Genomic DNA, 144,179 nt, shown 5'->3' on the forward strand with positions numbered 1-144,179 from the left:
CTTTAATGCTATGATTTATATTTATGATGCAATATTTAGATTAAAAACAACAAGGTAGTTTTTTTTTATAAAATTACCTCTATTAATTTCTTCACCACAATATGATTTCTTCATAATCTTATCCTCACATTTATTATTGTGTTACGATGTGATCAATTTTAGGTGATCTAGAAATATAAGAAGAGTTAGAAAATAATTGGGAGAACGAGGAGGAAAAACATAAGGAAATGAAATAGGAAAACAAGAGTTAGATTGGAAGCATTATAGAGGTATGTTCTCTTTTTTTTTCCTAATGCATAACGCACAATTAGGTAGTAGATTCGTTATAAGGGGTCATATTCTTCTAACAATTCGAAATTTTAGACCGCGAACTAACTCAAATCTCATATTTGACTTTCTATGAGATTACCTCTTCATCCTAAATAACTGAAAAATATAAAAGTACAATCTAAATTAAATATGTCCAAAAGTATATACATGTACTTACATTAAGCGGTATTAAATCTATGTTGTTCATTTGATTCAATTTTTACTTTTTTATGTAATTATTAGTAATCATTTACATGTTGAATGAGGTATATATTCATTAATTTTATTTTTGAACCGCTTATATTTTTAGCTTGAATTCATTGAATGAAATTTTATCTCATAATTCTTCATATATAGGAAGATCAATTAGAATTTAGTTCTGAAAAAACATAAATAAGAGAGTTTAAATATTAAAATTGTGATATATTGTTAAATTATAAAATATGGGACACATGTAGCAATTTAATTTCTTAAGAAAATGATGAAGCTTGTTTAGAAATTAAAGTAAATGGGACAATTAGATACATATACAAATATTTTAACTTCTAATATTATACTACACTATATCTATTTTTAAAATATAGTTTCTCAATGAGTGGTGTAATTTGACCCACAACCTAAAAATTTCTATGTAATTTCTTCATTTACAAATTGAAAATATATACATATACATGAGGTTAATTGAAAATATTATTCTCATAATCGAGCAATAGAGTTAAAATAATATAAGAGTATTCTCAATTTATAGTGAACTCTTTAGAAGAACACCTTTCACTCCTATAGTATTATATGTATGATATAAAGTCTATAAATAGGAAACAATTTGTTTATTCTCCAATCCAGGAAGATGTTTCAAGCTAATGCTAATCCTAAATCAACATATCATCTTTACATTAAGATCCAATGATACCTGAATCACTGCTTAAAAGCTTTAACCCCCAAATAAAATGAAAAATAAACATTGTTATCATCACCATTATACATTTAAGTTGTTCAGATAGGTAAGTCAAGCCACAAATTGAAGTTACCTTTCCTTATGTGAAAGCAGCTTAAGAATCTTATATTATGCAAGTCTTTTGGGAGTTCTTCCGATCACACTTTCTCTTGAGGTTAGCACTTATCATGCAAGAGAAGGCATTGATAAGCTCATAATACTCTTCAATTATCAGAATTTTGACTGCACTTGGGTCTGCAAGTAGAAGCTTAGCCACAAGGTATCCAGGAATTGACCCTGTCTGGAATAATCGTGCTTGCTTCCTGATGAACTTTCCTCTTTTCATGTCATAGTATTAAGGTCAATTGTCTCTTGATATGTGTCTTTCCCCAACTTCAATAGATTTAGCAGTGATTTCTGGTCTTTTCATCTTTATGGGTGCAATAGTAAGCTGTAAAAAGTCCATTTTTAAAATCTTAAGCCACACTGCCAAGATTCCTTCATTATTACTTTATTTTATAAAACATCAACAAGGTACCATATCCTATTGGATTCAAGTATGTGAACTTAAGAAACTTATACCTAAATATAAATTCTACAAAGGGTTCTTTGGAGCAATGAATAAAACATTAACAGCAGAGAGAATATTTAAGCATAACAAACTAACCTACCATAGCAGAGTTGGCCAAGAACCACCATTGTGGTAAGACCAAGGACTGCATGAAAAGGAAACATAGTGAGAAATGCTAAAGATAATGAAGAAATATATCATAAATAAATAATACGAGAGCAGATTCTTATGTGTTCTTAGGATCACTACTAGTGATTATTTGCTACTCCTGACCTTCAATAGCAGGATAACATATCTTAAATAGCATATCTGCTACCAAATCTAATTCGCTTCAATAAGATCTAGTATGGCATGTGACTAATCAACTGTTGTCAGACTGCTTACAACAGACCACATGTTTCTTAGAGAAAAAAATCAAAAATCCATTTGTGCTGGTTGTAAGTTTCCAATTAGATAACCTCCTTTATTGGGCATCCATTCCACCAACCAAGGAGAAATTTGATCTGGGTAATTGTTGAACTTATTAACTGCATCATATGAGTACTCCTCAATTTTGCAACTGTAATCTCTTTCAGTTTTTGCAAATAAATCAAATAATACTCCATGATGTGGAATGAAAGAGCAAGCAGGCAATTATTCAGTGCCGAAATAGATCAGCTGATCCATCTTCTTGAGCAAGCATTTCACGTGCACAGAGTAAGGTAGAATAAAATAGTGCCTTCAAGAAAAAAAGAAGGATTAACTGGAGATACCACAACCAAAAAAAGTAAACAAATAAGATCTCTCTGTTACCAACTTATAAATTTAAATAATGACCGATTCATGTAGGCTAATGAGTCAGATCATAATTTATTATTTGAATCCAATTTGCTAAAACATGGATCAAAACTAAAACAACTGGGAATAGTTCTAGATAAAAGTAGCAAAACTCCCTCAGAAATTCCCATAGACATAATGGTAATCAAATAATTATAACCCTCTCAATCCTCAAACTCTTCTTTTATCAAAGTGAACCCAAGAGATTCTTGACTCAATTGAAATAAGACATTCTTTTGCTTCAATTTCAAGAATGATTAACCTTAAATCAAAAAACAAGCAAAAAAACAAATCAAGGCATTAGATTCAATGTGAGTATTTTGGTGAAAACTTTCAACTAAATCAGACATACAACCCAAAAGTAAAAAATTCAACAATAAAAAGGAAAATAAACTGACACTCAAGGAAAACTAATGAAATGATGCTACGAATATACGTAATACGTCTCTTTTTCCCCTTTATTTTTAGGAACCATAAAGAATTATCTTCTATTACCTAGAAGTCATATAATAAGAGTACTCAAAAGGTGAGAAAAACTCATCGAAAGCCAAAAGCTAATGATTACAAGGCACCAATGCAATTTTTTTTGTAAAAAACAACAGAAAGCATCTAAATAACTAGTCAATTTGTGATAGAACTTAACAAAAGTCCTACTAATTGGACCATTCATAAATCAAGGATTCCAAAACAAGAAAAAAAAAGATCATAGCTTAAATCCAAACCCAGATGAAGTGATATTAAAAATGAACATACTCCAAAACTAAATCTAGAAAATAAAAGAGAAAGGTGAATACCTTGTTGAAATAAAAAGTGGGTTTGTATCGAAGCGATGTTTGGGAGCAGAAAAATCTAAAAAAAGAGAAGATGATGTTGTGTCGTTTCAATATCTCCACATAATCATTAATAATCCAATTGTATGTATCGTATTTACTTTTGTTTTTGATAGTTGTGGATTATTATGAATAAATAAGAAATTATATGAAGATTCCACTTGCTCTTCTTTTCTCATCTTGTCCCTTTATTTTATTTATTCATTTCATTTGATTATTTTTTAATTCTATATATAAATTTTCTCTCATTTTTCTACTTGCTTTTCCTTTTCTCTCTGTTTTTTCTTTTCTCTGAATCACATGGTTAATGATAAGTATAACATATGTGCAGACGGAGGAGATATCTTGCGATGAGGGTAAGCACACTATAAATTCATGCACCCTCCATTTTCATCAATTTACCATTAATTTATTCAACTTATATGATCAATGATTTGTGTTGACCAGATTTCTTGTTTGTTTGTGTACAATAGTTCCCTCAACAATGATATACTCATAATCTTCCCTCTCTTGCTTGGTTAAGATAAATCATGAAAGACAACATGTAAGCAAGCTAGAGAAGAACAAGTGCCTGGAATTCAAAAGCTTCTGGAATGAACTTTAGAATCATAAAAAATAATTGATATGTGAACCAACTAAGATGAAGTTGTTTTTTTTTTTGTTTTTAGATTTTCATGATTCATTAATGAAATTTGAGATATGATCACACTTTTATATGAGATAATAAGAATCTATAAGTAAGAATCATTACTTTGTTTCTAAAGTGGAGGTTTTATTATCTGAATGTTTTTACTTTCTTTATTAAAAGAATTGAAATTAAACTATTTTATCTTACATTATTTTTTATTAAAATACATGAGATATTGTTTTAGTATTGTAATAACAATATATATTCATATGAGTTTGTGAAAAAAAAAAATCAAAACTAAAGGTCTTTTATATGTGTGTAATAAGAAGACGAGAGATCTTCGACTTAATGAGAGAAAATGTAAGAAATCTCACCCTTTATATGTAGGCATTTTGTGAGTTTTACTTTAACAAATTTCTTCTTCTTTAATATTTATGTTAATAAATAATTTAAGAAAAATATTAATTTGAATTTTTTTGCTAATTATAATTGTTTTAATAAAAGAATCTAATCATTACAGAATATTATTTTCATTTAGATATGTCATGACTATATCTCTACTAAATCCAATTTCATTACTATATCTCTACCAACACAGTTATAAGTTAAATTTTTTTATTCTATTGAATCAAATATTATAAACAAATCATTATTAATACATATAATTATATCCAAAAAGTGATAAATTTTACATTTTAATATGATACAGACTTGTTATCTTCCAAAAAAATATAAGAATCTTAACCATTCAAACACCATGTTTATGATCATTTATGAAAATTCTTAAAAACTTCATTGTAGTGTGTGCTTAATTATGATAAATGAACATAGTCACAAGCTTTAATGGGGGCATTTTGGTGCATGAAATGCATGTTCCCATGTTAATGGATGTTAGTGGCTAGTTTTTCCTTTTCAATGGTATCATCCTATGTTTACCTTATAAATAGTTAGCTCCTCTACTCTATCCTATCTTATTCCTACATTTCTCTATTGCTCTCTCTTTTATTTCTTTTCTTTCACTTTCATTTTTTTCTAAAATTTTCTTGAAAGATTCTAACTTTTCCTTTTCTAGCTGTGCAAATTAATAAAATCTATGATCTATTAGTAGCTAAGCTTATTGTATCATACAATTAACATGTCAAAAATCTCCTTTCTATACTCACCTTATCTGATTGACCTAGTGCACACCTCAATCCGTATAATGGATCCTCAAACTTCAATTCCTATTTGTATAGAAAGTAAATGTCTAAAGTAAATTCTCCTATCTTTTTTCACCAAGAGATATTTACGTGAAACTATTAAATATCAACAATTCATCTCAACCAATAGCAACAAAATTTAATTTTTTTTGAAATAATACCTTTCAATTTGTAATTATCTTTGCAGAATAAGTTTGAGTTTCAAAGCAAAAAATTAAAAGTTAGGTCAAGATTTTGACCTACTATAGTTCCCTCAACTAAGAGAACTTAATAATCATGAAATATTTTTTTCACCTAAAAACATAACAGGCACGTTGAGATTAAACTCAACTTAATCACGACATCAGCAACATAAAAAAAAAGTTAAGAGTTTAAATTTGTTTTCCATGAAAAAGTAATACTTATTACAACCTGCAGAGAATTTATTGGTATTGATTTTTAGAAGCTTTCATCCCCTCATCTGCCCAACAAAAGAAAACATAATTACTTTATAATATTGTTATTGAAAGAGATGAAAATAGTTAAAATACAACTAGTGAAAAATTAAATATTGAACTTAAATTTTATAAATTAAAAGGATAATAATTACTTTAGTTAAGTTACAGTAATTGAAGAAAAATATAAATCTTATTTTATTCTTAATTAATTTAAAAGCAAATTGAATTAGTTAAAAAGAAATTGTATTTATTACAATAACAAAGTATTTGAGAGTAATATTCTCCATTTACTAGAACGATTCAAATTAAAATATTAAGGAATTAAAAAAATAAATAAGAATCGAATTAAATAAGTTGTTAGAAGCAAGAGTACCTTCATTTAAAAGAGTACGTTTGCGCTTGCAAGGGGTGGCGCTAGCTTCAAACTGCATCACCATACATACCCATTCAGTGAATAATAATAATAAATATTTTAAAATCAAAATCTACAATGTTTAATATTTTAGAAAAACAGTTTTACTTTTTATTAAAATATAAACTTTACATTTTCAGCAAAACTTAAACTTGTAAATCTTAAATAAAACACAAAAATTTTAACTATTACCATATTATTATAATTCATTATAATTTTTAATTGCTATAATTATGAGCTAGCAAAACAAATTTTCAATTAAGTAAAACTCATACTTTATAAGTCAGCAAATTTAAATTTAGTTAAAATTTTTATGAAATCCATAAGAGAAAAAGATATATATGAAAATAAAATTTTGCAAAATATATAAAATAAAATATTACCTCAAGAAGGATGTTTATTTTATCCTTCCTAAGTAAGAAGTCATTTTCGATTGCATCCAATGCTGCTATGCACCTTTGTTTTTTAAAAAAACAATTTTAAAAAATTATAAAAAAACTCAATAAAGAGATATATTAGTATTCTATAAAATAAAAAAAAATAAGTACGAAATTCATTTACTACATGCATATATAAAGACTGTTAATCAATTTATGATGTCAATTACGTATGAAAGCTTACCCTTCCTTACTCTTTTCATCAGATGCCTTAGTGAATTCCTCACATTTTAGTGCCATTTGACAAGTGTCAAGGCTTCAATTAATATCAGCTAATTATTTTTTTAAATAAAAATTGTGTAAATCTATTGATTAAGTGATATACATCAATCATAATGCAATATAAATAATCTCCAAGTAAGAATACACACAAAACAGTAGTTTGACTCGAGATTAATTAGGCAATATACACTAAATGCAATACAATACGAGTAACTTTTAAATGATGACACACACGAAAGTACAATCTGACTCAAACTTGTGATCTCTTGTAAAAGAGAAAATGCATCAATTATTAAACTAATTAAATAATTAACTAAGTATACACATATACCAAATAAATATATATATCATACTAATATATATTTGGTTAATTAAATTATTAATTATTTATCCATTGGGTGGATATCTACATACTTTTATCCTTATCTATAAGAGTATGAATTCAAATCAGATTATATGTCTCATAACATATCATCTAACGACTAAACTGCATGAATTTTTACTAACAAAAATTTGTACTTGAGAATTTTTATTATTAAATACATTTTATAAGATCAATAACAACACACATAAATACTCCAAATTAAAGAGTTTTGAGCTATGATTATTAGTATTAATTATAAACCTTAAGGAGGCTCCTTTAATCTTGAAGCAAAGTTCACAAATTTTAGGAAAATCAGCATTAGATACTTTGTCATTGCAAATTAAGAGAAGAAGACAAAATAATTAAACCCATTAACTAGTCAAACGTGGTTAATAACTACTCAGATCTATATCGAGATATATATTATGTCCACATACAAAGATTTAGTCATGTCTGATAAAATGATTTCAGATTCAACTACGAAGGTGGAGAGCAGATTAGAGAAATAATTAGGACCTCAACCATCATTTCATATGCTATTCCAAAAAAGTGATCGACCATACCCTTTTAAAAAAATTTAATGCAAATCAATCAACAATATCGATTTATATACATGATCACTAAACAGATAAGAAAAAAATAGATAAGATGTTAAAGCACTAAACCTCTTGTTCCATCAAGTGGTTCATGTCAAGGAGCTACATGCTTCAATCCATCATATTAGAAACAACTGGAGAAGAGAAAAATGGTTTTACTGAGAGAAGGGAGATTTTTTTTTTTGAATTTGCAATGCTCGCTGAAGCAGCGGAGAGTTATAATGAATTTAGAATTTATAACAAATTGCTAATAATCTAGGTCATTTCTAGTGATTGAATTTTAGGTTATCAATATTCTATGCATTAGTGAACTTGCATATTTTTGAATTTTGTTTTCCAATTTGGATTATTCTAGGTTATACTTTATCATGCTCAAGTAAGTGAAGCAAAAATTGAGGTTCATGAACAATTATCTATCTTTCAGTAGTTCATACTCATTTCTAGCTAAGTTATGTATTATTCTTATAATACTTTTGAATCCAACTGAGAAGAAAGGAAACAAAATGTAGAATGAAAGCCTAAACATGCTCAAGTAATAACCTAAACTCAGAGAAATATTCATCAAGTATAAAATTTATATTTGGTACAAAATTTGCCAGATAACTAAGTAACACAAAATCTATACTAAATTAAATTTTAGGACAAAAACTTTGGATCTTTGTGTAACATAACATTAAAAAAAAGAAAAGACTAAAACCTTAAGATTTAAATGTAACACCGTAGTTTTAGAGCTTTATTAAGACCTAATACATGATCGAAACCTCATAGTTGTCTTAAGATAGGTCTAGAACACGAGAATAATTTTAAAACCCTGCACAAACTTTTGGTAATACTATCTTGTAACCTCATAGTTATCTCAAAATAACTCTAGAAGCCAAAAGTTTCCTTATCTTCAACTACTCTTGATCCTTAGCATTGTTTATCTCAAATTAGGTAAGCAGTCCTGAAGCACTACACAAGGACCCATGAGTTTCCCAACTTTCTGTTAATTTAAAGGAGTGCGCTTGTGCTTGCGAGGGGTGGTGCTTGTTTCCAAATATATCAGCATACATACCCCATTTACTAATTAATAATAATAATAATAAAGATTTTAAAATCAAAATCTACAATGTTTATTATTAAAAAAATAGTTTTACTTTTTATTAAAATGTAAACTTTACATCTTCAGTGAAACTTAATCTCGTAAATCTTAAATAACGTCAATAAATAGATATGTTAATCGATTTATAACGTCAATTATGTATGAAAGCTTACTTTATGACGTCAGTTATGTATGAAAGATTACCCTTCCTTACTCTTTTCATCAGATGCTTTGATGAATTCCTCATATTTCAGTGCCAATCGACAAGCACCAAGGCTGCAAATAAAATTAGCTAACTATTTTTTAAAATAATTACAATTCAACGCATCTTTCAAATGACAACACACATAAAAGTATAATCTCACTCGAACTTATGATCTCTTGTAAAAGAATAAATGCATCAACTATTAAACAAATTAATTAATTATACACAAATACCAATCAAATATATATCCTACTAATACATATTTGGTTAATTAAATAATTAATTATTTATCTATTGGGTTGATATCTATGTACTTTTATCCTTATCTATAAGAGTATGAGTTCAAATCACACTATACATCTCATGACATATCATTTAATTATTAAAATGTATAAATTTTTACCAACAAAAATTATACTTGAGAATTTTTAGTATTAAATACATATTATTAGATCAATAATAACACAAATAAATACTTTAAATTAAAGAGTTTTGAGCTGTGATGATTAGCATTAATTATATACCTTGAGGAGGCTTCTTTTATCTTGAACTAGAGTTTGCAAATCTTAGGAAAATATGCACTAGATACTTTGTCCCTCCAAATTAAGAGAAGAAGACCAAATAATTAAAACTCATTAACTAATCAAACGTGGTTAATAACAACTAAGATCTATATCAAGATATATATTATGTACACATAAAAAGCTTTAGCCATGTCTGATAAGGTCATTTTAGATTCAGCTACAAAGATGGAGAGCATATCAGAGAAATAATTAGGACTGCAACCAGGTACTCCTTTAATTTCATATGCTATTCCAAAAAAGTGATCTACCATATACATTAACAAATATTGAATGCAAATTAATCAATGATATCGATATATATACATGATCGATAAATAGATAAGAGAAAAATTGATAGGATGTTAAGCATTAAACCTCTTGTTCCATCGAGTGGATCATGCTGTGGAGTCGTATTCTTTGATCCATCCTTTTCGAGACGATTAAAGAAGAGAAAAATGGTTTTACCAAGAGAAAGGAGATTGTTTTTTTCTTCGAATCTGCAGTGCTCACCAAAGCGGCAGAGAGATATAATGAGTTTAGTATTTATAACAGATTGCTAATAATCTAGGTCATTTCTAGTGATTGATATTTAGGTTATCAATATTGTATGCATTAATGAACTTGCATTTTTTTGAATTTTGTGTTCCAAGTTTGGATTAATCTTGCTAAACATTTTATGAGAAATTTTTTTTTTTAAAAAACAAGAGTTTTGTTTAATGCATTATAATATTGCGTAAACAACAAATATGGTTTTTCTCTAAATAAATCACTTCAACTGATGAAAGAAATTATATTGGCACCTTTGAGAACAATTAATTACTGCTAAAAATTAGACAATAGACGATAAAATTTTACCAGCAGATTTATATTGTCATTAAAAGTAAAAATGCAACAAATAGAGGAAGCAACTTATCCATTTGAAAAAAAAATTATTTAGCTTTTATATTAACAAAAAGAAATACAAAAGAAACTGAAAATAAAATAGTTTATCTTTATGTTAAAATCTAAAAAAAATTCAATATCCTTTGTTGCAAGACACCAAAACTTCTCTCTCTCTGTTAGTTGCATCTCATTACAATCCTCACCCATCACCTCTCGTTATTCATTGAAATATCAGTTTTCCTTATCGGTCATTAAATTTTGTATTTTAAATAGTAAATTTATGTTACTTAACTCACTCATTTGTATGAGATTAAATTATTTATTTAAGTTAAATCATTATTATTATTTGACAGATTACAAATTTAATCGTACTTCTTTCTAAAATTGTATAAGTCTGTAAACAATGTAAGTCAGTATAATGACATCCAATAAAACATTTACTTTTTCATTTAAAAAAAAATCATGGATAAAAACCATTCTACTTAAGCAAGTGAACAAAAAACTAAAACTCATGAACTATATCTTTTAGAAGTCTTTACTACATCTCTAGCTATGTTGTATACTATCTAATTACACTTTTACATCTAATTATGAAAAAGAAAAATAAAATGTGGAATGAAAGTTACTTTTAAATCCAACTAAAAATTAGAAAATAAACGACATAATTTTAGTGGGTGATAGACATTGTCACTAAAAGTCAAAATGTCGCTAACTAAATATACAACAAATAAAGGAAGCAACTTGTCCATTTCATGCACAACTTATCCATTTCTTTACTTAGAAAAAAAAATTATTTAACTTTTATATCAGCGAAAAAAAATACATAAGACTTTGGAAATAAAATAGTTCATCTTAATGTACTAAAACCTAAAGAAAATTTGATCCCCTCTATTATAAGACATCAAAGCTTCTATCTTAGTATTAGTTACATCTCATTGCAGTCATGATCAATCACCTCTCGTTATTTATTAAAACATCAGTTCTCATATTCAATCATCAAATACTATATTTTAAACACTAAATGTACATCATTTTACTTATTCATTTGTATGAGTTAAATAATTCATTGTAGTTAAATTCTACTTTGTTATTTGATTAACCTACAAAATTAGATATATTTCTTTCTAGCATGGTATTAGTTTATGCAATGTAAGTCAATATAATAACATCCATTACAACATTTACTTTTTTTTTTAAGAAAAATTCATCATCCGTGAACAATGAAGACCATTTTTCTCAAGTAAGTCAACAAAAAAATTAGGCTCATGAATAAATATATATTTTTCAATAGTCCTTACTACATTTCTAGCTAAGTTATGTACTATTTGATTAAAGTTTTAAATTTAACTAAGAAGAAAAGAAATAAAATACGAAATGAAAGCTTAAACATCCTTAAGTAAAAACCTAAACTTTAGAAAAATATTCGTCAAGTATAAAATTTGTACCTCGTACCTTTAAAAAAGGTCCTATTACAATTAAAAATTATACAATAGATGATATAATTTTAACAGTTGATTTAGACTATCACAAAAGTTGAAATGTTGCTAGGTAATATGCGAAAAATAGAAGAACTCATGTGTCCATTTTGTGCCCACCCTATCTATTTCTTTACTTGAAAGAAAAAGTTGTTTAACTTTTGTATCAACAAAAAGGAGTACAAAAAAATTAAAAATAAAATAGTTCATCTTTGTCTTAAAACATAAGGAAAATATGATCTACTTTGTTGCAAGATACCAAATCTTTTATCTGTGTTGGTTGCACTTCGTTGTAGTCACCATCAATCTCCTCTCATTATTCACTGAAGTGTCAATTCTCATAATTGATTGTCAAAGACTATATTTTACACAATAAACATACATCCTTTGATTCGCTTATTTATTATAATATTAAATAATTCATTCAAATTAGTTTTTATTTTATTATTTTATTGAACAATAAATTTAGTAGTAACTATTTTTAATACTGAATCAACTTATACAATGGAAGTCAATACAATAGCATCCAATATAACATTATTTTTAAAGATAAAATCAATATTCATTAACAATAAAAACCATCATGCTCAAGTAAGTGAAATAAAAACTGAGGAGGTTCATGAACAATTATCTATCTTTCAGAAGTTTCGACTCATCTTTAGCTAAGTTATGTATTATTCTTATTATACTTTTGAATCCAACTAAGAAAGGAGAAAAAATGCAAAATGAAGGCTTATACATCCTCAAGTAATAACCTAAACTCAGAGAAATATTCATCAAGTAAAAAATTTATACTTGGTACAAAATTTACCATATAACTAAGTAAAATAAAATCGATACTAAATTAAATTTTAGGGCAACAAATTTGTATCTTAGTGCAACATAACATTAAGAAAAAAAAGAAAAGACTAATACCATAGTTTTAGAGCTTTATTAAGACCTAATACATGCTTGAAACCTCATAGTTTTCTTAAGATAGGTCTAGAATGTGAGAGCAATTTTAAAACTCTACATAACCTTTTGGCAAAGCTATCTTGTAACCTCACATGTATCTCAAAATAGCTCTAGAAGCCAAAAGCTTCCTTATCCTCAACTACTATTGAACCTTAGCACTGTTTATCCCAAATTAGGTAAGCAGTCCTGAAGCACTACACAAGGACCCATGAGTTTCCAAGCTTGGTATTATTAGGATGTTGATGCAATACATTTCGGTTTTATCCAAGTAATACCTTATAAAGAGTGTTACTACCTCTTATATCACATGTTAGAGAAATTAATATTACTTTTAAACAGTTAAGTAAAGACATTAATTGAGAACAATTGAAAATGTTATATCGTTCGCTAGACAAAATGATCTAGTAAATCCTTAATTATATATTTTTATAAATATTGAACCTTTCAACATGAATTTCATTAAAATTTCTTGCTCCAATATATAAATTACTTAAATCTCACTTCTATTTAGGTATTAAAATTTGATATATATAACAAAACATATATCATGTAAATTAAAGAATAAATTTCTTATTTCCTAGTAATACTCTATTGAACTCTCTATAGTACTATCAAATGCAACAAACTCCTAACAAGATACAGGAGGAGGAACAAATGGTGATTTTATACATCTCAAAAATGCCCAATTAAGTCCATTAAAAAATTGGTGTCATTTTATTGCCATTGCACCCATTATGGACCCCATTCGCTGGTGGGGTCGTTGATTAATAATCATGTGATCAAATCCTTTACTGGCTCCGAGACCATGGTTTCTTTGGGAATTTAGGTTCTCGAGCCACAATATTCTCTAGGGGCAACTCTTGGTCAACTTCCTTACATAGCGTCGTCCCATATAACATTTATAATATGAATATCCCTAGTGCCCACCAATCAACTGCATTTCCATGCCCTTCACCATACCCAATTTTTGGTGCTAGGTACTAGTGGGTCCCAACATAATATATTAATTGAACATTGATTGGCTCTGTGATGATTTCTACAACTGTGCGATGTATTGACTTTTTTCTATTTGTGTTGACTAGGGCATATGCAGGAGGCTACAACAGGTGTGATACAATTGGCTATAATGTATGATGAATTAGAAAAGTTGGATTTATGATCAGGATAACAACTTGTTTTCTGATTGATGATGCATTTTGAGCAGAAATGATGTGAATTGTTGATGTGGGATTATCATCTTTTAGTCAGAGATCGAAGTCGGTCAACGAAATGTAGTCGTTGAATCTTACTAACACATTTTTGGGTTTCAAATCACGGTAAACTATCCCCATCACATGTAGGTATTCTAAGGCCACTATGACTTCAGATGCATAAAACCTGTGCAAAAAAGAGAAGGTTACAAATCTTTTTAAAAAATGAATAAATTTAAATAAGTTGGAAATATATAAAATTGAGTTTGATAGGTTATGCGAATAGCTTGCTCAAAATTTTAATACTTTATTCTATTTAATATATTTAAGAATATGTTTAATACACACATTGAAATATAATTATCTCTTATAACATTATCTGTATTAGTAAAAATGTATAATATATTTATTTTACTAATATATAAACAGGTTCATGAACTTTTAAACCAAATTCCTTCATATTTGAATTTTGCTCTTATAATTATAACATTTTAGGACCATATTAAAATATGAAAAGAAGATTTTATTAATTAATAAAGATGAAATGAAGATGGTATCTATATATACATATATATATGTAGAAATATGATAGAATCAAGAAGGTGCAAAAGGGAAAGCTTAGAAACTTCAAAGAAGATACTTATAATTGGGAATTATATAAAAATCCATGCACAACCCATGAGTTACCCAAATCATTATTTAACTTGGATTATCGCATACATAACCCATGAATTACCCATTTCCTCCCATGCTTCCTTATTATGGCTCTACATTATTTATGTGTGTGTGTGTCTCTCTCTATATATATAACCTTCTCAATTCATCAGTATATACATATATATGTGTGTGTGCATATAGAGAATGTATGTATGTATATCACGATACTAATTGCACTGAATATCATAATAATAAATTAACGATTCGTATAATCATATAATATATTTTTATAGATATAGATAATTAATGTTGTTGTACATACGTACCGGACAACAGCTTCGTTGAATTGTTTATCCGGCTGCCGTTGACGGAGGACGTGAAGATCGCCGTCGGGATAGAACTCAGTGAATGAACATGACCACCGATCATAAAAAAATTTCATACTTATTGGTGCCACGTATGATTGCTCATACACCATCATATATATGAATTATATGTTTATATATATGTACACATGTCAAAGCATATGATGAAAGGAATAAGGAAGGATAAACTTTCATACATAATTGACGACGTCATAAATCAAATCAATTAGTGAATATAGTAAATGAATTTCATAATTATTTTTTATTGTATATATTTCTTTACTACGTTTTTTTTAATTTTTTTTAAAAAGGTGCATAGGCATTGAATGCAATCAAACATGAATTCACATTGATGAAGGAAAAAATTAAAATCTTTCTTCAGGTAATATTTTATTTTATATGTTTTATAAAATTTATTTTTATATATATCTTTTTCTCTTATAGATTTCGTAAAAATTTTAATTGAATTTGAATTTACAGACTTATACAATATAAAGTGTTCTACATTTTTAGTGAGAGTTAAACTCGTATATTTTAAATAAAACATAAGAGTTTTAACTGCAATCATATTATTATCATTCATTATAATTATAAATAGCTAACATTATGTAGCCAGCAAAATAGATTTTTAATGAAATAAAACTCATGCTGTATAAGTATGCAAATTTAAATTCAGTTAACATTTTCACAAAATCTATAAGAAAAAAGATATACATGAAAATAAAATTTTACAGAATATATAAAGTAAAACATTATCTCAAAAAAGATTTTCATTTTTTCCTTTACCAATGAGAATCCATGTTTGATTGCATCAAATACTGCTATACACTTTATTTTCAAAAAAAAAAAAATTTAAATTCAGAAAACTCAATAAAAAGATATATTAGTAATATCTGTAATAAAAAATAAGTATAAAATTCATTTACCACATGAATATTTAAAGACTACTAATTGATTTATGACATTAATTGTATATAAAAGCTTACCCTTCCTTGCTTTTTTTATCAGATGCCTTGATGAATTCCTCACATTTCAATGCCATTTGACAAGTGCAAATGCTGCAATTAATATCAACTAATTATTTTTTTAAAAATAAAAATTGGTACATCTATTAATTCAGTGACATGCACCAATCATAACACAATACAAATAACCTCTAAGTAAGAATACACACAAAAATACAATTTGACCCGAGATTAGTCAAGTGACATACACAAATGACAATACAATACAATACAAATAACTTTCAAATGATGACTCACATAAAAATACAATCTGACTCAAACTTATAATCTCTTATAAAAGAAGAAACGCATTAACTATTAAACTAATTATTTAATTAATTAAATATACACATATATAGTTAATTAAATTAATAATTATTTATCCATTAGGTGGATATCTAAGTACTTTTATCCTTATCTACAAGAGTATGAGTTCAAATAAGACTATACATCTCATGACATATCATTTAACTATTAAAATGTATGAATTTTTACTAGTAAAAATTGTACTTGAGAATTTTTATTGTTAAATGTATATTATAAGATCAATGATAACACGTAAATTCTCCAAATTAAAGAGTTTTGAGCTGTGATGATTAGTATTACCTTGAGGAGGCTCATTTAATCTTGATGCAAAATGCATAAATCTTATGAAAATCCGCTTTAGATATTTTATCCCTGCAAATTAGGAAAAGAAGATCAAATAACTAAAACCCATTAATTAATCAAATATGGTTAATAACTACTCAAATCTACATCGAGATATATATTACGTACACATACAAAGCTTTAGCCATTCCCGATAAGATGATTTCAAATTCAGCCATGAAGGTGGAAAGCAGATCATATAAATAATTAGGATTGCAGCCAGTATCTCCTTTCATTTCGTATGCTACTACAAGAGAGTGCTCTACCGCATCCTTAAACAAAAATCGAATGCAAATCAATCAACAACTTCAATATATATATGATCGATAAACAAATAAGAGAAAAATAGATTAGATGTTAAGTACTAAACCTCTTATTCCATCGAGTGGATCATGTGGAGGAGCTATGTGCTTCAAGCCTCCTATTTGAAATGATTGGATAAGAGCTGTAACAACCCATACCTCCATAGTGAGTCACGGTACCATATGAACTTATATTGCCAGTGAAAAATACAATAAACTTCTATTTCTAAATAAAATTAAGTACATCCAAGCACAATGTTCACATCCCTCGCTAGTGAGGGTTAACCATTACATCTATCTAAAATCAAAAAAACATCTAATTAAAGTTTGTCTAACTCATACTTTCCTACACGTGCATCACAGAGAACACTGTCTCTACTCACCTAGATCGGCTCTTAGAGTTTGTTTGTTCCATTGTCAATGCCATTCCGACTTCTAAATAGCACCACTTTCAACCTTATAGAGAACACTATCTCTGCTCACCTAGATTTGCCACCTAGAATTTTATATTTATTTTGTTTTTAATCCCTTTCCAGTTCGTTTCCCTATCTCTGCACCAATACCACCATTTCCCAAATAGACATCAAGAGAATTAAATCTAAAAGATAAAGCATTCAATTCTCTAAATTTAGATATTCTTTAAGTGTAATCTTATAGGAAACAACTTATTTAATCTCCAATCCAAGAAGATGTTTCGAGCTAATGCTAATCCTAAATCAACCTATCATTTTTACATTAAAATCTTATGATACCTGAATCACTGCTTAAAAGCTTTAACCTCCAAATAAAATGAAAAATAAACCATTGTTATCATCACCATTATATATTTAAGTTGTTTAGATAGGTAAGTTGAGCCATAAATTGAAGTTACCTATCCTTGTGTGAAAGTAGCTTCAGAGTCTTATATTATATACCTCTGTTGGGAGTTCTTTTGACCACGCTTACTCTTGGGGTTAGCACTATTCAAAAGAAGGCATTGACAAGCTAAGAATCCTCTTTAGTTATTAGAATTTTTGCTGCACATGGGTCTACAAGTAGAAGCTTATCCACAAGGTATCTAAGAATTGATCATGTTTGGAATAACCGTACTTGTTTCTTGATGAACCTTTCTATTTTCATGTCATAGTATTCAGGCCACTTGTCTCTTGATATGTGTCTTTCAATAACTTCAACAGCTCTTGCAGTGATTTTTGGTCTTTTCATCTTTATGGCTGCAACAGTAAGCTATAAAAACTCCATTTTTAAAATCTTAAGTCACACTACCTATTGTAGACTGATTCAACATTGATAGTTGGATATTTGACTTAGTTTTAGATTTATCTCCTAAAATTTCTGATGTTTTGTTAGTAGTGATAGAATTTGAGTTAGTGGCAGATTGCTCTACCATTTCTTTTTATTTTTAGTTCAGTTGTAAAGCCTATTTAAAAGGCATTTCTGGTTGCTGAATATATCATCCCACTGCATCTAAAATTCCAGCAGCAATTCATACCCATAAAAAGTTTTGATTAATAATTTTTCTACTGCATTCATTTCTTGTTTGCTATATTTTTCCTTGCTGGCGGAGTAAATTTACGCAAGTTTGAGTTCAACAAAACTCTCTTCTCCAACAATAGTGGTATTAGAGCAAAGTTTGGTTGTAATTGGGCGTGCATCTCATGGCGACAAATGGCAATGTTGTGAGTATTTCTCAACCATCAATTCCTATCTTTTCATGGTGAAAGCTACGAATTTTGGAGCATTAAAATGAAGACATTATTCAAGTCTCAAGATTTATGGGACTTTGTTGAGAATGGGTATCCTAATCCGGATAAAGAACGCAGGTTAAGAGAAAATAAAAAAAGGGATTCCAAAGCACTATTTTTCATCCAGCAAGCAGTGCATGAATCTATTTTTTCTAAAATTTCAACTGTAAATACAACTAAAGAAGCATGGACGACTTTGCGAACAACATACAAAGGCTCATCGAAGATAATTATGGTAAAACTTCAATTTCTCCATCGTGATTTTGAGATGTTGTAAATGAAAATTAGAGAATCAGTACAAGAATTTCTTTTACGAGTTGCAACGGTTGTTAATTAAATGAAATCTTACAGGAAAGAGATTTTTGATCAAACCACTATTGCAAAAGTGTTAAGGTGTTTAACTCTAAGTTTTGATCACATTGTTGCAGCCATTGAGAAGTCTAAGGACTTAGCTAGTTACTCATTTGACGAGCTGATGGGTTCTTTATAATCCCATGGGCCAAGATTGAATCGGGTGAATGAAAAGACTGAAGAGAAGGCTTGTCAAGTGATGGGGGAGTCTCCCAAATAACAAGATGATTCAAAGAAGGCACAAGTAGAGGATGTGGTAGAAGAGCTTATCGAGGCAGTGGTAATCGAGGTAAAGGCAGAATTGCTGGACAAGATGAATAAAGGGAGATGATTGGAAAACAAATAAATTACAAATGTAATATTTAGTGTTATTATTGCAAGCGATACGGGGATGTAAAGGTAGAGTGCTAGAAAGAGAAAAACAAGCAAATTATGTTGAAGATGAGGAGGAAATTGAGCTATTTATGGCCTATCAAGATGGCACCAAAGCTTCAAGTGGCATATAATTTTTGGATAGTGGTTGTTTCAACCATATGACTGGGATCAAATCTTTATTCAAGGAGCTGGATGAGTCATGTACGTTGAAAGTAAGACTTGGTGATGATGGCAAAGGCACGGTGGCATTAAGCAATGGTCATGGTAACACAAAACTCCTTCACAATGTCTATTTTATTCCTACTTTATCACAAAATCTATTGAGCATTGGGCAGCTTAAGGCTAGTGGGTATTCTATAATGTTTGATGATGTGTCTTGTGTGATTAGAGATAAAACATTTGATCGAATTATTATTGGTGTTTAAATGGAACTTAATAAGCTTTTCCAACTTGAGGTTTTTAGTGTTAAAAACCATGCTCTTATTGCTAAAGAAAATAAAGAGTCAAAATTATGGCATTTACGATATGGACATTTGAATCTAAAAGATCTACAATTATTGAGTTAAAAGGAAATGTTATTCAGGCTACCTAAAATTGAGTCCTTAAATTTTTGCAAATGGTGCATTTATGGGAAACAATGTAAAAAACCATTTGCTATAGGAAAGTCACTTAAAAATCTTTGAGTGGTAGGAGACCTTAGGTAAGCCACTTAAAAATCTTTGGTTGTATTGCCTATTCCTTGATAGATTCACATAATCACAACAAACTTGATGAAAAATCTGTGAAATGAATCTTTGTTGGTTATTGCTCTCAATATAAAGCATATAGGCTCTATAACCCTTTGAGTGGAAAGATAATTGATATAATTGAATTTTATAGATATTTTTCTATTTTATTTGAGTTGATTTTGATCAATATTTGCCAGATATGCTGCTGTATTGTCTTTAGCACTTTTCAAGAATGATTTTAGAACTTGGAAGCAAATTAGAATGGGTTAGAACAAGATTTGGGTGAAAAAGGGTTGAAACATGAAGATGTGGGAGAGATGGCCATAACACATAACTATGTGTTATGGAGCCAACATTTTTATTTCTTAGGAGGAGTGAGACATGGCCATGTTCCTTAAAGACACGGCCGTGTGCCCTATACTAGGTTAACACATAGCCATGTGTTAAGAAGGTAGCGTTTCTATTTTGTTGACAAACGAGACACAGCTGTGCGCCTAGGAGACAAAGTCGTGTCATGTCTAAAAGCTAAAAATTGACATAATTTCGAGGAAGACATAGCCGTGTGTCAATTCGACATGGTTGTGGGACGTGCCAGATTAGAAAATTAGGTTTTGAATGATATAAAAAAGAGAGGATCTGAAAAAGAAAGGGGAGATTGGAGGAGGAGAGGAGGGAAGACAGCTGCAGACATCAAGAACTTCTCTTTGTCGGTCATTCTTGATTTCATTCTTGTAATTTTCATTAGGATGTGCAACTAAACTCTTCTGTTGGGATCTTTAATGAAACCCTAAAGGATACTTTGTGATTTTCTAATTCAATCTATGAAAAGCTTTTTCCCCAATCCTTATGTGTTATCTTGTGGCTTAATGTATAAATAGATTGATCACCTATTCATTGATTTATGATGAATGAGTGGATTGAGAGATTGATTGTTCATTAGAATAATAAGTTAGCACAATAGATTGAATGTGATTAGAGATATTAGGCATGATCTATATATTTGATGATTGAATGTTAATGCACTTATTCATACTAATCCATAGAGATATGTGTGTTACAATGAAGTAAGTAAGGTAATTGATCTTTAGAAAGAGATTACTAAATGATTGAATGAAATTGGGAAAAAGTTCTGGTTGTAGATTGAATTAAGAAAATTCATAGTTGAACTTAGGGTGGATTCTAAGATCTTGACTATTATTATATCTTGATTGTTAATTGAGAAGAGATTACTACATGATTGAACAAAATTGGAGGAAAGTTCTAGTTGTAGGTTGAATTTAGGAAATTCATAGTTGAACTTAGGGTGGATTCTAAGATCTTGACCGTTATTATATCTTAATTGTTAATTAATCTTAGTTCATTGTTTTTTGTTGTTCTTGTTAAGTTTTAGTTTATACTCATTCTCTTAGTCATTGGCCAAATAATATCAATTAGTTGTAATTCTAGTAATTGTTATATTAGTCCTCGTGGACGATATCCAAATTTATTGCTATAGTACATGTTCGAATTAGTGCACTTGCTAGGTGAGTTCGCATAACAACAAAGTTTTGGCTCTGTGGCACTAATACTAGCAATATTAAAGTTGACTAATTTTTATTAATTTGGTACTTTTACATTGTTTTTTTTGTTTTGCTAGCTATGTACAAGGGGTTCTGTAGTGCATGACAAGAAGAAACAAAGAACCGTTGATTTTTGATACATAAATCGAGAGAACTCACCACAGACTGAGAACACAAGCAAGAAGTAGACTTCTCCCATCTCGTGTCAGAAATTTGTTGAGAAGAGGAACAACAACAATGGTTGATGAACCAGAAGGGTGAAGAGAGCTCACAATGATGGATTATGCTATTCTATCTCTTACTGGAATTGAACCGAGAGTCACATGGTCAGCTGTAGCAGCTAACAACTTTGAGATTAAGCCAGCCATCATCCAGATGATTCAGCAAAGTGTACAATTTTTTGGGTTCCCAGCTGAAGATCCTAATGAGCACATTGCCAATTTTCTGGAAATCTGTGATACTTTCAAGCATAATGGAATGAGTAATGATGCAATCAGATTGAGAATTTTTCTTTTCTCATTGAAGGATAGATATAAGGCTTGGTTGAATTCGTTACCAGCTGGTTCAATCACTACTTAGGAGGATATCGCTCCACCTTTTTGAGCCAAGTACTTTCCACCTTTAAAGACAGGTAGGTTGAGGAATGAAATCACCACTTTCGCATAAATAGATGGAGAATTTTTGTATGAGTCTTGGGATCGCTATATGGATTTGCTAAGGAGAGTTCCTCACTATGGTCTACCTATGCTGCTTCAAGTACAAACATTCTACAATGGTCTCACAACCAACATCAAGGTAATGATTGATATAGCAGCTTGAGGAACACTGAACAACAAGACACCTAAGGCTGCCTACAAATTGATTGAGAAGTTGGCAAACAATAGTTACCAATGGGAGCGGCTTGCATAGTGTTGACAGCTATACAACTCTATCTGCACAAATTAAGGCCTTAACTAAGAAGATAGACAGCATGAATAGGGTGACAGCACAAGCAGTGCAAGTTCAGAATTATAAAGTTCAACAAGGGAATCTTTATTCTAATACTTATAATCTTGGATGGAGGAATCACCCTAATTTTCCATGTGGCAACAAAAATAATCAGACACAAGCTTCCCCACTAGCTCTACCCCCCATTGAACGAAGGCCAAACATAGAGGATATGCTCGCCAAATTCATGACAGCAACGGACACTAGGCTACAAAGTAATGAAGCCTCCATCAAGAGTCTAGAGAACCAAATTGGGCATTTGGCAAAGTTGATTTTTGAGTGTGCTCAAGGAACTTTGCCAACCAACACAGAGACCAACCCAAGAGAGCATGTGAATGCTATAACATTGAGGAGTGGAAAATAGTTAGTAGAGTTAGAACCAAGGAAGATAACACAAGTAGATGAGAGCAACCCAAACAAAGAAGAAGAAAAAAAATAAAAAGAAATCAAGAGAAGGAGCTGCCCAATCGAGGAAGAGAACACTCTAACATTGCATATTCAGGGAGATTGAAGCAACAACAAAAAAATAAGCAATTTGGTAAGTTTTTGGATATTTTTAAACAATTGCATATTAACATTCCTTTGGTTAAAGGTTTAAAACAGATGCCTAGCTATACAAAGTTCCTAAAGGAGATTCTCTCAAATAATAGAAAGTTGGAAGATGTGACCATGGTGATGCTTAATGAAGAATGTTTAGCTATTTTATAAAACAAGATGCCACAAAAGTTGAAGGATCCTAGTAAGTTTACTATTCCATGTAACTTAGGTGATCTTTCAATTGAGAAAGCATTATGTGATTTAGGAGCTAGTATCAATTTGATGCCATGTGATGCTTACAAGAAGCTAGGATTGAGAAAACCTTAGCCTACTAAGATTACTTTACAATTAGCAGATACATCTATTAAAATTCTAGTTGAAATAATAGAAAATGTGCTAGTTAAGGTTGATAAGTTTATATTTCCAGTAGACTTTGTGATCTTAGATATGGAAGAGGACGTTAAGATACTAATGATACTAGGAAGATCATTTCTAGCAACTACTAGAGCTTTAATTGATGTTTATGATGGTAAATTGACTCTTAGAGTATTCATAATGGATACACTTGATTCTGTCGTGCAAGGTGTTTTTTAGGAAAATTACCTTAAAAATGCATTAAAACAAGGTATCATGAATGGAGAAAAGAGTAACATGAAGAATGAAAGAGTCAAGAGCAAATAGATTTGATAGAAGTGAGACCTTAATTTAATGCACAAAAGAACTTCAGATTTGAGGAGATTCATAACTCTAGTGAAGATAAGGATAAGCCATCAGCTAAAAAACCACCAGACAAGTTAAAATCAAGGTGGTCGGGACCCATGAATAGGGGTGGGCCTAGCTCTCTCCAGGCTAATGTAGGAGCATGCCCTAATTCAAGTTCTATCTTGGAGGAAAGATTAAAGCAGCTAAATAGGGGGCAAGAAAGAATTGAAGAACGCCGAAGGTGAACTGAGCATTATATGAGGGCATTCTTTCAGCATACAGGATTCCAACTCCCACCCTACCCACCATCAGACAGTTAGTCTCACTTTTGTTTTTATTTTATTTTATTTTATTTTTTATTTTCATTTTTTTTATGTTTGTTTTTTAGTTTATCTTTACCTATTATATCTTTTAGTTCCCTTCTCTCCTTTACCACTAATTTTCTTGCTTAGTTCACCTTTAGTGTTGTCAGTATGTTTTTAGGTTCTTTTTTTTTTGCAAACTTCACTGAGGCTGCAGTGGATGCTACTCCATCAAAATTTTAGGGAAGTTTCGTTTCTTTTGTTGTCATTGCCTTTTATTTTTTTGCTTTACGAACTATGGGGACATAGTCGCAATTAAGTGTGGGGGAGTGGTATTCTAATTATATATTTGTTGTCATCATCTAAATCTTAATTAAATCTTAATGAAGTTAAATCGGTAAAATGATAAGAGAAAAATAGATAAGATGTTAAGCATTAAACCTCTTATTCTATCGAGTTGATCATGTTGAGGAGCTGTGTGCTTCGATCAATCTTATCCGAAACGATTGGAGAAGAGGAAAATTGTTTTACCGAGAGGAGGGAGATTGTTTCTCTTTTCGAATGAGCAGTGCTCACCAAAAGGGGTGGAGAGTTATAATGAGTTTAGTTTTTATAACAGATTGCCAATAATCAAGGTCATTTCTAGTGATTAAATATTTACATTATCAATATTGTATGCATTAATGAACTTGCATATTTTTGAATTTTGTGTTCTAAATTTTGATTAATTTTGCCAATAGTTTTATATTTTTTTTAAAATAGAACAAGAGTTTAATTTAATCCATTTTAATATTGTATAAACAATAAAGATGGTTTTGCTCCAAATAAATTACTTCAACTGATAAAAGGCATTATATTGGCACCTTTGAGAACAATTAATTGCTGCTAAAAATTAGACAATAGACAATAAAATTTTACCAGGGAATTTATATTGTCATAAAAAGTCAAAATTCTGCAACATAAATTTGTGGCAAATAGAGGAAGCCACGTATCTATTTCATGCACAACCTGTCCATTTCTTTATTTGAAAAAAAATTACTTAACTTTTATATGGACAAAAAGAAGTACAAAAGAAACCGAAATAAAATAGTTTATTTTTATGTTCTAAAATCTAAAGAAAATTCGATCTCCTCTGTTGCAAGACACCAAAACTTCTCTCTCTTTGTTAGTTGCATCTCATTGTAGTCATCACCCATCATCTCTCGTTATTCATTGAAGTATCATTTTTCCTAATCAGTCATTAAATATTGTATTTTAAACAATAAATATACGTTACTTGATTCACTCATTTGTATGAGATTAAATTATTTATTGAAGTTAAATCATACTTTATTATTTGACTGAACTATAAATTTCGTCGTATTTCTTTCTAGTACTAAATAAGTCAACAAATAATGAACGTCAGTACAATAACATCCAATGCAACATTTACTTTTTCCTTTTAAAAAAACACATGGATAAAAACTATTTTGCTTAAGCAAGTGAACAAAAAACTAAGACTCGTGAACAACTATATATCTTTTAGAAGTCCTTACTATATCTTTGGCTATGTTATATACTATCAAATTACACGTTTACATCCAATTAAGAATAAGAGAAACAAAATGTGGAATGATAGTTACTTTTAAATCCAACTAAAAATTAGACAATAGACGACACAATTTTAGTAGCTGATAGATTTCTCACTAAAAGTCAAAATGCCACTAACTCAATATACAGCAAATAAAGGAAGCAACTTGTTCATTTCATGCACAACCTATCCATTTATTTAATTGAAAAAAAAAATTATTTAACTTTTATATCAGTAAAAAGAAATACACAAGAAGCTGGAAATAAAATGGTTCATCTTTATGTACTCAAACCTAAAAAAAATTTAATCTTCTCTATTATAAGGCATTAAAGCTTCTATCTTTGCATTAGTTACATCTCATTGCAATCGCCATCAATCACCTCTCATTATTTGTTAAAGCATCAATTCCCCTTATCAATCATCAAATATTATGTTTTAAACAGTAAATATACGTCATTTTATTTATTCATTTGTATGAGATTAAATAATTCATTCAAGTTACGTTCTACTTTATTATTTGATTGACCTACAAAATTAGTCGTATTTCTTTCTAGTACCATATTAGTTTATACAATGTAAGTCAATACAATAACATCCATTACAACATTTACTTTTTTTAAAGAAAAAATCATCATCCATTAATAGTAAAAACCATTTTGCTCAAGTAAGTCAACAAAAAAGTTAGGCTCATGAATAAATATATATCTTTCAATAGTCCTTACTACATCTCTAGCTAAGTTATGTAGTATTCGATTAAACTTTTAAATCTAACTAAGAACAAAAGAAACAAAATACATAATGAAAGCTTAAACATCCTCAAGTAACAACCCAAACTTTAGAAAAATATTCATCAAATATAAAATATGTACCCGGTTCCTTTAAAAATGGCCCTATTATAGTTAAAAATTAGACAATAGACGATATAATTTTTAGCTATTGATTTAGACTATCACAAAAGTTGAAATGTTGCTAGGTAATAAATGACAAATAGAGGAATTTATGTGTCTATTTCGTATCCACCCTATCTATTTCTTTACTTGGAAAAAAAAGTTGTTAAACTTTTGTATCAACGAAAAGGAGTACCCAAAAAACAATTAAAAATAAAATAGTTCATCTTTGTCTTAAAACCTAAAGAAAATGTGATCTAGTTTGTTGCAAGATACCAAAGCTTTTATTTTTGTGTTGATTTCATTTCATTGTAGTCACCATCAATTGCCTCTCATTATTCTCTGAAGTGTCAATTCTCATAATTGGTCGTTAAATACTATATTTTAAATAATAAATATGCATCATTTAATTCACTTATTTATTATAATATTAAAGAATTCATTCAAATTAGGTTATTTTATTGTTTGATAGAATTATAAATTTAGTTGTATCTATTTTTAATAATGAATCAACTTATACAATGGAAGTTATACAATAGCACCTAATATAAAATTATTTATTTTAAGATAAAATCATTATTCTTAACAATAAAAACCATCATGCTCAAGTAAATGACCAAAACCATTATGCTCAAGTAGGTGAAGCAAAAACTGAGGAGGTTCATGAACAATTATCTATCTTTTAGAAGTCCTTACTCATATCCAGCTAAGCTATGTATTATTCTTATTATACTTTTGAATCCAACTAAGAAAGGAAACAAAATGCAAAATGAAAGCTTAAACATCGTCAAGAATAAACCTAAACTCAGAGAAATATTCATGAAGTATAAAATTTATACTTCGTACAAAATTTACCATATAACTAAGTAAAACAAAATCTATACTAAATTAAATTTTAGGAAAAAAAATTTGTATCTTAGTGCAACATAACATTAAGAGAAAAAAGGAAAAGACTAAAGCCTTAAGATTTAGATGTAACACCGTAGTTTTAGAGCTTTATTAAGACCTAATACATGCTCAAAATCTCATAGTTATCTTTAGATAGGTCTAGAACGAGAGAACAATTTTAAAACCCTACACAAACTTTTGGAAAATTTATCTTGTAACCTCATAGGTATCTTAAAATAGCTCTAAAAGCCAAAAGTTTCCTTATCCTCAACAACCCTTGAACTTTAACATTGTTTATCCGAAATTCTATAAGCAGTAACGATGCACTACATAAGGACCAATGAGTTGTCCTGCTTGATATTATCAGGACCTTGATGCAATACATTTCGGTTTTATCTAAGTAATACCTTAAAAGAGTATTACTACCTCTTATACAACATATTAGAGAAATTAATATTACTTTTAGACAGTTAAGTAAAGACATTAATTAAGAACAATTGAAAATGTTATATCATTTGTTAGACAAAATGGTCCAATAAATCCTTAATTATATATTTTTATAAATATTGAACCTTTCAAAATGAATTTCATTAAAATTTCTTGCTCCAATGTATAGATTACTTAAATCTCACTTCTCTTTAAATATTAAAATTTGATATATATAAAAAAAAATATATCATGTAAATTAAAGAATAAATGTCTTGCTTCCTACTAATAATCTATTGAACTCTCTATAGTACTATCAAATGCAACAAACTATTTACAAGATAAAGGAGAAGGAACAAATGGTGATTTTATACATCTCAAAAATTCCCAATTAAGCCCATCAAAAAATTGGTGTCGTTTGATTGTCGTTGCACCCATTGCGGACCCCATTTACTTAGTGGGGTCCTTTTATTAATAGTTGTGTGATCAAATCCTTTACTGGCTCTGAAACCATTGCTTCTTTGGGAAACTCAAGTGCTCGAACCACAATATTCACCTGGGGCAACTCCTAGTCAACTCCCTTACATGGTTTCGTTCGATATAACATTTCAATTTTGAATATCCCTAGTGTCCATCAATCAATCATGTTTCCGTACTATTCACCAGACACAATTTCTTGTGCTAAGTACTCGTGGATCGCAATAAAAGACATTGATTGGATATTGATTGGCTTTATGATGATTTCCACAGCAGTGTGGTAGGTTGACTATTGTTCTATTTGTGTTGACAAGGGTGTAAGCAGGAGGCCACAGCAGGTGTGATACAATTAGGTAGAATGCATGATGAATTAAAAAAGTTGGGTTGATCATCTGGATAACTTGTTTTTGTGATTGATGATGCATTTTGATAAAAAATTATGTGGATTGTTGATGTGGAATTATCGTCTTTTCATGAGAGATCGAAGTCAGTCAACGAAATGTGGTTGTGGAATCTTACTAACATGTTTTCAGGTTTCAAATCACGATAAACAATCCCCATCATGTGTAAGTATTCTAAGGCCATTGTGACTTCATATGCATAAAACCTGCGCAAAAAGAGAAGGCCACAAATCTTTTAAAAAAAAAAATAAATGAATAAATTTAACTAAGTTGGAAATATATAACATTGAGTTTGATAAGTTATATGAATAGCTTCTTGAAAATTTTAATACTTTATTCTATTTAATATATTTAAGAATATGTTTAATATACTATTGAAATATAATTATCTCTTGTAATATTACTCAGATTAGAAAAAATATATCATATATTTAATTTATTAATATATAAATAGGTTCATGAACTTGTAAACCAAATTCCTTCATATTTGAATTTGGCTCTTATACTTTAACATTTTGGGACCATATTAAAATATGAAAAGAAAATTTTCTAAATTAATAAAGATGAAAATGAAGATGGTATCTATATATATATATATGTATATATATATTTATGCAGAAATATTATAGGATCAAGAAGGTGGAAAGGGGAAATGTTAGAAGCTTCAAAGAAGATACTTATAATTGGGAATTATATAAATATATAATGTGTGCGTGTGTCTATATATATATATGTAATCTTCTCAATTTATCAATATATATGTGTGTGCGTGTCTATATAGACAATGTATGTACGTATATCACGATACTAATTGTGCTGAATATCATAATAATAAATTAACGATTTGTATAATCATATAATATATATTTATAGATACAAATAATTAATGTTGTTGTTTGTACCTACCGCGTAGTAGCTTCGTTGAAGCATTTATCTGGTTGCGTTTGATGGAGGATGTGAAGATCGCCACCAGGTGTTACAATACATCTTGTGACATATCATTTACCTATTAAAATGTACGAATTTTTACTAGAAAAAATTGTACTTGAGAATTTTTATTATTAAATATTTATTTTAAGATCAATAATGACGCACATAAATACTCCAAATTAAAAAATTTTGAGCTATGATGATTAGTATTGCTTATATTCCTTGAGGAGGCTCCTTTAATCTTGATGCAAAGTGTATAAATCTTAGGGAAATTTGCATCAAATAATTTTTCTCAATGAATTAAGAGAAGAAGACCAAATAACTAAAACCAATCAATTAATTAAATATGGTTAATAACTCTATATCGAGATATATTATATACAAATACAATACTTTATCCATGTCTGATAAGGTGATTTCATATTCAGCCATGAAGGTGCAAAGCAAATCATAGAAATAAGTATGACCGCAACTAGAATCTCCTTTAATTTCATACGTTGCTGCAAGAAAGTGATCTACCATATCCTTTTAAAAAATTGAATGCAAATCAATCAACGACATTGATCATATATACATGATTGGTAAATAAATAAGAGAAAAATAGATCAGTTGTTAAGCACTAAACCTCTTGTTCCATCGAGTGGATCATGTAGAGGATTTGTTAAGCACTATTTCCTTCTTTTTTTATTTCCTATCCCTCTCCCGTTCTCATCCTTTCAATTTTCCTCCTATGTTTCTAGCATATATCTTTTGTCCTCTCCTCATAGCTGTCCACACAATAATTCCATCATTTCATCTAATCTTCTATTTATCCTTAGATTTCACTCTCCATTTTCTTTTATTTTTACTCCTAGTTCTAATCTGATTTCAAGAAAATTTCCCTATTCCCATATCAACTCATTTCTTCCCAAAAATATCTCAAATAATTTAGAAGATAAATTCTACTTAAGTGATGAGAGTCAAATTTCACTTACCTTTCTTCTCAATGACGATGTTAATATGATTGACAGATTCCTCCCTCGTTCCACTCTCGATTCCACTGCTAGCTAATTAATCTGATTGAAGAAATCACACAAAAACTTCCTCTTAGTTTACCCTAGCTACGAATTTTCTTCCTCTCCCTCTTGTCCTGCAGCTCAACGTCCTCTTTTAAAGTGAAGGAAGAACCATCAGAACCATTGAAGATGCCAACGAAATTCCTAAATCAAATAGAGATTACAAAATAGTTATTGATAATTGAGGCATAATCAATACTTTTACTTCTAATAATTAAGGGAAAAACTAATAACATCTTCTTAAATATAATTATATATTTATATATTTACTTCTTGAAAAGAAGATTTTTATCTCTTTAATTGCTTAAGTAGTAATCAAAATTTTAAAATTTAAAGACTAATGAAGAAAAGAAATCTTTAAACTTTGACTTCTAATAAGCATTCAATTTTCTAAATTTAGATATTCTTTAAGTCTAATCTTATAATAGTTTTTTTTGTATATAACATAATGAAGATAATATTAAAACTCTAAAATATTTGATTACATAAGTTCAAAATAATGAAAATAAGATTTTTATCTCTTTAATTTTTAAATTTTAAAGATTAATGTAGAAAGAAATCTCTAAATTTTGACTCCTAGTAAGTATTGAATTCTCTATCTTTAGATAATTTTTAAGTATAATTTTGTAATAATTCTTTTAAAGATTACATAATTTAGAATGAAAAATAATGTTAAAACTCTAAAATATTTGATTACATAAGTTTAAAAATAGATTATGACACTTCAATTTTTTTTTCTTTCTTGGTGCTTTTGGCTTTTTTTTTCATTCTTTCTTTAATGCTATTATTTATATTTACGATGCAATATTTAGATAGAAAACAATAAGATAGTTATTCTTTTATAAAATTAGTTCTATTAATTTCTTCACCACAATATAATTTCTTCATAATCTTATCCTGACATTTGTTATTGTGTTACAATCTGATCAATTTTAGGTGATCTATAAATGTAAGAAGAGTTAGAAAATAATTAGGAGAAAGAGGAGGAAAAATATAAGGAAATGAAATAGGAAAACAATAGTTAGACTGGAGGCATTATAGAGGTATGAAATAGGAAAACAATAGTTAGACTGGAGGCATTATAGAGGTAAGTTCTCTTTTTGTTTTCCTAATGCATAACGCACAATTAGGTTGTAATTATAAAGTATATTCGTTATAGGAAGTCATATTCTTCAAATGATTCCTAAGTTTTAGACGAGAACTAACTCAAATCACATATTTGACTTTCTATGAAATTACCTCTTTACCCTAAATAATAAAAAAACATAAAAGTACAATCTAAATTAAATATGTCTAAAAGTATATAAGTGTATTTACATAAAGTAGTATTAAATCTATCTTGTTCACTTGATTCTCTTTTTACTTTTTATGTAATTACTAGTAATCGTTTACATGTTGAATTACATATATATTCATTAATTTTATTTTTGAACCACCTATATTTTTAGCTTGAATTCATTGAATGAAATTTTATTTCATAATCCTTCATGTATAGAAGGATCAATTAGAATTCAATTCTCAAAAAACATAAATAAGAGAGTTTAAATATTAAAATTGTGATATATTGTTAAACTATAAAATATTGGAGAAATGTAGCAATTAAATTTCTTAAAAAAATGATGAAGCTTGTTTAGAAATTGAAGCAAATGGGACAATTAGATACATATACAAATATTTGAACTTCTAATACTATACTATACTATATCTTTTTTTACAAAATATTTTGTCAATGAGTAGTGTAATTTGACCTACAACCTAAAATTTCTATGTGATTTCTTAGGTTACAAATTAAAAATATATACATATATATGAGGTTAATTTTTATTGTTGTTGGAAATATATTTATTTTTTTGTTTTTGATTTTTTTTTTGGTACAGTTTGGGAGAAGGATTGTGGCTAATGCTAGAACCAGATGAAACAAAAGTTGTTGAATGCTATATCCATGGGGGTTCATAGAGATTTCCCCGCTACACGTGAACCCTTTCATTTAACATTCTCAATTATTGGTCGTCCCCATACCCCGTTTGATATGAGCACCAATTTATCAAACCTCAATACCCCATTCGGTATTAGAGTGAAACGGACCATCCCCATACCCCGTCCGGTATGAGCACCAAATTATCAAGTCTCCATACCCTATCCCGTATGAGACAACATTCATGGTAGGGTTTTCTATGTCCCCAGTCCGTTCACCATCTCCCAATATATCCAACAAGACTATCGTTTCATCTATTCATTTCATCACACACTTTTTATCGTTTAACTTTCATTTTTCCTGATTCAGCAGTAAACATATAGAATATACCATACAAGGATTCAAAGCCATAAAATCAATTAATAGGGTACTAACATTCATTTGAACTATAAAATAATCAACAAAGTAATAGTAGAGAATTTTCGGTTCTGGCTCCATTAGCAATCCGTAATTAATTATGCACATTTTCTAAATTCACACAAATATTGCATTATTATTTATTTAGACTTCAATTCTATGATAGGGAATAGGGTGAGGGATCCTTACTCGATTTAATATCTAAAAAGCTAAGCTGTTCAACTACGCCTACGGGCGATTCTCGAGTTCCCTGAACTTTTTTTCAAAAATTAAAACGCACTAATGGTACCTATAAATGTCCCAAACAAATTTAAAATCAGTTCCAAGGCCCACTTAGCAAATTTTGGAATTCTGGCACGGCGGCTCTGCCGTGCTTTGGCGACGGTGTCGTCGCCCTCGATAACGATCTGCCTAGAGTCGACTATTTTTCACCATTTTTAGCCACATTCGGCCGATTTCACATCGATCCTTGTAAGAAAACACGTTAAAAGGCCTCAGTGGCTAAAAAAACACAAAAACCCAAAACTCATCGGCGGTGGGACTCTCCAGTGCGGCGGCCTCTGGCTCACGTTGTAGTTGGGTGTTTTGCTCTGGTCAACCTGTAGAGAAGACATAGTGATCACAATGGTGAAAAAATTACATAAAATGGGAATCGAGAAGGGCCTTATCAGAGGCGTTTTGTGAAATTCCCCGTGGCGGCGCTGCTGGGCTTCATCTGCGTTTTTCAATCAATTGGCCAGTCCTTTTGCTCTGATTTGGACATGGGTGTGTTTAGAATTGAATTCTAAGTAAAAGAAGAAATTTTTACCCTTTTTGGCGGTCAGAAAGGGCTTCGGTGTGATGGAGGATGGCGACGGTCTCCTTCTTGACGGCTGGGTCTTTGTCTCTAGCGAGGGGGTCTGGCGGATAGGGTTGGGGTTTGGTGTGGATGGGGGTTATTTATATCCATCTGCTTTTGATCTGGGCTGTCCATAGTATTTGATCTACACCATCCGATCGCAACTAAATAGAGAGTGAATCTAGACTGTTCATCACGATCAAATCTGGGTCGTCCATCAGGATCTAATTTGGGCCGTCCGATCGCGTTTGGGGGAGGGAACGCATCTAGGCCATCCGTGCACGCGGGAACGGATCTTGGTCGTTTGATCATGGGCACGCGGATCGCCCGCGTGGCCTCTCACGTGGCGCTGCGTCAGCGTCCACTGCCACGCGGCACGTCCTGATTGATCGGAGCTGCTGACTGGGCGTCCCACCTGGCAGACCTTTCCTAACTTGCAATTTGAACCCTGGTTTCTGATTTTTCTTTTAAAAATACCCACAAAACTCAAATTTTCACCTTTTTTCCTAAAATTGTTTTCAATTTCTTCCTCCAATTTTTACTCTAAATTAAATTTAAAAAATTAAAAAACTATATTTATTAATTTTAAATTACATGCAATTTTGTTTTGGGGTGTTACAATAATTACTATTGAAATAATTAGTAATAGATATTTTAGTATGAAATCCAAGTCTATTTCTTCTTCTTTAATATTTATGTTAATTAATAATTTAAGAAAAATTCTAATTTGGATTTTTTCACTTATTATAAATGTTCAAATTAAAAAAATCTAGTCGTTACAAAATATTATTTTTGTTTGGATATGTCATGACTCTTTAGGACAAAAATGCAATTTGATTACTATATCTCTACCAATGCAGTGATAAGTTAAATCTTTTATCATTTGATTCTATTGAATCAAATATTATAAACAAATCATCATTAATCCATATAATTACATCTAAAAAGTGATAAATTTTACATTTTAATAAGATTCAGACTTATTTTCTTCAAGAAAAAGGTAAGAATCTTAACTATTCAAACACCATGTTTATGATAATTTATGAAAATTTTTAAAAACTTCATTGTAGTGTGTGCTTAATTATGATAAATGAACAATTGTCACAAACTTTAATGGGGCATTTTTTGTGCTTGAAATGCATGTTCCCATGTTAATGGATGTTAGTGGCTATTTTCTCTTTTTCAATGATATCATCCTATGTTTACCTTATAAATAGTTAGCTCCTCTACTCTATCGTATCTTATTGCTACATTTCTCTATTGCTCTACCTTTTATGTCTTTTCTTTCACTTTCACTTTTCCTCAAATTTTCTTGAAAGATTTCGAACTTTTACTTTTCTAGTTATGCAAATTAATAAAATCTATGATCTATAGCTAAGCTTATTTTATCATGCAATTAACATGCCAAAAAGATCTTTTCTATACTCACCTTATTTGATTGACCTAGTGCACACCTCAATCCTTATAATGTATCCTCAAACATCAATTCCTATTTGTATAGAAAGTAAGTGTTTGAGGTAAATTCTTCTATCTTTTCTCACCAACCAACAGCAACAAAATTTACAATTTTTTGAAACGACACAATTTAGTTTGTAACTATCTTTGCAAAACAAATTTGAGTTTCAAATAAAAAAAATTAAAAATTAGGTTGAGATTTTGACCTATTGTAGTTCCCTCAACTAAGGGAACCTAATAATCATGAAATGTTTCTTTCGCCTAAAAACATAATAGGCACGTTTAGGTTTAACTCAATTTAATCACGACAACACCACCAACATAAAAAAAAAGTTAGAGTTTAAATTTGTTTTCTATGAAAAAGGAATACTTATTACAACCTACAGAGAATTTATTGGTATTAATTTTTAGAAGCTTTCATCCACCCCATTTGTCCAACAAAAGAGAACATAATTACTTTATAATATCATTATTGAAAGCGATGAAAATAGATAAAATACTAATAGTGAAAAATTAAATATTGATATAAGCTAATTATTTTTTAAATAAAAATGGTATATATCTATATTAAGTGTTATGTATAAATTATAATGCAATAAAAATAATCTCCAAGTACGTATACACACAAAAGTGCAGTTTGACTCAAGATTAATTAGGTGATATTGTAACACCCAGGCCCAGGTAAGCAACCCAACTCATCGACTTTAAAATAATAATAATAATAATGACTACAACAATGACAATAATAACTAGAAGCAAAAAACAACGACGTCATGTTAATAAACCTTAAAACGACACCATTCTGATGAAAAAAATGATTTAACGATAAGGATTTCTTTTCCTAATTCGATGACCCTGATTTAATCTAGATTGCTATAAATAGGAAAGACATCTAAAAAAAAAAAGAAGAAACTCAAAGAGAGAGTGAGGCTGCTGACACTAGGAGGGAGTGGTAGAGAGGAAGAGAAGGAGAGAGGTTAACAGAGCAGTAAGGCTAATAGAAGAATAAATAGGAGGGTGATTTCCGTGAAGGCCAAGCTAAAAGATGGTCGAATCATCCAACAGAAGGTAAGATCAATTCACTCTTGAAACCCGAATTAGAAATGAGTATTATAAATTTCCTATATCGTGGGTATAGATTTTTAGTGAGTTTTGTATGTGCATTTCCTATGATTTCGATGTAATGGTGAAGAATATTCCTGTGCGATAACTTAGTAAAGAAGTCCAAGGTAAATCGTGGATAAGAATGGGGATCATCAATTGGGTATGGGAGAAAATAAGTCTTGTGGTAAGGACGGTTTTGATAATAATTAATTCATGTACAGTGGGTATAACTTTCAATCTGAGTTAAGTTTGGGGGTTTAGGGATAGATCAAACTTGTACTATACAGATCGGTAAAAATCAACTAGTAGACCTTATAAGGGAACATGATGAGATCAGATACACATATATCAATAAGTAGTTGATGCGATTAAGGGCCTACAAAGGGGTGGAAATAAGGAAAATATGGAGAACAATAGGGTTGAAAGATAAATAACATACCGTGGTGCTAGGGAAACAGAAGGGAAGGGGAAGGGAGGACCCAATAGATGAAGTTTGAACCAAACTAGAAGTAGAATGTAGAAAGGGAAATGATAAAATGGCCTAACTGAAATCAATGTACTGTCAAAATAAATAAATTACAACATGTTCACTGGTGGTGTGTATGTGGCCATTTATGAGGTCGTGGAACTGATTCTGGTATGAGTTCAATAGTGATTTTGCATACTTATTGCTCATAGATGAACTAAAGAATTTTCAGGTGACCCATATCATTAAGTGACCAAATCAACAAATGAGGGTGATAATAGAATAGTAATAATGATGAATGGGTATGAAAGGAGTTGAATATGGAGTCGTGAATGGACTGGGTAGTAGTGTGGTATATTGAGAACAATAAATGATAAAAAACTAGAGAGTAAATATTAAATAAGATTAAACTAGGACTAATCCACATCTTTCTGTATGTTGTTTCCTTTTTTATGGTGTGAGTGTGGCCAGTATTGGTCGTGGTGATGTGTATCAGCTGACTAGTGATTAGTCAGTAGAGTAGACCAGATAATAGAGGGTCTGAAGGGGAGTAGATGTCCCAGATGTGTGTTGTATATGAGACAAGAAATGTGGCCGAGAAATGAAGGTCCAAAAGGGTTGTGTCGTGTATGCTAAGTGTAAGATGTGTGTGTGCTATAATCTGGTGAAAATGCAAGTATGTTAAATGTGGATCATTTTTTAAAATTTGCATAATCTATTATGTAGATTGAAATGATTGAAATTAGTTGGAAAAAAGAGAAAAAGACAAGGAATCTGCAAGAGAGAAAAAAAAAGTCAAAATCGAGAAGTTGCAAGTTGGAGTAGAAGCACGGAGTTGTTGTTATAAATCTTCATGATACAAGGGTACTAAGTTGGAGAAATGGACAGGTCCTGGGCTGAGTATGAGATAGACCTGAGAATGATTTGGGTGAAGGAAGTCATTGAGGAAAAATGAGGAATTTATCTATATCTATTTCAATTCTTTTGGTTTAAGTTTAAATTGATTTTACTGAGCTGTGTAGCTCATTCCTTTATTATATTATAGAAACGGTTAAGTAGGAAGAAACTCAAGAACCTCTGGAGCATAGCCATGAGCTACAATGTATGCAGAACTAACATTAAACTTTGGTGGATTAATAGTTAATATTATCATTTCTGTTAGTTTGTTGTATTTACTGCTTGTCAGGTAAGATTAGACACAGCTATGGGAGCCCCTTTTTTTTGTATGATAGTTGAGTTGTGTTAAGGAGTAAATCGTCAATATAAAATGAATAAATAAATACTTTAGTGACGTTGAGTCTTATAGAAAATGTGGGATGTTATCTATACACTAATTGCAGTACAATACAAGTAACTTTCAAATAATAACACACAAAAGTACAATCTGACTCGAACTTATGATTTCTTGCAAAAGAAGAAATGCATCAACTATTCAACAAATTAAATAATTAATTAAGTATACACATATACCAAACAAATATATATATATCCTGCTAATAGATATTTGGTTAATTAAATTATTAATTATTTATCTATTAGGTGGATATCTATGTACTTTTATCCTTAACTATAAGAGTATGAATTTAAATTAGATTATACATCTCATGACATATCATTTACTGATTAAACTGTATGAATTTTTACTAACAAAACTTGTACTTGAGAATTTTTATTATTAAATATACATTATAAGATCAATAATAACACACATAAATACTCAAAATTACAGAGTTTTGAGCTATGATGATTAGTATTAATTATATACCTTAAGGAGGCTCCTTTAATCTTAAAGCAAAGTTCACAAATTCTAGGAAAATCTGCATCAGATACTTTGTCTCTGTAAATTAAGAGAAGAAGACCAAATAATTAAAACCCATTAACTAGTCAAACGTGGTTAATAACAACTCATATCTATATCGGGATATTTATTATATACACATACAAAGCTTTAGTCATGTCTGATAAAGTGATTTGAGATTCAACTACGAAGGTGGAGAGCATATCAGAGAAATAATTGGGATCGCAACCAAGTACTCCTTCCATTTCATATGCTATTCCAAAAAAGTGATCTACTGTACCCTTTAAAAAAAATCGAACGCAAATCAATCAACAATATTGATATATATATATGAACGGTAAATAGATAAGTAAAAAATAGATAAGATATTAAGCATTAAACATCTTATTCTATCGAGTGGATCATGTGGAGGAGCTCCATCCTATTCGAAATTATTGGAGAAGAGAAAAATGGTTTTGCTAAGAGGTTTTTTTTTTCGAATTTGCAGTGCTCACCGAAGCGGTGGAGAGTTATAATGAGTTTTGTATTTATAATAGATTGCTAATAATCTAGGTCATTTCTAGTGATTAATACTTAGGTTATTAATATTATATACATTAATGAACCTGCATATTTTTGTGTTTTATGTTCCGAGATTTGATTAATCTTGCCAACAGTTTTATGAGAAAAACTATTTTTTTAAAAAAAGAAGAGTTTAATTTAATCCATTTTAATATTGTATAAACAACAAAGATGATTTTTCTCCGAATTAATTACTTCAACTGATAGAATGCATTATATTGGCACAATTGAGAACAGTTAATTACTTCTAAAAATTAGACAATAGACGTTAAAATTTTACCAACGAATTTATATTATCATAAAAAGTAAAAATGTCACAATGTAAATTTGCAGTAAATAGAGGAAGCCACTTATCCATTTTATGCACAACCTGTCCATTTCTTTATTTGAAAAAAAAAATTTATCTTTTATATTGACAAAAAGAAGTACAAAAGAAACCAGAAATAAAATAGTTTATCTTTATGTTCTAAAATCTAAAGAAAATTCAATCTCCTCTGTTGCAAGGCACCAAAACTTCTCTCTCTTTGTTTGTTGCATTTCATTGTAGTCATCACCCTTCACCTCTCATTATTCATTGAAGTATCAATTTTTCTTATCAGTAGTTAAACATTGTATTTTAAACAGTAAATTTACGTTACTTGATTCACTCATTTGTATGAAATTAATTTTTTTTTTTAATTTAAATCATACTTTGTTATTAATTTTTTTTTTTAATTTAAATCATACTTTGTTATTTGACAGAACTACAAATTTAGTCGTATTTCTTTTTGGCACTATTTCTCAGCAAACAATGTAAGTCAGTACAATAACATCCAATACAATATTTAATTTTTCCTTTTTAAAAAAAATCATGGATAAAAACCATTCTTCTCAAACAAGTGAACAAAAAACTATGACTCCTGAACAACTACATATCTTTCAGAAGTCCTTACTAGATCTCTGGCTATGTTATATACTATCTGATTACACATTTACATCCAATTTAAGAAGAAGAGAAAGAAAATGTTGAATGAAAGTTACTTTTAAATACAACTAAAAATTAGACAATAAATGACACAATTTTAGCGGCTGATAGAGGTAGTCACTAAAAGTCAAAATGTCGCGAACTAAATATGCATCAAATAAAAAAAGCAACTTGTCCATTTCATGGACAACCTGTCAATTTCTTTACTTGAAAGAAAAAATTATTTAACTTTTCTATTAGCAAAAAAAAAAAAATACATAAGAAACTGGAAATAAAATAGTTCATCTTTATGCATTCAAACGTAAAGAAAATTTGATCTCCTCTATTATAAGACATCAAAGCTTCTATCTTTGTATTAGTTGCATCTCACTGTAGTCGCCATCAATCACCTCTCATTATTTATTAAAGCATCAATTCTCTTGATCAATCATCAAATATTATATTTTAAACAGTAAATATACGTCATTATTTATTTCTTTGTATGAGATTAAATAATTCATTCAGATTAAGTTCTACTTTGTTATTTGAGGACCTAAAAAATTAGTTATATTTATTTCTAATACAGTATTAGTTTATAAAATGTAAGTCAATACAATAACATCCATTTCAACATTTACTTTTCTTTTTTTAAAAAATCATGGATAAAAACCATTCTTCTTAAACAAGTGAACGAAAAACTATGACTCATGAACAACTGTATATCTTTCAGAAGTCCTTACTAGATCTCTGGCTATGTTATATACTATCTGATTACACATTTACATTCAATTTAAGAAGAAGAGAAAGAAAATGTTGAATGAAAGTTACTTTTAAATCCAACTAAAAATTAGACAATAAATGACATAATTTTTGCAACTAATAGAGGTTGTCATGAAAACTCAAAATGTTGCTAACTAAATATACATCAAATAAAGGAAGGAACATATCCATTTCATGCACAACCTGTCCATTTCTTTACTTGAAAAAAAAAATACTTAAGTTTTATATTAGCAAAAAGAAATACATAAGAAGCTGGAAATAAAATAATTCATCTTTCTGTACTCAAACGTAAAGAAAATTTGATCTCCTCTACTATAAGACACCAAAGCTTTTATCTTTGTATTAGTTGCATCTCATTGTAGTCGCCATCAATCACCTCTCATTATTTATTAAAGCATCAATTCTCCTGATCAATCGTCAAATACTGTATTTTAAATAGTAAATGTACGTCATTTTATTTATTCATTTGTATGAGATTAAATAATTCATTCAGGTTAAGTTCTACTTTGTTATTTGAGGACCTGCAAAATTAGTTGTATTTCTTTCTAGTACAGTATTAGTTTATACAATGTAAGTCAATGCAATAACATGCATTTCAACATTTACTTTTTTTTAAAGAAAAAATCATCATCCATTAACAGTAAAAACCATTTTTCTCAACCAAGTCAACCCAAAACTTGGGCTCATGAGTAAATATATATCTTTCAATAGTCCTTACAACAATTCTAGCTATGTTATGTACTATTCAATTAAACTTTTAAATCTAACTAAGAAGAAAAGAAATAAAATATGAAATGAAAGCTTAAACATCCTCAAGTAACAACCCAAACTTTAGAAAAATATTCATAAAGTATAAAATTTTAACCTGGTACCTTTAAAAATGGTCTTATTATAGGTAGAAATTAGACAATAGACGATATAATTTTAGCGGTTGATTCAGACTATCACAAAAGTTAAAATGTTGCTAGGTAATATGCAACAAATATAGGAACTCATGTGTCTATTTCGTGCCCACCCTATCTATTTCTTTACTTTAAAAAAAAAGTTGTTTAACTTTTGTATCAACAAAAAGGTGTACTGAAAAAAAATTAAAAATAAAGTAGGTCATTTTTGTCTTAAAACCTAAAGAAAATGTGATCTACTTTGTTGTAAGATACCAAAACTTTTATTTTTGTGTTGGTTGCATTTCATTGTAGTCACCATCAATCGCCTCTCTTTATTCCCTAAATGTCAGTTCTCATAACTGGTCATTAAATACTATATTTTAACAATAAATATACATAATTCAATTCAATTATTTATTATAATATTAAATAATTCATTCAAATTAGGTTCTATTTTATTATTTGATTGAACTATAAATTTAGTAGTACATGTTTTTAATACTGAATCAACTTATATAATGGAATTTAATGCAATAGCATCCAATATAACATTATTTCTTTTAAGATAAAATCATTATTCATTAACAATAAAAACCATCATGCTCAACTAAGTGGAGCAAAAACTGAGGATGTTCATGAACAATTATCTATCTTTCAGAAGTCCGTACTCATCTCTAGATAAGTTATGTATTATTCTTATTATACTTTTGATCCAACTAAGAAAGGAAACAAAATGCAAAATGAAAGCTTAAACATCCTCAAGTATAAATGTAAACTTAGAGAAATATTCGTGAAGTATAAAATTTATACTTGGTACAAAATTTACCATATAACTAAGTAAAACAAAATCTATACTAAACTAAATTTTAGGAAAAGAAATTTCTACCTTAGTGCAACATAATATTAAGAAGAAAAAAAAGACTAAAACCTTAAGAGTTAGATGTAATACCGTAGTTTTAGAGCATTATTAAGACTTAATACATGCTCGAAACCTCATAGTTGTCTTATGATAGGTCTACAATTTGAAAATCCTACACAACCTTTTGGCAAAGCTATCTTGTAATCTCATAGGTATCTCAAAATAGCTCTAGAAGCCAAAAGTTTTCTTATCTTCAATCACCCTTGAACCTTAACATTGTTTATCCCAAATTAGGTAACCAGTAATGAAGCACTACACAAGGACCCATGACTTTCCCTGCTTGATATTATCAGGACCTTGATGCAATACATTTCGATTTTATCCAAGTAATACCTTAAAAAAAGTATTACTACCTCTTATACCACATATTAGAGAAATTAATATTACTTTTAGACGGTTAAGTAAAGACACTAATTGAGAACAATTGAAAATACTAAATCATTTGTTAGACAAAATGATCCAGAAAATCCTTAATTATATATTTTTATAAATATTAAACCTTTTTAACATGAATGTCATTAAAATTTCTTGCCCCAATATATAAATTACTTAAATCTCACTTCTGTTTAGTTATGAAAATTAGATATAAATTAAAAAAACATATATCATGTAAATTAAGGAATAAATTTTTTGCTTCCTAGCAATACTCTATTGAACTCTCTATAGTACTGTCAAATGCAGCAAACTCCTTACAAGATATAGGACAAGGAACAACTGGTGATTTTATACATCTCAAAAGTGCCCAATTAAGCCCATCAAAAAACTGGTGTCGTTTGATTGCCATTACACCCATTGTGGACCCCATTTGCCTAGTAGGGTCCTTGATTAATAACCATGCGATCAAATCCTTTGCTGACTCCAAAACCATGGCTTCTTTGGGAAACTCAAGGGCTCAGGCCACAATATTCACGAGGGGCAACTCCTAATCAACTCCCTTACACAGCGTCGTCCCATATAACATTTCAAATATGAGTATCCTTAGTGTCCACTAATCAATTATGTTTCCATGCCCTTCACCAGACACACTTTTTTGGTGCTAAGTACTCGTGGGTCCCAATAAAAGACATTAATTGGACATTGATTGGCTTTGTGATGATTTCGACAGCTGTGTGATGTGTTAACTTTTTTTTTCTATTTGTGTTTCCTAGGGTGTAAGTAGGAGGCTACTGCAGGTGTGGTACAATTGGGTAGAATGCATGAGAAATTAGAAAAGTTGGGTTGATCATCAGGATAACAACTTGTTTTTGTGATTGATTATGCATTTTGATCAGAAATTATATGGATTGTTGATGTGGAATTATCGTCTTTTCATGAAAGATCGAAGTCAGTCAACGAAATGTGGCTATAGAATCTTAATAACACTTTTTCGAGATTTAAATCACGCTAAACTATCTCCATCTTGTGTAAGTATTCTATGGCAATTGTGACTTTAGATGCATAAAACCTATGGAAAAAAGAGAATGTCACAAATCTCTTAAAAATAAATAAATTTAAATAAGTTCAAAATATATAAAATTGAGTTTGCTAAGTTATGCGAATAGCTTGTTGAAAATTTTAATACTTTATTCTATTTAATATATTTAAGAATATGTTTAATATACTATTGAAATATAATTATCTCTTGTAATATTACCCGAATTACTAAATATATATAATATATTTAATTTATTAATATATAGATAGGTTTGTGAACTTGTAAACCAAATTCCTTCATATTTGAATTTGACTCTTATACTTCAACATTTTGGGACCAAATTAAAATATGAAAAGAAGATTTTATTAAGTAATAAAGATGAAAATGAAGATGGTATCTATATACATATATATATTTATGCAGAAATATGGTAGAATCAAGAAGGTGCAAAGGGGAAATGTTAGAAACTTCAAAGAAGATACTTATAATTGGGAATTATATAAATATATAAGGTGTGTGTGTCTACATATATACATAACCTCCTCAATTTAACAATATATATATGTGTGCGTGTGCATATACATAATGTATGTACATATATTGCTATACTAATTGTGCTGAATATCATAATAATAAATTAACGATTCGTATAATCATATAATATATTTTTATAAATACAGATAATTAATGCTGTTGTACATACATACCAGGACGCAGCTTCATGGAAGCGTTTATCCGGCCTTTGACAGAGGATGTGAAGATTGATGCCAGGACAGAACTCAGTGAGTAAACACAACCATCAATCACAAATGAATTTCATGCCTATTGGTGCCACATATGATTGCTCATACACCATCATATGTATGAGTTATATGTTTATATATATATATATATATATATATATACACAGACACACACTTGTCAAGGCATCTGATGAAAAGAGTAAGGAAGGGTATACTTTCATACAGAATTGATGACGTCATAAATCAGATCAATTAGTGAATATAGTAAATGAATTTCATACTTATTTTTTATTGTATATATTATTTATATATTTTTTTACTGAGTTTTTTTAAAATTGTTTTTAAATTTTTTTTTGTAAAGGTGCATAGGCAGTGAATGCAACCAAACATGAATTCTTAGTAATGAAGGAAAAAATAAAAATCCTTCTTGGAGTAATATTCTATTTTATATATTTTATAAAATTTATTTTCATAAATATCGCTTTCTCTTATAGATTTCATAAAAATTTAATTGAATTTAAATTTACAGACTTATACAATATAAAATATTCTACATTTTTAGTAGAAGTTAAACTCATAAATTTTAAATAGAACATAAGAGTTTTAACTACTATCATTTTGTTATAATTCATTATAATTATCAATAGCATAATTATGCAGCAGGCAAAATAGATCAGATTTTCAATGAAGTAAAACTCATCCTTTATAAATATGCAAATTTAAATTAAGTTAAAATTTTCACAAAGTCCAAAAGAAAACAGATGTAAATGAAAATAAAATTTTACAGAATATATAAAATAAAATATTACCGTAAGAACATAAAAATACAATTTAACTCAAGATTAGTCAAGTGATATACAGTAATTACAAAACAATACAAATAACTTTCAAATGATGACGCACATAAAAAAACAATCTGACTTGAACTTATAATCTCTTGTAAAAGAATAAACATATCAACTATTAAACTAATTATTTAATTAATTAAGTATACACATATATAGTTAATTAAATTAATAATTATTTATCTTTTGGGTAGATATCTAAGTACTTTTATCCTTATCTATAAGAGTATGAGTTCAAATCAGACTATACATATCATAATATCATTTAACTAATAAAATGTACAAATTTTTATTAGCAAAAATTGTATTTGAGAATTTTTATTATTAAATATATATTATAAGATCAATAATAACACACATAAATATTTTCAATTAAAGAGTTTTGAGCTGTGATGATTAGTTTTACTTATATACCTTGAGGAAGCTCTTTTAATCTTGATGTAAAGTGCACAAATCATAGGAAAATCCGTATCAGATACTTTTTCCTTGTAAATTAAGATAAGAAGACCAAATAACTAAAACTCATCAATTAATCAAATATGGTTAATACCTACTAACATCTATATTGAGATATATATTATATACAAATATAAAGCTTTATCCATGTTTGATAAGGTGATTTCATATTCAGCCACGAAGGTGGAAAGCAGATCATAGAAATAATTAGGACCGCAACCAAAATCTCCTTTCATTTCATATGCTGCTGCAAGAAAGTGATCTACCATATTGCTTTAACAAAAATCGAATGCAAATCAATCAACAACATCGAGATATATACATGATTGGTAAACTAATAAGAGAAAAATATATCAAATATTAAGCATTAAACCTCTTGTTCCATCGAGTGAATCATGTAGCGGAGCTGAGTGCTTCGATCCTCCTATTCATGGTAAGAGCTATAACAACCCATACCTGCATAGGGAGTCGGGGTACCGTAAGAACTTATATTCCTAACACAAAAAATACAATAAACTTCTATCACCAAATAAAAATAAGTATGTCCAAGTGCAGTGTTCACATTCCTTGCTAGTGAGGGTTAACCGTTACACCTATCTAAAATCAAGAAAACATCCTTCTTTATCCATGTCAGATAAGGTGATTTCAGATAGCTGCGAATTTTATTCCTTTCCCTCTTCTCCTGCAGCCTGACGTCCTCCTTTAAAGTGAAGGAGGAACCATTAGAACTGTTGAAGATGGCAACAAAATCCTTAAATTAAATAGAGATTACAAAATAGTTATTGATAATTGAGGCATAATCAATATTTTTACTCTTAATAATTAAGGTAGAAACTAATAAGATCTTCTTAAATATAATTATATAATTATTATTTACTTTTTGAAAAGAAGATTTTTATCTCTTTAATTGCTTAAGTAGTAATAAAATTTTTAAAATTTAAATACTAATGAAGAAAACAAATCTCTAAACTTTGACTTCTAATAAGCATTCAATTCTCTAAATTTAGATATTCTTTAAGTCTAATCTTATAATAATATTTTTTATAGATAACATAATGAAAATAATATTAAAAATCTACAATATTTGATTACATAAGTTCAAATTAATGAAAATAAGATCTCTATCTCTTTAATTTTTAAATTTTAAAGATTAATGTAGAAAGAAATCTCTAAATTTTGACTCCTAGTATGCATTGAATTCTCTATATTTAGATATTTTTTAAGTATAATCTTCTAATAATTCTTTTGAAGATTACATACTTTAGAATGAAAAATAATGTTAAAACTCTAAAATATTTGATTACATAAGTTTAAAAATAGATTATGACACTTCTATTTTTTTTTTTCTTTCTTGATGCTTTTGGTTTTTCTTTCAATCTTTCTTTAATGCTATGATTTATATTTATGATGCAATATTTAGAAAGAAAACAATAAGATACTTTTTTTTTATAAAATCAGCTTTATTAATTTCTTCACCACAATATAATTTCTTTATAATCTTATCCTCACATTTGTTATTGTATTATAATGGGATCAATTTTAGGTAATCTAGAAATATAAGAAGAGTTAGAAAATAATTGGGAGAAAGAGGAGGAAAAACATAAGGAAATGAAATAGGAAAACAAGAGTTAGACTAGAGGCACTATAGACGTAAGTTCTCTTTTTTTTACCTAATGCATAACGCTCAATTAGGTAGTAATTATAAAATAGATTCGTTATAAGGAGTAATATTCTTCCAACGATTCCTAAGTTTCAAACTGCGAACTAACTCAAATCACATAATTGACTTTTAATGAAATTACTTCTTTACCCTAATTAACAGAAAAACATAAAAGTACAATCTAAATTAAATATGTCCAAAAATATATACATGTACTTACATTAAGTGGTATTAAATCTATCTTATTCATTTGATTCAATTTTTACCATTTGTGTAATTACTAGTAATCCTTTACATATTGAATTAGGTATATATTCATTAATTTTATTTTTGGACCACTTATAGTTTTTGCTTTAATTCATTGAATGAAATTTTATTTCATAATCCTTCATATATAAAAAAGTTCAATTAGAATTCGATTCTCAAAAAACATAAATAAGAGAGCTTAAATATTAAAATTGTGATATATTGTTAAATTATAAAATATGGGAGAAATGTAACAACTAAATTTCTTAAGAAAATGATGAAGCTTGTTTAGAAATTAAAGCAAATGGGACAATTAGATACATATATAAATATTTTAACTTCTAATACTATACTATACTATGTCTATTTCTACAATATAGTTTCTCCATGAGTAGTGTAATTTGACCCACAACCTAAAAATTTCTATGTAATTTCTTCATTACAAATTAAAAATATATACATATATATGAAGTTAATTTCTATTGTTGTTGGAAATATATTTATTTTTTGTGGTACAGTTTGAGAGAAGGATTGTGGCTAATGCTAGAACCAGATGAAGCAAAAGTTTTTAAATGCTATATGTTTAGTTTCCTTTATAAGCTCATGCTAAGAATTAAAAACTTATAAGTCTGTAATAATGCAAAAATACGTAATGAATAAAAATATGAGTTTGCAAGAAATATCTTATCATCACTCTCTAATCACTCTCTGAGACAATGCTTTACATACTAGTTGAATTTTTTCAACTGATCTGGAATCAACAAAGGAAATGTATTAAAAAGTTCTATTGTCAAGCATTAATTATGATGACATGGTAATGATTTATGAGACAGAAAAATACCATAACAAATCCAAAATGATTTACAAGATATAAAAATGTCATAATAAAAAAATGGAGTTAAAATAATGTAAGGGTATTCTTGATTTACAGTGAACTCTTTAAAAGAATGCTACTATGTATATGATCTAAAGTTTGTAAACAAGAAACAATTTGTTTAATCTCCAATGCAGGAAGATGTTCCAAGCTAATGCTAAATCAACATATCATCTTTACATTAAGATCCTATCATACTGGAATCACTACTCAAAAGCTTTAATCCCTAAATAAAATGAAGCATAAACCACTATTATCATCACCTTTATACATTTAAGTTGTTCAGATAAGTAAGTTGAGCCACAAATTGAAGTTAACTATCCTTATGTGAAAGCAGCTTTAAAATCTTATATTACATAAGTGTTTTAGGAGTTCTTTCGACCACACTTTCTCTTGGGGTTAGCACTTATCATGCAAGAGAAGGCATTGGCATGCTCAAAATCCTCTTCAGTTATCAGAATTTTGGCTGTACTTGGGTCTGCAAGTAGAAGCTTAGCCACCAAGTATCTAACAATTGACCATGTTTCCAATAATCGTGCTTGTTTCCCAATGAACCTTCCTCTTTTTGTGTCATAGTATTAAGGCCACTTATCTCTTGATATGCATCTTTCAGTATCTTCAACAGCTCTTGCAGCAATTTTTGGCCTTTTCGTCTTTATGGCTTTAATAGTAAGCTGCAAAAAGTCTAATTTTAAATTTTTAAGCCCCACTGCCAACATTCCTTCATTATTACTTTATTTTATAAAACAACAACAAGGTGCCATATCCTATTGGATCTAAGCATGATAACTCAGGAAACTTGTTCCTAAATATAACTTCTACCAAGGGTCTGGAGCAATGAACAAAACATTAATAGCAGAGAGAATATTTAAGCATAATAAACTAACTTGCCATAGCAGAGTTGGCCAAGAATCACCATTGTGGTAAGACTAAAGCCTACATTAGAAGGAAATAAAGTGAGAAATGTTGAAGATAATGATGAAATAGATCATAAATAAATAATAAGAGAGTAGATATCTTACGTGATTTTAGGATCACTACCAGTGATTATTTGCCAGTCCTGACCTTAAGGAGAATGATAACATATCTTCATGTCTGCTACCAAATCTACCCATTTTGCCAGACTACTTACAACAGAATACATGTTTCCTAGAGAAAAAATTAGAAATCCATATATGCTGCCTGTAAGTTTCCAAATAGATAACCTCCTTTATTAGACATCCATTACACCAACCAAGGAAAAATTTGATCTGGGTAAATGTTGAACTTATTAACTACATCGTATGAGTACTCCTCTGTCTTGTCATGATAAATCTCATTTAGTTTTTGTAAATCAATCCAACAATACTCCCTGATGTGGAATGAAAGAGCAAGTAGGCGATTATTCAGTGCCCAAACAAGATTAGCTAATCCATTTTCTAGAGCAAGCATTTCACGTGCACAAAGTAAGGCAGAATAAATAGTGGATGCAAGAAAAAAAATAAGGACTAACTGGAGATACCACAAGAAAAGAAGGTAAACAAATAAGATCTCTTAGTTACCAACTTATAAATTTAAATAATAGCTTATTCATGTAGGCTAGTATGTCATATAATAATCTACTGTTTCCACCGACATGTTACAAACATACTTAATGCACAAACTAGATCTCCATGGTGTCAAACATGTAAGCTATGAACTATCTCAAAAAATATAAGCTATAAACTATACAATCTCTATCATTCTAGGGAGTTGCACCATTCAGAAGCAACCATAAATATAATGAGTAACAATTCCAATTGTTAAACATTTTCTAAATTGACCAGACTGGAATCATATACTTATTACACCTACTAAAAAGTCACTTGAGAGGCACCAAGATATGATATCAATTTAATTCAATCTTGTCAAGTACTTAATCCTAGCTTTATTTTCAAACTTCCATTATTGTTTCCCAAATTGATTTAGTTTTATAATTTCACTTCTACCATAGTTGCTGCAAAAAGCCCCTATTACACCATGTGCATAACTATTTTGTATAACCACTCTTTTGCTACAAAAGTTGCAAGCACTAAAAAATAAAAAATTGAATACCAAATGTCAATTACCATTTTAAAACAACAATAAAGACAATTTTTTCCTTGATTGAAATAAACAATTGATGAGCAAATATGGCAATTCAAACAACTGTTAGAACAAAAAATGAATCTACCCTTATGATTCCTTCATTCCACATAATATAGTTAATTACCTCCCCTTTTTACTAAGAGGGTTTGGTTTTGAAACTTACAAATGTAAATCAAATGTAAATAGGAATTGACTTGGTCTAGTACCAAGTCAGTGTTGGATGACCCTATTCTCCATTTTCTTTGTTTGGTAAGAGTTATTGTTTCTAGTAGTGAGAACTTTTTGCACCACAGATAAGTTATTGTTGTTTCTCTCAATAGTCTATCAATTGGCACGTAAAGGGTGACCGATGGATATGGTGGATGGCATGGTGTCATTGTCGATCGTAGAGGAGGAGGATTGAAGCTGGGACTTAACTGAACTTCTCCCTGAACAACAAGAGTCGTATGATCCATGTTTTGTAGGAAGATTCTATACTGAAGCGGTTGTGAAGTTTGAAGTGATGAGGAATACACTAGCAGACCTGTGGAGGCTGATAAGGAGAGTAAATATTGTAGATCTCAGTTTCGACCATTACTTGTATAGATTTTTTTACGAAGTGGATATCCAAAGAGTGCTCAACAAAGGGCCATGATCGAGTGGATCATGTCGAGGAGCTGTGCTCTTCAATCCTTCCTATTCGAAATGATTGGAGTAAAGAAAAATGAGTTCCCCGAGAGATGGGAGATTGTTTTTTTTTTAATCTGCAGTGCTCCCCGAAGTGGCTGAGAGTTATAATGAGTTTAGTACTTATAATAAATTTCTAATAATCTAGGTCTTTTTTAGTGATTGATATTTAGGTTACCAATATTCTATGCATTAATGAACTTGCATATTCTTGTTTTTTGTTTTTCGAGTTTAGATTAATCTTGTCAACAATTTTATGAGAAAAATATTTTCTTTAAAAAAAATATGAGTTTAATTTAGTCAATTTATAATATTGTATAAACGACAAAGATGGTTTGTAACGGCCCCGGAAGTTCAAAAGGAAATACATATAATAATCTGAGTGCGGAAGCGAAATAAAAGATTAAGGTTAACATCCCTTACACAATAACTTAAAAGTACTAAACAATATCACGGAATAAGTTCTCTAAAAGAAATACAAGAAATGAGAAAAATAAAGAAAACTATAAAGCATCTAGTATCTATTCACCGTCTTCTTATGGATCGGGCTCAGGAACCAGGTCCTCTTGATCTGAAATGGTTAAATAAGGAATGAGCCACACTAGCCCAGTAAGAACATCACACTATATCAATGTCACAGAAGCAAAGGTTGGTAGAAAACTAAAAAAATAACCAATGGAGCACAAATTTTAAAGCAATACATTTATTTAAAATAAAATCATTTACCCTTTTTGTTACCCTTGGAGAACCTGTGAAAACAACTTATAAAGACAATGACATCATACAAATCACTATTTCATGTATAATCAGTAACATAAAACATATCATAATTTCGTATTCATTAACAATAACTGATTATCATTATTTCTCGTTTTCACTAGCCTACTAATATCCATGGGGATCCATAGGGGTGTCCCCGCCACATGTGAACCATTCTTTTTAACAATCTTAATTCCAGGGCCGTCCCCATACCCTGTCTGGTATGAGTGCCAAAATATTAAATCTCAATACCTCGTCTGGTATGAGGGTGAAGCAGGTCGTCCCCATACCTCGTCCGGTATGAGTGCCAAGACATTAAACCTCAATAGCCCGTCTGGTATGAGGGTGAAACAAGCTGTCCCCATACCCCTTCCAGTATGAGCGCCAAAGAACTATTATAAGATTACACTTAAAGAATATCTTCAATTAGAAAATTGAATGCTTGTTAGAAGTTAAAGTCTAGAGATTTATTTTCTTCATTAGCCATTAAAATTTAAAATTTTGATTACTACTTAAGCAGTTAAAGAGATAAAAATCTTCTTTCAAAAAGTAAATATATTATTATATAATTATATTTAAGAAGATGTTATTTGTTTCTATCTTAATTATTAGAAGTAAAAATATTTATTATGCCTCAATTATCAAAAAATATTTTTTAATCTTATTTAATTTAGGGATTTCGTTGCCATCCGAATGGTTCTTATGGTTCTTCCTTCACTTCAAAGAGGACGTCGAGCTGCAGGGAAAGAGGGAGAGGAAGAAAATTCATAGCTAGGGTACACTAAGAGGAAGTTTATGTGCGATTTCTCAATCAAATTAATTAGCTAGCGGTGGAATTGGGAGCAGAATAAGGGAGGAATTCGTCAATCAGATTAACGCCCTCACTGAGAACAAAGTTAAATTTGACTCTCACTACTTGAGTAGAATTTATGTTTTAAATTCTTTGAGATATTTTTGGGAAGAAATGAGTTGATCTTGGAATAGGGACATTTTCTTGAAATCAGATTAGAACCAGAAGTAAAAACAAAAAAAATGGAGAGTGAGATCTGAGGATAAAACGAAGATCGGACGAAATGATGGAATTATCGTGTGGACAGCTATGTGGAGAGGACATAAGAGATATGCTAAAAACATAGGAGGAAAATTGAAAGGATGAGAACGGGAGAGGGATAGGAAATTTAAAAAAAGGAAAATTGTGGTCTGAATCTGATATCTATTTGGGAATTATTATTCTTTTATTTTTTATATTTAATTCTCTTGATGTCTGTTTCGAAAATGGTAACATTGGTGAGTAGAGAAAAAGAAATGAACTGGATAGGGATTAAAAACAAAATAAATATAAAATTCTAGGAGGCAAATCCAGGTGAGACAGACCGTGTTCTCTATGAGTGTAAAAGTGATGCTGTTTGGAAGAAGGAATGGGATTAACAACGGAACAAACAAACTCTAGGAGCTGATTTGGGTGAGGAGAGACAATGTTCTCTGTGATGCATATGTAAGAAAGGATGAATTACAAAAACTTTAATTAGATGTTTTCTTGATTTTAGATAGATTTAATGGTTAACACTCACTGGTGAGGGATGTGAACACTGCCCTTAGATCTACTTATTTTTATTTGGAGATAAAAGTTTATTGTTATTAACCATATTTGATTAATTGATGGATTTTGTTATTTGGTCTTCTTCTCTTAATTTGCAAAGATAAAATATCTTATGCAAATTTTCCTATGATTTGTTACTTTGCATCAAGATTAAAGGAGGCACCTCAAGGTATATAAGTAATACTTTTCATCACAGCTCAAAACTTTTCAATTTGGAGTATTATTGTGTGTTATTATTGATCTTATAATGTATATTTAACAATAAAAATTCTCATATACAATTTTTGCTAGTAAAAATTCGTACATTTTAATAGTTAAATGATTTGTCATAAGATCTATAGTCTGATTTGAACTCATACTCTTATAGATAAGGATAAAATTACTTAGATATCTGTCTAAAAGATAAATAATTATTAAATTAATTAATTAAATATGTGGATACATAATTAATTAAATAATTAGTTCAATAGTTGATATGTTTCTTTTTTTATAAGAGATTATAAGTTCGAGTCGGATTGTATTTTTATGTGTGTCATCATTTGAAAGTTATTTGTATTGTATTGTAATTAGTATATATCACTTGACTAATCTCGGATGAAATTGTATTTTTATGTGTATTCTTACTTGGAGGTTTTTGTATTGTCTTATGACTGATGCATACCACTTAATTAATAGATGTACCCAATTTTTATTTTTTAATAAATAATTAATGAAGGAAAAAATGAAAATCCTTCTTAAGGTATTATTTTATTTTACATATTCTATAAAATTTTATTTTCATGTATGTCTTTTTTCTTTTGGACTTCGTGAAAATTTTAGTTAAATTTAAATTTGCATGCTTATACAACATGAATTTTACTTCATTAAAAATTTATTTTGTCAGCTCCATAATTATAGCTATTAATAATTATAATAAATTATAACAATATGATAGTAGTTAAAACACTTATTTTCTATTTAAAATTTATAAGTTTAACTTTTATTAAAATGTAGAATATTTTATACTGTATAAGTCAGTAAATTTAAATTCAATTAAAATTTTTATGAAATCTATAAAAGAAAAAGATATATATGAAAACAAAATTTATAAAATATATAAAATAAAATATTACCTCAAGAAAGATTTTTATTTGTTCCTTCATTACTAAGAATTCATGTTTGGTTTCATCCACTGCCTATGCACCTTTTTTTCGAAAAAAATTAAAACAATTTTTAAAAAAACTTAGTAATGAAATATATTAATAATATGTACAATAAAAAATAAGTATGAAATTGATTTACTATATTCACATCCTCCATCATAGGTAGCCGGATAAATGCTTCAATGAAGCTGTTGTTCGCTACGTACGTACAGCAATATTAATTTTATGTATCAATAAAAATATATTAAATGACTATACGAATCATTAATTTTTTACTATGTTATTCAACGCAGTTAGTATTGTGATATACGTACATACATTATCTATACACACACACACACACACATATATATTGATAAATTGAGAAGGTTATATATATATATATATAGACACACACACATTATATATTTATATAATTCCCAATTATAAGTATCTTCTTTTTGAAGTTTTTAACTTTTCCCCATTTCACCTTCTTGATTCTATCATATTTTTGCATAAATATATATATGTATATATAGATACCATCTTAATTTTCTTCTTTATTAATTAACAAAATCTTTTTTTCATATTTTAATATGGTCCCAAAATGTTAAAGTATAAGAGCCAAATTCAAATATGAAGGAATTTGGTTTTCAAGTTTATGAACCTGTTTATATATTAATAAATTAAATATATTATATATTTTTATTAATCTAGGTAATATTTCAAGAGATTATTATATTTCAATAGTATATTAAACATATTCTCAAATATATTAAATAGAATAAAGTGTTAAATTTTAAACAAGCTATTCACATAACTTATCAAACTCAATTTTATAAATTTTGAATTTATTTAAATTTATTCAATTTTTTAAAAAGTTTTGTGACCTTCTCTTTTTGGCACGGGTTTTATGCATCTGAAGTCACAGTGGCCATAGAATACTTACACATGATGGGGATAGTTTACTGTGATTTGAAGACATGTTAGTAAGATTCGACGATCACATTTTATTGATTGACTTCGATCTCTCACAAAAAGACGATAATTCCACATCAACGATTCATATAATTTCTAATCAAAATGCATCACTAATCGCAAAAACAAGTTGTTACCCTGATGATCAACCCAACTTTTCTAATTCATCATGCATTCTACCCAATTATATAGTTTATCCGGGGTTGTATAATTAATTATCATGAATAAGCCCCTTTGATTTTGAAAATAAGTTCTCCAATCTCGTGAAAGTCCGCCTCCGATTTTTCACTGAAGTTAAATAAAGAGCAAAATTATCTATACTTATATATGCACACCCAATTATATATATATATATACCCACATAATATATGAATGATTAAACAGATATAAATGAATCAAACGGTGGAATCGCCATGCAGAAATTTCGAAATTGGCCGAATAGGCCCTATGTCTAATTTTGAGTTATTTGGGGACACGTGTAGGTACCATAAGTGTGTTTCGGTTCCTGGAAAAAAATTCAGGGAATCTAGGGACAGCCCGTAGGCGCAGTGAAAAAAAATTGGTCTTATACTCCGAATCAAGTAAGGATCTCTCACCCTATTTTCTATCACGGCATTAAAGCTTAATAAATGATAAAACGGTATTTTATGAATTAATAGATATGTATAATTAATTCAGGTGGCTAATGGAGCCCGAATCTGATATATTTTCGGTCAGTTGATGTTTTAGTTATTTTACAGTTTTAAATGCATTATGGTATCTGATCTATTTATTTTATGGTTTTGAATGCATGAATCACTGTTTACTTCATTATGGCTTGATTTTGTGAATCTGATGATATGTCTGCCTTGTTGGATGCTCGTTACTGGTTTAAATATTTATGATTATGTGAGAAATAGAAAACTAAGAAAAAATAGAAAATGTATGTGAGTTGACAAATGGATAAGTCGATAGCCTCACTAGATATCCTGAGAGATGGTGGATGGACCGGGTCCATAGGGAACCTTACCGGGAACGTTGTCTCTCATATCGGACGGGGTATGGAGACTTTAAATATTTTGGCGCTCATACTGGACGGGGTATTGAGATTCATGATTTTCGCGCCCATACCGGACGGGGTATGGGGACGGCCCTGGAATTAAGTTATTAAGGTGAATGGTTCACGTGTAGCAGGGACCCCTATGGATCCCCATGGATACTGGTAGGCTGGTAAAAGAGAAAATTTGTTGCCTGATGATTGAAATATTAAAAGTATGACATGTTTTATGTTACAGAGTGCGTATGATTTTCTAATATTATAATGTTATTGTTTTCATAAGTTGTTTTCATAAATCTCACCGAGTTAAGTATACAATAAAAGATTTTATTATTGGTAAATGAATTTGTTATAAATTATGCTCAATTGGTCGTTTTTGTTTTCCACCAACCTTTAATTCTGTGATAGTGAGATAGTGTGAAATCTTTACTGGGCTAGTGTAGCTCATTCCTTACTTAACCATTTCAGATAAGGAGGACTTGGTTCCCGAGCCCGTTCCGTAAGAAGGCGGTGAGTAGATGCCTAAAGATTTTATAGCTTTCCTTATAGTATTCATTTCTAGTATTTACTTTAGTTAGCTTATTCTTTCTTACGTTTAATACGTTTTGGTTATTGTGTAAGGAATGTTAACCATAATCTATTTTATTTCGCTTCTGCACTTAGAAATTTTATATACATTTCCTTTAAATTTTCGGGGCCGTTTACACAAATCTAGGTGAGCAGAGACAGTGTTCTCTATAAGGTTAAAAGTGGTGTTATCTAGAAGTCGGAATGGGATTGACAATGGAACAAACAAACTCTGGGAGCCAATCTAGGTGAGTAGAGACAGTGTTCTCTGTGATGCACGTGTAGGAAAGTATGAGTTACACAAACTTTAATTAGATGTTTTCTTGATTTTAGATAGATGTAATGGTTAACCCTCACTAGCGAGGGATGTGAACACTGCGCTTGGATGTACTTAATTTTATTTAGAAATAGAAGTTTATTGTATTTTTCGCTGGCAATATAAGTTCTTACAGTACCCTGACTCACTATGGAGGTGTGGGTTGTTACAGTTCTTATCCAATCATTTCAAATAGGAGGATTGAAGCACATAGCTCCTCCACATGATCCACTCGATGGAATAAGAGGTTTAGTGCTTAACATCTGATCTATTTTTCTCTTATTTGTTTCTCGATCATATATATATTGAAGTTGTTGATTGATTTGCATTCGATTTTTGTTTAAGGATGCGATAGAGCACTTTCTTGTAGCAGTATACGAAATGAAAGGAGATACTGGTTGCATCCTAATTATTTATATGATGTGCTTTCCACCTTCATGGATTAATTTGAAATCATCTTATCGGTTGCATCCTAATTATTTATATGATGTGCTTTCCACCTTCATGGATTAATTTGAAATCATCTTATCGGGCATGGCTAAAGCTTTGTATGTGTACGTAATATATATCTCGATGTAGATTTGAGTAGTTATTAACCATATTTGATTAATTAATGGGTTTTAGTTATTTGATCTTCTTTTCCTAATTTATAGGGACAAAATATCTGATGCGGATTTTCATAAGATTTATGCATTTTGCATCAAGATTAAATGAGCCTCCTCAAGGTATATAATTAATACTAATCATCACAGCTCAAAACTCTTTAATTTGAAGAATTTATATGTGTTATTATTGATCTTATAATATACATTTAACAATAAAAATTCTCAAGTACAATTTTTGCTAGTAAAAATTCGTACATTTTAATAGTTAAATGATATGTCATGAGATGTATAGTCTTATTTGAACTCATACTCATATAGATAAGGATAAAAGTACTTACATATCCACCTAATGGATAAATAATTATTAATATAATTCACTATATATGTGTATATTTAATTAATTTAATAATTAGTTTAATAGTTAATGCGTTTCTTCTTTTATAAGAGATTATAAGTTTGAGTCAGATTGTATTTTTATGTGAGTCATCATTTGAAAGTTATTTGTATTGTATTGTATTGTAATTAGTGTATGTCACTTGACTAATCTCGGGTCAAATTGTATTTTTGTGTGTATTCTTACTTGGAGTTAGATTTGTAACCTTCTCATTTTTGCACTGGTTTTATGCATCAGAAGTCATAGTGGCCTTAGAATACCTACATATGATGGGGATAGTTTACCGTGATTTGAAACCCAAAAATCTGTTAGTAAGAGTCGACGACTATATTTTGTTGACCGACTTCGATCTCTCACTAAAAGATGATAATCCTGCATCAATAATCCACATAATTTCTGCTCAAAATGCATCATCAATCACAAAACAAGTTGTTATCCTGATCAAAAACAAAACTTTTCTAATTCATCATACATTCTAGCCAATTGTATCGCACCAGATGTAGCCTCCTGCTTACGTCCTAGTCAACACAAATAAAAAATAGTCAACACATCGCTCAGTTGTGGAAATAATCACAGACCCAATCAATGTTCAATTAATGTATTATGTTGGGACCCACTAGTACTTAGCACCAGAAATTGAGTATGGTGAAGGGCATGGAAATGCAGTTGATTGGTGGGCACTAGGGATATTCATATTCAAAATGTTATATGGGATGACGCTATGTAAGGAAGTTGACCAAGAGTTGCCCCTAGCGAATATTGTGGCTCGAACACCTAAATTCCCAAAGAAACCATGGTCTCGGAGCCAGCAAAGGATTTGATCACGTGATTATTAATCAACGACCCCAGCAGACGAATGGGGTCCGTAATGGGTGCAATGGCAATCAAATGACACCAATTTTTTGATGGGCTTAATTGGGCATTTTTGAGATGTAATAAAATCACCATTTGTTCCTTCTCCTGTATCTTGTTAAGAGTTTGTTGCATTTGCTAGTACTATAGAGAGTTCAATAGAGTATTACTAGGAAGTAAGAAATTTATTCTTTAATTTACATGATATATGTTTTGTTATATATATCAAATTTTAATAACTAAATAGAAGTGAGATTTAAGTAATTTATATATTGGGGCAAGAAATTTTAATGAAATTCATGTTGAAAGGTTCAATATTTATAAAAATATATAATTAAGGATTTACTAGATCATTTTGTCTAGCAAACGATATAACATTTTTAATTGTTCTCAATTAATGTCTTTACTTGACTGTCTAAAAGTAATATTAATTTCTCTAACATGTGGTATAAGAGGTAGTAACACTCTTTATAAGGTATTACTTGGATAAAATCGAAATGTATTGCATCAACATCCTAATAATACTAAGCTGGGAAACTCATGGGTCCTTGTGTAGTGCTTTAGGACTGCTTACCTAATTTGGGATAAATAATGCTAAAGTTCAATAGTAGTTGAGGATAAGGAAGCTTTTGGCTTCTAGAGCTATTTTGAGATACCTATGAGCTTACAAGATAGCTTTGCCAAAAGGTTGTGTAGAGTTTTAAAATTGCTCTCACATTTTAGACCTATCTTAAGACAACTATAAGGTTTCAAACATGTATTAGGTTTTAATAAAGCTCTAAAACTGCGGTATTAGTGTTTTCTTTTTTTTCTTAATGTTATGTTGCACTAAGATACAAATTTGTTGTCCTAAAATTTAATTTAGTATCGATTTTGTTTTATTTAATTATATGGTAAATTTTGTAACAAGTATAAATTTTTTACTTGATGAATATTTCTCTGAGTTTAGGTTATTACTTGAGGATGTATAAGCTTTCATTTTGCATTTTGTTTCCTTTCTTAGTTGGATTCAAAAGTAGAATAAGAATAATACATAATTTAGCTAAAGATGAGTAAGGACTTCTGAAAGATAGATAATTGTTCATTAACCTCCTCAGTTTTTGTTTCACTTACTTGAGCATGATGGTTTTAATTGTTAATGAATAACGATTTTATCTTAAAAAAATAATGTTATATTGGATGCTATTGTATTGACTTCCATTGTATAAGTTTAATTAGTATTAAAAGTAACTACTACTAAATTTATAGTTCAATCAAATAATAAAATAGAAATTAATTTGAATGAATTATTTAATATTATAATAAATAAGCAAATCAAAGGATGTATATTTATTGTTTAAAATACAGTATTCGAAAATCAATTATGAGAATTGACACTTCAGTGAATAATGAGAGGAGATTGATGGTGACTATAATGAAATACAACCAACACAGATAAAAGCTTTGGTATCTTGCAACATCACATTTTCCTTATGTTTTAAGACAAAGATGAACTATTTTATTTTTAATTTTTTTGAACTCCTTTTTGTTGATACAAAAGTTAAACAACTCTTTTTTTCAAGTAAAGAAATAGATAGGGTGGGGACGAAATGGACACATGAGTTCCTCTATTTGTCGCATGTTACCTAGCAACATTTTAACTTTTGTGATAGTCTAAATCAACTGTTAAATTATATCTTCTATTGTATAATTTCTAATTGTAATAGGACCTTTTTTAAAGGTATGAGGTACAAATTTTACACTTGATGAATATTTTTCTAAAGTTTAGGTTTTTACTTAAGGATGTTTAAGCTTTCATTTCGTATTTTGTTTCTTTTCTTCTTAGTTAGATTTAAAACTTTAATCGAATAGTACATAACTTAGCTAGAAATGTAGTAAGGACTATTGAAATATATATATTTATTCACGAGCCTAAGTTTTTTGTTGACTTACTTGAGAAAAATGGTCTTTATTATTCATGGATGATGAATTTTTCTTTAAAAAAAAGTAAATGTTGTAGTGGATGTTATTATATTGACTTACATTGCATAAACTAATACCATACTAGAAAGAAATATGTCTAATATTGTAGGTTAATCAAATAACAAAGTAGAACTTAACTTCAATGAATTATTTAACTCATACAAATGAATATATAAAATGACGTACATTTAGTGTTTAAAATATAGTATTTGATGATTGATTAGGAGAACTGATGTTTTAATAAATAATGAGAGGTGATTGATGATGACTGCAATAAGAAGCAACTAATACAAAGATAGAAGCTTTGATGTCTTATAGTAGAGGGGATCAAATTTTCTTTAGGTTTGAGTACATTAAGATGAACTATTTTATTTCCTAATTCTTATGTATTTTTTTGCTGATATAAAAGTTAAATAAATTTTTTTTCTAAGTAAAGAAATGGATAGGTTGTGCATGAAATGGACAAGTTGCTTCCTTTATTTGTTGTATATTTAGTTAGCGATATTTTGACTTTTAGTGACAATGTCTATCACCCACTAAAATTGTGTCGTTTATTTTCTAATTTTTAGTTGGATTTAAAAGTAACTTTCATTCCACATTTTGTTTTTCTTTTTCATAATTAGATGTAAAAGTGTAATTAGATAGTATACAACATAGCTAAAGATGTAGTAAGGACTTCTAAAAGATATAGTTCATGAGTTTTAGATTTTTGTTCACTTGCTTAAGCAGAATGGTTTTTATCCATGATTTTTTTTTAAAATGAAAAAGTAAATGTTTTATTGGATGTCATTATACTGACTTACATTGTTTACAGACTTATATAGTTTTAGAAAGAAGTACGATTAAATTTGTAATATGTCAAATAATAATGCTGATTTAACTTAAATTAATAATTTAATCTCATACAAATGAGTGAGTTAAGTAACATAAATTTACTATTTAAAATACAAAATTTAATGACCGATAAGGAAAACTGATATTTCAATGAATAATGAGAGGTGATGGGTGATGATTGTAATGAGATGCAACTAACAGAGAGAGAGAAGTTTTGGTGTCTTGCAACAAAGGAGATTGATTTTTTTTAAGATTTTAACATAAAGATAAACTATTTTATTTTCGGTTTCTTTTGTATTTCTCTTTGTTAATATAAAAGCTAAATAATTTTTTTTTCAAATGGATAAGTGGCTTTCTCTATTTGTCGTAAATTTACTTTGTTTCATTTTTACGTTTAATGACAATATAAATCTGCTAGTAAAATTTTATTATCTATTGTCTAATTTTTAGCAGTAATTAATTGTTCTCAAAGGTGCCAATATAATTCCTTTTATCAGTTGAAGTGATTTATTTAGAGAAAAACCATATTTGTTTTTTACACAATATTATAATGGATTAAACAAAACTCTTTTTTTAAAAAAAAAATTCTCATAAAATGTTTAGCAAGATTAATCCAAACTTGGAACACAAAATTCAAAAAAATGCAAATTCATTAATGCATACAATATTGATAACATAAATATCAATCACTAGAAATGACCTAGACTATTAGCAATCTGTTATAAATACTAAACTCATTATAACTCTCTGCTGCTTTGGTGAGCACTGTAGATTCGAAGAAAAAAACAATCTCCCTTCTCTTGGCAAAACCATTTTTCTCTTCTCTAATTGTCTCGAAAAGGATGGATCAAAGCATACGACTCCTCAGCATGATCCACTCGATGGAACAAGAGGTTTAATGCTTAACATCTTATCAATTTTTCTCTTATCTATTTATTGATCATGTATATATATCGATATCATTGATTAATTTGGATTCAATATTTGTTAAAGGATATGGTAGATCACTTTTTTGAAATAGCATATGAAATTAAAGGTGTACCTGGTTGCAGTCCTAATTATTTCTCGGATACGCTCTCTATCTTTGTAGCCGAATCTAAAATGACCTTATCAGACATGGCTAAAGCTTTATATGTGTACATAATATATATCTTGATATAGATCTTAGTTGTTATTAACCACGTTGATTAGTTAATGAGTTTTAATTATTTAGACTTCTTCTCTTAATTTGCAGGGACAAAGTATTTAGTGCATATTTTCTTAAGATTTGCGAACTTTACTTCAAGATAAAAGAAGCCGCCTCAAGGTATATAATTAATGCTAATCGTCACAGCTCAAAACTCTCTAATTTAAAGTATTTATATGTGTTATTATTGATCTAATAATATGTATTTAATACTAAAAATTCTTAAGTATAATTTTTGTTGGTAAAAATTCATACATTTTAATAACTAAATGATATGTCATGAGATGTATAGTGTGATTTGAACTCATACTCTTATAGATAAGGATAAAAGTACATAGATATTAACCCAATAGATAAATAATTAATAATTTAATTAACCAAATATCTATTAGTAGGATATATATTTGATTGGTATATGTGTATACTTAATTAATTAATTAATTAGTTTAATAGTTGATGCATTTATTCTTTTATAAGAGATCATAAGTTCGACTGAGATTATACTTTTATGTGTGTTATCATTTGAAAGTTGCGTTGAATTGTAATTATTTTAAAAAATAATTAGCTAATTTTAATTGTACCCTTGGTGCTTGTCGATTGGCACTAAAATATGAGGAATTCATCAAAGCATCTGATGAAAAGAGTAAAGAAGGGTAAGCTTTCATACATAATTGACGTCATAAATCGATTAACATATCTATTTATTGTGCTTTTTTAATTTTTTTTAATTTCCTTTTTTAAAAAAAAAGTGTGTAGCGGCATTAGATGCAATAAAAAATGAATTCACATTGATGAAGGAAAACATAAAAGTCCTTCTTGAGGCAATATTTTATTTTATATATTTTGCAGAATTTTATTTTCATATATATCTTTTTCTCTTATGAATTTTGTGAAAATTTTAACTAAATTTAAATTTGTAGAATTATACAGTATGAGTTTTACTTAATTAAAAATCTGTTTTGTTGGTTGCATAATTATAGCTATTAAGAATTATAATAAATTCTAACAACACAGTAGTAGTTTAAACTTGTGTTTTATTTAAGATTTACGAGTTTAAGTTTCACTGAAGATGTAAAGTTTATATTTTAATAAAAAGTAAAACTATTTTTTTAATATTAAACATTATAGATTTTGATTTTAAAATCTTTATTATTATTATTATTATTAATTAATAAATGGGGTATATATGCTGATATATTTGGAAACAAGCACTACGCCTCGCAAGCACAAGCGCACTCCTTTAAATTAACAGAAAGTTGGGAAACTCATGGGTCCTTGTGTAGTGCTTCAGGACTGCTTACCTAATTTGGGATAAACAATGCTAAGGTTCAAGGGTAGTTGAAGATAATGAAAATTTTGGCTGCTAGAGTTATTTTGAGATACCTATGAGGTTATAAGATAGTATTACCAAAAGGTTGTGCAGGGTTTTAAAATTATTCTCGTGTTTTAGACCTATCTTAAGACAACTATGAGGTTTCGATCATGTATTAGGTCTTAATAAAGCTCTAAAACTACAGTGTTACATTTAAATCTTAAGGTTTTAGTCTTTTCTTTTTTTAATGTTATGTCGCATTAAGATCCAAAGTTTTTGTCCTAAAATTTAATTTAGTATAGATTTTGTGTTACTTAGTTATCTGGCAAATTTTGTACCAAGTACAAATTTTATACTTGATCAATATTTCTCTGAGTTTAGGTTATTACTTGAGCATGTTTAGGCTTTCATTCTATCTTTTGTTTCCTTTCTTCTCAGTTGGATTCAAAAGTATTATAAGAATAATACATAACTTAGCTAGAAATGAGTATGACTGAAAGATAGATAATTGTCCATGAACCTCAATTTTTGCTTCACTTACTTGAGCATGAGAAAGTATAACCTAATTTCTACGAATTATTTAATTTTATAGTAAATAAGTGAATTGAATGATGAATATTTATTGTTTAAAATATTGTATTTGATGACCAATTATGAGAACTGATGCTTCAGTGAATAATTAGAGGCGATTAATAGTTACTACAATGAAATGCAACCAACACAAAGATAAAAGCTTTGGTATTTTGCAATGAAGTAGATCACATTTTCTTTAGGTTTTAAGATAAAGATGAAATATTTTTTTTTTATTTTTTTTTTGGTACCCCTTTTTGTTGATACAAAAGTTAAGCAACTTTTTTTTTCAAGTAGAGAAATAAATAGGGTGGGCACAAAATGGACACATGAGTTCCTCTATTTGTTGCATATTACCTGGAAACATTTCAACTTTTGTAATAGTCTAAATCAACTACTAAAATTATGTCATCTATTATTTAATTTCTACCTGTAATAGGATCCTTATTAAAGGTACCAGATACAAATTTTATACTTGATGAATATTTTTCTAAAGTTTGGGTTGTTTACTAACTTATGTAGTACTAGAAATTAATACAACTAAATTTATAGTTCGGTCAAATAATAAGGTATGGATTAACTTGAATAAATAATTTAATCTCATACAAATGAGTAAACTAAGTAACGTAAATTTACCGTTTGAAATACGGTGTTTAATGACTGATAAGGAAAACTGATACTTCAATGAATAAAGAGAGGTGATGGGTGATGACTACAATGAGATGCAACTAACATAGAGAGAGAAGTTTTAGTGTCTTGCAACAGAGGAGATTGAATTTTCTTTAGGTTTTAGAACATAAGGATAAATTATTTTATTTTTAATTTCTTTTGTACTTCTTTTTCTCATTATAAAAGTGAAATAATTTTTTAAAAAATAAAGAAATGGGCAGGTTGTGCATGAAATGGATATGTGGCTTCCTTTATTTGCTCCAAATTTATTTTATGGCATTTTGACTTTTAGTGACAATATAAATTTGTTGGTAAAATTTTATCATCTATTGTCTAATTTTTAGCAGCAATTAACCATTCTTAAAGGTGCCAATATAATGCCTTTCATCAGTTGAAGTAATTTATTTGTAGAAAAACCATCTTTGTAGTTTATACAATATTATAAATGGATTAAATTAAACTCTTGTTTTTTTTTTCAAAAGAAAATATTTTTTTTTCACCGTTGTGATCACCGTTTCCTCCTCTACAGGTTGACCGGAGCAAAACACCCAACTGCAATGTGAGCCGGAGGAGCCACCGCATCGGAGAGCCCCACCACCGGTGAGTTTTGGCTTTCTACGTTTTTCTGGCCCACCGAGGGCTCTAAGTGTGTTTTCTCACAGGAACAAATGCAAGTTTGGTCGAATTCGACCGAAAACAGCCAACCCGAGGTGGATCACCGCCGTGAGCGGCAGTGCCATCGCCGGAACATGGCAGAGCCACCGTGCCAGAATTCCAAAATTGGCCGAGTAGGCCCTGGGTCTGATTTTTGGGTTATTTGGGACATGTGTAGGTACTGTAAGCGCGTTTTAGTTCCCGAAAAAAAATTTAGGGAACCTAGGGACCGCCTGTAGGTGTAGTGACAATCTAGTTTTCAGCATCGAATCAAGTAAAGACCCCTCACTCTATTTCCTATCATGGAATTGGAGTTTAAATAAATGATAATACTTTATTTTATATAAATTAAATAGATATGTATAATTAATTACGGTTGTTAATGGAGTCCGAACCGGACATTATTCTCTGTCGATTCCTGTTTGATTTATTTTACAGTCTAAATGCATTAAGGTATCTAGTTTATCTATTCTATGGTTTGAAATGCATGTATCACTGCTTACTTCACTAATGTTTGATTTTGGGAATCTAAGATATGCTTGCTTTGTTGGATGGACGTTTCTTGTTTATATATTTATGTTTGAGTTGGTAACGGAGACCAAGGACAAATAGGAATGGGATGTGATTTGATAAATGGATAAGATGATAGCCTCACTAGATATCCTGCGAGATGGTAGACGAATCGGGTTCATAGGGAACCCTACCTTGAACGTCGTCTCATACCGGACGGGGTATGGAGACTTGGTCATTTGGCGCTCATACTAGACAGGGTATGGGGACGACCCGCTTCAGCCTCATACCGGACGAAGTATTGAGGTTTATTATTTTGGCGCTCATTCCGAACGGGGTATGGGGATGACCCTGGAATTAAGATTGTTAAGAAAAATGGTTCACGTGTAGCGGGGACCCCTATGGATCCCCATAGATACTAGTATGCTGGTGAAAACGAGAAATGGTGATAATCAGTTATTGTTAATGAATACAGATTTATGATGTGTTTTATGTTACTGATTATTCATGAAATTATGATCTGTATGATGTTATTGTCTTTATAGGTTGTTTTCACAGGTGCTCCAAGGGTAAAAAAAAGGGTAAGTGGTTTTATTTTAAATAATTGAATTGGTTTAAAATTTGTGCTCCATTGGTTGTTTTCGGTTTTCTACTAATTTTTACTTCTGTGACGATGATATAGTGTGATGTCCTTACTGGGCTAGTGTAGCTCATTCCTTATTTAACCATTTTAGATCAGGAGGACCTAGTTCCCGAGCCTAATCCACAAGAAGACGGCGAGTAGATGCTAGATGCTTTATAGTTTCCTTTATTTTTCTCATTTCTCGTATTTCTTTTAGAGAACTTATTCCGTGGTATTGTTTAGTACTTTTAAGTTGTTGTGTAAGGGATGTTAACCTTAATCTTTGATTTCGCTTCCGCACTCAGATTATTATATGTATTTTCTTTTGAATTTCCGGGGCCGTTAAACTCCACCTTCGTAGTTGAATCTGAAATCATCTTATCAGACATGACTAAATCTTTATATGTGGACATAATATATATCTCGATATAGATCTAGGTAGTTATTAACCACATTTGACTAGTTAATGGGTTTTAATTATTTGGTCCTCTTCTCTTAATTTGCAGTGACAAAGGATCTGATGCTGATTTTCCTGAAATTTATGAACTTTGCTTCAAGATTAAAGGAGCCTCCTTAAGGTTTATAATTAATACTAATAATCATAGCTCAAAACTCTTTAATTTGGAGTATTTATGTGTGTTGTTATTGATCTTATAATATGTATTTAATAATAAAAATTCATGCAGTTTAGTCGTTAAATGATATGTCATGAGACATATAATCTGATCTGAATTCATACTCTTATAGATAAGGATAAAAGTATATAGATATCCACCCAATAGATAAATAATTAATAATTTAATTAACCAAATATATGTTAGTATGATATATATATTTATTTGGTATATGTGTATACTTAGTTAATTACTTAATTAGTTTAATAGTTGATGCATTTCCTCTTTTACAAGAGATCACAAGTTTGAGTCAGATTGTACTTTCGTGTGTGTCATCATTTAAAAGTTACTTGTATTGTATTGCATTTAGTGTATATTGCCTAATTAATCTCGAGTCAAACTATTGTTTTGTGTGTATTCTTACTTGGAGATTATTTATATTGCGTTATGATTGATGTATATCACTTAATCAATAGATTTACACAATTTTTATTTTAAAAAATAATTAGCTGATATTAATTACAGCCTTGACACTTGTCAAATGGCACTAAAATGTGAGGAATTCATTAAGGCATCTGATGAAAAGAGTAAGGAAGGGTAAGCTTTCATACATAATTGACATCATAAATTGATTAACAGTATTTATATATGCATGTAGTAAATGAATTTCATACTTATTTTTTTTATTTTAGATAATACTAATATATCTCTTTATTGAGTTTTTTTATAATTTTTTAAAATTATTTTTTAAAAAAAACAAAGGTGCATAACAGCATTGGATGCAATCGAAAATGACTTCTTACTTAAGAAGGAAAAAATAAACATCCTTCTTGAGGTAATATTTTATTTTACATATTTTGCAAAATTTTATTTTCATATATATCTTTTTCTCTTATGGATTTCATGAAAATTTTAACTGAATTTAAATTTGCTAACTTATAAAGTATGAGTTATACTTAATTGAAAATTTGTTTTGCCAGGTCATAATTACAGCAATTAAAAATTCTAATGAATTATAATAATATGATAGTAGTTAAAATTTTTTATGTTTTATTTAAGATTTACAAGTTTAAGTTTTGCTGAAAATACAAAGTTTATATTTTAATAAAAAGTAAAACTGTTTTTTTAAAATATTAAACATTGTAGATTTTGATTTTAAAATATTTATTATTATTATTATTATTATTATTCACTGAATGGGGTATGTGTGGTGGTGCAGTTGGAAGCTAGAACCACCCCTCGCAAGCGCAAACGTACTCTTTGAAATGAAGGTACTCTTGCTTCTTACAACTTATTTAATTCGATTCTTATTTATTTTTTTAATTCTTTAATATTTTAATTTGAATCGTTCTAGTAAATGGAGAATATTACTCTCGAATACTTTGTTATTGTAATAAATACAGTTTCTTTTTAACTAATTCAATTTGCTTTTAAATTAATTAAGAATAAAATAAGATTTATATTTTTCTTCAATTACTGTAACTTAACTAAAGTAATTATTATCCTTTTAATTTATAAAATTTAAGTTCAATATTTAATTTTCCACTATTTGTATTTTAACTATTTTCATCTCTTTCAATAACAATATTATAAAGTAATTATGTTTTCTTTTGTTGGGCAAATGAGGGGATGAAAGCTTCTAAAAATCAATACCAATAAATTCTCTGCAGGTTGTAATAAGTATTACTTTTTCATGGAAAACAAATTTAAACTCTTAACTTTTTTTTATGTTGCTGATGTCGTGATTATGTTGAGTTTAATCTCAACGTGCCTGTTATGTTTTTAGGCGAAAAAAAAATTTCATGATTATTAAGTTCTCTTAGTTGAGGGAATGTTCTATAGTAGGTCAAAATCTTGACCTAACTTTTAATTTTTTGCTTTGAAACTCAAACTTATTCTGCAGAGATAATTACAAATTGAAAGGTATTATTTCAAAAAAATTTAAATTTTGTTGCTATTGGTCGAGATGAATTGCTAATATTTAATAATTTCACATAAAAATATCTTGGTGAAAAAAGATAGGAGAATTTATCTTAGACATTTACTTTCTATACAAATAGGAATTGAAGTTTGAGGATCCATTATACGGATTGAGGTGTGCACTAGGTAAATCAGATAAGGTGAGTATAGAAAGGAGATTTTTGACATGTTAATTGTATGATACAATAAGCTTAGCTACTAATAGATCATAGATTTTATTAATTTGCACAACTAGAAAAGGAAAAGTTAGAATCTTTCAAGAAAATTTTAGAAAAAAAATGAAAGTGAAAGAAAAGAGAGAAAAGAGAGAGCAATAGAGAAATGTAGGAATAAGATAGGATAGAGTAGAAGAGCTAACTATTTATAAGGTAAACATAGGATGATACCATTGAAAAGGAGAAACTAGTCACTAACATCCATTAACATGGGAACATGCATTTCATGCACCAAAATGCCCTCATTAAAAGCTTGTGACTATGTTCATTTATCACAATTAAGCACACACTACAATGAAGTTTTTAAGAATTTTCATAAATGATCATAAACATGGTGTTTGAATAGTTAAGATTCTTACATTTTTTTGGAAGATAACAAGTCTGTATCTTATTAAAATGTAAAATTTATCACTTTTTGGATATAATTATATGTATTAATAATGATTTGTTTATAATATTTGATTTAATAGAATCAAAAGATTTAACTTATAACTTTGTTGGTAGAGATATAGTAATGAAATTGGATTTTGTCCTAAAGAGTCATTACATATCTAAATGAAAATAATATTCTATAATGATTAGATTCTTTTATTAAAACAATTATAATAAGCGAAAAAATTCGAATTAATATTTTTCTTAAATTATTTATTAACATAAATATTAAAGAAGAAGAAATGTGTTAAAGTAAAACTCACAAAATGCCTACATATAAAGGGTGAGATTTCTTATATTTTCTCTCATTAAGGCGAAAATCTCTCATCTTCTTATTACACACATATAAAAGACCTTTGATTTTGTTTTCAAAAACTCACATGAATATATATTGTTATTACAATACTAAAAAAATCTCTCATGTATTTTAATAAAAAATAATATAAGAAAAAGTAGTTTAATTCCAATTCTTTTAATAAAGAAAAAAAAACATTCTGATTATAAAACCTCCACTTTAGAAACAAAGTAATGATTCTTACTTATAGATTCTTATTATCTCATATAAAAGTGTGATCATATCGCGAATTTCATTAGTGAATCATGAAAATCTAAAAACAAAAAAAAAAACCAACTTTATCTTGGTTGGTTCACATATCAATTATTTTTTATGATTCTCATTAAAGTTCATTCCAGAAGCTTTTGAATTCGAGGCACTTGTTCTTCTCTATCCTGCTTGCATGTTGTCTTTCATGATTTATCTTAACCAAGCAAGAGAGGGAAAATTATGAGTATATCATTGTTAAGAGAACTATTGTACACAAACAAACAAGAAATATGCTCAACACAAATCATTGATCATATAAGTTGAATAAATTAATGGCAAATTGATGAAAATAGAGGGTGCATGAATTTATAGTGTGCTTACCCTCATCGCAAGATATCTCCTCCGTCTGCACATCCGCTATACTTATCATTAACCATGTGATTCAAAGAAAAGAAAAAACAGAGATAAAAGGAAAAGCAAGTAGAAAAATGAGAGAAAATTTATATATAGAATTAAAAAATAATCAAATGAAATGAATAAATAAAATAAAAGGACAAGATGAGAAAAGAAGAGCAAGCGGAATTTTCATATAATTTCTTATTTATTCATAATAATCCACAACTATCAAAAACAAAACTAAATACGATACATACAATTGCATTATTATTGATTGTGTGGAGATATTGAAACAACACAACATTGTCTTCTCTTTTTCTAGATTTTTCTGCTCCCAAACATCGCTTCGATACAAACCCACTTTTTATTTCATACAAGGTATGCACCTTTCTCTTTTATTTTCTTGTTTAGTTTTGGAGTATGTTCATTTTTAATATCACTTCATCTGGGTTTGGATTTAAGCTATGATCTTTTTTTTTTCTTGATTTGGAATCCTTGATTTATTAATGGTCCAATTAGTAGGATATTTGTTAAGTTCTATCACAAATTGACTAGTTATTTAGATGCTTTCTGTTGTTTTTTACAAAAAAGTTGCATTGGTGCCTTGTAATCATTAGCTTTTGGCTTTTGATGAGTTTTTCTCACCATTTGAGTACTCTTAATATATGACTTCTAGTTATTAGAAGATAATTCTTTATGGTTCCTAAAAATAACAGGGGGAAAGAGACGTATTACTTATATGCGTAGCATCATTTCATTAGCTTTCCTTGAGTGTCAAAGTTTATTTTCCTATTTATTGTTGAATTTTTTACTTTTGTGTTGTATATCTAATTTAGTTGAAAGTTTTCACTAAAATACTCACATTGGATCTAATGCCTTGATTTGTTTCTTTTGCTTGTTTTTTTATTTAAGGTTAATCATTCTTGAAATTGAAGTAGAAGAAGGTATTATTTCAATTGAGTCAAGAATCTCTTGGGTTCACTTTGATAAAAGAAGGGTTTGAGGATTGAGAGGATTATAATTATTTGATTACCATTATGTATATGGGAATTTCTGAGGCCAGTTCTGCTACTTTTATCTAGAACTATGCCCAGTCGTTTTAGTTTTGATCCATGTTTTAGCAAATTGGATTCAAACAACAGATTATGATCTGACTCACTAGCCTACATGGATCAGCCATTATTTAAATTTATAAGTTGGTAATAGAGAGATCTTATTTGTTTACCTTTTTTTGTTGTGGTATCTCTAGTTAATCCTTCTTTTTTTCTTGAAGGCACTATTTTATTCTACCTTACTCTGTGCACGTGAAATGCTTGCTCAAGAAGATGGATCAGCTGATCTGTTTCGGCACTGAATAATTGCCGACTTGCTCTCTCATTCCACATCAGGGAGTATTATTTGATTGATTTGCGAAAACTGAAAGAGATTTATAGTTGCAAGACTGAGGAGTACTCATATGTTGCAGTTACTAAGTTCAACAATTACCCAGATCAAATTTCTCCTTGGTTGGTGGAATGGATGCCCAATAAAGGAGGTTATATAATTGGAAACTTACAACCAGCACATATAGATTTTTGATTTTTTTCTCTAAGAAACATGTGGTCTGTTGTAAGCAGTCTGACAACAGTTGATTAGTCACATGCCATACTAGATCTTATTGAAGCGAAGCAGATTTGGTAGCAAATATGCTATTCAAGATATGTTATCCTGCTCTTGAAGGTCAGGTGTGGCAAATAATCACTAGTAGTGATCCTAAGAACACATAAGAATCTACTCTCGTATTATTTATTTATGATCTATTTCTTCATTATTTTCAGCATTTCTCACTACATTTCCTTTTCATGCAATCCTTGGTCTTACCACAATGGTGGTTCTTGGCCAACTCTACTATGGTAGGTTAGTTTGTTATGCTTAAATATTCTCTCTGCTGCTAATGTTTTGTTCATTGCTCCAAATAACCCTTTGTAGAAGTTATATTTAGGTATAAGTTTCTTAAGTTCACATACTTGAATCCAATAGGATATGGCACCTTGTTGATGTTTTATAAAATAAAGTAATAATGAAGGAATGTTGGCAGTGTGACTTAAGATTTTAAAAATGGACTTTTTACAACTCACTGTTGCACCCATAAAGATGAAAAGACCAGAAATCACTGCAAAATCTGTTGAAGTTGCCGAACGACACATATCAAGAGACAATTGACCTTAATACTATGACATGAAAATAGGAAAGTTCATCGGGAAGCAAGCACGATTATTCCAGACATGGTCAATTACTGGATACCATGTGGCTAAGCTTCTACTTGCAAACCCAAGTGCAGTCAAAATTCTGATAATTAAAGAGGATTATGAGCTTGTCAATGCCTTCTGTTGCATGATAAGTGCTAACCCCAAGAGAAAGTGTGGTCAGAAGAACTCCCAAAAGACTTGCATAATATAAGATTCTTAAGCTGCTTTCACATAAGGATAGGTAACTTCAATTTGTGGCTTAACTTACCTATCTGAATAACTTAAATGTATAGTGGTGATGATAACAATGTTTATTTTTCATTTTATTTGGGGGTTAAAGCTTTTGAGCAGTGATTCGGGTATCATTGGATCTTAATGTAAAGATGATATATTGATTTACGATTAGCATTAGCTTGAAACATCTTCCTGGATTGGAGAATAAACAAATTGTTTCCTGTTTATAGACTTTATATCATATATATAGTACTATAGGAGTGAAAGGTGTTCTTTTAAAGAGTTCACTATAAATTGAGAATACTCTTATATTATTTTAACTCTATTGCTCGATTATGACAATAATAATTTCAATTAACCTCATGTATATATATATATTTTAAATTTGTAAATGAAGAAATTACATAGAAATTTTTAGGTTGTGGGTCAAATTACACCACTCATTGAGAAACTATATTTTAAAAATAGATATAATATAGTATAGTATTAGAAGTTGAAATATTTGTATATGTATCTAATTGTCCCATTTGCTTTAATTTCTAAACAAGCTTCATCATTTTCTTAAGAAATTTACATGCTACATTTGTCCCATATTTTATAATTTAACAATATATCACAATTTTAATATTTAAACTCTCTTATTTATGTTTTTTGAGAACTAAATTCTAATTGATCTTCCTATATATGAAGAATTATGAAATAAAATTTCATTCAATGAATTCAAGCTAAAAATATAAGGGGTTCAAAAATAAAATTAATGAATATATACCTCATTCAACATGTAAAGGATTACTAATAATTACATAAAAAAAGTAAAAATAGAATCAAATGAACAAGATAGATTTAATACTGCTTAATGTAAGTACATGTATATACTTTTGGACATATTTAATTTAGATTGTACTTTTATGTTTTTCAGTTATTTAAGATAAAGAGGTAATTTCATAGAAAGTCAAATATGAGATTTGAGTTAGTTCGCGGTCTAAAATTTAGAACTGTTAGAAGAATATATCCCTTATAACGAATCTACTTTATAATTACTACCTAATTGTGCGTTATGCATTAAGAAAAAAAAAAGAGAACTTACCTCTATAATGCTTCAAATCTAACTCTTGTTTTCCTATTTCATTTCCTTATGTTTCTAGATCACCTAAAATTGATCACATCGTAACACAATAATAAATGTGAGGATAAGATTATGAAGAAATCATATTGTGGTGAAGAAATTAATAGAGGTAATTTTATAAAAAAAGCTATCTTGTTATTTTTTATCTAAACATTGCATCATAAATATAAATCATAGCATTAAAGAAAGATTGAAAGAAAAGCTGAAAGCATCAGGAAAGAAAAAAAAATAGAAGTGTCATAATCTATTTTTAAACTTTTGTAATAAAATATTTTAGTGTTTTAACATTATTTTTCATTCTAAGGTATGTAATCTTTAAAAGAATTATTACAAGATTATACTTAAAAGATATCTAAATATAGAGAATTGAATGCTCAGTAGGAGTCAAAATTTAGAAATTTCTTTCTACATTAGTCTTTCAAATTTAAAAATTAAAGAGATAGAAATCTAATTTTCATTATTTTGAACTTATGTAATCAATTATTTTAGAGTTTTAACGTTATTTTCATTATGTAATCTATAAAAAAAATTATTATAAGATTACATTTAAAGAATATCTAATGTAAGTAAACGTATATATTTTTGGACGTATTTAATTTATATTGTACTTTTATGTTTTTCTGTTATTTAGAGTAAAAAAGTAATTTAATAAAAAGTCAAATATGTGATTTGAGTTAGTTCGCGGTCGTTAGCTAAAACTTAGGAACTGTTTGAAAAACATGAATCCTTATGTGATTTGAGTTAGTTCGTGGAAACACGGCTGATTGGTGGACACTAGAGATATTCGTATTCGAAATGTTATATGGGACGACATCTTGTAAGGGAGTTGACTAGGAGTTACCCTTAGCAAATATTGTGGCTCGAGCACTTGAGTTTCCCAAAGAAATGATGGTTTCAGAGCTAGCAAAGGATTTGATCACACCGCTATTAATTAAGGACCCCACAAGGCAAATGGGGTCCACAATGGGTGTAACGACAATCAAACGACACCATTTTTTTTATGGGCTTAATTAGGAACTTTTGAGATGTATAAAATCATCATTTGTTCCTTCTCCTGTATCTTGCAAGGCGTTTATTACATTTGATAGTACTATAGAGAGTTCAATATAGTATTAATAGTAAGCAAGAAATTTAGTCTTTAATTTACATGATATATTTTTTTTATGTATATTGAATTTTAATAACTATCCAAAAGTGAGATTTAAGTAATTTGTACATTAGGGCAAGAAATTTTAAAGAAATTCACGTTGAAGGTTAAATATTTATAAAAATATATAATTAAAGATTTACTGGATCATTTGTCTAACAAAAAATATAGCATTTTCAATTGTTCTCAATTAATATCTTTACTTAACCGTATAAAAGTATTATTAATTTCTCAAATATTTGGTATAAGAGGTAGTAATACTCTTTTTTCGGTATTACTTGGATCAAACTTAAATGTATTACTTCAAGGTCCTGATAATATACTTAAATGTATTACTTCAAGGTCCTGATAATATCAAGTAAGGAAACTCATGGGTCCTTGTGTAGTGCTTCATTACTACTTACCTAATTGGGGACAAACAATGTCAAGATTCAAGGATAGTTGAGGATAAGGAAACTTTTGGCTTCTAAAGCTATTTTGATATACATATAAGGTTACAAGATAGCTTTTCTAAAAGTTTGTGTAGGGTTTTAAAATTGTTCTCGCGTTCTAGACATTTCTTATGAAAACTTTAAGGTTTCGAGCATGTATTAGGACTTAATAAAGCTCTAAAACTCCAATGTTACATCTAAATCATTTGATTTAAGTATTTTCTTTTTTTTTCTTAATGTTATATTGCACTAAGATACAAATTTTTTGTCCTAAAATTTAATTTAGTATAGAGTTTGTTTTATTTAGTTATATGGCAAATTTTGTACCAAGTACAAATTTTGTACTTGATGAATATTTCTCTTAGTTTAGGTTATTACTTGAGAATGTTTAAGCTTCCGTTCTGCATTTTGTTTCCTTTCTTCTTAGTTGGATTGAAAAGTATTATAAGAATAATACATTGCTTAGCTAAAGATGAGTACGGACTTCTGAAAGATAGATAAATGTTCATGAATCTCCTCAGTTTTTGTTTCACTTACTTGAGTATGATGTTTTTTATTATTAATGAATAATGATTTTTCTTTAAAAAAATCAAAGGTGATTTAGTATTAAAAACATATACAACTAAATTTATAGTTCAATCAAATAATAAAACATAACCTAATTTGAATGAATTATTTAATATTATAATAAATAAGTGAATCGAATGATGTATATTTATTGTTTAAAATGTAGTATTTGATTACCAATTACGAGAACTGACACTTTAGTGAATAATGAAAGGCAATTGATGGTGACTACAATGAAATGCAACCAACACAAAAATAAAAGATTTGGTATCTTGCAATAAAGTAGATCACATTTTCTTTAGGTTTTAAGACAAAGATGAACTATTTTATTTTTAATTTTTTTGGGTACTCCTTTTTGTTGATACAAAAGTTAAACAACTTTTTTTCTAAAGTAAAGAAATAGATAGGGTAGGCACGAAATGGACACATGAGTTTCTCTATTTGTTGCATATTACCTAGCAACATTTCAACTTTTGTGACAATTTGAATCAATCACTAAACTTATATCATCTATTGTCTAATTTCTACCTGTAATAGGACCCTTATTAAAGGTACCATATACAAATTTTATACTTGATGAATATTTTTCTCAGGTTTGGGTTGTTACTTGAGGATGTTTAAGCTTTCATTCCGTATTTTGTTTCTTTTCTTCTTTTTAGATTTAAAAATTCATGAGCCTAAGTTTTTTGTTGACTTTCTTGAGCAAAATAGTTTTTACTGTTTATGTATGATGAAATTTTCTTGACAAAAAGTAAATGTTGTAATGGTTATTATTGTATTGACTTACATCGTATGAACTAATACCATACTAGAAAGAAATACGACTAATTTTGTAGGTAAATTAATAACAAAGTAGAACTTAACTTGAATGAATTATTTAATCTCATACAAATGATGAATCAAATGATGTACATTTACTATCTAAAATACAGTGTTTTGACAATTGATCACGAGAATTTATGCTTTAATAAATAATGAGGGGTGATTGATGGTGACTGCAATGAGATGCAACTAATACAAAGATAGAAGTTTTGATGTCTTATAATAGAAGAGATCAATTTTTCTTTAGTTTTGAGTACACAAAAATGAACTATTTTATTTGCAGCTTCTTATGTATTTTTTTTACCGATATAAAAGTTAAATAATTATTTTCAAAAGAAATGGATAGATTGTGCATGAAATAGACAAGTGGCTTCCTTTATTTGTTATATATTTATTTACTTAGCGACATTTTGACTTTTAGTGGCAGTGTCTATCACTCGCTAAAATTGTGTTGTTTAATGTCTAATTTTTAGTTGGATTTAAAAGTAACTTCATTCTACATTTTGTTTTTCTTCTTCATAGTTGGATGTAAAAGTGTAATAAGATAGTATATAACATAGCTAGAGATGTAGTAAAGACTTTTAAAAGATATATAGTTGTTCATAAGTCTTAGTTTTTTGTTCACTTGCTTAAGCAGAATGGTTTTTATCCATGATTTTTTAAAAGGAAAAAGTAAATGTTGTATTGGATGTTATTGTAATAACTTACATTGTTTATTGACTTATACAGTATTAGAAAGAAATACGGCTAAATTTGTAGTTCAGTCAAATAATAAGGTATGATTTAACTTGAATAAATATTTTAATCTCATACAAATGAGTAAATTAACTAACATAAATTTAATGTTTAAAATACAATATTTAATGACTGATAAAGAAAATTGATACTTCAATGAATATTGATTATGCCTCAATTATCAAAAAATATTTTGTAATCTTATTTAATTTAGGGATTTCGTTGCCATCCTGAATGGTTCTGATGGTTCCTCCTTCACTTTCAAAGAGGACGTCGGGCTACAGGAGAAGAGGGAGAGAAAGAAAATTCATAGCTAGGGTACACTAAGAGGAAGTTTATGTGCGATTTCTCAATCAGATTAATTAGCTAGCGGTGGAATTGCGAGCAGAATAAGGGAGGAATTCGTCAATCAGATTAACACCGTCACTGAGAACAAAGTTAAATTTGACTCTCACTACTTGAGTAGAATTTATGTTTTAAATTCTAAGATATTTTTTGGGAAGAAATGAGTTGATCTTGGAATAGGGACATTTCATTGAAATCAGATTAGAACCAGAAGTAAAAACAAAAAAAATGGAGAGTGAGATCTGAGGATAAAAAGAAGATCGGACAAAATGATGAAATTATCGTGTGGACAGCTATGTGGAGAGGACATAAGAGATATGCTAAAAACATAGGAGGAAAATTGAAAGGATGAGAACGGGAGAGGAATTAGAAATTTAAAAAAAAGCAAAATTCTGGTCTAAATCGGATATCTATTTAGGAATTATTATTCTGTTATCTTTTATATTTAATTCTCTTGATGTCTATTTCGAAAATGGTAGCATTGGTGAGTAGAGAAAAAGAAATGAACTGGATAGGGATTGAAAACAATATAAATATAAAATTCTAGGAGGCAAATCCAGGTGAGTGAGACCGTGTTCTCTGTGAGGGTAAAAGTGATGATGTTTGGAAGAAGGAATGGGATTAACAACGGAACAAACAAACTCTAGGAGCTGATTTGGGTGAGGAGAGACAATGTTCTCTGTGATCATGTGTAAGAAAGGATGAATTACACAAACTTTAATTAGATGTTACCTTGATTTTAGATAGATGTAATGGTTAACCCTCACTGGTGAGGGATGTGAACACTGCCCTTGAATGTACTTATTTTTATTTGGAGATAAAAGTTTATTGTTATTAACCATATTTGATTAATTAATGGATTTTTTTATTTGGTCTTCTTCTCTTAATTTGCAAGGATAAAGTATCTTATGCAAATTTTCTTACGATTTGTTACTTTGCATCAAGATTAAAGGAGGCTCCTCAAGGTATATAAGTAATACTAATCATCACAGCACAAAACTTTTCAATTTGGAGTATTATTGTGTGTTATTATTGATCTTATAATGTATATTTAACAATAAAAATTCTCATACACAATTTTTGCTAGTAAAAATTCGTACATTTTAATAGTTAAATGATTTGTCATGAGATCTATAGTCTGATTTGAACTCACACTTTTATAGATAAGGATAAAATTACTTAGATATCTGTCTAAAAGATAAATAATTATTAAATTAATTAATTATATATGTGGATACATAATTAATTAAATAATTAGTTTAATAGTTGATATGTTTCTTTTTTTATAAGAGATTATAAGTTCGAGTCGGATTGTATTTTTATGTGTGTCATCATTTGAAAGTTATTTGTATTGTATTGTAATTAGTATATATCACTTGACTAATCTCGAATGAAATTGTATTTTTATGTGTATTCTTACTTGGAGGTTTTTGTATTGTCTTATGATTGATGCATATCACTTAATTAATAGATGTACCCAATTTTTATTTTTTAATAAATAATTAATGAAGGAAAAAATGAAAATCCTTCTTAAGGTATTATTTTATTTTACATATTCTATAAAATTTTATTTTCATGTATGTCTTTTTTCTTTTGGACTTCGTGAAAATTTTAGCTAAATTTAAATTTGCATGCTTATACAGCATGAGTTTTACGTCATTAAAAATTTATTTTGTTAGCTCCATAATTATAGCTATTAATAATTATAATAAATTATAACAATATGATAGTAGTTAAAACACTTATTTTCTATTTAAAATTTATAAGTTTAACTTTTATTAAAATGTAGAATATTTTATACTGTATAAGTCTATAAATTTAAATTCAATTAAAATTTTTACGAAATCTATAAAAGAAAAAGATATATATGAAAATAAAATTTATAAAATATATAAAATAAAATATTATCTCAAGAAAGATTTTTATTTTTTCCTTCATTACTAAGAATTCATGTTTGGTTCCATCCACTGCCTATGAACAATTTTTTTGAAAAAATTTAAAACAATTTTTAAAAAAACTTAGTAATGAAATATATTAATAATATGTACAATAAAAAATAAGTATGAAATTGATTTACTATATTCACTAATTGATTTGATTTATGACGTCGTCAATTATGTATGAAAGTTTACCCTTCCTTACTCCTTTCATCATATGCCTTGACATGTGTATATATATATATAAACATATAATTCATATATATGATGGAGTATGAGCAATCATATGTGGTACCAATCATATGTGGCACCAATAGGTAAGAAGTTCATTTGTGATCGGTGGTCGTGTTTACTCATTAAGTTCTATCTCGATGGCTATCTTCACATCCTCTATCATAGGTAGCCGGATAAATGCTTCAATGAAGCTGCTGCTCGCTACATACATACAACAATATTAATTATATGTATCAATAAAAATATATTAAATGATTATTCGAATCATTAATTTATTACTATGATATTCAACGCAGTTAGTATTGTGATATACGTACATACATTATCTATACACACACACACACACATATATATTGATAAATTGAGAGGGTTATATATATATATAGACACACACACATTATATATTTATATAATTCCCAATTATAAGTATCTTCTTTTTGAAGTTTTTAACTTTTCCCCATTTCACCTTCTTGATTCTATCATATTTTTGCATAAATATATATGTATATATAGATACTATCTTCATTTTCATCTTTATTAATTAATAAAATCTTTTTTTCATATTTTAATATGGTCCCAAAATGTTAAAGTATAAGAGCCAAATTCAAATATGAAGGAATTTGGTTTACAAGTTTATGAACCTATTTATATATTAATAAATTAAATATATTATATATTTTTATTAATCTAGGTAATATTTCAAGAGATTATTATATTTCAATAGTATATTAAATATATTCTCAAATATATTAAATAGAATAAAGTGTTAAATTTTAAACAAGCTATTCACATAACTTATCAAACTCAATTTTATATATTTTGAATTTATTTAAATTTATTCAATTTTTTAAAAAGTTTTGTGACCTTCTCTTTTTGGCACGGGTTTTATGCATTTGAAGTCACAGTGGCCATAGAATACTTACACATGATGGGGATAGTTTACTGTGATTTGAAGACGTGTTAGTAAGATTCGACGGTCTTATTTTATTGATTGACTTTGATCTCTCACAAAAAGACGATAATTCCACATCAACGATTCATATAATTTCTAATCAAAATGCATCACTAATCACAAAAACAAGTTGTTACCCTGATGATCAACCCAGCTTTTCTAATTCATCATGCATTCTACCCAATTGTATCACACCTGCAATAGCCTCTTGCTTACACCCTAGTCAACACAAATAAAAAAAGTCAACACATCACACAACCGTTGAAATCATCACAGAGTCAATCAACGTCCAGTCAAGGCCTTTTGTTGGGACCCACGAGTACTTGGCATGAGAAATTGTGTCTAGTGAAGGGCATGGAAACACGGCTGATTGGTGGACACTAGGGATATTCGTATTCGAAATGTTATATGGGACGATGTCTTATAAGGGAGTTGACTAGGAGTTACCTTTAGTAAATATTGTGGCTCGAGCACTTGAGTTTCCCAAGGAAACCATGGTTTCGGAGCTAGCAAAGGATTTGATCATACCGCCATTAATCAAGGACCCCACAAGGCAAATGGGGTCCACAATGGGTGTAACAACAATCAAACGACACCAATTTTTTGATGGGCTTAATTAAGAACTTTTGAGATGTATAAAATCATCATTTGTTCCTTCTCCTGTATCTTGCAAGGAGTTTATTGCATTTGATAGTACTATAGAGAGTTCAATATAGTATTAATAGGAAGCAAGAAATTTAGTCTTTAATTTACATGATATATGTTTTTTTTATGTATATTGAATTTTAATAACTAAACAAAAGTGGGATTTAAGTAATTTGTACATTAGGGCAAGAAATTTTAAAGAAATTCACGTTAAAAGGTTTAATATTTATAAAAATATATAATTAAAGATTTATTGGATCATTTGTCTGCCAAAAAATATAGCATTTTCAATTGTTCTCAATTAATGTCTTTACTTAACCGTATAAAAGTATTATTAATTTCTCAAATATTTGGTATAAGCGGTAGTAATACTCTTTTTACGATATTACTTGGATAAAACTTAAATGCATTACTTCAAGGTCCTGATAATATCAAGTAAGGAAACTCATGGGTCCTTGTGTAGTGCTTCATTACTGCTTACCTAATTGGGGACAAACAATGTCAAGATTCAAAGATAGTTGAGGATAAGGAAACTTTTGGCTTCTAGAGCTATTTTGATATACATATAAGGTTACAAGATAGCTTTGCCAAAAGTTTGTGTAGGGTTTTATAATTGTTCTCGTGTTCTAGACCTTTCTTATGACAACTTTGAGGTTTCGAGCATGTATTAGAACCTAAAAAAGCTCTAAAACTCCAATGTTACATCTAAATCTTTAGGTTTAAGTATTTTCTTTTTTTTTCTTAATGTTATATTGCACTAAGGTACAAAGTTTTTGTCCTAAAATTTAATTTAGTACAGAGTTTGTTTTACTTAGTTATATGGCAAATTTTGTACCAAGTACAAATTTTGTACTTTATGAATATTTCTCTGAGTTTAGGTTATTACTTGAGGATGTTTAAGCTTTCATTCTGTATTTTGTTTCCTATTGAGGATGTTTAAGCTTTCATTCTGCATTTTGTTTCCTTTCTTCTTAGTTGGATTGAAAAGTATTATAAGAATAATACATTGCTTAGCTAGAGATGAGTACGGACTTCTGAAAGATAGATAAATGTTCATGAATCTCCTCAGTTTTTGCTTCACTTACTTGAGTATGATGTTTTTTATTATTAATGAATAATGATTTTTCTTTAAAAAAATAATAGGTGATTTAGTATTAAAAACATATACTACTAAATTTATAGTTCAATCAAATAATAAAACATAACCTAATTTGAATGAATTATTTAATATTATAATAAATAAGTGAATCGAATGATGTATATTTATTGTTTAAAATGTAGTATTTGATGACCAATTATGAGAACTAACACTTCAGTGAATAATGAAAGGCGATTGATGGTGAATACAATGAAATGCAACCATCACAAAAATAAAAGATTTGGTATCTTGCAATAAAGTAGATCACATTTTCTTTAGATTTTAAGACAAAGATGAACTATTTTATTTTTAATTTTTTTTATACTCCTTTTTGTTGATACAAAAGTTAAACAACTTTTTTTCCGAAGTAAAGAAATAGATAGGGTGGGCACGAAATGGACACATGAGTTTCTCTATTTGTTGTATATTACCTAGCAACATTTCAACTTTTGTGACAATTTGAATCAATCACTAAAATTATATCATCTATTGTCTTATTTCTACCTGTAGTAGTAGCCTTATTAAAGGTACCATATACAAATTTTATACTTGATGAATATTTTTCTAAAGTTTGGGTTGTTACTTGAGAATGTTTAAGCTTTCATTCCTTATTTTGTTTCTTTTCTTCTTAGTTAGATTTAAAAATTCATGAGCCTAAGTTTTTTGTTGACTTTCTTGAGCAAAATAGTTTTTACTGTTTATGGATGATGAAATTTTCTTGACAAAAAGTAAATGTTATAAAGGTTATTATTGTATTGACTTACATTGTATGAACTAATACCATGCTAGAAAGAAATACGACTAATTTTATAGGTAAATCAAATAACAAAGTAGAACTTAACTTGAATGAATTATTTAATCTCATACAAATGAATGAATCAAATGATGTACAATTACTGTTTAAAATATAGAGTTTTGAAAATTGGTCACGAGAACTTATGCTTTGATAAATAATGAGGGGTGATTGATGATGACTGCAATGAGATGCAACTAATACAAAGATAGAAGTTTCGATGTCTTATAATAGAAGAGATCAAATTTTCTTTAGTTTTGAGTACACAAAAATGAACTATTTTATTTGCAGCTTCTTATGTATTTTTTTTACCGATATAAAAGTTAAATAATTATTTTCCAAAGAAATGGATAGATTGTGCATGAAATAGACAAGTGGCTTCCTTTATTTGTTATATATTTATTTACTTAGCGATATTTTGACTTTTAGTGACAACGTCTCTCAGTTTTTTGTTCACTTGCTTAAGCAGAATGGTTTTTATCCATGATTTTTTAAAAGGAAAAAATAAATGTTGTATTGGATGTTATTGTACTAACTTACATTGTTTATTGACTTATATAGTATTAAAAAGAAATACGGCTAAATTTGTAGATGAGTCAAATAATAAGGTATGATTTAACTTAAATAAATATTTTAATATCATACAAATGAGTGAATTAACTAATGTAAATTTACTGTTTAAAATACAATATTTAATGACTGATAAGGAAAATTGATACTTCAATGAATGATGAGAGGTGATGGGTGATGACTACAATTAGATGCAACTAACAAAGACAGAGAAGTTTTAGTGTCTTGCAATAGAGGAAATTAAATTTTCTTTAGGTTTTAGAACATAAAGATAAATAATTTTATTTTTGATTTCTTTTGTACATCTTTTTGTCAATATAAAAGTTAAATAATTTTTTTTTTCAAATAAAGAAATGGATACGTGGCTTCCTCTATTTTGTCGCAAATTTACTTTGCATCATTTTGACTTTTAGTAAAAATATTAATCTATTGGTAAAATTTTATCATCTATTGTCTAATTTTTAGCAGTAACTAACTGTTCTCAAAGGTGCCAATATAGTGCCTTTTATCAGTTAAAGTAATTTATTTGGAGAAAAATCATCTTTGTCGTTTATGCAATATTATAAATGGATTAAATTAAACTCTTATTTTTCTTCAAAAGAAAATATTTTTTCTTATGAAACTGTTGACAAGATTAATCCAAAGTCAAAACACAAAATCCAAAAATATGCAAGTTCATTAATGCATAGAATATTGATAACCTAAATATCAATCACTAGAAATGACCTAAATTGTTAGCAATTTTTTATAAATACTAAACTCATTATAACTCTCCACCACTTCGGTGAGCATTACAAATTCGAAAAAAAAAAAAAATCTCCCTTCTCTCGGCAAAACCATTTTTTTCTTCTCTAATCGTTTCGAATAGGATGGATCAAAGCACGCAACTCCTCGACATGATCCACTCGATGGAACAAGAAGTTTAGTGCTTAACATCTTATTAATTTTTTTCTTATTTGTTTACCAATCACGTACATATTGATATCCTTGATTGATTTACATTTGATTTTTTTCAAAGGGTACGGTAGATCAGTTTTTTGGGATAGCATATGAAATAAAAGGAGTACTTGGTTGCAATCCGAATTATTTCTCTGATCTGGTCTCTAACTTCATAGTTAAATATGAAATCATCTTATCAGACATGACTAAAGCTTTATATGTGTGCAAAATACATATCTCGATATAGATCTGAGTAGTTTATTAACCATGTTTGACTAGCAAATGGGTTTTATTTATTTGGTCTTTTTCTTTTAATTTGTAGAGACAAAGTATCTGATGCAGATTTTGTAACACCCAAATGAAAATAAATATTTTATTTATTTATTTTTATTTTTATTATTTATTTATTTATTTATTTGGATTTTTATTTAATTCAATTTAATTTAATTCAATGAAAATAAAAATAAAAATAATGATAAAATTGGGTTAAAATATTAATTAGATTTAATTGAAATTGATTTTGGAAAAAAGGGGTGAAAATTTAGATTCTGGGGGTATTTTTGAAAATAAAATAGGAAACCGGGGGTCAAAACGTAATTTAGAAAAGTTGTACCACGTCAGCACCACGTTAGCAGCCACGTCAGCGGCCCGGTCAACAGCCCTGGCAAACCAGGACGCACCGCGTGGCAAGGACACACTGACCAGGGGACGGGCCACGGGGGCGATCCGCGTGCGCGCGATCGGACGGCCCAGATCCGTTCCCGCGCGCACAGACGGCCCAGATCAAACGTGCGCACGGACGGCCCAGATTCACGCGCACGGACGACCCAGATCAAACGTGCGCACGGACGGCCCAGATTCAAGTGCACGGACGGCCCAGATTCACGCGCACTGACGGCTCAGATTCAATCAGGCACGGACGGCCCAGATTGCATCGCGATGAACGGCCCAGATTTAATCCCAATTAAATTGCGATCGAACAATCCAGATTCAATCTTGATGGACGGTCAAGATTAAAAGGCAAAGGGTATAAATACCCCCACCCACACCTGACCAAAGAAACCCTAGCCGCCAGTGCTCGCCTGAGAAGAAGAACCAGACGCTAGAGGAGCCGGCCACCGCCACCTGCTGCCACACCCGGGAAGTTTTCGATCGTCGATCGAGGTAATTTTTCTCCCCCTTGCTCATTTTCCGACGCTGAGTCCGCTTATGGCCAAACCGGAGCCAAACCACCGGCCAAACGGCCAGAAAACTCAGTCGAAATCCCACGGCACCGCCGCGTCCCTCCTCGACTTTTGCCTCTGATGAGGCCCTTCCCGGCCTCCGTTTGATGCAAATTTTATACCACTGTGATCACCGTTCTTTTCTCTACAAGTTGATCGGAGCAAAACATCAAAACGCGACTCACGCCGGAGGAGCCACCGCACCCGAGTGCACCGCCGCCAGTAAGTGTCAGTTTTTCGTGATTTTTTGGCCCACCGAGGGCCCTAGGGTTGTTCTATCGCAGGAACCGATGCAAACGTGGCCGAATTTGGCCAAAACGGCCAACTTGAGGCAAATCGCCGCCGCTTGCGGCGGTGCCGTCGCTGGAGCACGGCGGAGCTGCCGTGCCGGAATTGCAATATTGGCCAAAAGGGTCCCTAGGTCTAATTTGGGATTTTTTGGGACACGTGCAGGTACCAGTAGTGCATTTCAGTTCCCTGAAAAAAATTCAATGAAAATTAGGGACAGCCTGTAGGCGCACTGTAGAGCCGTATTCAGACCCCAAAACAATAAGGATCCCTCACCCTATTTCATATCACGGTATTAAAGCTAAATAAATAATTAAACTGTGCTTTGTGACTCTATAGATGTTTAATTTATTAAGGTTACCAATGGAGCTCGAGTCTGATACTACGTTGGTTTGTTATTGTTTGATTTAATTTCCAGTATTAAATGCAGCATGATGTTTGATGTAATTATATTATGGTCCCGTATGCATGAATCATGGTTTCCTTATTATGGTCGGTATTATGCTTAACTCGATACTGTGTTGTCTTGTTTGGTGTCCATTACTGGTTTACATGTTGTGTGTGTTTGCTTGATTGAAACCAAGGAAAAGGTCAAAAAGGTTACGTAAATTGATAGTGGATATTGTGGACAGCCTGACTAGATATCCTGGGAGATGGTGGACGGACCGGGTCCGTAGGGAACCCTACTGGGAATGTGGTCTCTCATACCGGACGGGGTATGGAGACCTTATGTGTTTGGCGCCCATACTGGACGGGGTATGGGGACGGCCTGTTTTACCCTCATACCGGACGGGGTATTGAGGTTCATGGTTTTGGCACCCATACCAGACAGGGTGTGGGGACGACCCTGGAATTAGGTTATAAATGTTAAGGGTTCACGGGTAGCGGGACCCCTATGGATCCCCATGGATACTAGTAGGCTGGTAAATGAGGAAAATATGTTGTGTAATGATTGAAATGCAAAGGCGTGGTAAGTATTATGTTATACAGTTCATATGATTTCATGATGATGATAATGTTATTGCTTTCGTATGTTGTTCTATGGATCTAACCGAGGTAAGTGGACAGTAAAGGATTTTATTATTGATAAAAGAATTTGTTATAAATTATGCTCCATTGGTCTTTTTGTGTTTTCTACCCACCTTTATTTCCGTGGTGGTGAGATAGTGTGATGTCTTTACTGGGCTGGTGTAGCTCATCCCTTACTTAACTATTTCAGATCAGGAAGACGTTGTTCCCGAGCCCGTTCCGCAGGAAGACGGCGAAGGGGACGCCTAAAGACTCCGTAGTTATATTTATAGTTCTTATTTTCGAATATCTCTTTTAGTTAGTTTGTTCTTTTATATTTTGAGCACGTTTTTAGTTTTAGTGTAAGGGATGTTAATCAAAAATTTTATTACGCTTCCGCATTTGACATTTTTAATACACATATTTCATTCTAAATTTTCGAGGCCGTTACAGATTTTCCTAAAATTTGTGAACTTTGCTTCAAGATTAAAGGAGCTCCTAAAGATATATAATTAATACTAGTCATCACAGCTCAAAACTCTTTAATTTGGAGTATTTATGTGTATTATTATTGATCTTACAATATGTATTTAATAATAAAAATTCTCAAGTATAATTTTGTTAGTAAAAATTCATACATTTTAATAGTTAAAATGATAAGTCCATGTATAGTATGATTTGAATTCATACTCTTATAATAAGGATAAAAGTACGTAGATATCAATCTAATACATAAATAATTAATAATTTAATTAACCAAATATCTATTAGCATGATATATATATTTGATTGGTGTATGTGTATACTTAATTAATTAATTAATTAATTAGTTTAATAGTTGATTCATTTCTTCTTTTACAAGAGATCATAAGTTCGAATCAGATTGTACTTTCGTGTGTGTCATCAATTAAAGTTACTTGTATTGTATTGTAATTAGTGTTTATCGCCTAATTAATCTCAAGTCAAACTGCACTTTTATGTGTATTCTAATTGGGAGATTATTTTTATTGTATTATGATTGATGTATACTACATAATCAATAGATTTACACAATTTTTGTTAAAAAAATAATTAGTTGATTTTAATCACAGCCTTGGTGCTTGTCGAGTGGCACTGAAATGTGAAGAATTCATCAAAGGCATCTGATGAAAAGAATGAGGAAGGGTAAGCTTTCATACATAATGGACATCATAAATTAATTAGCAGTCTTTATATATTCATATAGTAAATGAATTTCGTTCTTTTTTTTTATTTTAGATAATACTAATATATATCTTTATTGAGTTTTCTTTAAAATTTTTTAAATTTGTTTTTTTTTAAACAAAGGTGCGTAGCAGCATTGGATGCAATCACAAATGACTTCTTACTTATGAAGGAAAAAATAAACATCCTTCTTGAGGGAATATTTTATTTTCATATATATCTTTTTCTCTTATGGATTTTATGAAAATTTTAACTGAATTTAAATTTGCTTATTTATAAAGTACGAGTTTTACTTAATTAAAAATATGTTTTATTGGCTCATAATTATAGCTATTAACAATTATAATGAATTATAACAATATGGTAGTAGTTAAAATTTTTGTGTTTTATTTAAGATTTATGAGTTTATATTTTAACGAAAAGTAAAACTATTTTTTAAAAATATTAAACATAGTAGTTGTTGCTTCAATCTCCCTGGATATCCAATGTTCGAGTGTTCTCTTCCTCGATTGGGTAGCTCCTTCTCTTAATTTTCTTTTAATTTTTTTTTTCTTCTTTGTTTGGGTTGCTCTCATATGCTTGTGTTATCTTCCTTGGTTCTAACTCTACTAACTATTTTCCACTCCTCAATGCTATAGCATTCACATGCTCTCTTGGGTTGGTCTCTATGTTGGTTGGCAAAGTTCCTTAAGCACACTCAAAAATCAACTTTGCCAAATGCCCAATTTGGTTCTCTAGACTCTTGATGGAGGCTTCATTACTTTGTAGCCTGGTGTCCGGTGCTATCATGAATTTGGCGAGCATATCCCCTATGTTTGGCCTTCATTCAATGGGGGACAGAGCTAGCGGGGAAGCTTGTGTCTGATTATTTTGGTTGCCCCATGGAAAATTAGGGTGATTCCTCCATCCAGCATTACAAGTATTAGAATCAGGATTCCCTTATTGAACTTCATAATTCTGAACTTGCACTGCTTGTGCTGTCACCCTATTCATGTTGTCTATCTTCTTAGTTAAGGCCTCCATTTGTGCAGATAGAGCTGTATAGTTGTCAACACTATGCAAGCTGTAATTATTTCTTGATGAAGATCTCTCGTTCTCCCATTGGTAACTATTATTTGCCATATTCTCAATCAACTTCTAGGCAGCCTCAAGTTTCTTGTTGTTCAGTTTTCCTCAAGCTGCTATGTTAATCATTATCTTGATGTTTGTTGTGAGACCATTATAGAATGTCTGTACTTGAAACAGCATAGGTAGACCATGGTGAGGAACTCTCTTTAGCAGATCCCTAGAGCGATCACAAGACTCATACAAAAATTCTCCATCTATTTATGCGAAAGTGGTGATTTCATTCCTCAACCTACCTGTCTTTGAAGGTGGAAAGTACTTGGCTCAAAAAGGTGGAGTGATATCCTCCTAAGTAGTGATGGAACCAGCTGGTAACGAATTCAACCAAGCCTTAGATCTATCCTTCAATGATAAAGGGAAAAGTCTCAATCTGATTGCATCATTACTCATTCCATTATGCTTGAAAGTATCACAGATTTCTAGAAAATTGGCAATGTGCTCATTAGGATCTTCAGCTGGGAACCCAAAAAATTGTACACTTTGTGGAATCATCTGGATGATGGCTGACTTAATCTTAAAGTTGTTAGCTTTTACAGCTGACCATGTGACACTCGGTTCAATTCCAGTAAGAGTAGAATAGAATAATCCATCATTGTGTGCTCTCTTCGCCCTTCTGGTTCGTCAACCATTGTTGTTGTTCCTCTTCTCAACAAATTTCTGACACGAGATGGGAGAAGTCTACTTCTTGCTTGTGCTCTCAGTCTGTGGCGAGTCCTCTCGATTTATGTATCAAAAATCAATGTTTCTTTGTTTCTTTTTGTCATGCACTATAGAACCCCTTGTAAATAGCTAGCAAAACAAAAAAAAAACAAGGTAAAAATACCAAATTAATAAAAAATAGTCAACTTTAATATTGCTAGTATTAGTCCCCAGCAACAGCGCCAAAAATTTGTTGTTATATGAACTCACCTAGCAAGTGCACTAGTTCGAACACGTACTATAGCAATAAATTTGGATATCGTCCCACGAGGACTAATATAACAATTATTAGAATCACTACTTATTGATATTATTTGGCCAATGACTAAGATAATGAGTATAAACTAAAACTTAACAACAACAAAAAAAACAATGAATTAAGATTAATTAACAATCAAGATATAATAACGGTCAAGATCTTAGAATCCACCCTAAGTTCAACTATGAATTTCCTAAATTCAATCAACAACTAGAACTTTCCCCCAATTTCGTTCAATCATATAGTAATCTCTTCTCAATTAACAATCAAGATATAATAATAGTCAAGATCTTAGAATCCACCCTAAGTTCAACTATGAATTTCCTTAATTCAATCTACAACTAGAACTTTGTCCCAATTTCATTCAATCATGTAGTAATCTCTTCTCAATTAACAATCAAGATATAATAATAGTCAAGATCTTAGAATCCACCCTAAGTTCAACTATGAATTTCCTTAATTCAATCTACAACTAGAATTTTTTCCCAATTTCATTCAATCATGTAGTAATCTCTTTCTAAAGATCAATTACCTTACCTACTTCATTGTAACACACATATCTCTATGGATTAGTATGAATCAGTGCATTAACTTTCAATCATCAAATATATAGATTATGCTTAATATCTCTTCTCACATTCAATCTATTGTGCTAACTTGCTATTCTAATGAACAATCAATCTCTCAATCCAATCATTCATCATAAATCAATAAATAGGTGATCAATCTATTTATGCATTAAGCCACAAGATAACATTAAATATTACTTTTGTAATTTATTTTTTTTCCAATCATCTCCCTTTGTTCATCTTGTCCAACAATTCTGCCTTTACCTCGATTACCGCTGCCTCGATAACCTCCTCTACCACATCCTCTACTTGTGCCTTCTTTGAATCATCTTGTTATTTGGGAGACTCCCCCATCACTTGAAAAAAGCCTTCTCTTCAGTCTTTTCATTCACCTGATTCAATCTTGGCTCATGGGATTATAAAGAACCCATCAACTCATCAAATGAGTAAGTAGCTAAGTATTTAGACTTCTCAATGGTTGCAACAATGTGATCAAAACTTAGAGTTAAACACCTTAACACTTTTGCAATAGTGGTTTGATCAGAAATCTCTTCCCTGTAAGATCTCATTTAATTAACAACCGTTGCAACTCGTAAAAGAAATTCTTGTACCGATTCTCTAATTTTCATTTACAACATCTCAAAGTCACGACGGAGAAATTGAGGTTTTACCATAATTATCTTCGATGAGCCTTTGTATGTTGTTTGCAAAGTCGTCCATGCTTCTTTAGTTGTATTTACAGTTGAAATTTTAGAAAAAATAGATTCATGCACTGCTTGCTGGATGAAAAATAGTGCTTTGGAATCCCTTTTTTTATTTTCTCTTAACCTACCTTCTTCATCCAGATTATACCATTCTCAACCAAGTCCCATAAATCTTAAGACTTGAATAATGTCTTCATTTTAATGCTCCAAAATTCGTAGCTTCCACCATGAAAAGATAGGAATTGATGGTTGAGAAATACTCAGGACATTGCCATTTGTCGCCATGAGATGCACGCCCAATTACAACCAAACTTTGCTCTGATACCACTATTGCTGGAGAAGAGAGCTTTGTTAAACTCAAACTTGCGGCAAATTTACTGCGGCAGCAAGGAAAAATATAGTAGACAAGAAATGAATGCAGTAGAAAAATAAAAATATTAATCATAACATTTTATGGGTATGAATTGCTGCTGGAATTTTAAATGCAGTGGGATGATATATTCAGCAACCAGAAATGCCTTTTAAATAGGCTTTACAACTGAACAAAAAATAAAAAGAAATGGTAGAGCAATCTGCCACTAACTCAAATTCTATTACTACTAACAAAACATCAAAAATTTTAGGAGATAAATCCAAAACTAAGTCAAATATCCAACTGTCAATGTTGAATCAGTCTATAATAGGCAGTGCGACTTAAGATTTTAAAAATTGACTTTCTATAGCTTACTGTTGCAGCCATAAAGATGAAAAGACCAAAAATCACTGCAAGAGCTGTTGAAGTTACGGAAAGACACATATCAAAAGACAAGTGGCCTGAATACTATGACATGAAAATAGAAAGGTTCATCGGGAAACAAGTACGGTTATTCCAAACATGATCAATTCTTGGATACATTGTGGCTAAGCTTCTACTTACAGACCCAAGTGCAGAAAGAATTCTAATAACTAAAGAGGATTCTTAACTTGTCAGTGCCTTCTCTTGCATGATAAGTGCTAACCCCAAGAGAAAACATGGTCAAAAGAACTCCCAACAGACGTATATAATATAAGATTCTGAAGCTGCTTTCAAATAAGGATAGGTAACTTCAATTTATGGCTCAACTTACCTATCTAAAAAACTTAAATGTATAATGGTGATGATAACAATGGTTTATTTTTCATTTTATTTGGAGGTTAAAGCTTTTTAAGCAGTGATTCGGGTATCATAGGATTTTAATGTAAAAATGATATGTTGATTTAGGATTAGCATTAGCTCGTAACATCTTCTTGGATTGGAGATTAAATAAGTTGTTCCTATTTACAGACTTTATATCATATACATAGTATTATAGGAGTGAAAGACATTCTTTTTAAAGAATTCACTATAAATAAAAAATACCTTACATTATTTTAATTTTATTATTTGATTATGATATTTTCTGCATCTTGTAAATCATTTTGTATTTGTTATGGTATTTTTCTATCTCGTAAATCATCACCTTGCCATCTAAATTAATGCTTGATAAAAAAAACTTTTCAATACATTTCCTCAGTTGATTCCAAATTAGTTGAAAAAATTCAACTGGTATGTGAAGCATTGTCTGAGAGAGTGATTAGAAAGTGATGATAAGATATTTCTTGCAAACTCATATTTTATTCATTACATATTTTTGCATTACTATACACTTGTAAGTTTTTAGTTCTTAGCATCAACTCATGAAAGAAACTAAATCTCTATTACAAACTTCCAAGTTTATGGGATCAATTCATAGAAGAAACTAAAGCTCAGCTCATAAAGGAAACTAAACATATAGCATTTAACAACTTTTTCTTCATCTAGGTCTAGCATTAGCCGCAATCCTTCTCTCAAATTGTACTACAAAAAATATCAAAAATAAAAAAATAAACATATTTCCAACAACAATAGAAATTAATCTCATATATATGTATATATTTTCAATTTGTAAATGAAGAAATTACATAGAAATATTTAGGTTGTGGGTCAAATCACACTAGTAATTGAGAAATTGTGTTGTAAAAATAAATATACAATATAATAGCTTAAAAAGATTATTAATGAAAATGTGAAATGATTACCCATTATAAAAAATACCAACAATAATTATTAATTACCTCATGAAGAATGCTTAATTTTTCTTTCAAGATTGAGAATTCATGTTTGAGTGCTTCCAATTGAAAGATACACCTATAGAAAAGACATAAGTGTCTCAAGATGAATTTTTGAACCAAAGTTAATTTGATCATCAATATTTGAGTAAATGAAATTTCAATAGATATATATGTATTTGTGCGTATATTTGTATAAGAATATTATAGAGATGAAAAAAAACACAGAAAAATAAATGTTTGCTCACTGTTGCTTAGATTGTTCCTCAATAGCCTTAAGGAATTCACGACAGATCTGTGCCATGCGACAAGCACCAATGCTAGAGTACTATAGTAACGATGATTATATATATACACACATACACACAATAATATTTCTTATGATCTATACATTAATATCATTTATATAGTTTATCCGAGGTTATATAATTGATTATCATGAAGAAGCCCCTTTGATTTTGAAAATAAGTTCTCCAATCTCGTGAAAGTCCACCTCCGATTTTTCACTGAAGTTAAATAAAGAGCAAAATTATCTATACTTATATGTACACACCCAATTATATATATATATATACCTACATAATATATGAATGATTAAGCGGATATAAATTAATCAAACGGTGGAGCTGCCATGCCGAATCTGATATATTTTCGGTCAGTTGCTGTTTTAGTTATTTTATAGTTTTAAATGCATTGTGGTATCTGATCTATTTATTTTATGGTTTTGAATGCATGAATCACTGTTTACTTCATTATGGCTTGATTTTGTGAATCCGATGATATACCTGCCTTGTTGGATGCTCGTTACTGGTTTAAATATTTATGATTATGTGAGAAACAGAAAACTGAGGAAAAATAGAAAAGGTATGTGAGTTGATAAATGGATAAGTCGACAGCCTCACTAGATATTCTGGGAGATGGTGGATGGACCGGGTCAATAGGGAACCCTATCAAGAATGTTATCTCTCATACCGAACGGGGTATGGAGACTTTAAATGTTTTGGCGCTCATACCGGACGGAGTATTGAGATTCATGGTTTTGGCGCCCATACCGGACGGGGTATAGGGACGGCCCTAGAATTAAGTTATTAAGGTGAATGGTTCACATGTAGTGGGGACCCCTATGGATCCCCATGGATACTGGTAGGCTGGTAAAAGAGAAAATTTGTTGCCTGATGATTGAAATATTAAAAGTATGACATCCGTTATGTTACAGAGTGCTTATGATTTTCTGATATTATAATGTTATTGTTTTCATAAGTTGTTTTCATAAATCTCACCGAGGTAAGTGGACAATAAAGAGTTTTATTATTGATAAATGAATTTGTTACAAATTATGCTCCATTGGTCGTTTTTGTTTTCTACCAACCTTTAATTTTGTAACAGTGAGATAGTGTAAAATCTTTACTAGGCTAGTGTAGCTCATTCCTTACTTAACCATTTCAGATCAGGAGGACTTGGTTCCCGAGCCCGTTCCGTAAGAAGGCGGTGAGTAGATGCCTAAAGATTTTATAGCTTTCCTTATAGTATTCATTTCTAGTATTTACTTTAGTTAGCTTATTTTTTCATACGTTTAATACGTTTTAGTTATTGTGTAAGGAATGTTAACCATAATCTATTTTATTTTGCTTCTGCACTTAGAGATTTTATATACATTTCCTTTAAATTTTCGGAGATGTTTACACAAATCTAGGTGAGCAAAGACAGTTTTCTCTATAAGGTTGAAAGTGGTGTTTTTTAGAAGTCGGAATGGGATTGACAATGGAACAAACAAACTCTGGGAGCCGATCTAGGTGAGTAGAGACAGTGTTCTCTGTGATGCACATGTAGGAAAGTATGAGTTACACAAACTTTAATTAGATGGTTTCTTGATTTTAGATAGATGTAATGGTTAACCCTCACTAGCGAGGGATGTGAACACTGCGCTTGGATGTACTTAATTTTATTTAGAAATAGAAGTTTATTGTATTTTTCGCTGGCAATATAAGTTCTTACGGTACCCTGACTCACTATGGAGGTATGGGTTGTTACAGCTCTTATCCAATCATTTCAAATAGGAGGATTGAAGCACATAGCTCCTCCATATGATCCACTTGATGGAATAAGAGGTTTAGTGCTTAACATCTGATCTATTTTTCTCTTATTTGCTTATCGATCATATATATATATTGAAGTTGTTGATTGATTTGCATTCGATTTTTGTTTAAGGATGCAGTAGAGCACTCTCTTGTAGCAGCATACGAAATGAAAAGAGATACTGGTTGCAATCCTAATTATTTATATGATCTGCTTTCCACCTTCATGGATTAATTTGAAATCATCTTATCGGGCATGGCTAAAGCTTTGTATGTGTACGTAATATATATCTCGATGTAGATTTGAGTAGTTATTAACCATATTTGATTAATTAATGGGTTTTAGTTATTTGATCTTCTTTTCCTAATTTACAGGAACAAAATATCTTATGCAAATTTTCATAAGATTTATGCATTTTGCATCAAGATTAAATGAGCCTCCTCAAGGTATATAATTAATACTAATCATCACAGCTCAAAACTCTTTAATTTGAAGAATTTATATGTGTTATTATTGATCTTATAATATACAGTTAACAATAAAAATTCTCAAGTACAATTTTTGCTAGTAAAAATTCATACATTTTAATAGTTAAATGATATGTCATGAGATGTATAGTCTTATTTGAACTCATACTCTTATAGATAAGGATAAAAGTACTTAGATATCCACCTAATGGATAAATAATTATTAATATAATTAACTATATATGTGTATATTTAATTAATTAAATAATTAGTTTAATAGTTAATGCGTTTCTTCTTTTATAAGAGATTATAAGTTTGAGTCAGATTGTATTTTTATGTGAGTCATTATTTGAAAGTTATTTGTATTGTATTGTATTGTAATTAGTGTATGTCACTTGACTAATCTCGGGTCAAATTGTATTTTTGTGTGTATTCTTACTTGGAGTCAAATTTGTAACCTTCTCATTTTTGCACTGGTTTTATGCATCTGAAGTCATAGTGGCCTTAGAATACCTACATGTGATGGGGATAGTTTACTGTGATTTGAAACCCAAAAATGTGTTAGAAAGATTCGACGACTACATTTCGTTGACCGACTTCGATCTCTCACTAAAAGATGATAATCCCACATCAATATCCACATAATTTCTGCTCAAAATGCATCATCAATCACAAAACAAGTTATTATCCTGATCATAAACCCAACTTTTCTTATTCATCATACATTCTAGCCAATTGTATCACACCTGATGTAGCCTCCTGCTTACGCCCTAGTCAACACAAATAGAAAAAAGTCAACACATCGCGCAGCTATGGAAATCATCACAGAGCCAATCAATTTTCAATTAATGTACTATGTTGGGACCCACTAGTACTTAGCACCAGAAATTGGGTATGGTGAAGGGCATGGAAATGCAGTTGATTGGTGGGCACTAGGGATATTTATATTCAAAATGTTATATGGGATGACGCTATGTAAGGAAGTTGACCAAGAGTTGCCTCAAGCGAATATTGTGGCTCGAGCACCTAAATTCCCAAAGAAACCATGGTCTCGGAGCCAGCAAAGGATTTGATCACGTGATTATTAATCAACGACCCCACCAGGCGAATGGGGTCCATAATGGGTGCAATGGCAATCAAATGACACCAATTTTTTGATTCACTTATTTGGGCATTTTTGAGATGTAATAAAATCACCATTTGTTCCTCCTCCTGTATCTTGTTAGGAGTTTGTTGTATTTGCTAGTACTATAGAGAGTTCAATAGAGTATTAGTAGGAAGTAAGAAATTTATTCTTTAATTTACATGATATATGTTTTGTTATATATATCAAATTTTAATAACTAAATAGAAGTAAGATTTAAGTAATTTATATATTGGGGCAAGAAATTTAATGAAATTCATGTTGAAAGGTTCAATATTTATAAAAATATATAATTAAGAATTTACTAGATCATTTTGTCTAGCAAACGATATAACATTTTCAATTGTTCTCAAATAATGTCTTTACTTAACTGTCTAAAAGTAATATTAATTTCTCTAACAAGTGGTATAAGAGGTACTAACACTCTTTATAAGGTATTACATGGATAAAACCGAAATGTATTGCATCAACATCCTAATAATACCAAGCTGGGAAACTCATGGGTCCTTGTGTAGTGCTTTAGGACTGCTTACCTAATTTGGTATAAACAAGTCTAAGGTTTAATAGTAGTTGAGGATAAGGATGCTTTTGGCTTCTAGAGCTATTTTGAGATACCTATGAGCTTACAAGATAGCTTTGCAAAAAGGTTGTGTAGAGTTTTAAAATTGCTCTCACATTCTAGACCTATCTTAAGACAACTATGAGGTTTCAAGCATGTATTAGGTTTTAATAAAGCTCTAAAGTTGCGGTATTATTCTTTTCTTTTTTTTCTTAATGTTATGTTGCACTAAGATACAAATTTGTTGTCCTAAAATTTAATTTAGTATCGATTTTGTTTTATTTAATTATATGATAAATTTTATAACAAGTATAAATTTTTTACTTGATGAATATTTCTCTGAGTTTAGGTTATTACTTGAGGATGTATAAGCTTTCATTTTGCATTTTGTTTCCTTTCTTAGTTGGATTAAAAAATAGAATAAGAATAATACATAACTTAGCTAAAGATGAGTAAGGACTTCTGAAAGATAGATAATTGTTCATGAACCTCCTCAGTTTTTGTTTCACTTACTTGAGCATGATGGTTTTGGTCATTTACTTGAGCATGATGGTTTTTATTGTTAATGAATAATGATTTTATCTTAAGAAAATAATGTTATATTGGATGCTATTGTATTGACTTCCATTGTATAAGTTTAATTAGTATTAAAAGTAACTACTACTAAATTTATAGTTCAATCAAATAATAAAATAGAAACTAATTTGAATGAATTATTTAATATTATAATAAATAAGCAAATCAAAGGATGTAAATTTATTGTTTAAAATATAGTATTTGACAATCAATTATGAGAATTGACACTTCAGTGAATAATGAGAGGAGATTGATGGTGACTACAACGAAATGCAACCAACACAGATAAAAGCTTTGGTATCTTACAACAAAGTAGATCACATTTTCCTTCTGTTTTAAGACAAAGATGAACTATTTTATTTTTAATTTTTTTGTACTCTTTTTTGTTGATACAAAAGTTAAACAACTCTTTTTTTCAAGTAAAGAAATAGATAGGGTGGGCACGAAATGGACACATGAGTTCCTCTATTTTTCGCATATTACCTAGCAACAATTTAACTTTTGTGATAGTCTAAATCAACTGTTAAAATTATATCGTCTATTGTATAATTTCTAATTGTAATAGGACCTTTTTTAAAGGTACGAGGTACAAATTTTACACTTGATGAATATTTTTCTAAAGTTTAGGTTTTTACTTAAGGATGTTTAAGCTTTCATTTCGTATTTTGTTTCTTTTCTTCTTAGTTAGATTTAAAACTTTAATCGAATAGTACATAACTTAGCTAGAAATGTAGTAAGGACTATTGAAATATATATATTTATTCATGAGCCTAAGTTTTTTGTTGACTTACTTGAGAAAAATGGTCTTTATTATTCATGGATGATGAATGTTTCTTTTAAAAAAAGTAAATGTTGTAGTGGATGTTATTATATTGACTTACATTGCATAAACTAATACCATACTAGACAGAAATATGTCTAATATTGTAGGTTAATCAAATAACAAAGTAGAACTTAACTTCAATGAATTATTTAACTCATACAAATGAACAAATAAAATGACGTACATTTAGTGTTTAAAATATAGTATTTGATGATTGATTAGGAGAACTGATGTTTTAATAAATAACGAGAGGTGATTGATGATGATTGCAATAAGAAGCAACTAATACAAAGATAGAAGCTTTGATGTCTTATAGCAGAGGGGATCAAATTTTCTTTAGGTTTGAGTACATTAAGATGAACTATTTTATTTCCTAATTCTTATGTATTTTTTTGCTAATATAAAAGTTAAATAAATTTTTTTTCTAAGTAAAGAAATGAATAGGTTGTGCATGAAATGGACAAGTTGCTTCCTTTATTTGTTGTATATTTAGTTAGCGATATTTTGACTTTTAGTGACAATGTCTATCACCCACTAAAATTGTGTCGTTTATTTTCTAATTTTTAGTTGGATTTAAAAGTAACTTTCATTCCACATTTTGTTTTTCTTTTTCATAATTAGATGTAAAAGTGTAATTAGATAGTATACAACATAGCTAAAGATGTAGTAAGGACTTCTAAAAGATAAAGTTCATGAGTTTTAGATTTTTGTTCACTTGCTTAAGCAGAATGGTTTTTATCCATGATTTTTTTAAAAATGAAAAAGTAAATGTTTTATTGGATGTCATTATACTGACTTACATTGTTTACAGACTTATATAGTTTTAGAAAGAAGTACGATTAAATTTGTAATCTATCAAATAATAATGATGATTTAACTTAAATTAATAATTTAATCTCATACAAATGAGTGAGTTAAGTAACATAAATTTACTATTTAAAATACAAAATTTAATGACCGATAAGGAAAACTGATATTTCAATGAATAATGAGAGGTGATGGGTGATGATTGTAATGAGATGCAACTAACAGAGAGAGAGAAGTTTTGGTGTCTTGCAACAAAGGAGATTGAATTTTTTTAAGATTTTAACATAAAGATAAACTATTTTATTTTCGGTTTCTTTTGTATTTCTCTTTGTTAATATAAAAGCTAAATAATTTTTTTTTTCAAATGGATAAGTGGCTTCCTCTATTTGTCGTAAATTTACTTTGTTGCATTTTTACGTTTAATGACAATATAAATCTGCTAGTAAAATTTTATCGTCTATTGTCTAATTTTTAGCAGTAATTAATTGTTCTCAAAGGTGCCAATATAATTCCTTTTATCAGTTGAAGTGATTTATTTAGAGAAAAACTATATTTGTTTTTTACACAATATTATAATGGATTAAACAAAACTCTTTTTTTTAAAAAAAATTTCTCATAAAATGTTTAGCAAGATTAATCCAAACTTGGAACACAAAATTCAAAAAAATGCAAATTCATTAATGCAAACAATATTGATAACCTAAATATCAATCACTAGAAATGACCTAGACTATTAGCAATCTGTTATAAATACTAAACTCATTATAACTCTCTGCTGCTTTGGTGAGCACTGTAGATTCGAAGAAAAAAACAATCTCCCTTCTCTTGGCAAAACCATTTTTCTCTTCTCTAATCGTCTCGAAAAGGATGGATCAAAGCATACGACTCCTCAACATGATCCACTCGATGGAATAAGAGGTTTAATGCTTAACATCTTATAGATTTTTCTCTTATCTATTTATTGATCATGTATATATCGATATCATTGATTAATTTGGATTCAATATTTGTTAAAGGATATGGTAGATCACTTTTTTGAAATAGCATATGAAATTAAAGGTGTACCTGGTTGAAGTCCTAATTATTTCTTGGATATGCTCTCTATCTTCGTAGCCGAATCTAAAATGACCTTATCAGACATGGCTAAAGCTTTATATGTGTACATAATATATATCTTGATATAGATCTTAGTTGTTATTAACCACGTTGATTAGTTAATGAGTTTTAAATATTTGGTCTTCTTCTCTTAATTTGCAGGGACAAAGTATTTAGTGCATATTTTCCTAAGATTTGCAAACTCTACTTCAAGATAAAAGAAGCCGCATCAAGGTATATAATTAATGCTAATCATCACAGCTCAAAACTCTTTAATTTAAAGTATTTATGTGTGTTATTATTGATCTAATAATATGTATTTAATACTAAAAATTCTTAAGTATAATTTTTGTTGGTAAAAATTCATACATTTTAATAACTAAATGATATGTCATGAGATGTATAGTGTGATTTGAACTCACACTCTTATAGATAAGGATAAAAGTACATAGATATTAACCCAATAGATAAATAATTAATAATTTAATTAACCAAATATCTATTAGTAGGATATATATTTGATTGGTATATGTGTATACTTAATTAATTAATTAATTAGTTTAATAGTTGATGCATTTATTCTTTTACAAGAGATCATAAGTTCGACTGAGATTATACTTTTATGTGTGTTATCATTTGAAAGTTGCGTTGAATTGTAATTATTTTAAAAAATAATTAGCTAATTTTAATTGTACCCTTGGTGCTTGTCGATTGGCACTGAAATATGAGGAATTCATCAAAGCATCTGATGAAAAGAGTAAGGAAGGGTAAGCTTTCATACATAATTGACGTCATAAATCGATTAACATATCTATTTATTGTGCTCTTTTAATTTTTTTAATTTCTTTTTTAAAAAAAAAAGTGTGTAGCGGCATTAGATGCAATAAAAAATGAATTCACATTGATGAAGGAAAAAATAAAATTCCTTCTTGAGGTAATATTTTATTTTATATATTTTGCAGAATTTTATTTTCATATATATCTTTTTTTCTTATGAATTTTGTGAAAATTTTAACTGAATTTAAATTTGTAGAATTATACAGTATGAGTTTTACTTAATTAAAAATCTGTTTTGCTGGTTGCATAATTATAGCTATTAACAATTATAATAAATTCTAACAACACAATAGTACTTTAAACTTGTGTTTTATTTAAGATTTACGAGTTTAAGTTTCACTGAAGATATAAAGTTTATATTTTAATGAAAAGTAAAACTATTTTTTTAATATTAAACATTATAGATTTTGATTTAAAAATCTTTATTATTATTATTATTAATTAATAAATGGGGTATGTATGCCGATATATTTGGAAACAAGCACCACCCCTCGCAAGCACAAGCGCACTCCTTTAAATTAATAAAAAGTTAGGAAACTCATGGGTCCTTGTGTAGTGCTTCAGGACTGCTTACCTAATTTGGGATAAACAATGCTAAGGTTCAAGGGTAGTTGAAGATAATGAAACTTTTGGCTGCTAGAGTTATTTTGAGATACCTATGAGATTAGAAGATAGTATTACCAAAAGGTTGTGCAGGGTTTTAAAATTATTCTCGTGTTCTAGACCTATCTTAAGACAACTATGAGGTTTCGATCATGTATTTGGTCTTAATAAAACTCTAAAACTGCGGTGTTACATTTAAATCTTAAGGTTTTAGTCTTTTCTTTTTTTAATGTTATGTCGCACTAAGATCCAAAGTTTTTGTCCTAAAATTTAATTTAGTATAGATTTTGTGTTACTTAATTATCTGGCAAATTTTGTACCAAGTACAAATTTTATACTTGATCAATATTTCTCTGAGTTTAGGTTATTACTTGAGCATGTTTAGGCTTTCATTCTACATTTTGTTTCCTTTCTTCTCAGTTGGATTTAAAAGTATTATAAGAATAATACATAACTTAGCTAGAAATGAGTAAGAACTTCTGAAAGACAGATAATTGTCCATGAACCTCAATTTTTGCTTCACTTACTTGAGCATGATAAAGTATAACCTAATTTCTATGAATTATTTAATTTTATAGTAAATAAGTGAATTGAATGATGAATATTTATTGTTTAAAATATTGTATTTGATGACCAATTATGAGAATTGATGCTTCAGTGAATAATTAGAGGTGATTGATAGTTACTACAATGAAATGCAACCAACACAAAGATAAAAGCTTTGGTATTTTGTAATGAAGTAGATCACATTTTCTTTAGGTTTTAAGATAAAGATGAAATATTTGATTTTTAATTGTTTTTGGTACCCCTTTTTGTTGATACAAAAGTTAAGCAACTTTTTTTTTAAAGTAGAGGAATAAATAGGGTGGGCACAAAATAGACACATGAGTTCCTCTATTTGTTGCATATTACCTAGCAACATTTCAACTTTTGTAATAGTCTAAATCAACCACTAAAATTATGTCGTCTAAAATTATACTTGATGAATATTTTTCTAAAGTTTGGGTTGTTTACTGACTTATATAGTACTAGAAAGAAATAAAACTAAATTTATAGTTCGGTCAAATAATAAGGTATGGATTAACTTGAATAAATAATTTAATCTCATACAAATGAGTAAACTGAGCAACGTAAATTTATTGTTTGAAATACGGTGTTTAATGACTGATAAGGAAAACTGATACTTCAATGAATAAAGAGAGGTGATGGGTGATGACTGCAATGAGATGCAACTAACATAGAGAGAGAAGTTTTAGTGTCTTGCAATAGAGGAGATTGAATTTTCTTTAGGTTTTAGAACATAAGGATAAATTATTTTATTTTTAATTTCTTTTATACTTCTTTTTATCATTATAAAAGAGAAATAATTTTTTAAAAAATAAAGAAATGGGCAGATTGTGCATGAAATGGATATGTGGCTTCCTTTATTTGCTGCAAATTTACTTTATGGCATTTTGACTTTTAGTGACAATATAAATCTGCTGGTAAAATTTTATCATCTATTGTCTAATTTTTAGTAGCAATTAACCATTCTTAAAGGTGCCAATATAATGCCTTTTATCAGTTGAAGTAATTTATTTGGAGAACAACCATCTTTGTTGTTTATACAATATTATAAATGGATTAAATTAAACTCTTGTTTTTTTTTTCAAAAGAAAATATTTTTTCTCATAAAATTGTTGGCTAGAATAATCCAAACTGGATATGCAAGTTCACTAATGCATAGAATATTGATAACCTAAATATCAAACCCTAGAAATGACCTAGATTATTAGCAATTTGTTATAAATTCTAAACTCATTATAACTCTTTGCTGCTTCGGTGACCATTGCAAATTTGAAAAAAAAAATCTCCCTTCTCTCGATGAAACCATTTTTCTCTTCTCGAATTGTTTCTAATATGATGGATTGAAGCATGTAGCTCCTTGACATGATCCACTTGATGGAACAAGAGGTATAGTGCTTTAACATTTTATCTTTTTTTTTGTTATCTATTTAGTGATCATGTATATAAATCGATATTGTTGATTGATTTGCATTCGATTTTTTTAAAAGGGTATGGTCGATCACTTTCTTGGAATAGCATATGAAATGAGAGGAGTGCCTGGTTGAGGTCCTAATTATTTCTCTAATCTGCTCTCCATGTAACACCCAACCTCTCCTTTTTTTTTCTTTTTATTAATTATTATTATATGAATATAATTATTATTTATGTAATTTTAAATTAAATTTAATTTAAATTAATTTATTTTAATAGAAATAATAATAATAATAATAAAAAGGGGTAAAAATTATTTAGGGGTTTAATCGAAAATAATTTTGGGGAAAAGGGGTGAAAATTTAGGCTCTGGGGGAATTTTTAAAAGACAAATCAGAAACTGGGGGTCAAAATGTAATTTAAAAAAGTTGTGCCACGTTAGGTGCTCCGTCTGTAGCCTCGACAAACTAGGACGCGCCAGGTGGCAGCGAAAACGACATCGCACTATGAAACTCTTAAAAGATGAAAAAAATACAAATTATAAACTTTAATAGAAAGGTAACTGAGAATGAAAGTATAACTGAAAAGTGATAAGTTAACACTGTAAGGTGAAAGTCATATTGATATATGCAACGATAAGTAATTCAGTAACAAGTGCAAGTGATTGTCAGAAAGTTCAAGTGCAAGTGCTACGAAACTAGTGAATAATATCATTTATTTATGTAGATATGATGTTAGAGTATTTGTGATGTCTATGAAATCATATGTGAAAGAGTGAATTATTGAGATATGTGAAATTATGGTTACTACATTGCTTGAGAATTGGTTTTAAGAAAATATGTATATGTTTTGTAAATCTTGTGTGGTTGAGTGTTTGTATGTCTTTATTATGGGCATTGCTCTTTTTCCTTACTAAGTTTGTGAAACTCACTCCAATTAACACCCCCAATGCAGATTAATCCAAATCAAGAGCAAGTTTAAGGTCGAAGGAAGACTTTATAGAACCTTTAGTGACAGTGAAAGTTCGTCTTGTAAAGTTAGTTTAATTATATTATAGTCATGTAGTGTAAAGAATTTTATAAGCCTCATAATTTGTAATTCCGTATAAGGATGATTGAATCTTAAGTTTTTGCTTATTGCTGTGTAAATTTATCAGGTTATGTGTGTGGAATAGTGTTCCTTTCTCAACAGAGAAAGCGGGTTATTACAACATAGTTTGATTCAAAACCCACCCATGGCCAAATCAAAGTGAAAGAACTGTCCAATTGGCCGAAAAACGACGCCGAAGCTCAATGGAGCCTCCACGGGGTGCTTTAATTTTTGCCTCCGATGAGGCCCTTCCTGTTTCCCGTTCGATGTGATTTTTTCACCGTTGTGATCACTGTTTCCTCCTCTACAGGTTGACCGAAGCAAAACTCCCAACCGCATGTGAGCGAGAGGAGCCGCCGCACCAAAGAGCCCCACCGCCGGTGGGTTTAAGTTTTTTACATTTTTTTGGCCCACCGAAGGCCCTAAGTGTGTTTTCTCACAGGAACTGATGCAAGTTTGGCTGAATTATGCCAAAAACAGCCAACCCAAGGCGGATCGCCGCTGCCCATAGTGGCGCCGTCGTCGGAGCACGGCGGAGCCGCCGTGCCAGAATTTTGAAATTGGCCGAGTAGGCCCTAGGTCTGATTTTTGGGTTATTTGGGACATGTGTAGGTACCGTAAACGCGTTTTAGTTTCCGAGAAAAAATTCAGGAAACTTAGTGACTGCCCTCGTAGGCGCAGTAACAATCTAGTTTTCGGCGTCGAATCAAGTAAAGGCCCCTCACCCTATTTTATATCATGGAATTGAAGTTGAAATAAAAGATAATACTATTTTTGTACAAATAAAATAGATATGCATAATTAATTAAGGTTGTTAATGGAGCCCGAATCGGACATTATTCTCTGTCGATTCCTGCTTGATTTATTTTACAGTATAAATGCATTATGGTATCTGGTCTATCTATTCTATAGTTTTAATTGTATGTATTACTGTCTTACTTGACCACTGTGTGATTTTGGAATTTATGATATGATTGTTTTACAAGGTGCATGTTTATTGTTTATGTGATTATGTTCAACTTGGTAACAGAGACTAAGGGAAAACAGATAAGGTGACAGCCTCACTAGATATCCTGGGAGATGGTGGACGGACTGGGTTCATAGGGAACACTATCGTGAACGTCGTCTCATACCGAACGGAGTATGGAGACTTGGTCATTTGGCGCTCATACCGGAAGGGGTATGGGGACAGCTTGTTTCACCCTCATACCAGACGGGCTATTGAGGTTTAATGTCTTAGCACTCATACCGGACGGAGTATGGGGACGACCTGCTTCACCCTCATACCGGACGAGGTATTGAGATTTAATATTTTGGCGCTCATACCAGACAGGGTATGGGGATGGCCCTGGAATTAAGATTGTTAAAAAGAATGGTTCACGTGTGGAGGGGACACCCCTATGGATCCCCATGGATATTAGTAGGCTGGTGAAAATGAGAAATGATGATAATCAGTTATTGTTAATGAATACGAAATTATGATATGTTTTATGTTACTGATTATACATGAAATAATGATTTGTATGATGTCATTGTCTTTATAAGTTGTTTTCACAGGTTCTCCAAGGGTAACAAAAAGGGTAAATGGTTTTATTTTAAATAAATGTATTGCTTTAAAATTTGTGCTCCATTGGTTATTTTTTAGTTTTCTACCAACCTTTGCTTCTGTGACATTGATATAGTGTGATGTTCTTACTGGGCTAGTGTAGCTCATTCCTTATTTAACCATTTCAGATCAAGAGGACCTGGTTCCTGAGCCTGATCCACAAGAAGACGGTGAGTAGATACTAGATGCTTTATAGTTTTCTTTATTTTTCTCATTTCTTGTATTTCTTTTAGAGAACTTATTCCGTGATATTGTTTAGTACTTTTAAGTTATTGTGTAAGGGATGTTAACCTTAATCTTTTATTTCGCTTCCGCACTCAGATTATTATATGTATTTCCTTTTGAACTTCCGGGGCCGTTACAAACCATCTTTGTCGTTTATACAATATTATAAATTGATTAAATTAAACTCATATCTTTTTTAAAGAAAATATTTTTCTCATAAAATTGTTGACAAGATTAATCTAAACTCGAAAAACAAAAAACAAGAATATGCAAGTTCATTAATGCATAGAATATTGGTAACCTAAATATCAATCACTAAAAAAGACCTAGATTATTAGAAATTTATTATAAGTACTAAACTCATTATAACTCTCAGCCACTTCGGGGAGCACTGCAGATTAAAAAAAAAAAACAATCTCCCATCTCTCGGGAAACTCATTTTTCTCTACTCCAATCGTTTCGAATAGGAAGGATTGAAGAGTGCAGCTCCTCGACATGATCCACTCGATCATGGCCCTTTGTTGAGCACTCTTTGGATATCCACTTCGTAAAAAAATCTCTACAAGTAATGGCCGAAACTGAGATCTACAATATTTACTCTCCTTATCAGCCTCCACAGGTCTGCTAGTGTATTCCTCATCACTTCAAACTTCACAACCGCTTCAGCATAGAATCTTCCTACAAAACATGGATCATACGACTCTTGTTGTTCAGGGACAAGTTCAGTTAAGTCCCAGCTTCAATCCTCCTCCTCTACGATCGACAACGATGCCACGCCATCCACCATATCCATCGGTCACCCTTTACGTGCCAATTGATAGACTATTGAGAGAAACAACAATAACTTGTCTGTGGTGCAAAAAGGTCTCACTGCTAGAAACAATAACTCTTACCAAACAAAGAAAATGGAGAATAGGGTCATCCAACACTGACTTGGTACTAGACCAAGTTAATTCCTATTTACATTTGATTTACATTTGTAAGTTTCAAAACCAAACCCTCTTAGTAAAAAGGGGAGGTAATTAACTATATTATGTGGAATGAAGGAATCATCAGGGTAGATTCATTTTTTGTTCTAACAGTTGTTTGAATTGCCATATTTGCTCATCAATTGTTTATTTCAATCAAGGAAAAAATTGTCTCTATTGTTCATTTAAAATGGTAATTGACATTTGGTATTCAATTTTTTATTTTTTAGTGCTTGCAACTTTTGTAGCAAAAGAGTGGTTATACAAAATAATTCTGCACATGGTGTAATAGGGGCTTTTTGCAGCAACTATGGTAGAAGTGAAATTATAAAACTAAATCAATTCGGGAAACAATAATGGAAGTTTGAAAATAAAGTTAGGATTAAGTACTTGACAAGATTGAATTAAATTGATATCATATCTTGGTGCCTCTCAAGTGACTTTTTAGTAGGTGTAATAAGTATATGATTCCAGTCTGGTCAATTTAGAAAATGTTTAACAATTGGAATTGTTACTTATTATATTTATGGTTGCTTCTGAATGGTGCAACTCCCTAGAATGATAGAGATTGTATAGTTTATAGCTTATATTTTTTGAGATAGTTCATAGCTTACATATTTGACACCATGGAGATCTAGTTTGTGCATTAAGTATGTTTGTAACATGTTGGTGGAAATAGTAGATTATTATATGACATACTAGCCTACATGAATAAGCTATTATTTAAATTTATAAGTTGGTAACTAAGAGATCTTATTTGTTTACCTTCTTTTCTTGTGGTATCTCCAGTTAGTCCTTATTTTTTTTCTTGCATGCACTATTTATTCTGCCTTACTTTGTGCACGTGAAATGCTTGCTCGAGAAGATGGATTAGCTAATCTTGTCCGGGCACTGAATAATCGCCTACTTGCTTTTTCATTCCACATCAGGGAGTATTGTTGGATTGATTTACAAAAACTAAATGAGATTTATCATTACAAGACAGAGGAGTACTCATATGATGTAGTTAATAAGTTCAACATTTACCCAGATCAAATTTTTCCTTGGTTGGTGTAATGGATGCCTAATAAAGGAGGTTATCTATTTGGAAACTTACAGGCAGTACATATGGATTTCTAATTTTTTCTCTAGGAAACATGTGTTCTGTTGTAAGCAGTCTGGCAACAACTGATCAGTCACATGCCATACTTGATCTTATTGAAGCAAAATGGGTAGATTTGGTAGCAGACATGCCATTGAAGATATGTTATCATTCTCCTTAAGGTCAGGACTGGCAAATAATCACTGGTAGTGATCCTAAAATCACGTAAGATATCTACTCTCTTATTATTTATTTATGATCTATTTCATCATTATCTTCAACATTTCTCACTTTATTTCCTTCTAATGTAGGCTTTAGTCTTACCACAATGGTGATTCTTGGCCAACTCTGCTATGGCAAGTTAGTTTATTATGCTTAAATATTCTCTCTGCTATTAATGTTTTGTTCATTGCTCCAGACCCTTGGTAGAAGTTATATTTAGGAACAAGTTTCCTGAGTTATCATGCTTAGATCCAATAGGATATGGCACCTTGTTGTTGTTTTATAAAATAAAGTAATAATGAAGGAATGTTGGCAGTGGGGCTTAAAAATTTAAAATTAGACTTTTTGCAGCTTACTATTAAAGCCATAAAGACGTAAAGGCCAAAAATTGCTGCAAGAGCTGTTGAAGATACTGAAAGACGGATATCAAGAGATAAGTGGCCTTAATACTATGACACAAAAAGAGGAAGGTTCATTGGGAAACAAGCACGGTTATTGGAAACATGGTCAATTGTTAGATACTTGGTGGCTAAGTTTCTAGTTGCAGACCCAAGTACAGCCAAAATTCTGATAACTGAAGAGGATTTTGAGCATGCCAATGCCTTCTCTTGCATGATAAGTGCTAACCCCAAGAGAAAGTTTGGTCGAAAGCACTCCTAAAACACTTATGTAATATAAGATTTTAAAGCTGCTTTCACATAAGGATAGTTAACTTCAATTTGTGGCTCAACTTACTTATCTGAACAACTTAAATGTATAAAGGTGATGATAATAGTGGTTTATGTTTCATTTTATTTAGGGATTAAAGCTTTTGAGTAGTGATTCCAGTATGATAGGATCTTAATGTAAAGATGATATGTTGATTTAGCATTAGCTTGGAACATCTTCCTGCAATGGAGATTAAACAAATTGTTTCTTGTTTACAAACTTTAGATCATATACATAGTAGCATTCTTTTAAAGAGTTCACTGTAAATCAAGAATACCCTTACATTATTTTAACTCCATTTTTTTATTATGACATTTTTATATCTTGTAAATCATTTTGGATTTGTTATGGTATTTTTCTGTCTCATAAATCATTACCATGTCATTATAATTAATGCTTGACAATAGAACTTTTTAATACATTTCCTTTGTTGATTCCAGATCAGTTGAAAAAATTCAACTAGTATGTAAAGCATTGTCTCAGAGAGTGATTAGAGAGTGATGATAAGATATTTCTTGCAAACTCATATTTTTATTCATTACATATTTTTGCATTATTACAGACTTATAAGTTTTTAATTCTTAGCATGAGCTTATAAAGGAAACTAAACATATAGCATTCAAAAACTTTTGCTTCATCTGGTTCTAGCATTAGCCACAATCCTTCTCTCAAACTGTACCACAAAAAATAAATATATTTCCAACAACAATAGAAATTAACTTCATATATATGTATCTATTTTTAATTTGTAATGAAGAAATTACATAGAAATTTTTAGGTTGTGGGTCAAATTACACTACTCATTGAGAAACTATATTGTAGAAATAGACATAGTATAGTATAGTATTAGAAGTTCAAATATTTATATATGTATCTAATTGTCCCATTTGCTTTAATTTCTAAACAAGCTTCATCATTTTCTTAAGAAATTTAATTGTTACATTTCTCCCATATTTTATAATTTAACAATATATCACAATTTTAATATTTAAGCTCTCTTATTTATGTTTTTTGAGAATCGAATTCTAATTGAACTTTTTTATATATGAAGGATTATGAAATAAAATTTCATTCAATGAATTAAAGCAAAACCTATAAGTGGTCCAAAAATAAAATTAATGAATATATACCTAATTCAATATGTAAAGGATTACTAGTAATTACACAAATGGTAAAAATTGAATCAAATGAATAAGATAGATTTAATACCACTTAATGTAAGTACATGTATATATTTTTGGACATATTTAATTTAGATTGTACTTTTATGTTTTTCTATTAATTAGGGTAAAGAGGTAATTTCATTAAAAGTCAATTATGTGATTTGAGTTAGTTCGCAGTTTGAAACTTAGGAATCGTTGGAAGAATATGACTCCTTATAATGAATCTATTTTATAATTACTATCTAATTGAGCGTTATGCATTAGGTAAAAAAAAGAGAACTTACGTCTATAGTGCCTCTAGTCTAACTCTTGTTTTCCTATTTCATTTCCTTATGTTTTTCCTCCTCTTTCTCCCAATTATTTTCTAACTCTTCTTATATTTCTAGATTACCTAAAATTGATCCCATTATAATACAATAACAAATGTGAGGATAAGATTATAAAGAAATTATATTGTGGTGAAGAAATTAATAAAGCTGATTTTATAAAAAAAAAGTATCTTATTGTTTTCTTTCTAAATATTGCATCATAAATATAAATCATAGCATTAAAGAAAGATTGAAAGAAAAACCAAAAGCATCAAGAAAGAAAAAAATAATAAAAGTGTCATAATCTATTTTTAAACTTATGTAATCAAATATTTTAGAGTTTTAACATTATTTTTCATTCTAAAGTATGTAATCTTCAAAAGAATTATTAGAAGATTATACTTAAAAAATATCTAAATATAGACAATTCAATGCATACTAGGAGTCAAAATTTAGAGATTTCTTTCTACATTAATCTTTAAATTTTAAAAATTAAAGAGATAGAGATCTTATTTTCATTTATTTTACACTAATGTAATCAAATATTGTAGAGTTTTAATATTATTTTCATTATGTTATCTATAAAAAACATTATTATAAGATTAGACTTAAAGAATATCTAAATTTAGAGAATTGAATGCTTATTAGAAGTCAAAGTTTAGAGATTTCTTTTCTTCATTAGTATTTAAATTTTAAAAATTTTATTACTACTTAAGCAATTAAAGAGATAAAAATCTTCTTTTCAAAAAGTAAATATATAATTATATAATTATATTTAAGAAGATCTTATTAGTTTCTACCTTAATTATTAAGAATAAAAATATTGATTATGCCTCAATTATCAATAACTATTTGGTAATCTCTATTTAATTTAAGGATTTTGTTGCCATCTTCAACAGTTCTAATGGTTCCTCCTTTGCTTTAAAGGAGGACGTCAGGCTGCAGGAGAACAGGGAAAGGAATAAAATTCGCAGCTATCTGAAATCACCTTATCCGACATGGATAAAGAAGGATGTTTTCTTGATTTTAGATAGGTGTAACGGTTAACCCTCACTGGCAAGGAATGTGAACACTGCACTTGGACATACTTATTTTTATTTGGTGATAGAAGTTTATTGTATTTTTTGTGTTAGGAATATAAGTTCTTACGGTACCCTGACTCCCTATGCAGGTATGGGTTGTTACAGCTCTTACCATGAATAGGAGGATCGAAGCACTCAGCTCCTCTACATGATTCACTCGATGGAACAAGATGTTTAATGCTTAATATTTGATATATTTTTCTCTTATTAGTTTACTAATCATGTATATATCTCGATGTTGTTGATTGATTTGCATTCGATTTTTGTTAAAGCAATATGGTAGATCACTTTCTTGCTGCAGCATATGAAATGAAAGGAGATTTTGGTTGCGGTCCTAATTATTTCTATGATCTGCTTTCCACCTTCGTGGCTGAATCTGAAATCACCTTATCAAACATGGATAAAGCTTTATATTTGTATATAATATATATCTCAATATAGATGTTAGTAGGTATTAACCATATTTAATTAATTGATGGATTTTAGTTATTTGGTCTTCTTATCTTTATTTGCAAGGAAAAAGTATCTGATACGGATTTTCCTATGATTTGTGCACTTTACATCAAGATTAAAAGAGCTTCCTCAAGGTATATAAGTAAAACTAATCATCACAGTTCAAAACTCTTCAATTAGAAATATTTATGTGTGTTATTATTGATCTTATAATATATATTTAATAATAAAAATTCTCAAATACAATTTTTGCTAGTAAAAATTTGTACATTTTATTAGTTAAATGATATTATGATATGTATAGTCTCATTTGAACTCATACTCTTATAGATAAGGATAAAAGTACTTAGATATATACCCAAAAGATAAATAATTTTTAATTTAATTAACTATATATGTGTATACTTAATTAATTAAATAATTAGTTTAATAGTTGATATGTTTATTCTTTTACAAGAGATTATAAGTTGAAGTCAGATTGTATTTTTATGTGTCATCATTTGAAAGTTATTTGTATTGTTTTGTAATTACTATATATCACTTGACTAATCTTGAGTTAAATTGTATTTTTATGTTCTTACGGTAATATTTTATTTTATATATTCTGTAAAATTTTATTTTCATTTATATCTGTTTTCTTTTGGACTTTGTGAAAATTTTAACTGAATTTAAATTTGCATATTTATAAAGGATTAGTTTTACTTCATTGAAAATCTGATCTATTTTGCCTGCTGCATAATTATGCTATTGATAATTATAATGAATTATAACAAAATGATAGTAGTTAAAACTCTTATGTTCAATTTAAAATTTATGAGTTTAACTTCTATTAAAAATGTAGAATATTTTATATTGTATAAGTCTGTAAATTTAAATTCAATTAAATTTTTTATGAAATCTATAAGAGAAAGAGATATATATGAAAATAAATTTTATAAAATATATAAAATAGAATATTACTCCAAGAAGGATTTTTATTTTTTCCTTCATTACTAAGAATTCATGTTTGGTTGCATTCACTGCCTATGTACCTTTACAAAAAAAAATTTAAAAATAATTTTAAAAAAACTCAGTAAAAAAATATATAAATAATACGTACAATAAAAAATAAGTATGAAATTCATTTACTATATTCACTAATTGATCTGATTTATGACGTCATCAATTATGTATGAAAGTATACCCTTCCTTACTCTTTTCATCAGATGCCTTGACAAGTGTGTGTGTGTATATATATATATATAAACATATAACTCGTACATATGATGGTGTATGAGCAATCATATGTGGCATAAATCATGTGGCACCAATAGGCATGAAATTCATTTGTGATTGATGGTTGTGTTTACTCACTGAGTTCTGTCCTAGCGTCAATCTTCACGTCCTCTGTCAAAGGCCAGATAAACGCTTCCATGAAGCTGCGTCCTGGTATGTATGTTCAACAGCATTAATTATCTGTATTTATAAAAATATATTATATGATTATACGAATCGTTAATTTATTATTATGATATTCAGCACAATTAGTATAGCAATATATGTACATACATTATGTATATGCACACGCACACATATATATATTGATAAATTGAGGAGGTTATGTATATATGTAGACACACACACCTTATATATTTATATAATTCCCAATTATAAGTATCTTCTTTGAAGTTTCTAACATTTTCCCTTTGCACCTTCTTGATTCTACCATATTTCTGCATAAATATATATATGTATATAGATACCATCTTCATTTTCATCTTTATTAATTAATAAAATCTTCTTTTTATATTTTAATTTGGTCCCAAAATGTTGAAGTATAAGAGCCAAATTCAAATATGAAGGAATTTTGTTTACAAGTTCACGAACCTATCTATATATTAATAAATTAAATATATTATATATTTTTAGTAATTCGGGTAATATTACAAGAGATAATTATATTTCAATAGTATATTAAACATATTCTTAAATATATTAAATAGAATAAAGTATTAAAATTTTCAACAAGCTATTCGCATAACTTAGCAAACTCAATTTTATATATTTTGAACTTATTTAAATTTATTTATTTTTAAGAGATTTGTGACATTGTCTTTTTTCCACAGGTTTTATGCATCTAAAGTCACAATGGCCATAGAATACTTACACAAGATGGAGATAGTTTAGTGTGATTTAAATCTCGAAAAAGTGTTATTAAGATTCGACAGCCACATTTCGTTGACTGACTTCGATCTTTCATGAAAAGACGATAATTCCACATCAACAGTCCACATAATTTCTGATCAAAATGCATCATCAATCACAAAAACAAGTTGTTATCCTGATGATCAACCCAACTTTTCTAATTTCTCATGCATTCTACCCAATTGTACCACACCTGTAGTAGCCTCCTACTTACACCCTAGGAAACACAAATAGAAAAAAAAAGTCAACACATCACACAGCTGTCGAAATCATCACAAAGCCAATCAATGTCCAATTAATGTCTTTTATTGGGACCCACGAGTACTTAGCACCAAAAAATTGTGTCTGGTGAAGGGCATTGAAACATAATTGATTAGTGGACACTAAGGATATTCATATTTGAAATGTTATATGGGACGACGCTGTGTAAGGGAGTTGATTAGGAGTTGCCCCTCGCGAATATTGTGGCCTGAGCCCTTGAGTTTCCCAAAGAAGCCATGGTTTTGAAGTCAGCAAAGGATTTGATCACATGGTTATTAATCAAGGACCCTACTAGGCAAATGGGGTCCACAATGGGTGTAATGGCAATCAAACGACACCAGTTTTTTGATGGGCTTAATTGGGCACTTTTGAGATGTATAAAATCACCAGTTGTTCCTTGTCCTATATCTTGTAAGGAGTTTGTTGCATTTGACAGTACTATAGAGAGTTCAATAGAGTATTGCTAGGAAGCAAAAAATTTATTCTTTAACTTACATGATATATGTTTTTTTAATTTATATATAATTTTCATAACTAAACAGAAGTGAGATTTAAGTAATTTATATATTGGGGCAAGAAATTTTAATGACATTCATGTTAAAAAGGTTTAGTATTTATAAAAATATATAATTAAGGATTTTCTGGATCATTTTGTCTAACAAATGATTTAGCATTTTCAATTTTTCTCAATTAGTGTCTTTACTTAACCGTCTAAAAGTAATATTAATTTCTCTAATATGTGGTATAAGAGGTAGTAATACTTTTTTTAAGGTATTACTTGGATAAAATCGAAATGTATTGCATCAAGGTCCTGATAATATCAAGCAGGGAAAGTCATGGGTCCTTGTGTAGTGCTTCATTACTGGTTACCTAATTTGGGATAAACAATGTTAAGGTTCAAGGGTGATTGAAGATAAGAAAACTTTTGGCTTCTAGAGCTATTTTGAGATACCTATGAGATTACAAGATAGCTTTGCCAAAAGGTTGTGTAGGATTTTAAAATTGTAAACCTATCATAAGACAACTATGAGGTTTCGAGCATGTATTAAGTCTTAATAATGCTCTAAAATGACGGTATTACATCTAACTCTTAAGGTTTTAGTCTTTTTGTTCTTCTTAATATTATGTTGCACTAAGGTACAAAATTTTTTTCCTAAAATTTAGTTTAGTATAGATTTTGTTTTACTTAGTTATATGGTAAATTTTGTACCAAGTATAAATTTTATACTTCATGAATATTTCTCTAAGTTTACATTTATACTTGAGGATGTTTAAGCTTTCATTTTGCATTTTGTTTCCTTTCTTAGTTGGATCAAAAGTATAATAAGAATAATACATAACTTATCTAGAGATGAGTACGGACTTCTGAAAGATAGATAATTGTTCATGAACATCCTCAATTTTTGCTCCACTTAGTTGAGCATGATGGTTTTTATTGTTAATGAATAATGATTTTATCTTAAAAGAAATAACGTTATATTGGATGCTATTGCATTAAATTCCATTATATAAGTTGATTCAGTATTAAAAACATGTACTACTAAATTTATAGTTCAATCAAATAATAAAATAGAACCTAATTTGAATGAATTATTTAATATTATAATAAATAATTGAATTGAATTATGTATATTTATTGTTAAAATATAGTATTTAATGACCAGTTATGAGAACTGACATTTAGGGAATAAAGAGAGGCGATTGATGGTGACTACAATGAAATGCAACCAACACAAAAATAAAAGTTTTGGTATTTTACAACAAAGTAGATCACATTTTCTTTAGGTTTTAAGACAAAAATGACCTACTTTATTTTTATTTTTTTTCAGTACACCTTTTTGTTGATATAAAAGTTAAACAACTTTTTTTTTAAAGTAAAGAAATAGATATGGTGGGCACGAAATAGACACATGAGTTCCTATATTTGTTGCATATTACCTAGCAACATTTTAACTTTTGTGATAGTCTGAATCAACCACTAAAATTATATCGTCTATTGTCTAATTTCTACCTATAATAGGATCATTTTTAAAGGTACCAGGTTAAAATTTTATACTTGATGAATATTTTTCTAAAGTTTGGGTTGTTACTAGAGGATGTTTAAGATTTCATTCCATATTTTATTTCTTTTCTTCTTAGTTAGATTGAAAAGTTTAATTGAATAGTACATAACATAGCTAGAATTGTTGTAAGGACTATTGAAAGATATATATTTACTAATGAGCCCAAGTTTTGGGTTGACTTGGTTGAGAAAAATGGTTTTTACTGTCAATGGATGATGATTTTTTCTTTAAAAAAAGTAAATGTTGAAATGCATGTTATTGTATTGACTTACATTGTATAAACTAATACTGTACTAGAAAGAAATACAACTAATTTTGCATGTCCTCAAATAACAAAGTAGAATTTAACCTAAATGAATTATTTAATCTCATACAAATGAATAAATAAAATGACGTACATTTACTGTTTAAAATACAGTATTTGATGATTGATCAGGAGAATTGATGCTTAAATAAATAATGAGAGGTGATTGATGGCGACTACAATGAGATGCAACTAATACAAAGATAGAAGCTTTGGTGTCTTATAGTAGAGGAGATCAAATTTTCTTTACGTTTGAGTACAGAAAGATGAACTATTTTATTTCCAGCTTCTTATGTATTTCTTTTTGCTAATATAAAACTTAAGTATTTTTTTTTTCAAGTAAAGAAATGGACAGGTTGTGCATGAAATGGATATGTTCCTTCCTTATTTGATGTATATTTAGTTAGCAACATTTTGAGTTTTCATGACAACCTCTATTAGTTGCAAAAATTGTGTCATTTATTGTCTAATTTTTAGTTGGATTTAAAAGTAACTTTTATTCAACATTTTCTTTCTCTTCTTCTTAAATTGAATATAAATGTGTAATCAGATAGTATATAACATAGCCAGAGATCTAGTAAGGACTTCTAAAAGATATACAGTTGTTCATGAGTCATAGTTTTTCGTTCACTTGTTTAAGAAGAATGGTTTTTATCCATGATTTTTTAAAAAAAGAAAAATAAATGTTGAAATGGATGTTATTGTATTGACTTACATTTTATAAACTAATACTGTATTAGAAATACATATAACTAATTTTTTAGGTCCTCAAATAACAAAGTAGAACTTAACCTGAATGAATTATTTAATCTCATACAAATAAATAAATAATGACGTATATTTACTGTTTAAAATATAATATTTGATGATTGATCAAGAGAATTGATGCTTTAATAAATAATGAGAGGTGATTGATGGCGACTACAGTGAGATGCAACTAATACAAAGATAGAAGCTTTGATGTCTTATAGTAGAGGAGATCAAATTTTCTTTACGTTTGAATACATAAAGATGAACTATTTTATTTCCAGTTTCTTATGTATTTTTTTTTTTTGCTAATAGAAATGTTAAATATTTTTTTTTTTCAAGTAAAGAAATTGACAGGTTGTGCATGAAATGGACAAGTTGCTTCCTTTATTTAATGCATATTTAGTTAGCGACATTTTGACTTTTAGTGACAACCTCTATCAGCCGCTAAAATTGTGTCATTTATTGTCTAATTTTTAGTTGTATTTAAAAGTAACTTTCATTCAACATTTTCTTTCTCTTCTTCTTAAATTGGATGTAAATGTGTAATCAGATAGTATATAACATAGCCAGAGATCTAGTAAGGACTTCTGAAAGATATATAGTTGTTCAGGAGTCATAGTTTTTTGTTCACTTGTTTAAGAAGAATGGTTTTTATCCATGATTTTTTTAAAAAAGGAAAAATTAAATATTGTATTGGATGTTATTGTACTGACTTACATTGTTTGCTGAGAAATAGTGCTAAAAAGAAATACAACTAAATTTGTAGTTCTGTCAAATAACAAAGTATGATTTAAATTAAAAAAAAATAATAATTTCATACAAATGAGCGAATCAAGTAACGTAAATTTACTGTTTAAAATACAATGTTTAACTACTGATAAGAAAAATTGATACTTCAATGAATAATGAGAGGTGAAGGGTGATGACTACAATGAAATGCAACAAACAAAGAGAGAGAATTTTTGGTGCCTTGCAACAGAGGAGATTGAATTTTATTTAGATTTTAGAACATAAAGATAAACTATTTTATTTCTGGTTTCTCTTGTACTTCTTTTTGTCAATATAAAAGATAAATTTTTTTTTCAAATAAAGAAATGGACAGGTTGTGCATAAAATGGATAAGTGGCTTCCTCTATTTACTGTAAATTTACATTGTGACATTTTTACTTTTTATGATAATATAAATTCGTTGGTAAAATTTTATCGTCTATTATCTAATTTTTAGCAGTAATTAACTGTTCTCAATTGTGCCAATATAATGCCTTCTATCAGTTGAAGTAATTAATTCAGAGAAAAACCATCTTTGTTGTTTATACAATATTAAAATGGATTAAATTAAACTCTTCTTTTTTTAAAAAAATAGTTTTTCTCATAAAACTGTTGGCAAGATTAATCAAATCTCGGAACATAAAACACAAAAATATGCAGGTTCATTAATGTATATAATATTAATAACCTAAGTATTAATCACTAGAAATGACCTAGATTATTAGCAATCTATTATAAATACAAAACTCATTATAACTCTCCGCCACTTCGGTGAGCACAGCAAATTCGAAAAAAAAAAACCTCTTAGCAAAACCATTTTTATCTTCTCCAATCATTTCGAATAGGATGGAGCTCCTCCACATGATCCACTCGATAGAATAAGATGTTTAATGCTTAATATCTTATCTATTTTTTACTTATCTATTTACCGTTCATATATATATATCAATATTGTTGATTGATTTGCGTTCGATTTTTTTTAAAGGGTACAGTAGATCACTTTTTTGGAATAGCATATGAAATGGAAGGAGTACTTGGTTGCGATCCCAATTATTTCTCTGATATGCTCTCCACCTTCGTAGTTGAATCTCAAATCACCTTATCAGACATGACTATATCCCAATATAGATATGAGTTGTTATTAACCACGTTTGACTAGTTAATGGGTTTTAATTATTTGGTCTTCTTCTCTTAATTTACAGAGACAAAGTATCTGATGCAGATTTTCCTAGAATTTGTGAACTTTGCTTTAAGATTAAAGGAGCCTCCTTAAGGTATATAATTAATACTAATCATCATAGCTCAAAACTCTGTAATTTTGAGTATTTATGTGTGTTATTATTGATCTTATAATATATATTTAATAATAAAAATTCTCAAGTACAAGTTTTGTTAGTAAAAATTCATACAGTTTAATCAGTAAATGATATGTCATGAGATGTATAATCTAATTTGAATTCATACTCTTATAGTTAAGGATAAAAGTACATAGATATCCACCTAATAGATAAATAATTAAAAATTTAATTAACCAAATATCTATTAGCAGGATATATATATATTTGTTTGGTATATGTGTATACTTAATTAATTATTTAATTTGTTGAATAGTTTATGCATTTCTTCTTTTGCAAGAAATCATAAGTTCGAGTTAGATTGTACTTTTGTGTGTCATTATCTGAAAGTTACTTGTATTGTACTGCAATTAGTGTATAGATAACATCCCACATTTTCTATAAGACTCAACGTCACTAAAGTATTTATTTATTCATTTTATATTGACGATTTACACCTTAACACAACTCAACTATCATACAAAAAAAAGGGGCTCCCATAGCTGTGTCTAATCTTACCTGACAAGAAGTAAATACAACAAACTAACAGAAATGATAATATTAACTATTAATCCACCAAAGTTTAATGTTAGTTCTGCATACATTGTAGCTCATGGCTATGCTCCAGAGGTTCTTGAGTTTCTTCATACTTCACCGTTTCTATAATATAATAAAGGAATGAGCTACACAGCTCAGTAAAATCAATTTAAACTTAAACCAAAAGAATTGAAATAGATATAGATAAATTCCTCATTTTTCCTCAATGACTTCCTTCACCCAAATCATTCTCAGGTCTATCTCATACTCAGCCCAGGACCTGTCCATTTCTCCAACTTAGTACCCTTGTATCATGAAGATTTATAACAACAACTCCGTGCTTCTACTCCAACTTGCAACTTCTCGATTTTGACTTTTTTTTCTCTCTTGCAGATTCCTTGTCTTTTTCTCTTTTTTCCAACTAATTTCAATCATTTCAATCTACATAATAGATTATGCAAATTTTAAAAAATGATCCACATTTAATATACTTGCATTTTCACCATATTATAACACACACACACATCGACCATGAGGGCCACGCACACAAACACACACATCTTGCACTTAGCATACACGAAACAACCCTTTTGGACCTTCATTTCTCGGCCACATTTCTTGTCTCATATACAACACACATCTGGGACATCTACTCCCCTTCAGACCCTCTATTATCTGGTCTACTCTACTGACTAATCACTAGTCAGCTGATACACATCACCACGACCAATACTGGCCACACTCACACCATAAAAAAGGAAACAACATACAGAAAGATGTGGATTAGTCCTAGTTTAATCTTATTTAATATTTACTCTCTAGTTTTTTATCATTTATTATTCTCAATATACCACACTACTACCCAGTCCATTCACGACTCCATATTCAACTCCTTTCATACCCATTCATCATTATTACTATGCTATTATCACCCTCATTTGTTGATTTGGTCACTTAATGATATGGGTCACCTAAAAATTCTTTAGTTCATCTATGAGCAATAAGTATGCAAAATCACTATTGAACTCATACCAGAATCAGTTCCACGACCTCATAAATGGCCACATACACACCACCAGTGAATATGTTGTAATTTATTTATTTTGACAGTACATTGATTTCAGTTAGGCCATTTTATCATTTCCCTTTCTACATTCTACTTCTAGTTTGGTTCAAACTTCGTCTATTGGGTCCTCCCTTCCCCTTCCCTTCTGTTTCCCTAGCACCACGGTATGTTATTTATCTTTCAACCCTATTGTTCTCCATATTTTCCTTATTTCCACCCCTTTGTAGGCCCTTAATCGCATCAACTACTTATTGATATATGTGTATCCGATCTCATCATGTTCCCTTATGAGGTCTACTAGTTGATTTTTACCGATCTGTATAGTACAAGTTTGATCTATCCCTAAACCCCCAAACTTAACTCAGATTGAAAGTTATACCCACTGTACATGAATTAATTATTATCAAAACTGTCCTTACCACAAGACTTATTTTCTCCCATACCCAATTGATGATCCCCATTCTCATCCATGATTTACCTTGGACTTCTTTACTAAGTTATCGCACAGGAATATTCTTCACCATTACATCGAAATCATAGGAAATGCACATACAAAACTCACTAAAAATCTATATCCACGATATAGGAAATTTATAATACTCATTTCTAATTCGGGTTTCAAGAGTGAATTGATCTTACCTTCTGTTGGATGATTCGACCATCTTTTAGCTTGGCCTTCACGGAAATCACCTTCCTATTTCTTCTTCTATTAGCCTTACTGCTCTGTTAACCTCTCTCCTTCTCTTCCTCTCTACCACTCCCTCCTAGTGTCAGCAGCCTCACTCTCTCTTTGAATTTCTTCTTTTTTTTTTTAGATGTCTTTCCTATTTATAGCAATCTAGATTAAATCAGGGTCATCGAATTAGGAAAAGAAATCCTTATCGTTAAATCATTTTTTTCATCAGAATGGTGTCATTTTAAGGTTTATTAACATGACGTCGTTGTTTTTTGCTTATAGTTATTATTGTCGTTGTTGTAGTCATTATTATTATTATTATTTTAAAGTCGATGAGCTGGGTTGCTTACCTGGGCCTGGGTGTTACAATATCACCTAATTAATCTTGAGTCAAACTGCACTTTTGTGTGTATACGTACTTGGAGACTATTTCTTTTGCATTATAATTTATGCATAACACTTAATATAGATATACACCATTTTTATTTTAAAAAATAATTAGCTTATGTCAATATTTAATTTTTCACAATTAGTATTTTATCTATTTTCATCGCTTTCAATAATAATATTATAAAGTAATTATGTTCTCTTTTGTTGGACAAATGGGGTGGATGAAAGCTTCTAAAAATTAATACCAATAAATTCTCTGTAGGTTGTAATAAGTATTCCTTTTTCATAGAAAACAAATTTAAACTCTAACTTTTTTTTATGTTGGTGGTGATGTCGTGATTAAATTGAGTTAAATCTAAACGTGCCTATTATGTTTTTAGGCGAAAGAAACATTTCATGATTATTAGGTTCCCTTAGTTGAGGGAACTACAATAGGTCAAAATCTCAACCTAATTTTTAATTTTTTTTATTTGAAACTCAAATTTATTTTGCAAAGATAGTTACAAACTAAATTGTGTCGTTTCAAAAAATTGTAAATTTTTTTGCTGTTGGTTGGTGAGAAAAGATAAAAGAATTTACCTCAAACACTTACTTTCTATACAAATAGGAATTGATGTTTGAGGATACATTATGAGGATTGAGGTGTGCACTAGGTCAATCAGATAAGGTGAGTATAGAAAAGATCTTTTTGGCATGTTAATTGCATGATAAAATAAGCTTAGCTATAGATCATAGATTTTATTAATTTGCATAACTAGAAAAGTAAAAGTTCGAAATCTTTCAAGAAAATTAGAGGAAAAGTGAAAGTGAAAGAAAAGACATAAAAGGTAGAGCAATAGAGAAATGTAGAAATAAGATACGATAGAGTAGAGGCGTTAACTATTTATAAGGTAAACATAGGATGATATCATTGAAAAAGAGAAAATAGCCACTAACATCCATTAACATGGGAACATGCATTTCAAGCACAAAAAATGCCCCATTAAAGTTTGTGACAATTGTTCATTTATCCTAATTAAGCACACACTACAATGAAGTTTTTAAAAATTTTCATAAATTATCATAAACATGGTGTTTGAATAGTTAAGATTCTTACCTTTTTCTTGAAGAAAATAAGTCTGAATCTTATTAAAATGTAAAATTTATCACTTTTTAGATGTAATTATATGGATTAATGATGATTTGTTTATAATATTTGATTCAATAGAATCAAAAGATAAAAGATTTAACTTATCACTGCATTGGTAGAGATATAGTAATCAAATTGCATTTTTGTCCTAAAGAGTCATGACATATCCAAAAAAAAATAATATTTTGTAACGACTAGATTTTTTTAATTTGAACATTTATAATAAGTGAAAAAATCCAAATTAGAATTTTCCTTAAATTATTAATTAACATAAATATTAAAGAAGAAGAAATAGACTTGGATTTCATACTAAAATATCTATTATTAATTATTTCAATAGTAATTATTGTAACACCCCAAAACAAAATTGCATGTAATTTAAAATTAATAAATATAGTTTTTTAATTTTTTAAATTTAATTTAGAGTAAAAATTGGAGGAAGAAATTGAAAACAATTTTAGGAAAAAAGGTGAAAATTTGGGTTTTGTGGGTATTTTTGAAAGAAAAATCAGAAACCAGGGATCAAATTGCAAGTTAGGAAAGGTCTGCCAGGTGGGACGCCCAGTCAGCAGCTCCGATCAATCAGGACGTGCCGCATGGCAGTGGACGCTGACGCAGCGCCACGTGAGAGGCCATGCGGGCGATCCGCGTGCCCATGATCAAACGACCAAGATCCGTTCCCGCGTGCACGGATGGCCTAGATGCGTTCCCTCCCCCAAACGCGATCGGACGATCCAGATTAGATCCTGATGGACGACCCAGATTGGATCGTGATGAACGGTCTAGATTCACTCTCTATTTAGTTGCGATCGGATGGTGTAGATCAAATACTATGGACAGCGCAGATCAAAAGTAGATGGATATAAATAACCCCCATCCACACCAAACCCCAACCCTATCCGCCAGACCCCCTCGCTGGAGACAAAGACCCAGCCGTCAAGAAGGAGACCGTCGCCATCCTCCATCACACTGGAGCCCTTTCTGACCGCCAAAAAGGGTAAAAATTTCTTCTTTTGCTAAGAATTCAATTCTAAACACACCCATGGCCAGATCAGAGCAAAAGGACTGGCCGATTGACTGAAAAACGCAGGTGAAGCCCAGCAGCGCCGCCACGGGGAATTTCACAAAACGCCTCTGATAAGGCCCTTCTCGATTCCCATTTTATGTAATTTTTTCACCATTGTGATCACTATGTCTTCTCTACAGGTTGACCAGAGCAAAACACCCAACTACAACGTGAGCCAGAGGCCGCCGCACCGGAGAGCCCCGCCGCCGATGAGTTTTGAGTTTTTATGTTTTTTTAGCCACTGAGGCCTTTTAACGTTTTTTCTTATAGGGATCGATGTGAAATCGGCCGAATGTGGCTGAAAATGGTGAAAAATAGTCGACTCTTGGCAGATCGTTATCGAGGGCGACGACACCGTCGCCAAAGCACTGCAGAGCCGCCGTGCCAGAATTTCAAAATTTGCTAAGTGGGCCTTGGAACTGATTTTAAATTTGTTTGGGACATTTGTAGGTACCATTAGTGCGTTTTAATTTTTGAAAAAAAGTTTAGGGAACTCGAGAATCGCCCGTAGGCGCAGTTGAACAGCTTAGCTTTTTGGACATTAAATCGAGTAAGGATCCCTCACCCGATTCCCTATCATAGAATTGAAGTCTAAATAAATAATAATGCAATATTTGTGTGAATTTAGAAAATGTGCATAATAATTACGGATTGCTAATGGAGCCAGAACCGAAAATTCTCTACTATTACTTTGTTGATTATTTTATAGTTCAAATGAATGTTAGTACCCTATTAATTGATTTTATGGCTTTGAATCCTTGTATGGTATATTCTATGTGTTTACTGCTGAATCAGGAAAAATGAAAGTTAAACGATAAAAAGTGTGTGATGAAATGAATAGATGAAACGATAGTCTTGTTGGATATACTGGGAGATGGTGAACGGACTGGGGACATAGAAAACCCTACCATGAATGTTGTCTCATACGGGATAGGGTATGGAGACTTGATAATTTGGTGCTCATACCGGACGGGGTATGGGGATGGTCTGTTTCACTCTAATACCGAATGGGGTATTGAGGTTTGATAAATTGGTGCTCATATCAAACGGGGTATGGGGACGACCAATAATTGAGAATGTTAAATGAAAGGGTTCACGTGTAGCGGGGACATCTCTATGAACCCCCATGGATACCAGTAGGCTGGTAAAAAGAGTGACAATTATTGTTTGATTTATTAATGATATATATAGATTTATAATATATGCTATGATTGCTGATTATATACGGAATCATGATCTGTATAATATTATTATCTGTATAGATTGTTTTTATGAATCCCACTATGGTAAGTGAACGGTAAATGATTTTTATGACTGATAAAAGAATTTACTAAATTTAGTGGTCCATTAGTAGTTTTTGATTTTATACCAATCTTTATTTCTGTGTCAGTGATATAGTATGATATCCTTACTGGGCTAGTGTAGCTCATCCTTTATTTAACCATTTAAGATAAAGAGGACCAGGTTCTAGAGCCTGATCTGCAAGAGGATTGCGAGTAGATGCTAAATTTCTCTATTTTTCGTTTATTTCCTTATTTCTTGTATTTCTTTCAAAAGGGTGAATTTCATAACACTGTTTGGTACTTTAAGTTATTTGTGTAAGGAATATAAACCCTGAACATTTATTACACTTCTGCACTTTAATTATCTTTTATTCCCTTTGGATATTTCCGGGGTCGTTACAATTATGATATCTTTCATGAATGATAAAATCTTTTTTCACATGAGAACTCTTAACAAAAGAGGAAAGGATTAATTTTATTTTTAAATTCTTTTTTGATTCTCGGTAGCTAACTCATCATTATATTAATAACTGATATTATTAACTATTTTCTTATAGTAATTATTTTTCATTTATAAATTTAAACCAAACAAAATATTATAATTTTATTTCCTTTATTTTTTAACTTTTATTATCAGAACCAACAAACGTACTTTTTTTCTCATATATATATTTAGTGATTCTCATGTATGATATGAAAATCATCATCATCATATCCACTTCCTATTATAAATTCCATTGAAAACTTTATATTGATTTAGCATTACATCAAGTTACAATAGCTCTTTAAATTTATTAAACGCACACACACACATATATATTTGTGTGTTTGTGAGTGTATTTCTCAAAAAGTTGTAACGATAAAAAAAGTTAAATAACTGTAGTTTCTTTTATTGGGTATGTATCAATTATCAAATCATAACAAAACGTAAGTGAATTCCACTTTATTCACTAGGGTGATCAGTAAATTCGTATTTCATTCAACGTAAGTGAATTCCACTTTATTCACTAGGGTGATCAGTAAATTCGTATTTCATTCAATTACATGATGAAACCAATTAGAAAATAACAAAAATTGATAGAATTTAAAATTTTTTATTTTAATTTTACATAAAATTAATTTTCATTTCTTAAAAGTTATTTTAACATTTTACAATTTAATTAAATATAAATTTATCAACATTTAATATTTTTTAGATAAATTTATTGTCTCTTCCTTCCCTCCCCCTATCCCGGAGATACTTGCTAGGATATTTGCCCATGATTCTGTCAGTTTTTCCCCATGTTCATCCTGCAACCATCTACTCATCAGAGAAAGATTCCGTCAGGGATTTGCGCGGAGGGACTAATCCCACCTTTGTTGCATCGGTGCCACAATGGAATTGATGTGGAGTTTGCATAAAGATTTTGAATGCCCCAACCGGTCGCATAGGAAGCAGAATAAGAGCTGGCCTTCGTACTAAAAGATTTCAAATGTTGATTCCCCATTTCTCAGGCTGAGCCTCTTTCTTCTGAACAGAGGCTTTCGAACATTAGTGGCCGCCTGAACCTACAAAAAACCTCCCATCCCAGCCATAGAAAACGAACATGTGTCATAGTCCACAAAGCCCCGCAACATGTTCCAAAACTACCTAGCCATTGTCTACGATATATAACCTAGTGGGAGTGAGTGAATTTGTACCCAGAAGACGCTCAGGTTAATGGCTACTTTCATTGGATGTTCTCCCTCCCTAAGGCGGTGCAAAACCAACAAGTGGTTTTTAAAAGTCCACAGCCCTCTGTTAAGCATTCTTTCAAAATCCATTTTGCAAATAAATTTGTATAAGTAACGGCTAGAACTAAGATCTATAATATTTACTCCATAGATCGGCCTCCACGGGTTTGCCAGTATATTCTTCATTGGTTTAAACTTTATAGTCGCTTCTATCAAGAATCTTCCTACCAAATAGAGGTCATACGACTCTCGCTGTTCAGGGACAAGTTTAGTTAAGTCCCAGCCCCCATCCTCCTCCTCTGCAATCGACAACGATGTCACACCATCCACCATATCCATCGGTCACCTTTACATGCCAATCGACATGCTGTTGAGAGAAACAACAATAACTTGTCTATGGTGCAAAAAGGTCTCACTGCTGGAAATAATACCTCTTGTAACCAAACAAAGCAAATGGAGAAGATGGTCATCCAACACTGACTAAGTACTAGACCAAGTCATTTCCTATTTACATTTTATTTACATTTGTAAGTTTCAAAACCTAACCCTCTCAGTAAAAAAGGGAGGTAATAAACTCTATTATGTGGAATGAAAGAATCATCAAGGTAGATCCCTTTTTTGTTCTAACAGTTGTTTGAATAGCCATATGTGCTCGTCAATTGTCTATTTCAAGCAAAGAAAAAATTGCCTTTATGGTTCATTTGAAATGGTAATGGGCATTTGGTATTCAATTTTTTATTTATTAGAGCTTGCGACTTTCGTACCAAAAGAGTGGTTGTACAGAATAATTCTGCACATGGTGTAATAAGGGCTTTTTTGTAGCAACTATGCTGAAAGTGAAATTATAAAACTAAATCAATTTGCGAAACAATAGTGGAAGTTTGAAAATAAAGCAAGGTTTAAGTACTTGACAAGATTGAGTTAAATTGATATCATATCTTGGTGCTTCTCAAGTGAGTTTTTGGTAGGTGTAATAAGTATATGATTCTTGTCTGGTCAATTCAAAAAATGTTCAACTATTAGGATTATTATTCATTGTATTTTTTGTTGCTTTCGAATGGTGAAACTCCCCAAAATGATGGAGATTGTATAGTTTATAGCTTATATTTTTTAAGATAGTTCATAGCTTACATGTTTGACACTATGGAGATCTGGTTTGTGCACTAAATATGTTTATAACATGTTGGTGGAAACAACAGATTATGATTTGACTCACTAACCTACATGAATCATCTATTATTTAAATTTATAAGTTTGTAACTAAGAGATCTTATTTGTTTACCTTCTTTTCTTGTGGTATCTCCTGTTAATTTTTTTTTTCTTGTAGACAATATTTTATTTTGCCTTACTCTATGCACGTGAAATGCTTGCTCTAGAAGATGGATCAACTGATCTTATTCGGGCACTGAATAAATGTCTACTTGCTCATTCATACAACATCAAAGAGTATTATTGGATTGATTTGCGAAAACAGATGAGATTTATCGTTACAAGACTTAGGAGTACTCATATGATGTAGTTAATAAGTTTAACATTTACCTAGATCAAAATTCTCCTTGGTTGGTGGAATGGACGCCTAATAAAGGAGGTTATCTAATTGAAAACTTACAGGCAGCACATATGGTTTGTTGTAAGCAGTCTGGCAATAGTTGTTCAATCACATGCCATACTTGATCTTATTGAAGTGAAATTGGCAGATTTGGTAGCAGACATGCCATTCAAGATATGTTATCCCCCTCTTGGAGGTCAGGAGTGGAAAATAATCACTGGCAGTGATTCTAAGAACACATAAGATATCTACTCTTGTATTATTTATTTATAATCTATTTCTTCATTATCTTCAACATTTCTCACTATATTTCCTTCTAATATAGGCCTTAGTCTTGCCACAATGGTGATTCTTGCCCAACTTTGTTATGGCAGGTTAGTTTGTTATGCTTAAATATTCTATCTGTTACTAATGTTTTGTTCATTGCTCCAAAGAATCCTTTATAGAAGTTATATTTAGGCATAAGTTTCCTGAGTTGCCATGTTTGAATCTAATAGTATATGGCACCTTGTTGATGCTTTATAAACTAAAGCAATAATGAAGGAATGTTGGCACTGCGGCTTAAGATTTTAAAAATGGACTTTTTAAAGCTTACTATTGCATGCATAAAATGAAAAGACCAGAAATCACTGCTAGAGCTGTTGAAGTTGTTGAAAGACACAAATCAAGAGACAAATGCCTTAATACTATGACACGGAAAAAGGAAGGTTCATCGGGAAGCAAGCACGGTTATTCCAAGCATGGTCAATTGTTGGATACCTTGTGGCTAAGCTTCTACTTGCAGACCCAAGTGCGGCCAAAATTCTGATAATTGAAGAGGATTTTGAGCTTGTCAAAGCCTTTTCTTGCGTGATAAGTGCTAACCTCAAGAGAAAGCATGGTTACAAGAACTCCTAAAAGACTTACGTAATATAAGATTCTGAAGTTGCTTTCACACAAAGATAGGTAACTTCAATTTGTAGCTCAGCTTACCCATCTGAACAACTTAAATGTATAAAGGTAATGATAACAGTGGTTTATTTTTCATTCTATTTGGGGGTTAAAGCTTTTGAGCATTAATTCGAGTATCATAGGATCTTAATGTAAAGATGATATGTTGATTTAGGATTAGCATTAGCTTGAAACATCTTCTTGGATTGGAGATTAAACAAATTATTTCCTATTTACAGACTTTATATCATATACATAGTACTATAGGAGTGAAAGGCATTCTTTTAAAGAGTTTACTATAAATCGAGAATACCTTTACATTATTTTAACTCAATTGTTCGATTATGACATTTTCTGTATTTTGTAAATTATTTTGTATTGGTTATGGTATTTTTCTATCTCGTAAATCATCACCATCCCATTTAAATTAATGCTTGACAATAGAACTTTTTAATACAATTCCTTAGTTGATTCCAGATAAGTTGAAAAAATTCGACTCGTATGTAAGGCATCATCTGAGAGAGTGATTAGAGAGTGATGATAAGATATTTCTTGCAAACTCATATTTTTATTTAGTATATATTTTTTGGATTACTACAGACTTGTAAGTTTTTAGTTCTTAGCATCAGCTCACAAAGGAAACTAAACATATAGCATTCAACAACTTTTGTTTCATTTGGTTCTAGCATTAGCCACAATCCTTCTCCCAAACTGTACCCAAAAAAAATATCAAAAACAAAAAAATAAATATATTTCCAACAACAATAAAAATTAACCTCATATATATGTATATATTTTTAATTTGTAACCTAAGAAATCACATAGAAATTTTAGGTTGTAGGTCAAATTACACTACTCATTGACAAAATATTTTGTAAAAATAGATATAGTATAGTATAGTATAGTATTAGAAGTTCAAATATTTTTATATGTATCTAATTGTCCCATTTGCTTCAATTTCTAAACAAGCTTCATCATTTTTTTAAGAAATTTAATTGCTACATTTCTCCAATATTTTATAGTTTAACAATATATCACAATTTTAATATTTAAACTCTCTTATTTATGTTTTTTGAGAATTGAATTCTAATTGATCCTTCTATACATGAAGGATTATGAAATAAAATTTCATTCAATGAATTCAAGCTAAAAATATAGGTGCTAAAAATATAGGTGGTTCAAAAATAAAATTAATGAATATATACGTAATTCAACATGTAAACGATTACTAGTAATTACATAAAAAGTAAAAATAGAATCAAGTGAACAAGATAGATTTAATACTACTTTATATAAATACACTTATATACTTTTAGACATATTTAATTTAGATTGTACTTTTATGTTTTTTTATTATTTAGGGTAAAGAGGTAATTTCATAGAAAGTCAAATATGTGATTTGAGTTAGTTCTCGTCTAAAACTTAGGAATCATTTGAAGAATATGACTTCTTATAACGAATATACTTTATAATTATAACCTAATTGTGCGTTATGCATTAGGAAAACAAAAAGAGAACTTACCTCTATAATGCCTCCAGTCTAACTATTGTTTTCCTATTTCATTTCCTTATATTTTTCCTCCTCTTTCTCCTAATTATTTTCTAACTCTTCTTATATTTATAGATCACCTAAAATTGATCAGATTGTAACACAATAACAAATGTGAGGATAAGATTATGAAGAAATTATATTGTGGTGAAGAAATTAATAGAACTAATTTTATAAAAGAAGAACTATCTTATTGTTTTCTATCTAAATATTGCATCGTAAATATAAATAATAGCATTAAAGAAAGAATGAAAAAAAAAAGCCAAAAGCACCAAGAAAGAAAAAAAAATTGAAGTGTCATAATCTATTTTTAAACTTATGTAATCAAATATTTTAGAGTTTTAACATTATTTTTCATTCTAAATTATGTAATCTTTAAAAGAATTATTACAAAATTATACTTAAAAATTATCTAAAGATAGAGAATTCAATACTTACTAGAAGTCAAAATTTAGAGATTTCTTTCTACATTAATCTTTAAAATTTAAAAATTAAAGAGATAAAAATCTTATTTTCATTATTTTGAACTTATGTAATCAAATATTTTAGAGTTTTAATATTATTTTCATTATGTTATCTACAAAAAAAACTATTATAAGATTAGACTTAAAGAATATCTAAATTTAGAAAATTGAATGCTTATTAGAAGTCAATGTTTAAAGATTTCTTTTCTTCATTAATCTTTAAATTTTAAAATTTTGATTACTACTTAAGCAATTAAAGAGATAAAAATCTTCTTTTCAAAAAGTAAATATATAAATATATAATTATATTTAAGAAGATGTTATTAGTTTTTTCCTTAATTATTAAAAGTAAAAATATTGATTATGCCTCAATTATCAATAACTATTTTGTAATCTTTATTTGATTTAGGAATTTCGTTGCCATCTTCAATGGTTCTGATGGTTCCTCCTTCACTTTAAAAGAGGACGTTGAGCTGCAGGAGAAGAGGGAGAGGAAGAAAATTCGTAGCTAGGGTAAACTAAGAGGAAGTTTTTGTGTGATTTCTTCAATCAAATTAATTAGCTAGCAGTGGAATCGAGAGTGGAACGAGGGAGGAATCTGTCAATCATATTAACATCGTCATTGAGAAGAAAGGTAAGTGAAATTTGACTCTCATCACTTAAGTAGAATTTATCTTCTAAATTATTTGAGATATTTTTGGGAAGAAATGAGTTGATATGGGAATAGGAAAATTTTCTTGAAATCAGATTAGAACTAGGAGTAAAAATAAAAGAAAATGGAGAGTGAGATCTAAGGATAAATAGAAGATTCGATGAAATGATGGAATTATTGTGTGGACAGCTATGAGGAGAGGACAAAAGATATATGCTAGAAACATAGGAGGAAAATTGAAAGGATGAGAACGGGAGAGGGATAGGAAATAAAAAAAGAAGGAAATAGTGCTTAACAAATCCTCTACATGATCCACTCGATGGAACAAGAGGTTTAGTGCTTAACAACTGATCTATTTTTCTCTTATTTATTTACCAATCATGTATATATGATCAATGTCGTTGATTGATTTGCATTCAATTTTTTAAAAGGATATGGTAGATCACTTTCTTGCAGCAACGTATGAAATTAAAGGAGATTCTAGTTGCAGTCATACTTATTTCTATGATTTGCTTTCCACCTTCATGGCTGAATATGAAACATGGATAAAGTATTGTATTTGTATATAATATATCTCGATATAGAGTTATTAACCATATTTAATTAATTAATTGGTTTTAGTTATTTGGTCTTCTTCTCTTAATTCACTAAGAAAAATTATCTGATGCAAATTTCCCTAAGATTTATGCACTTTGCATCAAGATTAAAGGAGCCTCCTCAAGGAATATAAGCAATACTAATCATCATAGCTCAAAATTTTTTAATTTGGAGTATTTATATGCGTCATTATTGATCTTAAAATAAATATTTAATAATAAAAATTCTCAAGTACAATTTTTTCTAGTAAAAATTCGTACATTTTAATAGGTAAATGATATGTCACAAGATATATTGTAACACCTGGTGGCGATCTTCACATCCTCCATCAAAGGCAACCAGATAAATGCTTCAACGAAGCTACTGCGCGGTACGTACAAACAACAACATTAATTATTTGTATCTATAAATATATATTATATGATTATACAAATCGTTAATTTATTATTATGATATTCAGCACAATTAGTATCGTGATATACGTACATACATTGTCTATATAGACACGCACACACATATATATTGATAAATTGAGAAGATTACATATATATATATAGACACACACACACATTATATATTTATATAATTCCCAATTATAAGTATCTTCTTTGAAGCTTCTAACATTTCCCCTTTGCACCTTCTTAATCCTATAATATTTCTACATAAATATATATATACATATATATATATAGATACCATCTTCATTTTCATCTTTATTAATTTAGAAAATTTTCTTTTCATATTTTAATATGGTCCCAAAATGTTAAAGCATAAGAGCCAAATTCAAATATGAAGGAATTTGGTTTACAAGTTCATGAACCTATTTATATATTAATAAATTAAATATATGATATATTTTTTCTAATCTGAGTAATATTACAAGAGATAATTATATTTCAATAGTATATTAAACATATTCTTAAATATATTAAATAGAATAAAGTATTAAAATTTTCAAGAAGCTATTCATATAACTTATCAAACTCAATTTTATATATTTCCAACTTAGTTAAATTTATTCATTTATTTATTTTTTTTAAAAGATTTGTGCCCTTCTCTTTTTGCACAGGTTTTATGTATATGAAGTCACAATGGCCTTAGAATACTTACACATGATGGGGATTGTTTATCGTGATTTGAAACCTGAAAACATGTTAGTAAGATTCCACAGCCACATTTCGTTGACTGACTTCGATCTCTCATGAAAAGACGATAATTCCACATCAACAATCCACATAATTTTTGATCAAAATGCATCATCAATCACAAAAACAAGTTGTTATCCAGATGATCAACCCAACTTTTTTAATTCATCATGCATTCTACCTAATTGTATCACACCTGCTGTGGCCTCCTGCTTACACCCTTGTCAACACAAATAGAACAATAGTCAACCTACCACACTGCTGTGGAAATCATCATAGAGCCAATCAATATCCAATCAATGTCTTTTATTGCGATCCACGAGTACTTAGCACAAGAAATTGTGTCTGGTAAATAGTATGGAAACATGATTGATTGATGGACACTAGGGATATTCAAAATTAAAATGTTATACGGGATGAAACCATGTAAGGGAGTTGACTAGGAGTTGCCCCTGGTGAATATTGTGGTTCGAGCACTTGAGTTTCCCAAAAAAGCAATGGTTTCAGAGCTAGTAAAGGATTTGATCACACAACTATTAATAAAAGGACCCCACTAAGTAAATGGGGTCCGCAATGGGTGCAACGACAATCAAACGACACCAATTTTTTGATGGGCTTAATTGGGAATTTTTGAGATGTATAAAATCACCATTTGTTCCTTCTCCTGTATCTTGTAAGGAGTTTGTTGCATTTGATAGTACTATAGAGAGTTCAATAGATTATTAGTAGGAAGCAAGACATTTATTCTTTAATTTACATGATATATTTTTTTTTATATATATCAAATTTTAATATTTAAAGAGAAGTGAGATTTAAGTAATCTATACATTGGAGCAAGAAATTTTAATGAAATTCATGTTGAAAGGTTCAATATTTATAAAAATATATAATTAAGGATTTATTGGACCATTTTGTCTAACAAATGATATAACATTTTCAATTGTTCTTAATTAATGTCTTTATTTAACTGTCTAAAAGTAATATTAATTTCTCTAATATGTTGTATAAGAGGTAGTAATACTCTTTTAAGGTATTACTTAGATAAAACCGAAATGTATTGCATCAAGGTCCTGATAATATCAAGCAGGACAACTCATTGGTCCTTATGTAGTGCTTCATTACTACTTATAGAATTTGGGATAAACAATGTTAAGGTTCAAGTGTGTTGAGGATAAGGAAACTTTTGGCTTTTATAGCTATTTTAAGATACCTATGAGGTTACAAGATAAATTTTCCAAAAGGTTGTGTAGGGTTTTAAAATTGTTCTCTCGTTCTAGACCTATCTTAAGATAACTATGAGATTTTGAGCATGTATTAGGTCTTAATAAAGCTCTAAAACTACGGTGTTACATCTAAATCTTAAGATTTTAGTCTTTTCCTTTTTTCTCTTAATGTTATGTTGCACTAAGATACAAATTTTTTTTCCTAAAATTTAATTTAGTATAGATTTTGTTTTACTTAGTTATATGGTAAATTTTGTACGAAGTATAAATTTTATACTTCACGAATATTTCTCTGAGTTTAGGTTTATACTTGAGGATGTTTAATCTTTCATTTTGCATTTTGTTTTCTTTCTTAGTTGGATTCAAAAGTATAATAAGAATAATACATAGCTTAGCTGGATATGAGTAAGGACTTCTAAAAGATAGATAATTGTTCATGAACCTCTTCAGTTTTTGCTTCACCTACTTGAGCATGATGGTTTTGGTCATTTACTTGAGCATGATGGTTTTTATTGTTAAGAATAATGATTTTATCTTAAAATAAATAATGTTATATTAGGTGCTATTGTATAACTTCCATTGTATAAGTTGATTCATTATTAAAAATTGATACAACTAAATTTATAATTCTATCAAACAATAAAATAACCTAATTTGAATGAATTATTTAATATTATAATAAATAAGTGAATCGAATGATGCATATTTATTATTTAAAATATAGTATTTAACGACCAATTATGAGAATTGACACTTCAGAGAATAATGAGAGGCAATTGATGGTGACTACAATGAAATGAAACCAACACAAAAATAAAAGCTTTGGTATCTTGCAACAAAGTAGATCACATTTTCTTTAGGTTTTAAGACAAAGATGAACTATTTTATTTTTAATTGTTTTTTGGGTACTCCTTTTCGTTGATACAAAAGTTAAACAACTTTTTTTACCAAGTAAAGAAATAGATAGGGTGGATACGAAATAGACACATGAATTCCTCTATTTGTCATTTATTACCTAGCAACATTTCAACTTTTGTGATAGTCTAAATCAATAGCTAAAAATTATATTGTCTATTGTCTAATTTTTAACTATAATAGGGCCATTTTTAAAGGAACCGGGTACATATTTTATACTTGATGAATATTTTTCTAAAGTTTGGGTTGTTACTTGAGGATGTTTAAGCTTTCATTCTGTATTTTGTTTCTTTCCTTCTTAGTTAGATTTAAAAGTTTAATCGAATAGTACATAACTTAGCTAGAGATGTAGTAAGGACTATTGAAAGATATATATTTATTCATGAGCCTAACTTTTTTGTTGACTTACTTGAGCAAAATGGTTTTTACTATTAATGGATGATGATTTTTTCTTTAAAAAAAGTAAATGTCGTAATGGATGTTATTGTATTGACTTACATTGTATAAACTAATATGGTACTAGAAAGAAATACGACTAATTTTGTAGGTCAATCAAATAATAAAGTAGAACTTAACTTGAATGAATTATTTAATCTCATACAAATGAATAAATAAAATGACGTATATTTACTGTTTAAAACATAATATTTGATGATTGATAAGGGGAATTGATGCTTTAACAAATAATGAGAGGTGATTGATGGCGATTGCAATGAGATGTAACTAATGCAAAGATAGAAGCTTTAATGCCTTATAATAGAGGAGATTAAATTTTTTTTAGGTTTGAGTACATAAAGATGAACCATTTTATTTCCAGCTTCTTGTGTATTTCTTTTTACTGATATAAAAGTTAAATAATTTTTTTTTTCAATTAAATCAATGGATAGGTTGTGCATGAAATGAACAAGTTGCTTCCTTTATTTGCTGTATATTGAGTTAGTGGCATTTTGACTTTTAGTGAGAAATCTATCAGCTACTAAAATTGTGTCATCTATTGTCTAATTTTTAGTTGGATTTAAAAGTAACTATCATTCCACATTTTGTTTCTCTTATTCTTAATTGGATGTAAACGTGTAATTAGATAGTATATAACATAGCCAAAGATATAGTAAGGACTTCTAAAAGATATATAGTTGTTCACGAGTCTTAGTTTTTTGTTCACTTGCTTAAGCAAAATAGTTTTTATCCATGTGTTTTTTAAAAAGGAAAAAGTAAATGTTGCATTGGATGTTGTTGTACTGACGTTCATTATTTGTTGACTTATTTAGTACTAGAAAGAAATACGACTAAATTTATAGTTCAGTCAAATAATAAAGTATGGTTTAACTTCAATAAATAATTTAATCTCATACAAATGAGTGAATCAAGTAACGTATATTTATTGTTTAAAATACAATATTTAATGACTGATTAGGAAAAACGATACTTCAATGAATAACGAGAGATGATGGGTGATGACTGCAATGAGATGCAACTAACAAAGAGAGAGAAGTTTTGGTGTCTTGCAACAGAGGAGATCGAATTTTCTTTAGATTTTAGAACATAAAAATAAACTATTTTATTTCGGTTTCTTTTGTACTTCTTTTTGTCCATATAAAAGTTAAGTAATTTTTTTTCAAATAAAGAAATGAACAGGTTGTGCATGAAATAGATACGTGGCTTCCTCTATTTGCCGCAAATTTATGTTGCAGCATTTTGACTTTTTATGACAATATAAATTCCCTGGTAAAATTTTATTGTCTATTGTCTAATTTTTAGCAGCAATTAATTGTTCTCAAAGGTGGCAATATAATGCCTTTTATCAGTCGAAGTAATTTATTTGGAGCAAAACCATCTTTATTGTTTATACAATATTAAAATGGATTAAATTAAACTCTTGTTTTCTTTTAAAAAAAATATAAAACTATTGGCAAAATTAATCAAAATTTAGAACACAAAATTCAAAAATATGCAGGTTCATTAATGCATACAATATTGATAATGTAAATATTTAATCACTAGAAATGACCTTGATTATTGGCAATCTGTTATAAAAACTAAACTCATTATAACTCTCCACCCCTTTTGGTGAGCACTGCTCATTCGAAAAGAGAAACAATCTCCTTCCTCTCGGCAAAACAATTTTTCTCTTCTCTAATCGTTTCGGATAAGATTGATCGAAGCACACAGCTCCTCAACATGATCGACTCGATAGAATAAGAGGTTTAATGCTTAACATCTTATCTATTTTTCTCTTATCATTTTACCGATTTAACTTCATTAAGATTTAATTAAGATTTAGATGATAACAACAAATATATAATTAGAATACCACTCCCCCACACTTAATTCCGACTATGTCCCCATATTTCGTAAAGCAAAAAAGTAAAAGGCAATGACAACAAAAGAAACAAAACTTCCATAAAATTTTGATGGAGTAGCATCCACTGCAGCCTCAGTGAATTTTGCAAAAAAAAAAAGAACCTAAAACCATAATGACAACACTAAAGGCGAACTAAGCAAGAAAATTAGTGGTAAAGGAAAGAAGGGAACTAAAAGATATAATAGGTAAAGATAAACTGAAAAACAAACGTAAAAAAAATGAAAATAAAAAATAAAATAAAATAAAATAAAAACAAAAGTGAGACTAACTGTCTGATGGTGGGTAGGGTGGGAGCTGGAATCCTATATGCTGAAAGAATGCCATCATATAATGCTCAGTTGACCTTCGGCGTTCTTCAATTCTTTCTTGCCCCCTATTTAGCTGCTTTAATCTTTCCTCTAAGATAGAACTTGAATTAGGGCATGCTCCTACATTAGCCTGGAGAGAGCTAGGCCCACCCCTATCCATGGGTCCCGACCACCTTGATTTTAACTTGTCTGGTGGTTTTTTAGCTGATGGCTTATCCTTATCTTCACTAGAGTTATGAATCTCCTCAA

General features: G+C 29.6%; 2 pseudogenes; both read left to right on the plus strand.

Annotated features, from left to right (window-relative positions):
* Positions 1-22,112: 22,112 nt before the first annotated feature.
* LOC148240186 (neutral/alkaline invertase 3, chloroplastic-like) lies at positions 22,113-95,779 on the plus strand (annotated as a pseudogene).
* Positions 95,780-111,295: 15,516 nt separating this feature from the next.
* On the plus strand, positions 111,296-113,658 carry LOC148240187 (alkaline/neutral invertase E, chloroplastic-like; annotated as a pseudogene).
* Positions 113,659-144,179: the final 30,521 nt, after the last annotated feature.

The sequence above is a fragment of the Carica papaya genome, chromosome 9 (genome assembly GCF_054855325.1).
Source record: "Carica papaya isolate Zhongbai chromosome 9, ASM5485532v1, whole genome shotgun sequence".
NCBI classification, from domain to species: Eukaryota; Viridiplantae; Streptophyta; class Magnoliopsida; order Brassicales; family Caricaceae; genus Carica; species Carica papaya.